Source organism: Hemibagrus wyckioides, linkage group LG08, assembly GCF_019097595.1.
Source record: "Hemibagrus wyckioides isolate EC202008001 linkage group LG08, SWU_Hwy_1.0, whole genome shotgun sequence".
Classification (NCBI taxonomy): domain Eukaryota; kingdom Metazoa; phylum Chordata; class Actinopteri; order Siluriformes; family Bagridae; genus Hemibagrus; species Hemibagrus wyckioides.
In genome coordinates, this window is record NC_080717.1 from 17,856,025 (window position 1) to 18,000,203 (window position 144,179).

The 144,179-nt window shown below is 37.5% G+C and overlaps 4 protein-coding genes across 12 annotated transcripts; 1 reads left to right on the forward strand and 3 right to left on the reverse strand.

Annotated features, from left to right (window-relative positions):
* Positions 1-5,816: 5,816 nt before the first annotated feature.
* On the reverse strand, positions 5,817-40,847 carry frmpd1b (FERM and PDZ domain containing 1b). Of its 5 annotated transcripts, none has more exons than XM_058396708.1 (17): positions 40,666-40,847; positions 32,431-32,571; positions 24,555-24,666; positions 22,560-22,723; positions 17,344-17,446; positions 15,159-15,204; positions 14,943-15,047; positions 14,689-14,784; positions 14,388-14,513; positions 14,102-14,221; positions 13,775-13,911; positions 13,449-13,575; positions 12,827-12,919; positions 11,697-11,879; positions 11,325-11,469; positions 10,243-11,247; positions 5,817-10,114 (listed from the first exon to the last, which is right to left on the reverse strand). In XM_058396708.1, exons 3-17 carry the CDS (start codon positions 24,656-24,658, stop codon positions 7,830-7,832), a joined length of 4,839 nt encoding a protein of 1,612 aa, XP_058252691.1. In that variant the 5' UTR covers positions 24,659-24,666; positions 32,431-32,571; positions 40,666-40,847; the 3' UTR covers positions 5,817-7,829. The 5 variants fall into 5 exon arrangements, with proteins under 5 accessions (XP_058252691.1, XP_058252692.1, XP_058252694.1 ...); XM_058396709.1 differs by lacking the exon at positions 40,666-40,847 and adding an exon at positions 39,951-40,539; XM_058396711.1 differs by lacking the exon at positions 40,666-40,847 and adding an exon at positions 37,708-37,727.
* A 396-nt stretch (positions 40,848-41,243) lies between these two features.
* On the forward strand, positions 41,244-49,056 carry gnpda2 (glucosamine-6-phosphate deaminase 2). Of its 2 annotated transcripts, XM_058396716.1 has the most exons (8): positions 41,244-41,401; positions 42,250-42,379; positions 42,544-42,645; positions 44,948-44,977; positions 45,611-45,793; positions 46,475-46,659; positions 46,853-47,027; positions 47,741-49,056. In XM_058396716.1, exons 2-8 carry the CDS (start codon positions 42,256-42,258, stop codon positions 47,803-47,805), a joined length of 864 nt encoding a protein of 287 aa, XP_058252699.1. In that variant the 5' UTR covers positions 41,244-41,401; positions 42,250-42,255; the 3' UTR covers positions 47,806-49,056. The 2 variants fall into 2 exon arrangements, with proteins under 2 accessions (XP_058252699.1, XP_058252701.1); XM_058396718.1 differs by lacking the exon at positions 44,948-44,977 and having other exon boundaries at positions 41,245-41,401.
* A 2,221-nt stretch (positions 49,057-51,277) lies between these two features.
* guf1 (GTP binding elongation factor GUF1) lies at positions 51,278-71,160 on the reverse strand. 3 transcript variants are annotated; one of them, XM_058396715.1, is made up of 17 exons: positions 71,145-71,160; positions 58,664-58,775; positions 57,266-57,414; positions 56,981-57,061; positions 56,776-56,853; positions 56,604-56,687; positions 56,442-56,506; positions 55,946-56,149; positions 55,545-55,684; positions 54,909-55,032; positions 54,675-54,807; positions 53,194-53,337; positions 52,832-52,965; positions 52,605-52,706; positions 52,255-52,374; positions 52,135-52,171; positions 51,278-52,034 (listed from the first exon to the last, which is right to left on the reverse strand). In XM_058396715.1, exons 2-17 carry the CDS (start codon positions 58,761-58,763, stop codon positions 51,906-51,908), a joined length of 1,824 nt encoding a protein of 607 aa, XP_058252698.1. In that variant the 5' UTR covers positions 58,764-58,775; positions 71,145-71,160; the 3' UTR covers positions 51,278-51,905. The 3 variants fall into 3 exon arrangements, with proteins under 3 accessions (XP_058252698.1, XP_058252697.1, XP_058252696.1); XM_058396714.1 differs by lacking the exon at positions 71,145-71,160 and adding an exon at positions 58,971-59,376 and having other exon boundaries at positions 58,664-58,772; XM_058396713.1 differs by lacking the exon at positions 71,145-71,160 and adding an exon at positions 58,971-59,375.
* Positions 71,161-96,314: 25,154 nt separating this feature from the next.
* On the reverse strand, positions 96,315-144,164 carry LOC131358368 (gamma-aminobutyric acid receptor subunit alpha-2). 2 transcript variants are annotated; one of them, XM_058398100.1, is made up of 10 exons: positions 143,808-144,164; positions 143,154-143,226; positions 138,038-138,153; positions 128,520-128,587; positions 122,309-122,529; positions 119,649-119,731; positions 119,381-119,524; positions 110,624-110,776; positions 101,948-102,150; positions 96,315-98,677 (listed from the first exon to the last, which is right to left on the reverse strand). In XM_058398100.1, the coding sequence occupies exons 2-10, from the start codon at positions 143,222-143,224 to the stop codon at positions 98,369-98,371; spliced, it is 1,368 nt and encodes a 455-aa protein (XP_058254083.1). In that variant the 5' UTR covers positions 143,225-143,226; positions 143,808-144,164; the 3' UTR covers positions 96,315-98,368. The 2 variants fall into 2 exon arrangements, with proteins under 2 accessions (XP_058254083.1, XP_058254082.1); XM_058398099.1 differs by having other exon boundaries at positions 143,154-143,234.
* Between the last annotated feature and the right edge of the window lie 15 nt (positions 144,165-144,179).

Below are 144,179 nucleotides of genomic sequence, written 5' to 3' on the forward strand. Positions count from 1 at the left end.
TTATGAAGGCGTTTTTAACTTGGATTTATGCTTTGGGTCATTATTATTCTCGAAAATGACATTTTTCCTAAACTCCAGCTATCTAACAAAGGCCTTACAGGCTTTGTACCAAAACAGATTGATATTTGGATCTGTCTATGTCATATTTCCTCTATCTTGACTCGAGCACCAGTCTCAGGTGTATGCTCTCATAACATGATGCTTCATTGTGGATGTGGTGTACTTTTTGTGAGAATTTTTTGAACATATCTTTTAGAATTATACTTAAAAAGTTTGAACTTGGTCTCATTTGACCATAATAAATTTTACCACATTTGTGATTTGGATGATTTAGGTGGGCTTGGAAGTTGTTTCATGAGAAAGGGCTTCTGTCTAGCCACCTTGCCCTGTTGTGAAGAATACAAAAGATGGCTGCCACATGCAGGGAGTAATCGGTACTTGCTAAATATTCCTGCGGCTCTTTTAACATTGCTGTAGGTTCTATGGCCATTCTCCGTGATAGGATTTCATCTTGTCCTTTTGTCCATTTTGGATGGATGTCCTGTTCTTTGTTGTGGCACTTGCCTTCATAGTGTTCCATGATATCTAATGTTTTGGAAACACCTTTACCTCTGTACTGATGTGCTGTTCATGCTTTTGTAAGATCTTTTTAAACCATGGCTTCAGCAGTCAGTACAGAAACATCTGGTATTCATTAATTCAGTTCATCTCTTAATTGATGACAGGTACATGATACCTACCACTGAACATGAGTATGAATGTGAGCATAAGTCCCATTATAAAAGAGTTAGCACATGTATGCGGCTGGGTTATTGTTTTGTTTCTCCCCCTAAGACATTTCTTCTTGATTTTCACTTGATGGCTGATATACAGGTGGAAACAGATCAAAAAAAGAGTTTCAGTTTGGGGATGCCTAGGTGAAGAGTGAATTATTTAGAGAGAAATATGTTTCTCTTAATAGAAACTTAGCTTAATTTAAAAGTATCTGAGGAATGACTTGCACTGATTAATAATACTGAGTTGTAATTGAAACCATGTGTGGGATCGAAGCAGTGGATAGAAGCATATGGTGAAATTTAGATTTTATTTCCAGTCATTTCAAGTCATTTTTATTTTTTTGAAATAGCACATTTTCCAGAAATTTCCCAACGTTTTAATTAGTGTGCAGATACAGATGGGTTTGCCATTGGGTTAACCAAAGGGTACTAAGGAATGATGTAATCTGGGTGGTAATAATATGTTTGCAGTAATACTGTTAATTGAAAAGGTTTTGCCAGAGTGAATGTAATTAATTGATACACGAATGAATGGTTAGAGGTAATCTATCATTTCCAATAGTGCCAAGGAGTATAATATAGTCAACGGAGTTCTGGTGTGTTGAATTGTGGGAAAATGTAGTGTAGTTTAGGGGTGATAAGTTTGGCCTTCGGTTGATCAGTGAATCTATCATGCTGTGAGTTTAGATTCTTATATAAAACAACTGCTACATTTCACAAGGTTTTTGTAAAGGATAATAACATGGAATCAATATTGCAGGTTAAAAAAAACACAGAACAGAGCCAGCACTGAGGTGAACAGGGTTTAGTCGGAGGAGAGTTCACTGTGATGGCTCAGTTAGGACACATGGCATGAAGGGGTGACACTCAACAAATAAAACCGTTATTTAAACATTCTTTGGACTGATATATTTACCTTATAATATAAGTCTATAATACCACATAACAAATTAGCAGGTATATATTTAAAGCCCAATTTGAAAAGAACATTATTCTGTATATGTATGCTGTGCTTTTGGGCCAAAATAATGATTGTCCAAATAAATCAGAGCATTAGAGAGATCTTTTTTTAAAAGATTTTATACCATAAAATTTGGTTGGATAGATGCTACGTTCATGGTTTCACTCACGTTTACTTCAAGCACTGCCATCGCCTGCTGTGCTGCAATATGCTGCAGTGTGTGTGTGTGATTGTGAGGGGAGGGGGGGATTTGTGATCAACTGCTATTGCCTGCAAATTACCTGGAAGTTATTCTAAAAGCAAATCTAAAATAACGTTAATAAATAGACAGAGTGAACGCTTTTTAGAAATTGATTTCATACTGTATGTAATTCATTTGCCATTTCAAATGTTCAGCCATAAAGACTTACTTAAATTTTAGGTTTGCAACTACAGATTGACATTTTAGTTCACAATTGAATTTTACATATGATTCGTACGAAAGAAATTCAGAATAATAGCATACGCATTTCAAATGGTATTAAATGTTAACACGTTATGTTCGTTTATTTGGATCTTTACATTTTGTTGCTGAGGGAAGCTTTGGTGAACCTTAATGCTTTAGTGCCACATGCTGGTGTGGTGTTATTGCTCAAACCATTTACAGGGAACAGACCAAAAGGAAAGGTCCAGTTTTTAACATTATTTTTTTTAATGTAATCTGAACTTGGAAGAATTTGGGAGAAACTAGACCGTACTCCATGAGCATGAATACACTAGGTGCTATTTTGACTTCTGTATATCAGCTGAATGAATTTGAATGGATTCTTGGGCTGAGATATGACTGAATTTGTATGATAAATCACAGAACAGATAGTAAGAAATCTAATTTAAGTTAGCATTTTAAGTTGAGAGAAGATAGCAGGCTTATCAAACGTATTTTGTGTACATTTATCAGGTCAGTTTAAAATAAACTCAACATTCAATAAGACAATAATAAAAGTTTATCAAGGTGCCAAAATACACAGTGTATTTCAGTTTGTTGAGTATGGGGCTGCATAGCCACAGACCTGTCAGGGTACCCATGCTGACCCCTGTGCACTGCTGAAAGCTCCAACAATGGGCACGTGAGACCACGGCGCAATAGAAGAAAGTGGCCTGATGTGATGAATCATGTTAAATCACCTGTGTGTTGCTTAACAGGGGAACACATGTCACCAGGATGCAGTATGGGAAGAAGGCAAGCTTTCTTGGTGCCAGATACCACAGCACACCTTCACGGATCTAATGGGGTCCATGCCTCGATGGGTCACAGCTGTTTTGGCAGCAAAAGGGGGGCCAACACAATATTAGGCAGGTGGTCATAATATTATGGCTGATTAGAGTATATATTATGTGGATATATATTCATTATTCTGGCCAAGGTTGCTGTGTTTTAAATGACTCGTTTGTTACAACTGTATTTTGAGAAAAAGAAGCCCAGTGAGCTTGTTAGAAAATACCCTTTGTTGGACAAAAAAAGTGCATAACTCCAATTGATTGTCAAATAGCATATGCATAATAGCTCTTCCTGAAAGGGAGAGTACCTTTGTCTTTTCCCCTGCCTGCTAGTGGTTAAGTAAGCATTCATCTCATTATACCATGAATAATTCAAATGAAAGTAAAGTACTACATTTATATTGCCTTTGCCTTGCATTGTTGGTTGTAATGAGTAAACTAATTCTTATTTTGAATACGGTCTGCATATGTTGCCAGATTTAAGGGCTCCTACTGGAGGATACTTTAAAATAATATTTTTTTGTCATGACCAAATTTTACATATTAAAGCATTAAAACATGTTAACATGCACGTCTTAACATGTTCATGTGCATGTGTGTGTGGATGTTTAAAAGGTTAAAGTACACGTTAACACAAAATTATGCATCAAGTTAGCATGGCAGTGTGCATCTTTGCTTATCTATAACCCTCCCTCTCTACATAGTGACACAAATACACTCCAGTGCAGAAATATAAACCGGAGATGACCGAAATAGACCTTAGATGGGAAAATAAAAACAAACATTTATCAAATTCCAATCCTGTAAGGCCATCATAATGAAGGGAAAGTTGTAAGCTTAGTGCAAATTTTTTTTTTTTACCCAGCACTATATCTAAGAGTCAGGTCATTCCTTCAGTTGTAGTATAGAAATCATGAAATCCAGACACACAGAGACTTGATTTCGTCAACCACTCATTCATGCCATTGTATTCACGAAACCCAGACACACACACAGAGCTCTGGTGACCCACTTTTTAAATTCTGTCCGCATAACCTCTGCTGACATAATGGACACAATTACTAAGCTAGAGTGTCTCCTGAGGCTGGATGACCTCCCTCTGTGGAATCATCCACTTCAATGCAATAGTGCATAGAGAATCCTGTGGATGTAGGAATTACAGTAAGTAGAAAGAGAAACTCAATACCCTCAGAGAGAGAGATTTACTATATATGTTACAGTAAGTAAAAAGTTTGCACTAATCTGTTATCTGACAATGTAGTCATCCATATTTTTCTTCTATTTTAAGTTTTTTCCCAAATGTTATTATTTTATCATAAAACATTAACAATATTCTTGTGAGAAAAGCTCTACACAAAAATAGTTAGACTTTACTATATGAGCTTGATTTGTGCGCAGGGATGCAATTGTCATACTGGAACATGTTTAGGCTTCTTATTTCCAGAGAAAGAAAATTGTAGTGCTATAGCATTCAAAGACAAAGACATTCTATACAATTGTTATCTTCAGACTTTGTAGCAACAGTATTAGAATGAATGACATATGGGAGTAATGGGCAAGGGCCCACATACTTTTGGCCATATAGTGTACTCATAGAACTGATGCAGTTCTGCACACTATGTTTTTTTGTTTTTGTCACTCATATCTAACTAAAATATTTAAGAATATACACCAATCAGGCCTAGCATCATGAGCAGTAACAGGTGAAGTGAATAACACTGATTATCTCCTCATCATGGCACCTGTTAGTAGGTGGGATATATTAGGCAGCAAGTGAACATTTTGTCCTCAAAGTTGATGTGTTGATGTGTGAAAAATGGGCAAGCGTAAAGATTTGAGCAAGTTTGACAAGGGCCAAATTGGGATGGTTAGACAACTGGATCAGAGCATCTCCAAAACTGCAGCTCTTGTGGGGTGTTCCTGGTCTGCAGTGGTCAGTATCTATCAAAAGTATCCTTTAAGTCCTGTGAGTTGCGTGGTGGGGCCCATGGAGACCTTCAGGGATCTAGTGGAGTCCATGCCCCGACAGGTCAGGGCTGTTTCGGCAGGAAAAAGCGAGCCAACCCAATATTAGGCAGGTGGTCATGCCTGTTATGTGTATACAGCTCCTTATAAGGGACATTAATAGAAATTTTATAGGTTAATTTTAAAAAGGAGTCAACTATATGCTCCTTACATTGAGGTATGCGGGTTTTGCATTTATGCATTTATGCAAATATTGTGAAATGAAACACTTCCTTTACCCATTTCACTGAATGACAATCTATGAAGTTTGGTCAAGAATGCTGCCATTTTTGTCCTGGGAGATCAAGTCACACTTGTTATGATCAAATGTATGTAAACCAAGTATCTACACTGAACATTAAAGCCAAATAATATGCTCCAATAAAGTGTATAATAAAGTCTAAACTGTTTTTTTTTAAAAAAAAGGATGCATTACAAGACTGATGAATTAATCATGCTATCTTATTTGCAACATATTTATTGTAACAGTTCCATAATTGATTATCCTATAACACAAGATAATCTATAGCTATGCTTCTAGGGAAAGACCATCATCCATCAATAATTTAATAGCTCACGTTAAATATCTTATTAAAGCTGAGCTTCGTTTGACTGAGCTCCATCTACTAGCTTTGTCCATAATGTTATTTAGTATAATTTTTTAGATATTTTTTTAGATGTTTTAGGTGCGAGTGCATGCACAAACTCAACAAGGTCCTAAATACACGAGGCAACACTAAAATCTGGAAGAAAAATACTTAGAAAAGAAAGAATTGAGCAGCAGATTCCATTCCATTTCATTCTTTAATTATTGATACAGTAGAAGGAATGCAAAATGACTTCAACGATTGTCCCTTCATTAGTCAGACAATTTCTCACTGCTCAGAGCTACTCTGTGTTTATATATGTGGACTCCAAATGCAAGCTATCCGCATACACAGATTAATTTAGTACATTTTATTTGCTACAATTATGAAAAAAAGAAAGAAAAAACAATAGCAACAGGACCATTTGAGGTTGTCCTCATTCAGGTAGTTTGATATGGCTGATAGACATCTCTGTCAGTGTAACCATTAGTGTCATAACTTGTGCTGGCGTGCTGGAGTAAATTTTTAAAAAATATTAACAATTAACAAGACCATAAATGCAATAAGTGTGTCAGCATAAGAAAAAACTCCTTTCTACATTTCGGTGTTTTTTTTGTTTGTTTTTTTTTTAATTTTTTTAGTGTGACCTGTTGCTTCAAACACAACTTAATAATATTGAACTTGATTGTTTGTTTAATATACCATGTGGTCGGAAATGTGAATGTGTAATGTTTGGAAGCTCTCCTCTAATTTAATGACTTTAGTAAAACCATATTATGTTCATAATTGATCATTTACAAGTGCAACAAGCTTTAAGGTCTAGGTTAAATTCACTGTTAATCATCTTCCCGAACTGACAGTTAGCACTGACAGGCTCCTTCATGCAGATCCAAACCCCAGACTTTTACCCCACCTTTATGTGAAAGATGAATGATATGATGAATGCTACCAGTGACCATACAGAGCTTTAATTCACCCTGAAGATGCCACATTTTATGACAAAATGAATTTTAACATATTTAATAAAATGCAGAACACTACCTCAATTTTGGGCTGCCTACTGAAAAAACTATTGAAACTCTAGTACTAATACCTGGTAATATTTTTGCCAATATTTTCACCCCAATCATCCCAAGGCAAATTATGAACCAGGTTGCAATTGCATAAGTACTTAATTTGACCATGATCCAGTCCTTGCAGATCAAGGATAAGGCTTAGGTTTGTTTGGGAAGCCCCATTATCAAAACAGTTTTGATCAGATATGAGCAATGTTCAATACAAAAACTTTGACAACAGATATGAATTAGTGACACTTGCATAGGAATAAAATAAGTAAAAATATTGGAGTTTGCCTAGTGCATGAAATGAATGAACACAATGACAGAGCACCTCGTGCTGTATCATCTTTGGATAAAACTGATCGCTACCATTAACAGTAAGCTAACGTGCCAGTGAAAAAGGAACATTAAAGTTCATACTGACACATAGCTATAAAATTAAATACTTTCAAATTTCTCTCAACATCCAATAATTCCCATTTCTATCCAACTTTTCAAACAAAAAGAAAGAAGACAAACTTTGGATAGTGAGTTGATAAACTACTGCACACAATTTAAATGTTACTGAGTGTTTTATACATCCTTTCTAGCATCTATTATATGTACATATGGTCAAAAGTTGGGAGAAGAAAGAGGGTTAGTGTCTGCTTTGTCCATCTTATGAAGTACCATGCCTAAGTCAGTGACGAGCAGTACAAAAAAAAGAAGAAGAAATTACAGACACTGGACACTGTAACACTGTCTATTTCTTTCAGGTATCACTAGTTATTAGACCAAGAGGTAGGACTTTACATACAACAAAACAAAAATGTAAGTATAGGTTATAATCCACGGTGCGTACACATAGTATGTAAAAATAAATAAGTACTTGAATACATACTTAAAGAAATAAGATATTGTTAGAAAATAGCTACTGTATGTATCAATAAAACCATATCCCATTTAAAGTTCATAAGGAGACTTGGCAAGACCAACAGTTTTAGAGGACAAAGGTTCTACTTTTTGGTAGACTTATTTGCCTGTTAATCTGTTTGACTGAGATTTTGTGTGTTTGTGTGTGTGTGTACACGGCACTTACTTTTATTTCATGTGTGCCAGCACACATTCAAAGTCTTTAAATCCAAACAAAAGAAAAAATCATTCTTTTTTTAAGTTCTCTGCTCTCTTTCAATCAAAAGTTCCAAGTTCAGAAGTTTAGTGGTAAATGTCTATTGTCTGTGTCTGGAGTGTGTGTCCTGAAGAGTTGTGTTAGAGAGAAGACTGTAGAGATGAGAACCGTGCATTGTTTAGCTAACAACCTGACACCTTCCCCTTCTCGGGCTGCTTCTACAGCCATCACAAACTCTTTGTACAGACACACAATTTCTTGAAGCTTCCTTAAAGCCTCAGTGCCATCAATATCACCATGGCAACTCCCACACTCTGAACAGGACACTTGAAGGCAAGCTGCTGCCAGATGTACCAAAGCACCAAAGCTATTGCCCAATGAGAGTAGAGCATCGTCCGGTGCCCAGCCAACTCTAGTTGCACGCTGACATCCTGAGGCCAGCCTCCTTGCCTCAGCCTGCACTAAACAGCGCTCTGTTTCAGATAAGGAATTGCCATTCATACCACTAGCCTTTTCACATGGCCCCTTCTGGCCTGGAGGATTTATTGCAGTCTCACCATTCTTAAGCACCAGCAGAAGTTCATCAATATCTTTGTGCAGGGATGTGTAGCCCCCTTTAAGCCCAGTACCTTTTAGGCCTGTTACATATCGTCTTTCTTGAAGATCCCGTAGTGGATTGTCTAGTGGGTTGTAACCCAGCGGTCTAGGCCGGGGTGGGGTAAAAAGAGGACTAAGCTCACTAGAGGTCGAAAGGGGGTGAGGTGAGTCTCTTAGTAGAGACAGGATGTTGGAAGAAGGGGCAGAAGAAGGTGCATTTGATGTCTGGGGTGGTTTGTTGACTCGTTTCTGACGGGAAAACTCGTACACTGTTAGATCATCATCAAAACTACATAAATCCTCAGAATCCCCACTAAAGCAATTGGCATAAACAGTGTGGCACCCACATGCATCACGATGGGGTGTTCCAGTGCTAGATGGAGGAGATGGCCTTTCCAGATTATCTTTTGTACCAGGGTGTTTTTGAGACTTAGGCTGTTCAGACCTGCATGTTCCCAAGCGTGAGAAAAGTTCCGTGGAGTCTTGTAACCCATTCTGCTTTAGGTCTTGACCAGACAAAGTTTTCTCACTGGTGTCTTTCACATGCGAGGCCACATCTTGTGGCCCATCTTTGAGCTTCACAACAACCACTGCAGCATCTTTCTCTTTCCAATCATTTAAAGCAGGTACTGAAGTTGATTTTGGAGATTCCTTTTGAGAGCCCTTGGAATCAGATACATCCTTAGATGCTGTAGTGTCTGCTAATTTATCACTGCTGAGTGCTACCGTCCCCAAAATTTCCTGGGATCGGGTGAGATACCAAGGCATGTCCTGGATCTTTCCACGTAGTGCTGAAGCAGGTAGACGTCCAGAAGAACTTCTGCTGCTGAAACCCCTTCCAGTCGCAAAGGAATCTTTGGGATCCATGCTTATAGAGCCTCTCATAGTCACAGATGAGGGTGGAGTGGCTGTCAGAGATGAAGCACTGGTCACTGCGACTACCGTGTTCTCATTCCTTAGTTGGCATTTAAGGTTCTCATGGCTTAGAGAGACCCCTTTACTCAGAGGAGGGCCTGGGGTGGCCCCGTTACGCTGAGACCAGGTGCGCAAAGAAACCCCATTTGATGGTTTCTCATCTTCAGTTTTCAGAGCTAAACCAGCTGATGACTGAGAAATGTTGGATACGGGTTTGTCAGATTCTGGGGGGGGTGCAGAAACAACTTCTTTCTTGGTCGGCAGAGGAGGCAGTGATTGGTGTTTTTCTGTTTTCTCTTCTTTAATGATTTCATCTTGTTTAGAGTCTATAGGTTTTATATTTTGAGTTTCATTTGAACTTGTTGCAGGATCCACTGAGGTTGGTAACTGGGATTTATTTTGCCTCACTGCAGTGATTAAGGGGGAAGACAGTGGAGGTCCAGCTGTAGTAACAGGCTTAAACTCCATAGTGTCTGGCTCCATCTCCAAAAGCTCTGAGGACATGTGAGAATTACGGCCAGGAATATCCCCATTAGACTGCTGGCCCTTCTTCTCAGAGATGTGATTATTTGAGATAGTCTTAGGCTCAAGCATGTCTGGTTGAGGAAGTACAATTCCTGGTGGCTGGTGACTCTCCAGCTCATTGTCAAGAATACTTTTTGCAGGAGTGACATCTTTAAGGTGGGAAGTGTCCTTCTTTAGTTTGTTTCTATTAATAGGTAAAGAATTGCCATGGTGTGGCTTGTCTGATCGACTCTGCATCTTGGATGCTGCTGGTTCTACCACACTGATCTTTGCATCAGACTGTTTCATAGCACGTTCCATTCCATTCATTCCATTGACTTTCTTGTCTGGAGAAACAAGAGAAAGAAATATAGAAAGGTTAAATGCTAGAACAGGATTGCCAAAAAGAATACACTTAATTATTAGACAAATTATACAGAGCATGTACACCAATGTTTAGGAAAAGCTCACTAACCTGCAGGTTGTTCTAAGATTGGTGGAGTGAGACGATCCTGTGCATCAAAAAACTCATCTTCTGATTCTGACCCACTGTTTCTTGCTTCTTTTGCAATTTCAGAAATTCTGGGTACTATTCTTGCTGGTGGAGGTGGAGGCTGAACTTTTGGTCTGGACAACGGTCCTTTAGACTTTGCTTCCTCTTTCTGGTAGAAGTTAGAATTTCTCAAATCTTTCTTACATGCTGGATGGCTACGAATCCTTGCTAAAAGTGCTTGGACATTGAAACCAGCTACAGTGGATTTTATGCTATTACTACTGCCTGAAGCCAACACCGCGTCAATGTCTGCAGGGCTATAATTTTTGTTTTCATCTTTATTAATCTCTTCCAAATCACTCAATGCATCATCACTTGCTTCAGGTGGGCTTGGAAGGGAATCAGACAGCTGGGAGAGGTCACTGTACCTCAAACCACTGTGCTTATCATATAGCAAGCCAGAGGGGGGGCTTAATTTCTCTTTCCGGTTCAGGTGTTCAGGGATCTCTAACAGGTAAGGATAATGGACATCCATGTTAGAGGCCCCAGTAGCCTGGTCTGATTTGGGCATCTCCTCCTGAAAAGTGTCCAGACGAGCAGGCCATGTACTGGATATCTTGCTAATCTCCTCAAGAGTGTTAAATGAGTTACTGGACAAACTAGAGAAGCTGCTGTTGACTCTTGGGTCTGTGTACCATCCTGTTTCCAGAAGTGCATCTACTCTTGCTGCATAGTCCTCATCCTCAATAGAACCACTTGTACTTGTTCCTTCTAGAGCACCTTCTAATACCTTCTCGTCTTCTTCTGACTGGGTCACAATCACCCTTACTGTGGCCTCTTCCTTCTCTTCATCCTTCTCATCCTCCCTGTCCTCATTTGTTTGAGTTGAGACAGTGTCCTCAGAGACTGGGGTGTCTAGAAGGTTGTCCATGGAGTAGTCCTCATCTGAGCTGTCATCTGAATCACTGCCACAGCGGAATCCAAAGCCTAGGGAATTATATTACAGCATTAACAACCAAATGCTTAAAGCATAGATATGCTTCTTGAAATTATTTATCTTTTACCTTCTTCTAAAGGTATACGACGTATTTTGGGACGAGGGCCCCAACGGAACACGTTCATATTGGGATCCACTAACAATTTGCAATAGCCTGCCAGCAGACATGCCAAGTCCTTAGCAGCTACAGAATCCATTAACAAGGCCAGGGGCTGTATACATACAGTAAAAAAGAGAGAAAAGAATTACTATAACTGTGTGTATGGTATGATACTTACTTTGAAATGATACTTGAACATGTGAGATAAATTCATAAATCCCTAAATATGCAATATAAAAGGAAAGCTAAAGAATTTATGTGAGAATATATCTCTAATTCATATTGTTTGCATATACCTTACATCTACAGACCATTAAGAAGCTCCATCTGTGCACCCACCTGGATATCATGTAGGTAGATCTTTAGCATGCTGACCCTGTCAGATTCAGAGAGCACTTCTACACGGCTGATATAATGGAAGTCTATAATAGTCGAGATCATGTTCAGCTTGTGGTTTAGTATCTGGCTGACACCAAATCGTGCTCCCACCAACAAACTCACCAACGACTCCCGGTCCTGCAGCTGAGATACACATACATAAATATGCACCTATTATCATCCTTTTTCACACACTTAATGTCTGAAGAGAAAAACAGGTATTAGTAGACTACTACTGCTACGTTCATACATACAGTGGCTCAGAGTGCCAAAGTGACCAGAGACCATTTTTCATTTTCAAAGAGAGCTGGTGACTTCCAGCGACATGAGCGACAATGACCACTGCGGACTAGACGTGGGCATGTCCAATGACGTCACAAAACTGAGAAAAGTTTAACTTTAAAGTTTAAACATGAAGCAACCTGTTGCAGCAACTACCAATGGGACGGAAGAGAGTAGAGTACACATGATCCAAGACAACAAGCACACGCTGCTTCTCCTTCATCTCGTATCATATGATTCATATATACACTATTAAATTTTAGTTTACTGAACTAGATGTACCACCCACTGATAAACATTATTACTAATGACTGGGTGACTAAGGCAGTGGTGGTTTAAGCAGTTAAGACTATGGGTTGTTGATTGGAAGGTCAGGGTTCAAGCCCCAGCACTGCCAAGCTGCCACTGTTAGACCCTTAAACATGGCTCTTAATCCTCACTGCTCCGGGGTCACTGCATCTCACAACCCTGCTCTCTGACCCCAAGTTCAAAAGTTGAAGAAAAAAATTCTCTGTGCTGTAATGTACAGTATATATGACAAATGAAGGCTTCTATTCTTCTTCTTCTATACTATGGCAACTAGTCGTAGGAAAGACTGCTGGTGACTTCATAGTACAGCAACTGGCTACTTGCAGCGATAAAATCACTGTATGTGTGAACGCAGCTTAAGAATCTCAAAATAAGGATTAGGAACTTGTCCTACAGAATAAACAGTACTCAACAGGTTTATAAAATTTAGAATAGAAATAAAGAATAAAATTCCAGTTGATTTTTATTTATTCTTTCGGGATGTAACAAAGTTTTCTCACCAGCATGGTGGCATTGTAGCTTCTCCCACTATATGATATCAGTTCTGCCATCTGAGTTAGATATGCTAACCTGGCCTGAGGTACTGAGATTACCTGAGAGAAGGGGGGGGGGGGGTAAAAGACACCGTAACAGACAGATGAAAGAATAAAAGGAAGAATAAAAGTGTCATGGCGAACATGACAAACACGCATACACTCTCACACCTATTCTTTTATTTCCACTCAATCCACACATATTGCTGCATTCACTGTCAAGCCTATCACCTTTCTTTCTTAATTAACACTGCATTAAGTTAAATGTTTGTCACAATATAGATGCAGAGTTAGATATATAGATGTAGATATGTATGAACACACAACCAGAAAAAAACAGCAGTGTTGCATTAGAAGTACTTAGATATAAATGAATTTGCAGAAATTAATATTTTACAATTCTAAACATTCAACACAACACAACAAAACTACTTTCAGTTAGTTTCTCGTAATAGAAAAGTGTTATATAAAGGCACTGTGATGTATACCATATATGGAATGTGACAATTTATTTCCATATGGATATGGTTCTTATATTACATCTTATGACATTTTCCAGCTTTTGCCAACACAAAAACACAAAACTTACTTTCTGACGTGGTTCAAGCAGTGACTGGATTTTCTTCATATGGCCTGCAAGAGCTTTCCGCAGGTCTTTTTCTCTCATGTTCCTCAGTAATGTGGGTGAAATAAAACTCTCCAATCCAAACTCCTTACTGAGAAACACATGCACACACACATACACTTTGCTATTTAACAAACATTATGTCCATGTGGTGGTGGTCTCCTAAACACAATGCCTGCCAAGATACAAGGTTGCAAGTGTAAATGACCCAGGACTGGAACAAAGCTGCTTTTAAATTGCACTACATAAGTGCATCGCAAGTTACATAGGTGCCCGTGTAAGAGACTTACGTAATATTCTTGATAGATGCTCTGGTAGTTTGTCCACAGCTGGCCAACCTTTCATGCATATGCAGTGCTGCTAACCTCAAAGCGGTGTTACATTTCATTTCTACAGCAAACCGCTCCTGCAGCACATCACCAACGCTCTACACACACACAGACACAGTACCCTGAGCCACAAGAAATTGTACCCAATGTTTCACATGCATGACATTAGCCTGTAGTAAACAATTTTACTCAGACAATATACAAAATAGTTGAAAAACGTCACACTCTGATCAGACATGGGTTTGAATAATCTATTTACATCAATAAATTAAAATTGCACATAGATACCTGGTGAAAGAGGTACTCGAAGGCGACTGGGTCATCATGCAGCAGGTCCACTGGATCTCGGGGGATAAAACACACTCGGAACAGACATCTGTAATCATGTGAGTCCTTCTTCTGGACTACCTGAGAGATGAACATGTTTTATTTATGAATTTCTTCCATTAGCTACTTTAAGTGTGTGTGAACTGACTGTTAAACTTGAGCACCTTTCCAGTTATGAAAAAGGAAGCTATAGAAAGGCTGCATTTCTAGTAAGGAGATATTACAAGAAAGGGATATTAAGAGTTACCTTCTGTATGAGCTCATCTTCATGCAGTAAGAGTAGTTTAGTGATACTGTATTGCTGTTCCAGCACCAGGGAGAAATACTCAATAGATCGAATTGACAGCTTGTCCTTTAAAGTCAGCACAATGTCCTACATACACACATATATAATCAGCATATGTCTGGGGAGTATATCCGAGTAGCACAATCAACGTAAAATTATGTCTTTGTGCAGTATAATGGGGTCATTTTGCTTAGTAATAGGAATATAAATTGAAAGGTTTTTGCAGTCACGTGGGAGTAAGGTAGAAATGCTGAGGGCAAACCTTCACTGTGGTGGTCTTATCAAATTTGAAGGCTTTGGTTTGCCCATTCTCCAGGTAGACCTTAAGCACATTGGGCAGAAAGAGAAGGGAGTTTCCCTGGGGAGACACATGACTGGTTTGAGTTTCACATAAAATTTATTATTTATTTATTTTTTTATTACAAGAAATTTAAACTTCAAGGCTCTGTGTGTGTGTGTGTGTGTGTGTGTGTGTGTGTGTGTGTGTGTGTGTGCACATGCATGTGGTGGCTGAACCTGAGTGTGTCCGTTGACTAATACTTCTTCGGCAAAGCGCACTTTAACCGGATTTCTTCTCAAGCGAGCTCTCTTTTCTGCCGACATAAATGAGGACTTGGGATTCTAAAAACAAAACAAAACAAAACGAGAAAAGCAGCCACACAGCCATGTTACCGAAATGCTGGCAAGTTTACAATGTCATATTCTATGTATTCACAGTTGTCTTGTACTTACCAACATGTTTCTGAGGACTGTCACAGTTACAGAATCCTGGCACTGCCTAGGAAAAGAGCATATGAGGTTGTAACCCAATTGCATCAGAGCTGTATGACAAGGTAAAAAGAAGTGTGTTCCATCAAACAGCTAAAAACTAGTATTTAATGGCTTATTTGTTTTCCATTCTCAGACTGTAATGTGACTTGTTTAGTGAAGCATATTAGTCAATGTTCAAGAAATACACTGACCAGACATAACATTATGCCTAATACCGTTTTGCTCCCCATTTTGCTGCCAAAACAGCCCTGGCCCGTCATGCACTGTGTATTCGGACACCTTTCAATCAGAACCAGCATTAACTTCTTCAGCAATTTGAGCAATAGTAGCTCGTCTGTTGGATCGGATCACATGGGCCAGCCTTCTCTCCACACATGAATCAATGAGCCTTGGCCACAAGAGCTGCAGTTTTGGAGATGCTCTGATCCAGTCGTCTAGCCATCACAATTTAGCCCTTGTCAAACTTGCTCAAATTCTTTTTTTGCCCATTTTTCTGCTTCTAACACAACAACTTTGAGGACAAAATTTTCACTTGCTGTCAAATATATCCCACCCACTAACAGGTGCCATGATGAGGAGATGTCAGTGTTATTTACTTCACCTGTCAGCGCTCATAATGTTATGCCTGATCAGTGTATATCAAGACACATATATTGTGTTGTATGCTTCATAAGAGTGATCCAGGTTGGTGTTTTCCAGTTAGATTTAAATAAATACATTTGAATGTTATAATATTATATTATATTATATTATAGAAATTTCTATATTTCTGTATAAATATGACTGAAAACATCCCCAGATTTTCCTAAATGTAGACAAAGAGAACCCAGTTAAATAAATGAGACAAAACTATTATACTGTGAAGAAACCAACCAACATCCAAGAGTTGATGTTCTATACTGAGGAATCGGCTTAAATTCCTCAGTTACTGAATAACTCACCAGATTCACCAGACCAAACAAAAGTTTACATACTTTTGCCACTCACAGATATGTAATATTGGATAATTTCCCTCAATAAATAAATCACCAAATATAATATTGCTGTTTCATTTGTTTAACTGGGGTCTCTTTGTCTTCTTTTAGCACTTGAATGAAAAATTAGGATGCAGGTCATATTTATGTGGAAGAATAGAAAATTCCTGGGTTCACAAACTTAGCACCACTATAGGTCAGGGTGTTAAAGTGTTATTAAAAGGCTTCAAGCTGATAAAGCTGATTCTGTGCTAGGAATATGCCAATTTTCCTGAGATTAGCAAAGGCTTTTGCTAATAGAGAGATCTTTCAAAACATGAACAGTGTTATAAATCCCGCTCAAAGGATAATCACATTGTTAAAACCTCAGATTGAGAATATTAGCTTGTTATAATCTTTGGCACCAATATAGTGTATACGGCTGTACTAACCGATTACATATACAGTTAGAAAATAACCACAAATAAAAATGACTGATGGCAAACACACACATTTCTTTTTTGATAACCTTTAAGAATGCCTTTGACTAAAGAAGAATGAATTAAATGGTTGGATCGGGAAGCTGTAGCAAGGTTGCAATGGACTTTAACCGGAAATACACCAGCACATGACACCGTTGCCAAACTGGGAGCCACACTCTGTGTGTGTTTACAAAGAAATCATGTAGATAATGTTTTGTAAATAAAAATACATGTTGCTTATGTCAATTAATTCCCCCTACGTACAGAGACGTTTGGGATGCTCTGTAGAAACCATCATATCTCCCAACCTATATTCCAGGGATTATCATATACTTTTCAAATATCTCAGTTTTAATAATGGAGTATTTGTATACTTTACTAAATGAAGTTATTTAAAAGAGCCTATGGAGGACTGAGGAAGTCAGTACAACTGTATGCTTCAGGATGCAGAACTGAAATGTCCTTTTCTGAACAACTCAATTTCAACATAAAACATTAACATTATTAATTTGCTCTAATAGCAAGTTAGAAAGCTGTATATACTGTAGTTTGAAGGAAACTGACCATGCATGATGCTAAGAATGGGTCTTGATTCCAGAAAGAAAACCTATTTACCTGACTGCTCTTTTGCTGTATGTGGCATTTCAAGTTGTAAGGGGGAGTAAATGCACGTTGGAATGCAGATTGAGAGACAGAAGAATAAATTTTTACCTAATCATGTTGTTAACATATTCAGGAGACAAGTCGTCAATGGCTTTGTTATTCACTTTCAATACTTGATCACCTGGTAAGAGACGTCCATCTGCTGGTCCTCCTATAAAAAAAAAGAAAAAAAAAAAGATTACACATATAAAAAAAAATAAAATAAAAAAATCAGCACATAATGTGTGATAATGTGTGACATCATATCAATATTATCAGTAGGTGGGTAATAGTGTGTTGCATTAACATGGTTACTTATCTATCCCCTCTGAATAAAACCCAAATGACTTTATAAAGGGCATATACCAATCAGCCATGACAGACAGGTGAAGTGAATAACACTGATTATCTCCTCATCATGGCACCTGTTAGTGGGTGGGATATATTAGGCAGCAAGTGAACATTTTGTCCTCAAAGTTGATGTGTTAGAAGCAGGAAAAATGGGCAAGTGTAAGCATTTGAACGAGTTTGACAAGGGCCAAATTGTGATGACTAGACGACTGGATCAGAGCATCTCCAAAACTGCAGCTCTTGTGGGGTGTTCCCGGTCTGCAGTGGTCAGTATCTATCAAAATGGGTCCAAGAAAGGAACAGTTGTGAACCGGTGACAGGGTCATGGGTGGCCAAGGCTCATTGATGCACGTGGGGAGCGAAGGCTGGCCCGTGTGATCCGATCTGACGGACGAGCTACTGTTGCTAAAATTGCTGAAGAAGTTAATGCTTGTTCTGATAGAAAGGTGTCAGAATGCACAGTGCATGATGGGTCAGGGGTGTTTTGGCAGCAAAAGGGGAACCAACACAACATTAGGCAGGTGGTCATAATGTTATGCCTGGTCTGTGTAGGTATGTTATATCCTATATACAGTACAGGGAACAGGAAGCTGACTGCACTGAATAAAAAAGTGAAACATTATTTTGTATGATAAAATTACACCTCACAATTTTCTTTGATTCAAATAGCAGCGCAACCACATGGTTTTCGAGGATGTTATATAATTGCATTACATAATATCAGCACTGACACTAAAACATGGGAGACATGATTTTATTCATTTGTATAGTTATATAATTTCTTTTAGGGTTTTTATTTATTTAAAATAAGGATTTGGATTTCATGGAAACATGAATTGAAATGAAAAAATTAAATGAATAAATTAAAAATATAAAATAAAGCTTTAATTAAGTCTTTCAATCAAAACTCCCGAAAATCAACCTCTAAAATGAAAGATCTAAGAAAAACAGAGTTTAACTAACTACCTTTAGTTAAGGTATGAAATTGGTTCAGATGTCTGCCTGGTTATGAGAGCATCCTTGAATAACTTTACTGAAATAATTTTTCCCCTCTGTTTACTTCAATTCAATTTTATTTTAATAGCACTTTAACCATGCAGATTTACAGAAATATATCAAATTAGAACATACATGTAAAATGCAACACATTTATCCGTAATGAGCAAGTCGATGAGCAAGGCGATGGTGCCAAGGAAAAACTCTCTGAGGTAAACCTTAAGAGGAATCAGATTCAAAAGGGAAAAATCCTCATCTGGGTGACACCGGATTATAACTAATTCCCTTCTATAACTATATATTATCTGGTCAAAAACTCATAGTTTTCACCTTTTTACAGAGCCAATACAGCACTTGTAGTCCTAAGCCATCGTAGCAAAACTGTTCATATCAAATGCAGTGTAAAGCTACGACAATGGTTTCTAAGTGGTACCATTCACAGTAATCTCTTGTATCTTTCGTTTGTTTATGTAGGGCCATCCTCAGCAGCAGTGAGTGGTTTCCAAATTTACTTCTTTGCTTAGACTTTAGACAGCCTTTTTTCCATTTCATGAAGGTGAGTATTTATACTTGAGCCATTATTTCATAAGTGATTGAGCTTTTATCTAAGCACCTTTTATCAGGACATACTGCAGTATGTAAAATGGTAAATGGTTTTTTTTTTTTTGGTATTTCTGCATAGAGAATGACCTGAATACTGCAAGATGTTTAGTATTCTGGTCAGACACATTCGTCATTAGGTCAGAATAAGACCACACGTACACTTAAACATGCATATATGTTCTCACACAGTTTACCCTCCTGCTGTAAAAACCCTCCCTCCAGCCGTGATATCTCTTGGCCCTCTTTGCCAGACTGCACATTACTCTGCGTTTGTATCTGTCCCTCTCTCTTTCTTTCTCACCTTGGTTCTAGGCCAAAATGTACCTTGGCAACAAGCGCACACACACAACCACACAATCCTTCTTATGTCTCCTTTCCTATTCCCCCTCCTTTTCTCACCATCTCTCTTTCTCTCTCTCCTCTCTTCTCTAGAATGTAATTATCAGGCTGGAGGGCAGCAAGTTTTTTCCCACTGGGCTCTGATCAGCTGTTTCTGCCGCAGAAACCGAGGTGTCAGCATGCTGTTTCTCTGACAGTGAGGAAGTATGTGTGCATCTCTGTGGGTGTGTACAAAAGTGAGAGCCTGTTTAAGTGAGAGGACACAGCTTAAAGAGTGTGTTATATCTGTGAAAAATATACAGCCAAGTTAGTGGTGTACATGTGTGAGTGAATGTGTGTCAGACTGCATGTGTGTACGTGTACATCCTTCCCGGAGTGCACCTGCATCAAAAGACTGAAATAAATGGAAAATCAGGCAAGCAGCTGGCTCTCACATGCTCTCTGAACTTGACAGGCATGAAACGCAATCCCCCAAACCAAATAGACACACGGAAAAGAGATAATTGCGTGTGACCATTATAGAAGTTTCTGTCTCTTAAACATATACGCACACACACACAAAGTAATTAAGACTGTGTTCACTGTAACCCTGGTAATGATAATTAAAAAAAATAATGAAGACAAAAAGAAACTGATTTGATGTGGCACACAGATGGATACTTCACACAGGAATGGAGAAGAATTCATGACAGCCCCACACACACACACACACACACACAGCAACCAATAAGACAGGCAGTAAATGTCAGACTGTCTGTAGATGAGAAGCAGCAAGATTGCTTTGCCCTACCAAGGCTATTGTATTTCTATGGAAAGAGCATCTAATCCAATTCAACTTTCACCTGTTTGTCGCTGACCTTTTAAAAGGGAAAACAATACAGTTCGGCTTGTTGGGACAATGGACGAAAAATTAATTCTCACATATCTGCTGAACCTCAAGTTAGTCAATATAACTTATTCATTAAAAAATGGAGCATTTGGTGGAAAATGCTACATTGCTACATAGTCAGAGCGCAGTGGTTAAAACAACAGGACTGTTTGGAAGATCATGAGATCAAATCTCAGCACTGCCAAGCAGGGCACTCGAGCAAGGTCCTTAACTCTCAACTGCACAGTTGTATAAATTACATTTAAATGTAAGTCGTTCAGGCTAAAGCACGTTTGTCAAATGCAATAAATGTAATCAGGTGATGCCAGTGCTGCCAGACAGCAACAATACACTGAAGAATGTGGTCAGCAATCTCTCAAAAAGGTGTGTGTAGGGCATGCTTTTCCAGGCCCCTGCCTTTTGGAGAGGTCCCAGCTAAAACTGAGTTCTACTGATGTACTAAAGTCAACAAGACAGCTCTCATAAAAAGTTTCTGAAGCAGATTATGATTAGTTATTGTACGTCAAGCAGTAACGTTACCCAGAGTGCACTTTGCTGGATGAAGAGTAAAACAATAAAGAGTATGCTTCTTTGTGCCTCAGCAGCGAAAATTCTGGGACTCGTGGTCAGAGCTGTTTATATTTGTTCAATGGAGGGGCAAGTCGCAAGGAAAGCACAGCAGATAAACACTCTCTAGTGTGTGAGAGAAACTGTTAAGTTATTGATTAGAGAGAAAGGTCGATCTCAGTCACGTATACGTCTACTCGTTCTCACGCTTTCACTGGGATATTTATAAGCTTTTCATTAAAAAACAAAAGTGCAGTTTGAAGTTGAAATTCCGCACCCAGACAGGTTATCTGTGAGAGCGGCACGATTTTCCATATCAATTGCAAACAAACCCCAACATTGACATTTTAAGCCTACGTTATTCTGGGTGTATTTTTAATTTGTCATTTGTCCACCATTTAAGCTGCTTTCAACAGCTGAATCTGGGCTTAAGATGTGTCGCAGCAGCTAGCGTAATGGTGTGCAGACTCAGTTTTTCTCTCACACTGCAGGCTTACACCAGCATTGTAATTGAGCAAAAGTAGGCAAATTAAGTATCATTAGAGAAAACATCCTTTGTAACAGCCACCACAATTTAAGTCCATAAGTATTTAAGAAATGCTTAAGTTGCTATGCGCTGGTTGATTTTATAGCTTACTTGGGTGCACATTACCTCAGCCAGGGTTAGCAACAAACTTTCCACCCTGAACCCCTTACACAACTCTGCGTGGTCCTGCAACAAAACTGCACCTGAATTAAATGTGTCTAGTGAATAACTCCTAAACAGACCACACACTCAATTCTGAATTGCAGTATATTTTTCCTGGCCACAGATTCAGATTTCCACTGGCAAAATGCAACAACCAGAAAAACAGAGAAACTCTCTGATGCCTCTACAGGTGAGAAGGTTATGATATTTGCCTTTTCAACTGTGTTGTGTCTACTGTGATGCATTGTGTTGTATCCATGCTCTATGTATTAAACTTGAATACAACACAAATTTCACTTTCAGGAAGAATAAGTATACTCAATTGAAGGAATCAGGGATGTGGTAGCTCAGTGGTTAAGGTATTGGACTACTGATCAGAAGGCTGCGAGTTTGAATCTCTGGTCCACCAAGCTGACACTGCTGGGCCCTTGAGCATGGCCCTTAACCCTCAGTTGCCAGAACACCCCAGAATCGGTTTTGTGTCTTGAATCTCAGGTGTGACTTACGCGTTTTACAGGTGAGAGGGCAAAAAAACAGATGTTTAGTTAACCCTCAGTTAACCCATAATCAGGGTTTTAATGTATTGGTGTCCTATTAAGACCTGAGCTTTCATCATTTCAGCATTTCTTCCAGTTACAAAGAATTAAGTATTATGGTGCACACAACCAAAAATGTGATGTCCACGTATGTGGACGCCAGGTTGTAGGAGGTTAAGGGTTAATTCCTGCCATGTGACCAGTATTCCTGATACACAGGATGAATGGATGAATGAATGTGTGTAACTTCAACAGGCATGAGTTGCACTGACTGTTGTGATGTTGTATAAGTGAATTTGACTACTAGTAAACGTCATTTATAGTGTTTGTTGTTTACCTGGAATAACGTCCCTGACCAGCAGGGGGAGTTGTGTGGAGAGCGTGAAGCCATGCGAGTCCAGCACAGCATCTCTGATCACCTCCACTGTCTCCTTTACTGGGAAATGCTGTTGGCCACCATCGTCTGAACGGCCCAACTTCCTGTCCCCTAAGATACGATCCCTTTAAGAAACAACACAGTGTAAGACAGGTATGCTCACACACACACACACAAAGACTTCATGACAAGGCACCTATTCTCTGACCATTATCTGGCAAAATCAGTTAAATTTCAGGCAAGAAACACTGACATTAGAGGTATGTAATATAGTCTTTAACAACTTGAGCAACTCAAGTAAAATAAGATGCACAGTAAACTGTGGAGTGTTAAAGATTCTCTCACTGGTATGACAAGGAAACAAATATTTAACAATTAAATAAATCTAGTGCTTAGGAAATTTCTTAAAACATCTTCACACTCAGAATAAACAATATCTATTGCCGTGTGTGTAACTGAACTATGTGTACTGTAATATGTATTATATTGTGTGTACATAGAACAAAATATGAAAGATCTGATGATGGAGAGTAAAACAAATAATGCTGGTAGTGAAACTGATAAAATCCACCACGATTAGTATTTTTATGCAGCTTATTAAGAAGCACCCACATGTAATATTTAGGACAATTATTAAAATGATAAATCACACGAGTTCTTACATTATCCTATTATTTACAAATTTGCGGTTATAAGTCTTAGATTCAGATCCAAGCTTCAACTCCCCTGCTAACAAGGTGAGGAAGATTTTCCTACCTCAGAAACACAGTCAAACCATGACCATTTATAAAACAAATAAATGCTGAAAAACCCATTCATACCTTTATTTCAAGCTGACTCAATTAATGTAATGCATGTGTTCCCCCCCCCCCCCCCCAAAAAAAAAACCCAGACCCAGACATTTCAGTTTATTTAAAACTCTGCAGCTCAGCTATTAACCAGAACCAAAAGCATATCAGTCCAATTTTAGCTGCTCTGCACTGGTTTCCTGTAACACTCTGAATTGATTTTAAGGTCCTCCTCCATATATACAAAGGCTTTAATGGGCTAGAACCAAGTTACATTGCTAACTCCCTTGTTAGCTATATGCTGTCAAGAACACTGAGATCATCTGCTGCTGGTATATTGGAGCTTCCCAGAAACAAGCAAAGAAAAAATGGGAATGCAGCTTATGTCAATAATGCACCAAAGCTATGGTTCACACTAGCTATAGAAATAATAATTAAATAATAATTTTTTAAAAAAGCTTTAAATCTCATGAAATTTTTCTTTCCTGAAATCCTCCATTGAGATTTGTTTTGTATTTACTGTATGTTAGGCATTAGATATATTTTAACATTAAAATATATCTGCTGACATTAATTACAACACTAGTTATTTTACTATACTTGAATAATAATAATAATAATAATAATAATAATAATAACATACACTTCACATTAAATTATTATTTATTTTACAAGTTCTGCATTGAGACTGTTTGTCTTAAAAAGATGCAGTACACAGCGATCAGTGTAGTGTATTTCCCCCTTTAGGTTTGATAAATGAATGTAAGGAGTGTGTGCGCATTTTACAAAAACAGCATGGTCAGCAGCTAAACACCGCACACTGGAACACGGTAATCTTAGCGCATGGTAATCAGTGAGTTGGCTAAGAGTGAAAGATGAATACATCTGACCTGCAAGCACAATGAGCAAAACAAACACACATGCCATGCTGTAGGCTCATTTGACAAATGATTAGCACATTGTACTGTGAGACAGCAAACAGAAAGAAAGGCAAATACAGAAGAAATCTATGCCTGTGTTTACACAGTAGGGTGTTCATTTCAGATTTAGATTACTACTTGCTGTGGTTACACTTCTTGGCAAAAAGCACTTGGGCGACCAAATTAATAGCCAGGTTAATTAATTACCTGGGAGTGTGTGTGTGTGTGTGTGCGTGTGTGAAGTCTACCTGCTGAGGGAGTCTCGTGATCGGCGCAGCCATCTCCCCACCACCTGCTCTACACGGCGCACCCGACGCGGGGAGCAACTCCTACTCCTCTCTCTTTCCTCCATCTAAATGACTGAGAAAGAACGAGAATGGATTAGAGATTAGAGACATAGGGAGTGATGAAAGGATAGATGACAAGTTCTTGGATTGTAAATCTAAAATAACAGACTTTAATTCTCGTTAATTGCAGCATATGGCAGGCTGAACATCGTCCATTTATTATAATGCCTTAAAATCCTCACTGCTCCATTCAGAGTTAACAGACATGCATTCTCTGGCTTGTCTAGAACTCCTTGTGTATGTCAACACCAGTGAGACAGTAAGGGCTGGGGGGTGATGAGATTGCATAGCATTTAGAAGACAGCACGGATCACACCAAAGACATAAATAGGCTCTCGCTTAACCTCGGAAGCATACGCATAAACGTGTTCGTTCTGGAGATGACGCATACACACATTTACAGCTGGCACATTTTCAGACACACCCTTTTCTTCTCAATTTCTATACCTTTATACATGTTGTGTCTCAGCTGCAGGAATAAAGTCACACACATTTCTATAGTATGCTTTTCCCATCAGCAAGTAGGGATACAAGGGTGCTGTAAAAGCTTCAGTCACTGATAAATAGACCACGCTCACCACTAAACCACAGCTACAGTATCACTGTGTGTGCCTTAACTGAGCTTAAATATGATGAATTGACGTGCTGATGAAACTAAGTAATCAATGGGCCTTTACTCAAGCTACAGAACTGCATTCAATCATTTTACTGAGTGCAAAGTATAGAGAGGTGGATAGACAGATAGAGAGGGGGAGAGAGACGATAGAGAGTGAGGAACTGAGAGAGAGAGGAAAAGAGAGAGAGAGAGCTGTCCATAACTGTAAATACAAATAGAGGCACATTGTAATGGGGAGAAATAAAAAGGAAAAAAGAAAGAAAGAGAGAGAGATGTCCATAACTCTAAATACAAATAGAGGCACATTGTAATGGGGAGCGACAGAAAAGCAGAAAGAAAGAGTCCATTCATGGCTTTAACAAGAAAAAAAATGCAGCCTCCTCCCATTCACATTTGCTCAGTGTCATAGTGGATGACCTCAACGTCACTTAAGTGTCACACAGAAGACATAGAGCTCCCTGCATCAGTGACTTCAGTACTGCTTTGGGAAGCAAGAAAGAAAACATTGTAACTGACCTGGTAAACTTCTACAAAGATTTACTACCCAACAACTTTGAAACATGAACCCTAATCTGTAATCAGAGCATGTATCCCTTAACAGTGGCAGCCAAGCCTCGCTCACCCCTGCTTTAATTCAGCCACTGCTGATGCATTTACATACAAAGACACACACAGGACATGACACACTCACAAGTCTGCTTAGTATTAGTGGATTAAAGTGCATTTCCCGCATGATGTGGCAGCACCACTTCTTCCTTTGTGCTGATCCACATCGACTCAGACAGAGCTGATCTGCCATGTGCAGCTGCTGTCCATCACTCACTCCCTAATTACTGTTCTACTGTGTAATGAAGGAATCTCCTCTGTGGCTGTGTCATGTAAGGTGCCATTTTAAAAAAGGTACACATGCAAAGGTTTTTCCAATTAAAGGAACATTTTTAGTCTCGTCTCCATGTCACACAGCTGTAGCCTATGTACAACTACCCCACAGACAGTAATTTCAATCATTTTCACTCACTGCAAAATGTCATCTTAGCAAGTTACAATATCTTAAACATAGTCAAAATGAGTTACTATTTCTAATGATAAAAATAGAATTACACCCATTTCTAGACATATTTTCTATTTTTAAGCTTTAAATGGTCTTATTTCTGTTGTCAAATAATTTTGCTTTTTTTTTCTAGAAATTAATGCTTAGAATTTGCAAAAATAATCTGCCAATAGAACAAGAACTGTTAAGGCTTAAAATAGTAAAATATACCTAGAAATAGGTTTAATAATTTTATATTTGGTCTTATTATAAGATGTAGTAGATCATTTCGCCTAAATTCAAGAAATTTGTTATTTTGCGGTGCAATACTATAATATAAGCACAATGTTTGTTCAAGGTTTTCATAAACCCCTCAGTCATATTCACACATCTGACAAATTAATAGGAACACCATTACCTTTGCTTGTTCAGCCAATCAGGTGGCAGCATTATGTTGTACAAAATCATAGTTTTACAGCTCAAGAGCTTAAGTTCATTTTCACATTAAGGTTGTTGGTGATAGACTGACTTGAGTTAGTCTGAGTATTTCTGAAACTGGCAATCTGGGAATTTTTTTCATGGGCAACAGTCTACAGAGCTTAAATGATCAGTGAGGTCAGAAGAGAATGCCCAGGCTGGCTTGAAGCAACAAGAAGGCTACGGTGAATGAAATAAGCACTCTTTATAACTGTGGTGATTAGAAAGTCATCTCAGTATACACAACACCTTGAAGCTTTAGCTGTTCGCGCTGTAATAGCAGCAAACCACACTGAGTGGCATTCCTTTCATACAGGAACAGAAATCTGAGGCTACACTGGGCACCGATTCACCAAAACTGAAGATTGGAAATTTGGACAAATGTCAGTTGGTCTTTTTCCAGTGTCGACTGAACCTCTTGATCTGCTTGTACATAAATTTATCCATTGTACTGCTGCCAAATGATTGGCCGACCGTGTATATTTGTAACCGTATATTTTGTAAATTAAGCCCTAAATCTGTATTCTTCCATTCAGAGACGAGCTAGCTTTTCAATCTAGAAACCACAAACCCTAGAAAAATACCTGTCTCATTCAAAAACTTATATATAATTGGAATAGTTTCAAATGTTACATTTACCAGTAATCATTCAATGACAGACGTCAATATCATCTCTTGGACTTATAATTCAGTTCCTGGGTTGAGGAAAATCTATGACAATTGCACATAAACCACATTTTACAGAAATTCAAGTGTGTGTGTAAATATATTGTTAGTTTATTTATAATACAAGAATTAGTAACACTTAATCACTACACTGAGAAAACGAAGAGAGCAAGGAAACAGGAGCTAAAAAAAGAACCCAATCATTGTTCTGTCAATCGATGGTGCTTACAACTGTGTGTATGACTGTGGAATGTGCCGTGTGTTAATACACTGATATTTACAGTTTTGTTAAGATGTTTGGAACCAAACTAGAGATATGCACTAGGGTGAAAGTACAAAGGTACATGTTTTTCTGACACAGGAGAGCAGAGTTGCACAAACTCAATGCAGTGTGTGTTTGTGTGCGTCTTTGTTGCTGATTCAGTCAAGATCTTAACGCCTTTGCTGACTCCTTGAGTTGTCCGAGTTGACATGTCAAAAGGTACGAGTCCAAATGCTTCATCCATTAATGCATGAGCTCTTGTGGCTAACATGGCTGAGATCCATTTAACCACTCTGTTCTCCTGCCTCAGAGATACAGCACTCAGATATCTTATACCAACAGCAGAAGTCTATCACACTCTGTGCAGCTATAGCTCCAAATTGCAACTTGATAACACAGCTATTATTCGCACACTAACAACAAATTAGGCTATTTGTGTTCCATGCAGTCAGCAGGCAGCCAGCAGTGTCTGCAATCTATACTGTACATAGCTCTAAATACTCAAAATAACATATCTTACATCAGAAAGCTTTAGAAATTAGCTAGTCAAAAAGATTATTCTGATTCCCAAAAATGGCACAGTTGTCCAAGGGCAGGAGTCAGAGAGTGCAAAAATGGTTTGTGCTCTCTGGGTGGTCAGAGCTACATTACTCTCTCTGCCCTGTCAATCAGAGAGCAACACTTGTTTGAGCTTTGAGGTCAGGTATGCGAAAGAGGGCAGTTAGTGTTTTCCTTTGAGTGCCCTGTGGTGTAGCATAAGCAGGAGTTTTAAAAAAGAATGCTGTAGCTGGCTTTAATTTTCTCTCAGGAAACATGCTAGTTTTCAGTCAAAACAGCTTAGCTGCTTCAAAACAGAAATGATCTTCTAATAAATTAAGGGGGTTTTGGCAGTGTAGTCTGAAACATATCATGGTCCACTTGAAAAATTGGTAATGTCAAAGCATGTGCACCAGGGAGCGCAGCATGATACCAAACCCGAGACTACATGTAGGAGGTGGTGTGAGTTCAGTTGCACTGGAACTGTGTCGTGAATTCCCATGAATGTTAACGCAACTCATACTTCTGCACTTGGTCAGGAAGTAAAGTAACCTAGTTGTGAATTTTGGCAGATGAGAACATTCTTAATTTCCACAACACATGTACCACGAGTGGCAGGGGAATGTTGTGGGACATGGAAGAGATGAGGAGCTTTACTGTGCGTAATAGCACGAAAATAATAATAATAAAAAAAAAATGTGATGAGTCTCATTGTGTTCTTCATGCACATTTGTGATGACGCAAGATGTACGCAAATGCTCTGGGGCTCCATAGAATCAAGTGAGTCTGAAACCAGACCAACACTGCAGCAGACACCGGGAATAATCACAACCGGATTTGGACCGCAGCAAATGTGCCCAATGTGAAAACCACCTAATTAATCTATTTCATTAGTTACAATCAAGGTATCTGTCTGCCTGTCTGTCCTTCTGTCCGTCTGTCTATCTGTCCGTCCTTCTGTCTGTCTGTATGAAAATCACTGTAGTGTTGAGGTTGGAAAGCTACATGTCTGCTGCAAGCCCATTAATCTGTTCTTAGGAAACTTTTCATTCTAATGCTTTGATATCACTTTCCACACCTTATTGCAACCTGCAGAAACTCTACACCTGCTTCGCTTTACTGCATCACTCTGTCCCTGGAGTATACGGCACTGCTTCTACCTTAGCACAGATAACAGATCTTCCTACTTACACAGTCTCTCTCAATCTAATAAAAACCATTTCTGACACACATTTTGACATTAGCTTTGCAGTAAGTTAATAAAATCTTGGATCACTGCAGTGAATGTTTTTATGCAGCATATATTGCTTGCTGCTTTCTATAAAGAAAGATTTGCTGCAGATCTCTATGGCATGAAGCCGGCTATAGGGAACCTAAATCACACAGACATACATCACTGTTAGACACACTGACAGACTGTCAACACCTAAACTTCCTCGCTGTTAACCAGAACAGAACAAAGAATTTTAAATCTGTAAACCGAGAATAGTGGTCTGGTCTCTGCGGATGTGACTCTGCAGAGCTACACAGATCTCTATTGATAATGCAGCATTTACCCCACAAAAAAAAAAGTGCAAGTTTGCAATGGAACTCATTTCTATCAGTAACACAAACATTTCCTTAGTTTTAACTATTTAATTGCAGAGAAATTCATTGAATTATGATAGGACTATGACACCTCTCCCTCACCCCTACAAAAGCAGAAGTATTGGCACCTATAATATTTGTGGTGGTGACGCTCTTGGTAAAAAACAATCATACAGTAATTCAGTTATGCTTTATCAAGGTAGATTAGTCCTTCATGACCACTCCAGATGATTGAGGTTAGAAAGTATGTGGCTATGGAAACATTTCCAACGCTGACCACAGGCTTTTAATAGGGTTCTACTCAGGGATGCTGGCATGCTTCTGGGATGGTAAAGTAACGCTTCTTGTTTCAGCAACCACTTATGTTAAACTGTTTGAAATCATTATCCTCCATCATCTGCCAAAAAGGGGGCATGACAGGATTTTGGCTGAGCTATCTCCATATTTTGAGTATTTCAGGATGCTACTTATTTTTACAAGGGTGTTGGTTTAAAGGTATACAGTAGTATTCAAATACATTTGAATAATTGTGTATACGTTAGGGCTTTGCTACGTGTTTGCGTCTGATTGAAGGCGAAAATGTCCATCCTTAAGCCCCCTATCCAACTATCACACGAAAGCAGCATAGGATATGTTTTAAAATGCAGCAACTGCTTCTACAGGGAAAAATCTTAATACAAAATCACAAATTAAGATGTATCAAGATGCACGAAGAATTGTTTTCTAATCACATTGTGACACTCTGCACTGAAAACCAAATCATAATCCGCCTGGAGAGTCTCATAATGCTGATGAAGGACCAAATCACTAACATGCACATGAAATATGCACCATGTCAAAACTAAACTTTCATCATCATCATCATCATCATCATAAGACTTCTTTCACACTTTTCTGACTGTAAAAAAAACTAGTTTCAGACTAGAAAACCCCAGTATTCCCTAAAATACCTGTAATTCTCTGATATTCCTCTGAATCTTCTCATTCTAAGGTACACTACATGACTGTTCACTGCTGCAGTATTAACTGGTGCTCATGAAGATGAGGAAGTGATGGTGTAACAAGATAACTACACCATAATCCGGAAATCTGTGATAGCTGCACTTTATGTCCGTAACTAGCTATGAGGACACTGGAAGGTTTTGTGGGTTTTTTTCACTCTCATATGCAAATAGTGATATCCTGATAATGTGCTGGTAGAATGCAGTCTACTCTGTAGGGGAAAAAAGTTGCTTACTAAGCAGTGATGATCTCTACTGACCTCAGAGAAGCTTAAGTTGACCATTTTAGACTGCATACAAATGGAAGAAATTAGGGACGCATGATATTTATTGGACAGATAAATTATCGGCCGATATGGGTGAAAATGACGTCATTTTATTGCTCCGATAAATAAATTAAATCCGATAACTAGATCCGATAAAGTACGCTTGCTGGTAAATCAATCAATCAGTCTGATTTATCTGAGATTCATCCGCTTTCCGAGTGCAAATGACTGCAGCTTTAAACTGCAGTGACTCTCAGCCTGTGTTGCGCTCATTAGGTCATCATCTGTGAACATGTCTGCACCGGTCTGGAAGTTTTTATCAGTGACAGCGGAGGACAATGCCATTGCTATTTGCAACGCATATTCAGCAAGGATTCCGACAGGAGTTGAAAAGGAGTCAAGTTTTAACACAACAAATCTTATATCTCCCTTGAAGGGTCGTCATCGCGGCGAAGCTGTATTAAAAGAATATGAAGCAGCCGCGGCAGCAGCAGCTACTAGCGCTAGGCCTAAAACACGGAGCATCGATGTCCCCATTCAGCAGGCATCTCGATTATGCCTTATGCTCTTCTGTTGAGGATGCACTTTTGTTTTTCATTTTTTTTTCGAGGTTGACAAAATGTCAACGCATGTTATTTATGATGCATTTGAAAAACATGTGACTTAAGATCTATATACCTTAATCATCCTCATGCACTAAAAAGGTTGAATAGATGCATTTCTTTGTTATGCATGAAATACTTATTGAATATAAATTTGATTTTAATCAGTTGTTAATTGCAGATAAATCATAGTTTTGTCATAGTTCTGTTAAACCTTTCTGTTCTTATTGTAGTGCCTTACACAAAAAATAAAAACATCTGAAGAGTCAGGACTATTACAGTTACACATCCAGAGCTATCATCAGTCCATCTTAGATTTTCTATTCTCCTGGGTGCACAAACTGCAGATTATATGAAAATTCTAATATAAAAATATGAACATATTGGTTATCGGTATCAGAATTGGCCATGAGAAAGACTTTATCGGTTATCGGTATCGGTTTAAATCTTTCATATCGTGCATCCCTAGAAAAAATTATATAAATCAAGGAAAACTGGTGGTTTGTGAAATGAGATCCTTGTAACACAGCAAATAAATAAATAATAAAAAAAATAAAACAAACAAACAAACAAACAGCTTTCACTGAAAACTTGAACCTTGTCTAAAGTTCAGGTTGCTTTTGCTTACTACACTGTGCTCAAAGATGATATCACAGAATACCAGGCAAATATCCAGCATTTTTTAAGTCAATAATTCAATACTTTATACTAGAAAACACATGTTTGCACATACCTGTGAGTGGTTTGTGTCTTACAAGTTTCAAAGCACTGAAATTCCTTAATTTGATAGTATATCACATCCTTCTTCCCCGGGTACGCTGAAGGGTAGCGGAGATGCGTTTTTATAACCATCAGGACCAATCAGAGTGAAGATCTAAAAGACAGAGTGGGAAGATTTGAAATAAGCATGTATATATAAAATATAGTGTCACTTAACATAATATGATTCAAACCTGTGATAAAAAAGACAAAAAAAACAGAGAGATTTGTAGAACCAGTTCCAAAAAGCAAAGTATCCTTCATGTGCTCACGTAATGCACTTTTAACACCACACACATCAATAGTAATGTTTACACTCTGTGTCCTAGATATGCAGTGCTGCCTTACACTTCTTTCTTTTTCCTGCGATCCCCTGCCTGGAGCTCCTTCTGAAGGCTTATACAAAATGGCAACTAATATATTTATCTCCATTAGAAAAAAATGGATTCTCCCCATAATACTGAGCTCAAAAAATGTACTGTGTGACTAAGATCTAGGCCATGTACTGTTTCTTGTATTATCCTAGTTAAGGCCACTGCACTCAGGCTGCACAAATAATATTCAGTGACAAATGGTACACAAATGTGCAACATTTACACTACCTTTTTCACACTGAAGTTGATGGATCAGACAAAAACTAACATACAATCTTTAGTTAAATATGGAGTCCAAAGCATGGTGTAGTTTTGTGCATTTTTTCCATAATGTTCAGTGTTTCCCATTTTGGCAACTGGTCCAAATGAAGCTCCTACATCAACTAATGGAATTCTACTATTTGTTCTAAGTGAATTCATGATTAAAAGAGCTAAAAATGAATACTTTTCCCTACCATTTCAGGGATCTTATAGTATTATTGTGTTCTTTGATATAAAAGAAATGTTGGATGATCTTGCACATCATGTGTGTTTTATTCTGTTACATCTGTCAAACAAACCACATCTGTTTTAGTGTTTAAGCATTAACGTTTCAAGAATATCATAAATGAAAAGTACACATTTCTTAGACAGGTTCCTGTTTTCATTTTCCAAACCACTTCAGTTACCATGACCATTATATTGCAGAAGTAACACAAATATATGCATTGCAAGGCTGGCATGCATAAAAGGAAAGCTGGGGAGTCTAAACTATAGATAGTCTAAAAATATACATTAATAAACTCCAGCACCACCAGAAGTTCTAAGAGAAAAAAACACATATATAAATTAGATACTTGGGATGATTTCTTTCAAGCCCAGACTGTAGATTAACACAGCTGATCCCTGACCATTATTTCATTAGCGATTCCCCAATGATTTGAATGTCCTCTGGGGCTAATCTACTAAAGTCCACACTGTGTGATCATGTGGAGTAGTTTTTGGTAATAAAAAAAATTAAAATATTCAATTTGCCTTTGGAGGTGATACTAAATATAAACAGACTAACAACATTTAAGCAAAGAACAAATTACACAAAGGAACAAACATGTTTTTAGAAGGTCAACTTTTCTGCTATTCAGAACAGACATGTCAGGATTATGAATTTGAAATGCTCGACTTAAATAAAATTAAGATGCATGAATAAAAAAAAACACGTAATTTATTAACATTTTCAGAGCGTTCCTCTAGTTTGCAGTGTGGGTTGCTACTTGCAGAATTATAGAAAAAATGCTTTCTATATAGATCTTGCTGCCTCATCAGTGAAACCTTGCTACAGCTGCCTTTGAAATTCATACCCTCCTGTACCCAGGTGTACAGGAAGTGACTTTAGGCTTACTGGGAAAATGTTTAGGCTTAGACTATGCTTTCCTGAAATCACACCGGAACAGGAAAAATTTTATTATTAACTCATGTTCTTGAATTAGGTTACGCACTTTTTAAAAAAGTAAAATGTTTTAATCTGACTTAACACAGCGTTCAATGAGTATATGTGTGTTCCTGTGTGTATGTGTAATAGCTTTATACAGTATTATATATTTCATAGTACTAGTGATTTACAAATGGAAAGTAAAATTAGTTTAGCTGTTCCATACAGTATCCCAATCAACCATCTGTGATACAATGGTGACATAATTTCACTCACTGTACTATATAAACTGTATTATATAGAGCACTATATATTGAAACATATCAGTATTGTGGAAAGGTCCAAAAGTCCATTCTGAATCTAGTGAAAATGCTTCTATTTTGTATTCATGCCTTATTTATTCCAACAATTTCCATTACAAATGATATCACCAACATCAACTTGAGAGACAGGTAGAATCTTTTACATGAAATATTTACTTGAGTTTTTTAGTTTTTAGTTTAGTGTCCTCTTTTTGCTGTAATAACAGTGTGCACTCGAGGTCCACAAGTTTGTGCAAAAGCTTATGATCCATTTTAAATCAAATCCAACACATGCTTCAGTAGAAGAGACAAGGCATGAGGAAAATCTGACCGTTTGTACTCAGTTAATATGATCAATATCACACATTCACTTCCATTTAAACAGGGACCTAGAACTAGCACAGATTCTTGATTTTCAAGTAAAACCAACATTGTAACCAAAACCACAACACATCAGCAGTATTAAAAATGATTTAAATACACAATTAACAAAGTAGATGTTGGCTTTAGTGGTCGTTAAACAGCAATGAATTATGTTTATATCCTCTATTTGGTATTCATTCTGACAAGTAAAGAGAAATTGCTAGGCATTATGGTACATGGTGCAGAAATCGTATGCATCAGTTATGCAATGGATTTATGGTGCACTATGGGTGATGACGCAAAATTTGATTTGTACACTGAGAATTCAGATAACATTTCAAAATGGCTACACCCTAAATAGTGCACTATATGGTAAATAGGGACACGGCATGTTCAGATACAGCATTGGAAAAACTAGTGTAAACTACTGTTGTGTGTGTGTTTTTAAAAATTTTTGTTATGTTGCATAAATAAGATGTTTTTTAAAAAAAATATTGCTTGTACATGTATGTAACTTTTTAAATCACTTGTTCAATATTTATGCCTATGGGTGTGGTCATTCTGTGAAGCATTTGTTAATCTATCAGCAATGTACGACAAGGTCCACTCCAATATTTACTGGTCTGCAGAAAAGTTCCTTAAGCTGAGAGAGAACTGAAAAGTTCACCAAGAAATATAGCCGTACTTGCTGTGAAAACATATCAAAGGTTTCTGCAAAATGATTGCTTTCTTGTTTGTCTTTGCTCTGCATAGAAGCTGCTCTAGACTCCTTCTGGTCCTTTTCCCTGCACACCGAAATCTAGGCTAACTGTAACTCGTGTATAAATAATAAATTCAGTTATCGCAGCGAAATGAATCCCTCATCATGTTGCCACAGCCCCATACTGGAAAAGAGAAGCAAAGTGCAAGAGAAAGAAGGCATGAGAGGGTTAAAATATTGCTGTAGGGAGCTACAAATGAAGAAAAGGTGAACAAAGGTAAAAGGATTAAATAAGGGAGAAGAAATAATATGTGACAGTGACAAAGAGCAAGAAGCATTTCGTGAAGATTGGAAGCTGATTGGAAGACGCAAGAACAAAAACAACACGCAGAACACACAAAATCTAATTTCCTTTCAAAGAAGAAGAAAATTATGAAAGCAGAATGACTATGGGGGGAGACTTCAGGGTGGAAAGGTGTCAGAGAAGGGCAGGATGGGTGGGAAAGGTGTGAAAAGCAGGGAGAAGAGGAAGGAAGGAGTGTGAGAAAGAGCTGAGTGATGCTGAATACAGTATCCAATACACAAAAAGCCCTGCAGATAGAACATTTATCAATGTAGGACATGCAAATAAATACATCTGAAATAAAACACAAAGGAAAAAAAATTCTGTACCTCCTGAATTTCCATGCTGCTGAATGGAGGATCGAGTTTCTTTTAACAGCTGTGCTTACTAAAAATACTGTTCAGGCTGCACGACAGTGTGTTTTTTTTTAAAATGTTGTGGCTATGAATAACACACAACAATTACTATGTCAACAAGCCTCGGCACACTACCTAGGATTCAGACCAGAGTTGTAGTATGGATGTCTGAGCCGGTGTGTGACCCGAATATTCTGAATAACAAGCTGCTTCTTGACCATAACGTAATCACAGGGATGCAATGGCTATGATCATGGGTGTTTCAGGCACGAACATGACTTTGATGATAATCAATAACAATCTGTATCTGTAACCGGAGTGAGTCATCCTGTCTTTAATCTGACACAAAGAGGAATCAATGCCAGGCTGTCTGTGCTGGCACTAACGCAGGCTGACACGAAAGGTTATGAAAATGCTATCAATTTCAAACACGCACAAAGCTCACGCTAACTACAGTAAAGCTTCCTGACTCACGGACTTCTTAAACCATATTAGCGCTCAAACACGTGGCAATACGCACATGCTCAAATACAAAAAACACCACCTGAAAATAAACAGACATGCAGAAATAAAAACCCAGACTAAACACAGTCAAAACAATCAAATGATACTTAGACAAAACAACACATACAACAAAAAAACAAACAAACAAAATTTAGACGAAAACATCAAACAAAAAGAAATTACAGTCAAAACACAGGCAAAATAATAATCAAACCAGTACATCAACAATACATACAAACTCACCAAAACAATACACTACCAGTCAATTTATTTGAACACCCTATAAGTTAGCATTTTTGAATTAGTTTTTGCTTTCAAACCTCACAAAAGAATAACAGAATTAAGAAATGTTTATTCTTAAATGATTAGTGAAATGTCACAAATGATTCATTTTAATTTCAACAATCTAGATTTATTCAAAACAGACCAAAATCTTTGCCACTCTAAATAGGCACAGATTATGATAATACTAGTACTGCACTAGCGCTTATTTTAAGTCCTATTTGGATCTGAGAGCTACCAGTTATTTATTTACCACAACAATTATATAGCTTTCCTTATTTAATTGCAAATTCTGTATTGTTTATTATTGCATGTGGAAATAATAGTGATTAAACTGTAACAAAACATAAGCTCTAGTCATTCAGACAATTTTGACTGACAAACAGAACAATACAGCTAAGATGAAATGCTATAACTATACTCTATTATTTTAGTTAGTGTTTAAAAAATAGAGTATGCAAAAAACACCCCCCCCCAAAAAAAAAACAAAACAAAACAAAAACTTACTGTAAGTAACAATGGAATTTCAAAGTACAAAACTAACCTGTGACCTAATTTAATCACCCACCAGTGGTCAAAATAATTCTAAAAGAACAATATTACTTCATTGACCAAATACCTTTTTTATGTCCCATGTTGAGTTGCTCATGCAAGAAGCAAGATATAAATCTGGACTCACACACTCATTCATTCCCTTTTCCACTGTCACACAGCTGCTGCATTTTCTCACTCCTCCCCCTACTGCCCTCATTTGTTTCTCTCAGTATCCCTCAGTATCCTCCGTCCCTTTTCTCGCTTTTTAAAACACCACAGGAGAGGTCTATAAGCTCTGCCAGCAGGTTAATGTTCTGTGCATTTAAATCCGATTCAGATTGCTGTGTGTCAGTGCAAGCAGTGACAGATCTGGCCAAGTTGGACCGGATGGTACTGCTGCACTCAATAGCACAGAATCAGAGCAAACAAAGCAACGGCAGTGAACCAAAACCAAGCTCGGGACAGAATACGGCCTGATGTCACATATTAGCATGCAATGGGACACTGTCTTGACATCAGGCTAAATAGGTGAACACAGGATATGTAATTAACACTACAACATTATAGAGTATGGTGCATTTCATTCACTCATTCATTCATCACTAACTGCTTTATCCTCGTCATGGTCCCAGTTGATTGTTATGCAAAATTTTACTACAATAATAGATGCTCTAAACACAAAAATCAAATTCTACTGCTTGATGATATATGATGAAATATGATGCAAATAAAAACGACACACTCTTCATACACTAAAACCATAACTAGGTCATCCTGTTTGAATCACAGCTATTAATATAAGTTGTTTAAACATTAATAGCTCACCAAACATTCCTTTTGCTTTGGTTCTGCTGTGTAGCCTTTTTAGCTAGGTGTGGCTAATGAGTCTGCCTTTCCTCTGTAGTAATAATTAAATCCACCCTCTTTCATACAGTCTGTCAGACCAATCCATTAGCATAATAAACTGAACCTCATCTGCCCCTTTCAATTCAGTTCCATCCAGAATGACTTCTGGTGACTTTTAATCTCACCACCATTTGGAGATTAGTAGCCCACGTGTCCAGGGTGGCTATTTTTCCTTTTTTTGCTTTTGCTTTTGCTCTTGAACAGGGACTAGTGATAAGTCTATAAATACACACTCATTGCAGATATCAGACAGCAAGACAAAAGTGTGTGTACAGAGAAAACATGCCTTGACGTCCTAGACGTCTTAGTTTATCAACAGTAAATGATTCTTGGTGGTTTAACTAACATTAATGGGTATATGTAAACCAAGTAACAGTTTAGCAGATTAATTAGAAAACATTGTATTCTTTCCACAACCTTGGTCTGGATGTAGTAATGTACTGTATGATGAGAAGAGAGCCTCGCTGTGTATGAGGAGGCAGCTGTGTTTGGACTGTGAGTATGCAAGGAGAGAGCAAGAGATGGCCAATCAATTCTCCACACAGTCTCATATGTCTAGTCACATATGTCTGCACATATGTGTGTGTGTGTGAGAGAGACATAATCATAGCATGGAGATGACATATTTTGTTTTTATATTCTGTCTTGTATTTGAAATATTACCAACAGACCTTTTTCTTTGATGTAGGTACATGTGCTCAGTATGAACTGCTAACGGGTCAAACATAAGTCTATATATCAGATTTAATTACTGTTTGGTCATTTGCATGTTGCATAAGGAAATGGACAGGGTATATTGGGGAAGTATTATTTATCAAGCGGTTATCTGGGGTTTGTTGATGAGCTGAGGACAGAATAATGCAGCTATTAAGTATCTAGGATTATGACCCCCACCTGAGAGAGAGAGAGAGAGATTCATTCAACAGGACAAGAGAGCTGCTAAATATGTGCCAGTATTGCCTGGATATTCCCCTATATACCCCTACATGAACCAGCTTCATCACATGTTTCCCGTTCTTCACTGACTCATGACAAACCCTGGAGCAACACACACACACACACACACACACACACACAATATTACGCAGCACATGCACGCGGCACCCAGCAGATCCTGCACACGGCATGCTTATTCAAGCGTCGACTCACTGACAGCTCGTGTGTGTGTGTGCATCAGCAATGGCAAAAAATAATGCAGGTTTCAGCTCAGCTGATCATGTACACACGTCTAAACGCGGAGAGATAGACATGAACGCGCCGTTACGGTCCACTGCGGTGCGTCAGCAGAGAAGCTGAATCAAGCTCGACGGCCAAACCAAGTGCGCACAGGCGGCTCGCGCAAACACACACACACGCGCGCACACACACACACACACACACATACACACAAAGTGAGGCAGCAGGCACCGAGCCACACCTCACCTACTGAAAGAAGGTTTAAATGTTCGTCCAACTGGCCTCGTTTGTCCAACTCAAAACAGCACTGCTCTCACAAGGATCCAGAGATCCAGGGCTCTTTATTGATTATGTTTATGCACAATGAACCGGTCCCATTCAGCCATCGTCCCCTCCTTCACACAAAAAAGCTTCAGCCAACAATGAGCCACACATCTCGCATTTTGTCCAAGGATCATGTTTGCATGTGTCATTGATTAAAAATTGATCCATCAACTCTTAGGGCACATTCAACTTTAAAGTTTTCTCCAGTCGTGCTATTTTAATTGGTCATTCTTGAAATCTGACCTCATTTCTTTGGAGAAGAATAGCAATCTCGGCTGTCGTAATTCCTCACAAATACAAGGATTTTCTGGGACTTGTGAGACTTCACGTAATCAGACAGTAAACAAAGAAAAGCGTGCTGGTTTTTTTTTTTGTTGCTGTTTTGTTTTGTCCTGTAACGTTAATCCGATTTGGATGTGTCTCCGGATCCCATTGTAAGAGAATACACATGCATGCAGCCCATTACTGTAGCCTACAGGCTAAATCACACACCAATACTACACTGATACAAAAAGTACAACCAAAACAAAGCGGCTAGTTTGATGACAGCGTCCATGGCGAGGCATCGGCCCACTCGCCATTTAAAACACGCTTTAAAGAGCATGCAGGAATGAAACGAATAACGCGTAAGGCTCACCTCGTGGCTTTCAGTGGGCGCGGATCAGTGGACAGAGGGCGAGGCGCGCGCAGGTGGAAGCGTCCCAAATTTGGGCTGAATGTATGAGTGGAAGTGACGGGATGCAGTATATGTGCGCGTGGAAATGTGGATGCTGTCAGCGCAGAGCACCGCTCATGGGCGTTTAATCCAGGGAGAGGAAGCTCAGCCGCCCCACCCCCTCCTCCTCCTCCTCCTCCCTGGCTCCTTTTGCTTTACCCTGGCCTTTCTGTCTATCACACATCATTGTTCTCTCTTTCCCCCTGCCCGGCTGCTTACTCCCAGGCTCCTCTTTACAAGGTCAGACCGTGTAGATCACAGTGAAACTGAAAAATAACACGACGTGAATGAGACATTTTCTTTTAAAACGATTAATCAAACAAACAAAAAAAAAACTTCTGTGAATTAATAGTTTTTTTTTTTTAAGAATGTAATGCTTTTATTCAAGGTGCCGTTGTTTTGTATCTACATTGTTGCGGTTACACAATCAGTGTCTATAATTAACACACATGTTTTAGGCAAACGTGCGCTAGTGATGTGTATATACAGGATAATTGAACCTTTTCGGCCACCATAGAAAGACAAACCCTAGCTCCGGTTGTGTGACGTCAGAACATATGACCGGAAACAATCATATGATCAGTGTTTACAAAAAACCCCTCCTGCTTCCATTCACACAGGCGCCGCTTCATATCCACGAGATTTTGTAGTTTTGACGGTAAGCAATGCGAATTATACTGATGTTTCTTGAGCATGTAATACATTTAACATGAAACGCCACTGTTAGCTAATCTGGACTAGAAAAAACTTTAGATTAGGCTTAATTCATACACACACACTGGAATAATGGCTTCTACATCACTGCATTGTGTCTAACATTTTAATGTGCAGAGAGTGTATACACGTGTTAGGTTTATCTTTTTTGGAGGGTAAATATGGAATAAAACATGTTTTGTTTATATGTATTTGTTTGTGTATTGTTCATTGTTTTTGACAATTATTAAGGTCCTCTGGAATGAGGCAGCATTTCCTTATTTCCTTATCTGATGACCACAAAAATGTTCAGCAAAAAATGCTGCTTCAAAAACATGAAACAGGATTTGTTTTTTTGTTGTTGTTGTTTTTTATTTATATAACCCACATGCTAAATACTGAGTTACATGCTGTTGCAGGAATCACAGGAAAATACGTGCACGCAGGCAAATACTTTATTCATTGGAAGTTACCCAATTCCCCATTTTGAACTGAAAACATCTGGCTGCACTTAATGACGGCTTCATGTTAAAGATTAAAAATAAAAAGTGAAGCGCACACTCCGAAGCCCCACAACAGCCACTGGTTTCATACTTTGATGAGATTTCAGCTATATTAATGTCATAAATAAATTTACAGGTTGTATTTCCTTGTCACATCCATACTTATATTCTCACTTGTCTGTTGTGTTCTGTGTTGCAATGCTTCGTTGCATTTTGGGTATCACCAGTTCTAGATAACAAGATCTATGATTTAATCACTTGAGGGCATTGATTCATTCATTCTTATCTGAACTTTTGTTTTTTTTTAAAGGTGATCATGAGGCTTGTGATCCTTGATGACTATGACCTGGCAAGTGAATGGGCTGCCAAATACATCCGCAACCGTATTATCCAGTTCAAACCCTGTGCCGAGAGATACTTTACTCTGGGCCTGCCCACAGGTACGTGAGTGCAAAATGGTGGAATGCTTTATCTTTAAAATGCATTTTTACAAGGCATGTTTGTCTTGGTATAATTGAAGAGAGAAGGTCACATGCAGCACTATCCACATGTTAGATATGATCATATATTCTCTCTGCATGAATTTGTAATTTCATGTGTTTAGGAAGCACGCCACTGGGGTGTTACAAGAAGCTGATTGAGTATTACAAGAGTGGAGACCTCTCCTTTAAATATGTGAAGACTTTTAACATGGATGAGTATGTTGGTGAGTCACTGAGTCTTATCACACATTGTTAGTATGAAGCACATATAATTCTGCAATATGAACAGATATATAATTCAGATGCACTTTAGAACCTTTATAAGTACTATGAATTAATTTTCATTTATTAGTACTTACTTGCTGTTTTTTTGTGGTATTTTTTGCCCCTGTGGTGTAGTTAAACTTTAAATGACCCCAAATTAGATTCCCCACTAAGAAAATTCTAGCTAAATAATTAACAGCATTGAAGGATTAATATAGTATATGATAAACAAAGTCTAACTGTGTTTTGTAGATGGGTAGATAGAAATACCCTCAGGGCAAGTTGAGGGTGGAGTTGCAAGAATTTCAATTTTGTATTTGCACAGTGCTTTTCCTAAGAGTGGAATCTACTCAGCTGTCAACACACCACAGTGCCCCATGTCTAACCAAATAGTTTAACGTCTGGTAAATGTTCTGACAAGAACACTAGCCTACCATAAAACCAGGTACTTGAAAGCAAATTATAAAAGCCATATTATTTAAATACATAAAAAACCATTTCATCAATCATTTCAACCATCATTTCATTAGAACATACATGTTTTAGTCCAGTACTGAATTCACCATGTTAAATTTCCCAGTACTGAAGAAAGAATGTGGATGCTGGCCTTCACTTAGATATATACAGCGAGGGGAAAAAATGATTTGATCCCCTGCTGATTTTGTACGTTTGCCCACTGAAAAAGAAATGATCAGTCTGTAATTTTAATGGTAGGTTTATCTGAACAGTGAGAGACAGAATAACAACAAAAAAATCCAGAAAAACACATTTCAAAAAAGTTATACATTGATTTGCATTTTATTGAGTGAAATAAGTATTTGACCCATTTGTAAAACATGACTTAGTACATGGTGGCAAACCCTTGTTGGCAATCACAGACGTCAGACATTTCTTGTAGTTGGCCACCAGGTTTGCACACAGCTCACATCTCAAGGAATTTGGGCGCACTCCTCTTTGCAGATCCTCTCCAAGTCATTAAGGTTTTGTGGCTGACCCTTCAGCTCCATCCACAGATTTTCTATGGGATTAAGGTCTGGAGACTGGCTAGGCCACTACAGGACCTTAATGTGCTTCTTTTTGAACCACTCCTTTGTTGCCTTGGCCGTGTGTTTTGGGTCATTGTCAGGCTGGAATATCCATCCACGACCCATTTTCAATGCCCTGGCTGAGGGAAGGAGGTTCTCATCCAAGATTTGATGGTACATGGTCCCGTCCATCGTCCCTTTGATGCGGTGCAGTTGTCCTGTCACCTGGGGATGGTGTACTTGGGGTCATAGGCAGAATTCCTCCTCCTCCAAACACAGCGAGTTGAGTTGATGCCAAAGAGCTGGATTTTGGTCTCATTTGACCACAACACTTTCACCCAGTTCTCCTCTGAATCATTCAGATGTTCACTGGCAAACTTCAGATGAGCCTGTACATGTGCTTTCTTTAGCAGGGGGACCTTGCGGGCGATACTGGATTTCAGTCTTTCACGGCGTAGTGTGTTACCAATTGTTTTCTTGGTGACTATGGTCCCAGCTGCCTTGAGATCATTGACAAAATCCTCCAGTGTAATTCTGGGCTGATTCCTCACTGTTCTCATGATCATTGAAACTCCATGAGGTGAGATCTTGCATGGAGCCCCAGACCGAGGAAGATTGACAGTCCTTTTGTGTTTCTTCCATTTGGGAATAATCGCACCAACTGTTGTCACCTTCTCACCAAGCTGCTTGGCGATGGTCTTGTAACTCATTCCAGCCTTGTGTAGGTCTACAATCTTGTCCCTGACATCCATGGACAGCTCTTTGGTCTTGGCCATGATGGAGAGTTTGGAATCTGATTGATTGCTTGCTTGCTTCTGTGGACAGGTGTCTTTCATACAGTTAACAAGCTGAGATTAAGAGCACTCCCCGAGAGTGCTCCTACTGTAATCTCAGCTCCTTACCTGTATAAAAGACACCTGGGGGCCAGAAATCTTTCTGATTGATAGGGGATCAAATACTTATTTCACTCATTAAAATGCAAATCAATGTAGAACTTTTCTGAAATGTGTTTTTCTGGATTTTTTTTGTTGTTAATCTGCCTCTCACTGTTCAGATACACCTACCATTAAAATTACAGACTGATCATTTCTTTGTTAGTGAGCAAATGTACAAAATCAGCAGGGGATCAAATAATTTTTTCCCTCACTGTATGCAATAATCTACATATTTGTTCTAGAGCCTAATAGACAGAAAGATTTAGTCATTCATTATCTAAAACTCTGTTATCCTGTTCAAGGTGTTGGAGCCTATCTTGGGAACACTGGGGGTGAGGCAGAAATAGACACTCGATGAGACACCAGTGCATCGTTAGGCATCCCACACACATTTGAATACTCACCTGAGTCAGTTTAGATTCATAAGGAGAACATGCAAATATCCTGAGCTCTGACCTCAGTATCAGAATTTAGACTGTTGGAGCTGTGAGCTGGCAATACTACCCACTTCTTACTGTGTGATCTGGAGATAAGCAGTTTATTATTCTAGCAGACTAACACCAATAAGTTTTGTTTACCTCATCATTTGTATAGTTAAACTGGCAATGATATTCTGCATGTCTTTAAAGGTTTTTTGTTAATGAGAATCTTATTAACGTGTTGTAGTCTCTGCCCTGTTTTTACACAATACACACTTCACACAGTGGCCAAAGGTGATGTAGGATGTCCAGTGTCCCTTTTCTGCTTTTTGAAAGCGCAAGAAGAAAACTTGTAAAGGAAATGAGGAAACACTTTTAGGGTAGAGACAGTTTATAAGTTAATCAGATAACACCCCCAGGTTTCTGAGCTTGGTTTTAGGTAACAGCACAGAAGAAAGTGACTTGACTCATGCATAGCATTTTTATGGAAAATGATCACTTTATTTAAATCCTAGTGCAATTTTCTTATTAATGTATGTCCTATAGGCCTGCCGAGGGACCATCCGGAGAGTTACCATTCCTACATGTGGAACAACTTCTTCAAACATATCGACATCGAACCACAGAACACTCACATTTTGGATGGCAATGCAACTGACCTGCAGGCCGAGTGTGACTCCTTCGAGCAGAAGATAGCAGCTGCTGGGGGCATAGAGTTGTTTGTAGGAGGTGTGATCAAAGTTTATGCTTATGGATGAGGTTTTAAAGAAAAATGGAAAATATGTTTGTGTCAAATAGCTGATTCTGACCATGAGTATGTAGCCTTTAGTTAAGTTGAAGTCTATAATTTGCATGTAGTTAAAAATCACAAGGCAGTCTGTCAATTCTAAAAAGAACCCCGATATTTTGAAAAGCTTATGTAGTTTAGTAAGGGAAAAAAAAGCATGACAGGCCATACTTGAAGATAACAGCTACTGGGTGGTATGATGTGGCCTGACATGAACAGTGTTTCTGTTAACACGATGTTCAGCACAAAGCTGGTTATTTTTCAGTAACAGCATGAACTGAAATGTTTTATTTCTTTTATACTGCAGCAACCTATCAGTATGTTAAAGAAACAACATATCGTAATTGTTCATAATTACATTTAATGTTGTGATGAGTCAAGTTAATTCTGATTATTACCTTACATTACAGCAGAAAAGATAATGTGTTAGAAGAAGTGCATTACTATAAATCTGTGATGTGAAAGATGCCCATTGCTGCTGTTAGAGGAGCTACTACAGAAATTCACACCTTCTGACCAATCAGATTTGTGAATTTGACAGCTTTATAAATTGTGGAGTTAATAATTTTTGTTATCTTTTGTCAATGTAAACATTCGGTCAATTCTGCTTTTTTCTTTTATAGGAATTGGACCTGATGGCCACATTGCCTTTAATGAGCCAGGTTCCAGTCTGGTGTCGAGGACACGAGTGAAGACACTGGCTAAGGACACTATAGTGGCTAATGCTCGCTTCTTTGGAAATGACTTGTCTAAAGTCCCTACCATGACTCTCACTGTTGGTGTGGGCACAGTTATGGATGCTAGAGAGGTGAAAGTCACTCAAGCCTAAAATAAGCTTGTACAAAGCAATAGGCCACAGTTACACTGCATGGATTAGAGATGCTATACTGGATTCAAATGGTGCATGAATTACAATATACGTGTTCGTTAATCCTGTATTCTGACACTTTTGACTTCTTAAAGCCCAAAAATGAAAAAAAAATCTTATATTGTATTTTTAGGTTATGATCCTGATCACAGGAGCGCACAAAGCCTTTGCCTTATATAAGGCCATAGAAGAAGGAGTGAACCACATGTGGACTGTATCTGCCTTCCAGCAGCACCCTCGTACTATCTTTGTGTGTGATGAAGATGCCACACTTGAGCTCAGAGTCAAGACTGTAAAATACTTTAAAGGTATGTAAGCATTATTCTGAATGAACTAGAGTAGGATCAAGTATGTACAGGGACTTATTAATTTTTAATATAAACACACAGAAAAAAAGTAGACAGAAATTATACGTTCAAGAAAATTACAAATTATCAGCTGATAAATTTGAACAAGTTATATTGATTTTCAGACATTTTTAGACATTTCTGAGCCTCCCTTGCATTCTTAGTAAATGACACGTGTGCTCAGGTCCTCACCAAATCCTATTCAAGTAAATCAATCCATAATATAAGCACATGATGCAATATATTTGGTACAAATCGCACACACCAGGGACAACTAAAACATTTAAAGCTGCTATAAACCTAGCCCTGTTGCATTTTTCATGTATTTTCGCTTGTAGTATATACCTGTGTCTGTGTGTGTGTGTGTGTGTGTGTGTGTGTGTGTGTGTATGTATATTTAACAATACAACATGGTATGGCCAGTATATGGATCATGAGAGAATGCATCTTATTGAACATTCTTTTCTGTTTGTTTACATAGCTAATTGCCCGTTATAAAGCGAGGAAACATAGAGTTTTTAGTAGATTTAAGTTAGGTCTTGGTTCAGCATAGATCAGCATGCAAACTTTCTTTTTTCAAACATCTAGCAGCGGATTTAGGTTTTGTAACTTTTGGCTAATTTCTTACAGTTACCAGAAATCTTCTACTAAACTCCAAGTGCTTTGTCTTACAGGGCTGATGCATGTCCACAATCAGCTGGTTGAGCCGACACACAGCATGAAGGACTATAAGGATTAAGGCTGAAGGCCAGGGAGTACGTTGCCTCATATGGGAATGAAGCAGATTTACATCAGTTTGCGGTAGTGGAACGTGGTTTCAGAGATGACACAAGCCCCCCAAGACTCACAAAGGTGCCTAAAATACCAGTGATGTGTAGATTACAGGTTTGCATCACATTAATGTTTACTTGCACAACAGCAAATGCAAACTCTTGTCTGCCAATTTTAAAACTATTGGTAAAGGCAGTATTATAAAGATCAGGATGGAATGAGTATCAAAGTTTTATAATAAGTCATTTCTGGCCTTTCGTTGTTATTGAAGAAAGACCTCTAGCATAAAACACCATTTTAATTCACTCCTATGTTTAAGGCTTTTTTTTGCGTATTTAACGTGCCTTTGAGTGCTATTATTATATTGATATGGTGAAGACCATATCTTATCGTTAATTATTTGGGTAAAAAAATATTGGTTCATATGACATCTGGTTTAAGTTACTTGAAGGATTTGGCAAACCTTTTCCTTTCAATAGAAAATCTTGAAACACATACTTGTTTTAGAATTTTATGATGATTTATTTGAAAGCTTAACCTACAGTGACTACAGTCAATTCTCTAGAATTTATATTGGGCTCTTGATGGTGAAATGTAAAATGTCTTAAGAAGACAAAATCAGTGGGTGTGGACATGATGGAAGTTTCACTATACGGCCCTTTCTGTAGCCCAGACCTGGATTAAACCTGACTAATTAATATGCTGATGCATCCAAGTCAAATCCAACCAAGTTGCCTTTTACATTCTTGGCAGTAAACTATAATGTACATGCTAATGACCAATCCATCTCTGGAATCTTAAGTGACTGACACATTTTTTTGGGACCAGCATTAGTGGTATATTTTCTGAAAATTATATTCCCCAAATTTAGTTATTGAGTAAACTATAACTATGGGCCACTAAGTGACACTCACCATCTGACAAACAGCAGCTTATAAAGTCTGATCCAGTCAATGTAAACAATTCAGCATCATAAATCAAACTGAGCCTATTTAGAGCGAAAGTATATGTTCCCAGCACATGAACACTCCTAAATATTACAGTGTTGGCTGCTGTTTTATAGTTATCGTAAACCCATTTTACTTTCTTTCCTTCTTCCTAGTGTTTAGAACTGTTACTGCATGGAACGTTACCTTAGAATTATTCTGCGTACGACTGAAATGATTTGTAACCTCTTTGAACCTCAATATGTTGATTCGAATAAACTGTACCATACCTGTGAAGCCTCATACTTGGTTAAAAGGTTTGCATTCACCTCATTAGTAAAACAGCTGTTACCAGGCTTTCATTTTAATACCAAATCTTCTTGTTTCAGACGGTATGAATGGTAAATAAAACTTGTTTGGTTTAAACATGTCTGAGTGAGTAAAGTATGTCTGGAAATCCCTCATTTAGTTAGTCCCTTTTAATTCATAAGTATCAGTCACAGTGTTTTCTTTAATTTTTTTTTATTCTTTCATCTTCATTAGTCTCCTAAACACATGCTGGTAGGTGAACTGGCTATGCTAAATTGCTCCCAGCCATGAATAATTGGGTTAATGGGCGTCTGCATGGTGCCCTGCAATGACCTGATGTGCCCTCAAGGGTGTATTCCTGCCTCCCATCCAGTGTTCCTAGGACTGGGTCCAGATCTACAGTAATCCTGACTCTCCAGGATGTTTTCTATAATCCATCATCAGAATGCAATGCATTTTGCCCGATCATCTTCAGATTTTCATGTACAGACAAGTGGGAAGAAAAAAAACACTGACATTTCCCCTCCTCACTCCAGGCTTAGTAATCATAAAGGGAAAAAAAACTAGAGTGTTTTTCACGTTTAATTTAAAGTGTATATATAAACATTAAGGTATACAGTATCTCACAAAAGTAAGTACACCCCTCACATTTTTGTAAATATTTTATTATATCTTTTCATGTGACAACACTGCAGAAAGGACAGTCTGCTCCAATGTAAAGTAGTGAGTACAGCCTGTATAACAGTGTAAATTTGCTGTCTCCTCAAAATAACTCAACACACAGCCATTAATGTCTAAACCATTGGCAACAAAAGTGAGTACACCCCTAAGTGGGCCCAAAGTGTCAATTTTGTGTGGCCACCAATATTTTCCAGCACTGCCTTAACCCTCTTGGGCATGGAGTTCACCAGAGCTTCACAGGTTGCCACTGGAGTCCTCTTCCACTCCTCCATGATGACATCACAGAGCTGGTGGATGTTAGAGACCTTGCGCTCCCCCACCTTCCGTTTGAGGATGCCCCACAGATGCTCAATAGGGTTTAGGTCTGGAGACATGCTTGGCCAGCTCATCACCTTTACCCTCAGCTTCTTTAGCAGGGCACTTGTCGTCTTGGAGGTGTTCATGTTGGAATACTGCCCTGCAGCCCAGTCTCCGAAGGGAGGGGATCATGCTCTGCTTCAGTATGTCACAGTAGATGTTGACATTCATGGTTCCCTCAATGAACTGTAGCTCCCCAGTGCCAGCAGCACTCATGCAGGCCCAGACCATGACACTCCCACCACCATGCTTGACTGTAGGCAAGACACACTTATCTTGGTCTCATCTGACCACAGGACATGGTTCCAGTAATCCATGTCCTTAGTCTGCTTGTCTTCAGCAAACTGTATGCGGGCTTTCTTGTGCATCATCTTTAGTAGAGGCTTCCTTCTGGGACGACAGCTATGCAGACCAATTTGATGCAGTGTGCGGCGTATGGTCTGAGCACTGACAGACTGACCCCCCACCCCTTCAACCTTTGCAGCAATGCTGGCAGCACTCATACGTCTATTTCCCAAAGACAACCTCCGGATATGACGCTGAGCACGTGCACTCACCTTCTTTGGTGGACCATGGCGAGGCCTGTCCTGAGTGGAACCTGTCCTGTAAAACCGCTGTATGGTCTTGCCCACCATGCTGCAGCTCAGTTTCAGGGTCTTGGCAATCTTCTTATAGACTAGGCCATCTTTATGTAGAGCAACAATTCTTTTTTTCAGATCCTCAGAGAGTTCTTTGCCATGAGGTGCCATGTTGAACTTCCAGTGACCAGTATGAGAGAGTGTGAGAGCGATAACACCAAAATTAACACACCTGCTCCCCATTCACGCCTGAGACCTTGTAATACTAAAGAGTCACATGACACCGGGGAGGGTAAATGGAAAATTGGGCCCAATTTGGACATTTCCACTTAGGGGTGTAGTCACTTTTGTTGCCAACGGTTTAGACATTAATGGCTGTGTGTTGAGTTATTTTGAGGGGACAGCAAATTTACACTGTTCTACAGGCTGTACACTCACTACTTTACATTGGAGCAGAGTGTCATTTCTTCAGTGTTGTCACATGAAAACATGTGAGGGGTGTACTCCCTTTTGTGAGATACTGTATATTTACATTTTAAATAAGCATATACTACATACTTTGACTGTTGTCCATTACACATTCCACATCTCAGAAATAAAAATTTTATTGTTCTCTTAAGATATTGGAGAAACAGAAAACAGCTGCTTTAAACCTGATACTGCATCATACTCCAGTGTTTCAGAAGGTAGCGATTTTACATCCATAATGGTACCTGAAAGGAAATCTTAAAATCACAATTTTAAAGGGCTGCAGGCCCAAAAACCTGTAAAGCTAGACAAAAATAAATTATTACTGGAGGATAAGGAGTATAAGCAGTCACCAGGGAATCTATACAAACTTTCAGTATTTATTTTTAATAAGAAATATTTACATTGCACAGCTGATGAAGGACTTTTGTTTGAAGTCTCCATGTTTCTCTGGATATGTTTAATACAAATATGACTAAATATATCTAGTACACTACAGGAGGGTGTTGCAGCAAGTTACCCAAAGTGGTCTACAAGTGGTATGATTGGGATGAAGGGAGAGGCCTAATAGCAAGCGTTTTTCTTTTCCAGGCTATTGGCACACTGTATTATGGGATGTGTGGGATAGCACAGAAATGCTGCCTTGTGAAATCAGCCACCTCAGATTTTGCTTGGATGTTGTGATCCAGATTTCTACCTTCGATTACGTCCTTAGCATGTGCCATTTTTTGACATTTTTCTTGTAGTTTCTACTTCCTTTTCAGTACGTTAATGAAGGCATCTTTAGGGACGTCAATATTTCCGATGCGCCTCATTTTCTTCTTGCCTTCCGCTTGTTTTTTCAACAGCTTCATTTTTCGCGTGATATCGCCACCATACTGTTAGGAATAGTAGAATTTATATTAGTGTCAGGGCCAAATATAGAAACAGTCAAATTAGGATTAAAAAAAAAAAGAAAGGAGAAGTGGCGTCACTTACACATTTTGCTAAGACATTCTTTCTGTATGCTTTGATTCTGAAAGAATAAGCATGAATGCAAATGTTTTAAACACTTCACTATATAATATACCACTTTGCAAAATAAGCATCATCGCTCACGTTTCCCTGGCGATGACTTTGCTCCCGATGGCTGCCTGTACCGCAATCTCAAACATCTGCCTGGGAATGGATTCCCTCAGCTTCACACACATGGCTTTCCCTGTGTCATAAGCCCGGTCTCTAAAAGCAGCAACACAGCAAAAAGCTCAAATTAAAACCCATTCTTTACTTCTATACTGCTGCTAGTAACACAAGCAATAGTTTGCAATTTCAATGAGACTGCTCATGAATTGGTTTTAAGGCGGATACTGTTGTTTAAATTGACCTTAACGACGGGTATTTGGTATGCACAACTGTGTAGTGCTTGCTGACTCTGCCATGCAAGTGCACCATGTGAAACTGTAGCTTACTTGTGAACAATAGTGGTGAGTTCTTCCACTGGTTTCCCATTGAGCAGGAAATCAATTTTAATCAGTTCAGCTGGTTCATAGCCAGCATCCTCGTAGTCAAAGCTGGAGAGGAGAAATTGCATTGTGGTGTGAAAGCGTTGAATCAGAATAAATCGGCGGCTTAATTCACAACTCATACAGGATTTTGAACATCTTATATGGGCAAGTCTGTTCATCAGTAACATTACCTAGCATATCCTGATGACATGGACTTAAGCTCATCGTAAAAATCGACCACAATTTCGTTTAGGGGGAACAGGTACTGCATCATTACTCGGTGGTCATCGATGTAAACCATGTTCTTCTGAATTGCTCTGCGGCTCTGAAAATAAGCGGGAAGAATAAATTGGTTTCATACCACTTAATACAGATTTTAATAAAACTTTGGAGAAATTAAAACGTTTTATTTAAAACAAAATTAAGTAATTTAGACAGGATTGTTTGTTGAATAGACACACTAATGTACGCTTGAGAATTTGAATGAATTTTTAGCAGATTATAACAACATTAAAAACAAATGTGATTTAAGTTAATTATATGGCAGTCATACCTGACAGAGGCTCATGATCTTCCCAGTAAAGTCATCAGGGCTGATGATGGTTCCCAGTACCATGGGCTCCTGGTATTCCACCACACAAGACTTCTCAGGGAATTGGGCTGGGTTTACAATGGTTATTATCTTCTGTCCATACTCCTACTCAACACAGTAAAACAGTCCATTTATACTCCATACTCTACAACAACTCAAAACATTACTCTTTCCTATCAGTTTTTCATTTTCTCTCCAAGGACATATACTATATGGTCACAAGTATGTATACACCTGACCACTACACCCAAATGTGCTTGTTGAACATCCTATTACAGATTTAACCCCCCTTTGCATATAATAACCTCCACTCTTCTGGGAAGGCTTTCCACTAGATTTTGGGGTGTGGCTGTGGGGAGGCCTGGGGTACAGTCAGCAGCACTCCAATTAATTCCAAAGGTATTCAGTGGCATTGAGGTCAGGGTTCTTTCCTATTCTTCCAATAGAACATATGGAATCCATGTCTTCTTGGGCCTTGTTTTAGGCACAGGGTGACTGTTGTGCTGGAACATGTTTCGGGCCCTTGGATGCAGTGAAAGGAAATTGTAATGCTAAACAATTCAGTTCATATGACAACATTTACATTTATGGCATTAGGCAAACTCCCTTATTCAGAGTGACTTACAAAACTGCTTCTGAAGTCTCTATTAATTTATATATTGATACTGGGTCATGGACTAAGAATGCCATTAGTCTAAAATTCTGTTGGTAGGCAACACAAGCATGCAATTGTTTTATTAAAAAATGTTTGTTTAAGTATTTCAGGAAGAGGTAGGTCTGCCAGTGACTCAGCTGTCTGACATTTATGGGAAGCTTATTCCACCACCTAGCAGACAGAACAGACAGGAGTCTTGATGCATACCTTCCTTGTACCCTGAGAGATGGTGGGATCAGTCGAGCAATGTTAGATGATCTGAGGGAGCGTGGTGCAGTGCAAGGAGTGATAAAAGCTTTGAGATAAGTGGGTGCTGATCTGTATTTGGTTTTGTAGGCAAGCCTCTGTGTTTTAAATCTGATGTGGGCAGCTATCGGAAGCCAGTGGAGGCAGTGCAGCAGTGGGGTGGTGTGCGAGAACTTCGAAAGTTTGAAAACATCTTCAATTTGCAGAAGATCAAATTGTGCTCAGAGTTCAAGATGCCAGGAGCGAGTTGCAGTAGTCCAGGGGACTAAACAAGCACCTGAGTGGCCTGTGTGGATAAAAATGGATGAATCTTTCTAATATTGTAAACGGGGATACTGATGATGAGCATGTCTGAATAGCAGTTTGCGAGGAAAAGGACAGTCGATTATCCATTGTTAGCCCAAAATTGCGTGTAGTGGCAGAAAGGAAGATCAGTGAGATTTATAAAGACACGCCTATGGCTGTAACAGTCAGGTATCCACATACTTTTGGCCAGTGTATATACAGCATTATTATTAAAAAATCAAGTACAGAGTTATACCTTTATGAGTTTGGGTGAGGACAAGACAGCTTTGTATGGCACTGTTGGAGCTGTGACTATAACAGAGGCATTATACTCCTGCTCCAAACGCTGGTTAAAGACCTCCATGTGCAACAGACCCAGAAAACCCAGCCTTAGAGAAGAAAAAAGATTGTGATCGCATCATAAAATTACTGCATTTCTGCAACTTAACAGTATTGAAAGCAGGGAAATGTGAACACTTTAAATCCAGACCTCCAGCCAGCCCCCAAAGCCAGACTGCTGTCTTTCTGCACCATCACGCTGGAGTCATTTAAAGTGAGCTTCTCCACTGCACTGCGCAGAGACGGATATTCTGACTGATCCGTAGGGTATATACCTACCACACATACATACACACATTTAATTCAATTAAAACAATATGGGTCTAGGCGACAGTTAGATGCTATTATATCAAATGGATTTTGAATGGCCATACTTTCTCCAAGAACATGAGGCATACACTGAATCACTACCAGATATTCACTGGCATTCATTTGGAACAGTTCCTTATAGTCTTATTACTTAAAAAGGTTTAGTTAGTACCTTACTCTGGATGTAATCCACACACAAATTCACTATATTTAATTACACAAAGAGGCCTTGGATCTGTCTAGTCACTGAAGTCTTTAATTGGGGTAATAACACAAAGTTTCATAGCCTTTGTATCAGTTTTCTAATTAATTTAATGTAGACAGCTACTATGATCATGGTCAGTGAAGGGTTGACAATATCCTTCAAGCAATTCGCAAAGAAAGCCAATCAAAATAATACAACATAATTTACGAAAATACAGTATAATTGAACATAATTACAGAAAGCCGTTTCAAGCTTTAAATGAAAATTGTATACCTGCAAAGACCATGGACTTAGCAGGTTTAAAACCAGGCAGTGGCTCCACCGGCTGCTTATGGAGATAGAATGTGTCTCCTACCTGGGCATCTTTCACTTCCTTCATGCCAGCTATCACATATCCCACCTGTCCTGCGTAGCTGAGATCAAAAGTGAAAGTTAGGATATAAAATAAATGAAGCAACTGCTGTGCAAAAAGTAAGTGGAACTTTATAACTTTGATTGATTCTGTGGATTCTGTCTGATCAGAAGACATTTTGGTAATGAGAACACCCCACAGTTAAATTAATGATCAACTGAATCTATTATACAAAAAAAAAAAGTGAAATCATGGCTTGGATTATTGTTCCTTTAGCAAGCTATGCAATATAACAGCTGATATGCGCATAAGAGTTTCTTACAGTCTCTCCGTAGGCTGTTCATCTGGCCGCAGGACACCCAGTTCATTGACCTCGTATGTCTTTCCCAGGTGGGCTGAGACAATTTTGTCCCCTTTACAGACCTGTCCACTGAACAAGGCGATATTTGCTACTACTCCTCTGTAGTGGTCAAATGTTGAGTCAAAGACAAGAGCTTTGAATGGGTCCTCTAGCTTAGCTTTGGGTCTGGAAATATTGAGAAAAATGTTAAGAAAACTGATAATCTATAAATTTGTTATGTATTTATTTAAAGATATTTCAGCAAACACCTTAAATATGGCTTCATTAAAAAGGACAAGCAAGCCGCATATACACAAGATTTCTGAACAAACTATGACTTGAAATGTACTAAACATTCTGTTTTTGTTTTTACGTAAAATCAACAAAATTTTAAATATGCAAAATACTCCAAATAATTTGACCAAAAAAAAATAAATAAATAAATAAAAAAATTGAAAAGAATTTGATGAAAACTCACGGGGGTATTCTCTTCACTACCTCTTGAAGAACTCTGTCCACATTTGTACCTAATTTAGCAGAAATCTAAAGACAAAGATTTCAAAAATCATTATAACAAAGAGAAACAATAAATGCACTCACGTAGCACAACATTATTTCTGCAACTGCAACTCATGCTCACCCTGATACACTCCTCACTCGGAATATCAAACATCTTTTCAATTTGCTTTTCCACTCTGTCAGGATCTGCATTCTTCAAATCAATCTGATTACAAAAGAAAAGAATTCAAATCACACAAACTTAAGCTTACACAATCAACAGGCAAAATATTCCGTACAGGGTTTGCACTTACTTTATTTATAACTGGAATGATGGTTAATTGAGCTTCAAATGCCAAGTAGAAGTTTGCCACAGTTTGTGCCTGTATTCCCTTTAATAGAGACAAACAGAAATACACTGTGAAGTGCATGCAAAACAGCACAAGCCACTAAAACACTACTATGGTGAAATGAGGTGTTCATGCAAGGAAGAAACTTAGCCTCTTTGTTACACTGTACCTCATTTGCATCTACTATGAGCAGAACTCCTTGGCAGGCTGATATGGAGCGTGACACCTCATAGCTGAAGTCAACATGACCCTGTGCACAGGTGGAAGGAATACAAAAACGCTTCATTAAATCTATACCTTTTTAAACTTCAATTTTTTTTTTATGTTATGTTCAATATGCAGCAGAAGAAATCAAGAAATTCATTGGAGGACAAGTTACAAAAATCTTACACAACTAACGATATTAGCTCTACTATATGACTGCTGTGGTTAATGAATTGGTCTTTGTGCTGACCGGTGTGTCGATGAGATTGAGTAGATAAGTCTGTCCTTCATGTTTATAGAACAGAGAGGCAGTCTGAGCTTTTACTGTGATTCCTCTCTCTCTCTCCACCTGCAGCTTGTCCAACACCTGCTTATTCTGACCCGTCTTTGCAATGGCACCTGCAGGGAATATATAAAGGATTTTAAGGCAAAGTGTTCAGCATTATGTCCACTTACTAGTATAGTTACATGGTGCTTATATAGTACAATGTGGCAACAATTACATATACTGAGACCACAATTTACATTTTAATCTCCATTGTGAGTGCAAAACAATTGTACTATAAACTATTGTATTTTTAAATGTGTGAATTAGTCGAATGAACACAACTTATGCATGGAAATGGACTGCTATTTATTCCTTCCAGGGATTTGTGATAAGGAAAATGAATGCACTAGCAAGCAAAATCTGTGATATTATGAGGAGCTTTCCATTTTCTAAATGATCAAAGATTTTCTTACATTTTTCATTTCTGGCATTTGGCAGACACCTTTATGCAGAGCAACTTACATTTAATCTCATTTTATAAAACTTAGCTATTGAGGATTAAGGGCCTTGTTCAGGGGCCCAGCAGTAGCAGCTTGGTGGACCTGGGATTTAAACTCTCAACCATCCGATCAGTAATCCAACACCTTAACCACTAAGCTATCACATCCCCCACATTTTTTTTTGCAGTACATCCATCACAAAAAGTAATTATGCATGTGTCTTCACTGGCAGTAGTTTAATAGAATTCTGTGCTTGCAATCTTGCAATGGTGGCTCAAGTGGTTAAGGCTGTGGGTTGTTGATCGGAGGATTGGGGTTCAAGCCTCAGCACCACCAAGCTCCAGTGTTGGGCAATTGAGCAAGGCCCTTAACCCTCTCTGCTCCAGGGGTGCTGTATCATAGCTGCCCCTCCACTCTGACCCCAACTTTCTCAGCTGGGATATGTGAAGAAAAGGATTCCACTGTACTCTAATGTACGTGTGTCGATAATAAAGGCTTCATGCCCTCAGTCCTTATAATGATGCATAACCGCATACTGGATTTGCTGGCATTACCACATGGACATATCTTTAACCTTCATCATAAAAAACAAACGCTCAAAATAACTTTTTACATTCCCACCAAATAATAAACTGAAAGCCACTATGATCCTGAAATATGAAGTTATGCAATTTGATATCATGCGGTCACAACATAATGATTCATAGTCACAAGATTTCGTTTGTGGCCGTCATACGTTAACTTATAACTGAAGCTTATTAAAAAAAATAACCATCATGTCACATCAGCATCTCTGTACTCGTCTGGAAGAGAGCATGTAAGTTTAGTCAGCAAGCTTGGTATCTGTAAGGTGCCTACAGCCGAGGGCGACACAATCCACCTGTCATCTCCAACAGTCTGTCAGCGAGGGTGCTTTTGCCATGGTCAATATGAGCGATGATGCTGAAGTTTCTTATCCTGTCCACAGGAAACTCGGACATATCTATATTCTGCTGTGAGAGAAGAAAAGCAGAGACTTCTGTGAGAACTTGGTCACAGCAAGATACAGTAAGCAATTAAGGTTTACTTTATACGAGGTAGAGTACAGAATCATGTATTAAATCTAACTCCTCTAAAGGTAGACATGTTTTAAACCAGCCATATTATCTGAACCCCAGATACATCTATTTGTGATGTGATGTATTTACCTTCTGAGCTGAGGAGCTGGACTCCCTCACACACACATAACCCGTCTTTATCCATCTGTGTCTGATTAAAGTGCACGCCTCCGTATAACCCTGACTTCTTCTCTTTATTCGGCATATCTTAACATTACGAAAGAGTCCAGCAAACAATAAAACATTACTAAGAGGTCTCAGTAAAAGTTGCATGGCAGCTGGCGGCGCAAGGTTCAACAAACCAGCTGCATTAAGTAAAGTGTCGCTGTGACACTATGTCTGTTTCTCCTTAGCTGTCGGAAAAATTTGTTCATAGACGTGTGCGTTATAAAGATCAGGATTTGAGATTGAGAGATTCACATTTATTTCGACAGGACGTCGCCATGTTGAGGTTGGAGGTTAACATTGCTTCTTCTTTGGTTTAAGTGACGAGACTCGAACCGTCACCCCCATCTGCTGTTTGTGGTGTGTAATGAACATGGTAGTGATGAATCGTTCATAAGCGAATCGGCTCATTGTCGGGTGAACGTTTGGAGCCGACTCGCATGTTCAACTCAACTCAATCCAAACGAGCTGTTTTGTACAATGAAACCAAATTTGTGGCACCAAATCGCCCAAGAATGTAAATATTAAAAGGCAAAAAGTGAATACAGAAATACCGGAAAAGGTGCGAAAATATTGCATTGTATACAATATACAGATTGGCAACAACAACAATAACAACAACAATACTACTACTACTACTACTACTACTAATAATAATAATAATAATAAATCAAAGTATTTCTGGTCGTTGAGAACCTGGAGCCAATCCCAGAGGATTTGGGGCCCAATTTCGATTCATCTCAGTGACTCGAATCTTTTGATTCCTTTCTCCAAAAAGATTCATTCTGATTCGGTCACTGATTTGTTCAGTGGCCATTTGCATAAGTGACATCACTACACCAGCAGGTGGCGGCAGTGAGTATCTTTTCAGATAAGTTTCTTTAGTATTATGATTTATTAATATTGCCATATCCAAGACTATTTTTTAGACATTTTAGTCAGTGCAAGCTAGTGTAGATAAAAATGATAGCTTTTATTGCTGCATTTAAAAAAAACAAAACAACTATTAGTCATTTGTACACATTTTGTGTATAGAGGATTATGCCATGAACACACCAACAACTCATAATGCTTGTTGTAGACCTGTGAAGATAAAATAAACTAATAATCATTCCAAATAAAGTACTACTGCTACTACTACTACTACTACTACTACTGCTGCTGCTACTACAAATACTACTAATAATAGCGCTATTATGAATATTTTCCATTGCAATATACCTCCGAAAACATGTCTGCACTATTCTGACTCTATAAAGTGTTTTCCTGTATGCATGCCTTTAAATTGTTATTGTGTTTAAATTGTTATTTACTACATTACATTTTGTACTGAATGATATATAAACTAAACTGAACAGTCATCTGTTATAATATTCATCATTCATCTTCACCAACCACTTTTTCTGGTAAAGGTTGCAGTAAATCTGGAGTCTATCCCAGGAACACTGGGCGTGAAGGTGCCATTTCCTTGCAGTGCATCACACACACACACACACACACACACACACACACACACATTCCTCTAGGGGAAGTTTAGAATAGCCAATCTGTGTGCATATAAATCTTAAACAATGACTGAACATTTAATTCAAGTATAAGGAAGTTAGGAACTAACCTGCCAGCTGGCAAAGATGGACTATGGTAGTTTTGGCAGCTGGTAGCTGGCCAAAATGTGCAGGATGTGAAGGTCTTCAGTGTGAATTTTGTTTTTAGAAAGCCTGTGCTAGTGGATTTGTGTTTTATTCTCATATGAGACATGCTGCTATTTATGTTTCTCTCTTTTCAAGTGTAGTACCATACAACAGTGAACAATGTGATAAAATGACATGCTTTTTTTTTTGTTTCTCTGTTGCTAACCGATTTACTTGGAGCAGATGTTGGTTGCAGTGACGCAAACCACTGAACACAAGCACCTGTTTGCAAACATGAAATCATCCCACTCCTTCACCACTTTAAACACATCTTTATGTATGAGTACACTAACCTTGCTACAGCATCTGTGCCATTCATCAGGAACCCAGACAACTGGAACAGCTGGTATATTTGATTTTGGTTTTCATGTTTGATTAGGCTTTTGAATACATGCATTAGACCTACCTCTGCAATTCTAATCTTACCAAACATGACATAAAAATACTCTAAATTCTACCTAGTTAAAGATTCAATATGTGGTCAAGAAGCATTGGTTGACATTTTTCTACCACAGGGTGTCACCCTTGATACAGATGATGCAGCCTGAGAAAAGAGTAGAGAACATCATTACCATGGCAACATGGCAACCCACTCATAGGCCAACTAAGTAGGTCCCTGTGAAAATTGCCTAGATAAGAAATCAAATAAAATGTATCTCCCTAAGCTTTTATGTTTGATGGCTGTTGGCAGATACATTTGTGAAACTGGTGTATGTCTGTTCGATGTAGATTGTAAGTGGGAATCAACCACATGTAGCATGCACTAAGGGTCTTTAGAGAATATATTTTTTATGCTGTGTGTGTGTGTGTGTGTGTGATTCTGCACTCCTGAAGGTGGGATCAGTAAAAACTCAAATCCCATTTTTCATATTTATCAAGGTTATTCTCCCATATAAACAGCTTGTATAAAATATCTGCTTTGGATAAACATGTACACAGGAGCAAAGACAAATAATGTAGACCATCCAAGCAATCTGGACAAGGCGGTGCCTTTCTTTGCCTGTCACTCATTTAGCTTTTTAAGATGCAGAGCAAGTTTATCAGTCAGACATTCTAGCCTTAGACATTCAAGCATTAGATGGGGGAAATATCAAATAGTCTTTGCATGGAAATATGTAGGTTCTACAGTGCTGTTATGTTAAAACCTTTTCAGTAAACATGCGATTTAAATAAAAAAGCAATTTGGGTGTCGCCTCGCCATGTGAATTATTCATTAGTGTGGACAAGTTAAGGACGGTGGAACTTCGTGTAGGTTAAAAATGACAAGACAACATAACCATTGGTAAATAAATAATGTGAAATCCTTTGCAGTCCAGTCCAGTTTTTAAAAAAGATATAAATATGTAATATTTGCAATAAATTATGCTGTCATACAGCCATATTGTACACAAATGCTGCATGTTTTTCAAATGTTTATTTTTTCTCTGTTCTTTACAGCTAATTGGATTTTATTTAATAAAATAAAATAAAATTATCTGCGAAGAACAGAGAAAAAGAAAATGTTATTAAATAAAATAAAATTAATTATGAAAAATTGTATAATTCCATGTTATTGTTTGAGTTTTCCAAATCTGATGATAGACTCATATCTTCTGCTTCTGCTCATATTTTTTGTAACACATTCTGGGACTCCATTGAAACAGCTAGCTTTGGGATCTGGGAGTTTTTTTTTTTTTAAAGTCTCATAATAACACTGCAGTTGTGTTGCCAGCCTCATTGTTCACATCTACCACTGACAGTCTCTGAACTAGCTGTGATAGCCAACATCAAAGTGACTTTGGCCTGAGTGGAACTGGATACTGATATTCAACCACTGAATGCTCTTTTTCTCACAGCACTGGTAACAACAGAATTCCCAGTATACAGCGAGAGCTCTAAAGCAGTAGACACAGATGAGGTTCTAACGTGAACTTATTAATGGATTGCGTGTTACATGTTAGCCATTCTACTGTGACCATTGGAAACTGCAGATATCGATCTGTCTGAGAGAGTTGATTGTTATCTTACTCCATGTTGTGGAACACAATGAAAGGGTCACTCTTATGACCCACTGTCATGGACCCCATGGAAAGGAGAATGAAGGTTTCAGGATCATATAACAAACATGAAACATTAAAGTTGCCACACTTTCAATATTCAGAAAGCTTCAGTCAAGTCACATCAGGAGAGAGCCTGGGCAGGGAGACTTACCTCTCAGGCTTTTAGCAGGGGGCATGAGCAATTTCTGCTTATCCCATGGGGTGGGCCTTAAACAATACCTCCTCTCCACTAACGGGCCCAACAGAGCATGCCCATAAAGGGCTGTGGCTGATGATGGGCTATAGAAAATAACATTGTTCATGATACAAACTGCAGTTCCACTCTCTTTGTATTCTCACAGCTCAGAGGCTCAAAAAAAACACTCCAGCAAGGTTGCCACTCTGACTAATTATGTTTGTTTCCTCACAAGTGCAACTGAGAAAGTTTTATTTATTTATTTATTTATTTATTTATTTATTTATTTATTTATTTATTTATTTATTTATTTATTTATATATATTTTTTTTAAATAGAGTTTCTATTCAACATATTTTTTTTTAGATGGATGCTTGTTTCTGTCCATTTCTGGATTTGAGAGCCGAATTGCTTCTTAAAAGTCTTTCCTTTACATGCTATGGTCATCAGATGTTATTGAATCTTTGAAACAAGAGGATTGGTTCACATTACAGGATCGGCTTCTGGCTTCTTATTGCTAGCATTGGCCCAGACTGCAGATGCTTTTCGAGTTTTGCCTTCAAAGGACAGGTATTCACAAATAAAGCTTCTAAAATACTTTCCAGTCACTATGGATGCCTTCCTCACTTCCTCACTGAGAGCAATGTGCTGCCACAAGGTCATAGGGGTGTGAATCCCTCCGTGTGAGATCTAAACAGATCAACTAGATAGAACTGAGAGAGTTAAATCAGGCTCTAATAACTGTCTTACGGTACATTAAGTGCCAGTCTGCACTGACAACATTGAGACAGCTCATCAACTCGCATGGAATGTTCTCAGGTGGGCCTCAAGTTAGCCACACTAAGAGCGACTCTCCTGCAGGGGTGCCGGGTAAGTGCTTTCGTGATGGGAGAGTGTATAGCTAGGAAAGTGTCATCTGCACCCTAAGTCGTGTTCCAGATCTGACAAATGTTTAACAAGGTGTATGTGGAGCTTTTACTGATGCCAAGTCCACTTAATGCCAATTGTAGCCCTCTCTAGCAGAGCTGAACAGCCCACTGACACAGCAGACACTAGCCAGTTATTGGTCTCAACATCTACTGTTGATTTTGCGCACATTGCACAGATTTTAGCAACCAGAAAACTTCTACATTCTCTCGTGGTCAGTGGCAGGTGTGTGGTGTGTGTAGTAACCACTGTAGTGTGTGCCTGCACTGTGGATGTTATCTTTCACAAATTTATTGCCTTTCTGAATAGACTGAGGCTTCATCCTACCACAATTCCCCCAAGACCCCATCATGGGACATTAGTTATGTATGTAACTGGCTCAATGTATCCTGCGTAACCACCAGGGATTCTTTTCATTCAGAACCAGTGCTGACCTGACGAGAACTTCTAAAGAAGGTTCAGGGGAAAAATGGCTGTGTGGCAGTCTCACATCAATAGTAACTTGGTGGCAGATAGTAACTTTGTGACTTCCCAGTTTGATACTGAGCTCATTTTACTGCATGGAGTTGTCTCCACATGTCTGCGTGGGTTTCCTCTGGGTTCTCCAGTTTCCTTGATTGGCTACACTAAATCGCCCCTAGGAATAAATGAGTGTGAATGTGTGTGTGCATGGGGCACTGTGATGGACTGGCATCACATTCAGAGTGTGTCTGTTTGTTCCTGTGGTTGGCTCTGGATCCACTGCAACCCTGATCAGGACAGTAATAGTACTAAGGAAGAATGAATAATGAATACATTTCATATGTCACATTGTGATGTGTGTGTACACTCAGATATTCAGTAAAATGTTTCCAGATGTTTTTTATTGCCCTAGCAGTTATTGGGGGGTTTAGCAAAACTCTATTACATAGGCAAAAAACATTCAGTGATGTTAACCCCTGACATCAAACCAAGACAGTGATTGACAATAGCCTGAAGTGTGTTCTGTATAAGGTGTACCTATGTTTACTGCTTTTCACACACATGGTATTAAATATTTTCTCTATACCTGTACAAACACAAATTTGTGTGTACTTCATTGTAGTATTTAATCTCTAAATCCTTGTCAAAAAATTACTGCAAAAAATAATGAGTCTTTTTTGACTACATAGCATTACTCATTAAAACCATATTCCTCAGCCCTACATACCAGAAGCTGCTATGTGCCAGGGCCCACGCACGTGTTTCAGAGTGATGAAACCACTTGCATTCAGCCTCATGTCGTTGTTAATTTCCCAGAGAGATCAGAAAGCCTTATGCAGGCAGATTTGCAAAGACAAACTACAGAGTAGAACACATTCATCAAGCTTCAACTGACAGCCCTGTTTCAGTGTTCGAATTAGTCACCACCAGCTAAACACTTAGATGTTATTGGAATTGGATAATTTAAATAAGAACATTTTGAACAACACGAGCTGGATTGGCAGTAAGAGCAATGAGTAATTCGGCGGTCCTTAGATAGGAACATCAGAACAATACTTAAGTTGATAATAAACATGACTCTGGCTCAGACTTGGTAGCAGCTGGCAGACACCGAAGTACAGTAAGCCATAAACTGGTCTCCCAGTGTGAAAAGCTCTTTGTGGTGCTTTAGATGCCAGTGATGGAAAAGGGATGATTCATGCCATGCACATCAGCAGAGATGATTGGAGCTTAGGGAGTGAATCTGAAGTGGTGTAATAATCAGTCTGCCATTCAGGGTTTCATGTGGTGTAGCAGAAAATCCATCTTTGAGATGTTCGGCTATGTGTGAAGCCAGAATGGGGGACATTTTTTCCCTGCTGCAGCTACTTTATGAGGTTCATTTGTGCTATAGTCACTATGCTGCTCAGTAAATTGGAGATATTTTTGGAGCCATCTGGAGTTGGAATTGCTAGCAAATACCTGCTGTAAAACATGTCCAGTTAGATAGGAACCCTAATCTGAAAGGATCTAAAACTGGTTGGTTTGAAACAAAATGCTTCTTCCAGTTGTCTTACTCTGAGCGTTTAATATTTCTGGGGAAATGTGCCCAATGTGACCCATCTTTTTAAATCAATTTACTGAAATTTCTTTTTAGAAACTCTTTTTTAGATTCCGGCTTTTCTTTCTATTTGACCTTATCCTGGAACCTGTTTCACAGAGAGATTTAGATTGTCAAATTGCTGCAATTACTATTTTTCCATTGTCAGGACAAAAAGTAGGTTTATAACTTTAAATAATAAATGTTAAAAATACCAGGTAGCACCAACTATTCTCTCTAGTGAACCTGAAGACGGAGTGAAAAGCTTGTGGGGGTGGAAAGAAAGTGCTAGAGGTATAGAGCCCAGAAAGAGATTCTTTAGTTTTATGTGAAACGCAAAGGGCATCCTGAGTGATGTACAACACCGCAATTCTTGTGGAGGTTATTTATTGATGTGACTGCAAAATGTGAGTTCCTTTAGTGCCACTATCATTTAAAATGTGCATGAATATTGCCTAATTAAACATGAGCTAAGCTACGATTAGAGATAGAACTAAATTGAACAAGCTGTCTTTTTAGTCAAAAACTGCTGTGACCTGCTATAAAAAGGACATCATGAAATAGAAATAATTAACATTGGTGATTAATAGGTAAGATTCAGCTTCTTTCCTTGCTTATGTGAGAATATTTGTGTTGGTTTGCAAGTACATTTTGTCCTTACTAATTTGCATATCATCTTTTGTTTTTACAACTCCAGTTAGTTCTTTAGCTTCCTGGAAGGTGTACTTAACAAAGGCCACTTTCTTAAAAATAGTTAAATTCATGCTTTTCAATTTAACCAAGGGACTTTTTGAGAAATAAAAAAATTGAAACTTTTTAGCCCCTGACTTGTGTGTTAAGCTAGGTTTGCTTGATTACACGGACACTACTGATTGTTAAAATAAACATTAAAGCAAACATTATATAATAATTCTGATTCATCCACTTATTTCCTCCTGTGGACGATGATTTAATTTAATAGCAGTTAACTAGCCAGGTAACTACATGCCACTGTTACCTATATAGTGAAACACAATTTACATAGTTTCATAGCAGAAGCGAGGAATGTTAGTGAACCAAGTTATTCAAAAACTTCATGCCATTTCAAACAGCACAGTACTGCATAAATAACAGTACTGGGAATGGTAATGGTGTTGAGTTGGGAAATGGGGCATGTCCAGTAGTTTATATTCATGAATAACTGCATTTGTATGAAGGTGAAGATGTAGTGATGTTCCTAGGCCATTTTAGCAGTTTCCTTAACACTTAAAAAGACAAAGAATAAATGATTATAGTTCTTCTTTTTCTTCTTCTTCTTCTTCTTCTTCTTCTTCTTCTTCTTCTTTTTATCATCATGCACACACACACACACACACACAGATTCAGACATATAAAAAACTGCATGCATGAGTAGAGGCATTTCTGTCTCTCTAAGTGGTGTGCCAGTGGTGTTCCATTATAATACAATCAAGTCTACTAGCAAACGTTGCCAATGTTCTCTGATTACTGCTGAGCCTATTCCATTCTCTCCCTGATTACCATCTTGGCATTCACATTTAGGCAAAGACAGTTTATAAAGTTTTCCTTTTGGCATACTGCTCGAATGATAATATGTTTTTGTATTAACTGTGATCTGAAATTAGATTCTTAGCTTAGACTAGAATAAGGGAAAATACAGTTGCTCAGTACATGTAAAATTCTGATCTGAATGGTTTCTGTATAATGAAGTGTACCTGTATAAATTTCGGTGTCAGTAATACAACAAAACACAATGGTTTATTAAAGTCTTGTAGCAGAAGATGAAAAGTAAAAAGCTGATATACTATTGCAAACCAGGACTGCAGGATACTCTGTACGTTTCAGGGAACAGCTGTCTACATGAAGAAAAGTTAGATATATAAATATAAATAGTTAGCATTAGTACACACTCTGTAATACAGGTACCAAACAAGCACTTGGTATGATCAAAAGTACATCTTTAAATACAATCTAGCTTGCATAATTATACCTTAAAAAACAATTTAAATCTATACCACCACAGTGGAAAGGAAAATACAGGATGCTACATTTATTTCTGAGAGTATGGAATGTCATTCCTTTTACACCACCGCATTATTGTGTATTAACAATATCCTATACACCGTGGAATTCACAACCATAACTAAATAAATAGATTGTGTTCTGAAACAGATTTACCTTGCTGTAGACTAACCCAGGACATTGTGTTTGTTGTTGTCTGCTGGGGATGTCAAGTGGACATATCTCATGGTTATTAGTGACAGGCTCAAACCTGAAAGGCTACAGGAAGCTTAAATGTCCTCTGCCATTCTGTTCTGTTCCTGTAAGAGAAACTCACTGCTTATATTTGAGTCCTGCCAAGCAGGCCATGAACTAATCTAACCAATTCCAGACACCACTGACAGGTGAGGTAAGGCCAATACCAATCTTCTGCTCTAGTTAATAGATTGTGTGTGTGTGTGTGTGCGCGTATGTGTGTGTGTGCGCGTATGTGTGTGTGTGTTTGATGTGTGTGGTTGCGTGATTTGTACATTGTGTTTTGAACAATTGCTGTGGGAGTTACTCTACACATTAGTTCCACATCCTTCTCTGTCTGACAGGAAAGCAATAACGTTAAGGTTATTTTTGACTTTCATGTGTTAAGTCTGTGTTGTAATTGAAATTTTATTAGCTGTAAACAATCCCCTGCCTTTCTGGTGGACCTCAGAAAGTGTGTTCATCTGCTATACCTGTGTGCGAATGGAGGTGGATATGTGTGTGTGGGTGTGTGTGCATCTCTTTTGGATTGTTGCTCAAGGGAATCCTTCTGCCACAGTCTCTGTGTGCGACTGACAGCTCTAAAGTGAGAGAGACAGGACTCCTTCAACCATGCCACAACCAGCTGCTCTCCGCTGCTCTGCAGGTTTAGCTTAAAGCTGTTCAGCTGGCTGGTCTGGCTCACGCATTCCTCACAGTTCACCTGTCACACTCAGACAAGTGAGAGACTCGGGGACAACTTTTAGCCCTGACTGCATTTTCACTCTTTACTCTGGAGAGCACGAATATATTGGCTCGTAAACTGGAACAGCTGAATCAGACTGTGTTGTTAAAGTTACTAGAGCGCTGAAAGAAGGATATTGACTAAAGAATCAACTGTATTGCAATACCTGTGATTCATTCATCTGAAATCCATGTCTAAAACTTATTTTAACCATGGCTGCATAATATAGTATTAGTATTATTGCTACTAATAGTACAAGTAGATAGTATTGGATGATTCCTTGTAGAAAATATAAGCTTGTTTATTCAGACAATATAAAATATGTCTTTTTTTTTGTTTGATCAGACTATTAAGAAGACAATATGACCAGAAAAAGGTTTTGAGGCATTCAGAGAAGAAGTGCTGAGCTGATATCAGATAAGAGATTGCCAACTGAATAGCAAAACTTTAAAGTTTACTGAGACCAACATGAAGTATTTATGCAGAAGAAATGTATAATATTCCGTGTTATTTACTGATAAACAAAAGACGTCAGCAGAAAGAGAGCTGGTGGTTAACACATTTTCTGATGGTTTGATCAGTTCATTACAAAGTGTCTAGGCTTAGTGCATGTTTTAAGCCTAGACAGAACAGAAAGAATGTCCAGGCCAAATCAAAGCATATCATACCCCTGGTCAAGGTCATAGGTGAGATCATGAACAAGTGGTATCACACAGTCAGCCCAGGACTGCTGGACAGGACAGGAGTGCTGTGATATATTCAGAAAATATATAAATTGTATAAACTAGTTTTTTTTTTTCAGACTTAAATGGAAAGAGCTTCAAAGAGCCCAGCTTTGTTGGGGGGAATGTATTCAAGGTTGTTTGGAAATTCAGTGGGATATTATAAAAAATGCACCTGTAAAGAAAGAAGACCAACATCATGCCACAAAGGCAAAAATGCCCATTTACCTGTGCAGTATATTTCAACTTTAAAAAAACATAATAGATGATTGATTGCTTAAAAGTGAAACAGAATCATGATCATTGACAATTTAACCAAAAATAATACAATACAAGCATTGATCGTATAGCCGAGAATGATTGTCAAAGCTGCATTTTAACACTTCATTTTTATTGACTAGTTTTTATGTTCAGATAGCAAGAAGAAAAGAATTGGGACTTGGGACAAAAGTTGATTTTAAAATGTAACCAAATACTTGGTAAAATGCATCTCTGAGTAAAGAAGACCAACATTATGTCATTAGACAAAAATGCCTATTTGACTGTTAATTCAAGTCTTTAATCCCATGAAATATATTTTTCATATTTGACAAAGGTCCAGATCTTACTGAACACCTTTCCCTGGCTGAGACACTGCCAGTGGGCACAGTGGAATCTCTTCTTCTTTACCCAGAGAATTGAGTAGAAGCCATCTGGACTGCCATGCCTCTCTGATATGGCTCCATGTGGTTCCCAATGCCACAGCACAGCATGTGCTAAACTCAATACCACCCACTGACCTCTTTCAATGCTTTCAGTTAAGACAGCCTGATGCAGATGACCGAAAGAGGGAACACACAAAAATGATGATAAGGGTAATGGTTACTCAGATGGTGACCTGTGAGAGTGAAATTTTAATATATATGTTTTTTTTCTTCAAGGAAAGAGATTTTAATTTTTCAATGTTTTACAAGAACAGAAGAAATCATACTATCTGGAATAAAAAAGAGTAATTTTTAAGGATGGAGATGTAAAAGTAAATGTATTGAAATAAAAGTAATGATACATAAAACAATGTTTGGATTATATTTATTATTAGATGTCGGAATAAAGACAAGAACTTTTGAAGACCTTTCATCCTCAATGAGATTGCTACTGATGATTATTCATGCTAGTGGAGTTTCTTCTAATTCCCAACTAAAATTCACTTTAAACAGAAAAACAGTGTAATTTAATACAAGGATTAGTGCGTGGCTGAAAGATTCATTTGAGTGTCCACCCACTTGAAAAGGTCTTAATAAGCTTCTGTCTCAGAGTCTCTTGCACCCACACATGTATTAACATCCACTGCTATTTCTCCTTAGAACAACACTGTTGTGTTCCAAAAATATGCCGTGGTTGTACTGTTTGAAAACTACTTTGCTGCCATGTTTCCTAGCAACTGTACTGAAGTAGTTTATGCTTTGTCGATGTCTCATTTACTTTCACAACACTCGTGTTTTAAAAATGTCACCCAGGCTCTAATGGAAGTAGGAACACTTGTCCTACCTCTTGTCTGCGTTGCAGTTGTTCAAGCTTTTGTTAAGCTGAGAAAATGATAGTGAGAATCCGGTGCTTTTAGAAAAGCAGTGCCCTCCTTTTTCCTGTTCTTGCTCTTATTATCTCTGCTACCGTCATGTGAAGCTTAGCTGCTCAAACGAGAAAATCCCTTCTTTATACCGTTACCAAGGAAACTATTTACAGAATGTTTTTGGCACTCAGTTTTCTGCAAATAAGAAAAGAAAAGAAAAGAAAGAAAGAAAGAAAGAAAGAAAGAAAGAAAGAAAGAAAGAAAGAAAGAAAGAAAGAAAGAAAGAAATGCAATTGAAATGCAAAACTTTAGTCCAACGAAATCACTGCCTACATACAGTCACTGAACCTGGACAGTTAAAGACTGGAAAACTCTTCAATTATCTAGTTTGGTTGAGCCTGTAGTCAGAGAGTCCTGTTCTTGGCTGACATGAATGAAACCCACTGTGATCTTCTTCTGCTGCAGCCATCCATCTCATTGTTTTGTGTATGCTTTTCTGTGTGATGCTTTTTGCTCACCATGAATATTGAGAGTGATTCTATGAGTTACTATATCTTTCCTGACAGTTCCTGACTCTGACCTCATCGACAAAGTGTTTCCACCTACATAACCGTCCCTCACTCAGTGTTTATTGTTTTTCACACCATTTTATTTAAAAACACAAGAACTTAAAGTCACAGGGATCACATTTTTCCCTATTCTGATGTTTGATGTAAATATTAACTGAAGCTTTTTTTAACTGTATCTGTGTGACTTTATACATGGTGCTGCTGAAACATCATCGGCTGATTAGATAACTGCAATAATGTGCAGGTAGTCAAGTGTTTCTAATAAAGTGGACAGTGAGTGCACGTAATGAATCAGTGTAAGACCAGTGGCAGAGCTGCTTTTTGCTTCATGAATGTAATTACCTCACACATTGCTTAAAGACCGAGAAAGTCACTGCATCATTAGATTTTAATAAATGATTGTACGTAGAGTCAACATCTGCTATTCATCATTTGACATGTAACCTAGTTACATAATGGAAAAAAAAGCATCATTAATGAGCATGCACAATTTATGGATTTATCTAGGACATTATTCAAGTATAGGGAAATGGATCAGCAAAAATGAGAAAAGAAAAAACTTCAAAATAATTAAGTTAGATGGCAGAAAGAGATTGGAGCTGATGTTATCTCATGGATGGAATTTTTTAAAGCATGCACACACAGACACACACACACACACACACACACATCCAATGTTAGGATTACAGTATCTGAAAGGGCATTCCAATCATTTCACATTGTTTATTAATATGGCTCACATACATGTCTGGACAAAATTATTCACTCTTTCACTGGTTTGATTGTTGAATAATTACAAATGGATTTTGTTGATTTTGTTGAAAAATTTCATCAATAATTAGCAATTCATCAAGCTGGAAATAATAGGTTATTACAATATATTTAGTTAATGATTCTTTTCTAAATTGATTTAGTTAATGGGATAAACAGGATTTACATATCTACCCACTTAAATATCATGAGTAATATAAGTGTAAGTAAAATTGAGTCAGTTTTTGTGTATCTGGCTCAATGTGCCATGTGTTTTTGTGTAGTCACATCTGAGGGTGTTTTATGCCTTTATGCCCATGTTTCTGAACCACATGCTTTTGTGTGTGAGTGTGTAACACAATCTCTGTTAGAAGTAAATATGCTCAGTGATGTGGACTGGGAAGTGAAAAAGGGCACAAGAATGCCACAATCCCCCACAGTTTTATCCTGCCCCTCCCGACATACCTAACATCTGCTCCTCCATACCACATGTCCAAATGGCCTCAGCTATTGCATGACTGTGAATGACCTGCACTGATTGGAACGAGTATTCGGCTAGAAGATATATGTCTATGATGGTCTCCAGTCATTTAGATTTAGTGGTGGTAATTTATGTTGACTGGACTATAATCTTGAAGTGGTTTACTGCCGGGGCAACTCTGATCTTAAGTCATGTTTCCAGACAGATCTGTAGTGCAATTTATGCAGACTTAATGAAGCCAAATTGGATGGTGTAGATTTAAATCACTCTTTGAGTAAAAGGAAAATATTTTATACAGCAAATTCCATAGCGTAATTTAATTATGAGGAGGAATGAATGAGATATTCTGCAAATCTAAGCCTGTCAAATACATACTAATTAGGCAGGCTGATCCTCTAGTAAACCCCCTCCACCATATAAACAGTAAAGGGCTGTTATCAGATTATCAGACCTGAACCTATTAAGGCCCATTAGACAAGCAGTGAAACAATATAATTCAGAATTTTACAAGATAATTACTTCAAGTGACTATTTTGCTGTTAGTCTCACTAACAAAGAAGATAACACACTTTACGAGGGCTGCACATGGTAGAGATTTAATGAGATACAGGGCTTGAAGTCATGCAGTAAAAGTAGAGATCATTAAGTTTGCCATGTGTACATGATAGAATGCAGAGCTGAAGCAGGTAAGCTGGAAACACTTTACACCTGCTTTCTGCTTCTTTTGTGATGGAGAGCTGTGAGAGCTTGAGGAAAAGGCAGATGGAGGGGGAGGATCTGAATGATGGCACGAATATGAAAGCAGTCTTGAGCACTTCAGGGCACTGAGCAAGAAATACACTCAAGATCACACTCTCACTCCCGGTCCATATGAGACTGCCATGCACACCTGGTTATCATGCTGGGGCGGGCAAAAATACCTTTTATACATAATACCAAATATGGCAAGTGTAAATACATCAAAATAAATTTTAATATTCAGCAACTGGAGTGCAGTATGTGCCAAAATAAAATGCAGCATTTATATATGTTTATAAATGGACAAATGTGATGTTAACATGCTGATGGATAACCGGGCGGAATTTGTGTCCATTATGTCCAGATGAAAAACATTTTAAACACAGGGAAAGTGTCCTTCACAGCAATTGATTTGCAGTAGGTTCAATTTTATTGTCATTGTCAGAGTATGAGTACAGAGACAATAAAATGCAGCGAACATCCAACCAATTGTGCAATAGCATCTATTTAAATTAAATAAGTAAGGTTATGGTGCAATAAGTTACGATAACAGTGTACAGGTAAGGGCAAAGAGGATGATGTGTAACAGTAATGAATAAATAAAATAAATAAAAATTAGGATGCAATAAGACAGGATAAACAGGATACAGGAAGAGATAAACAGCATGATGTATGCAATATGATACAGCAGATTCATACAGTGATTACAATAAATTCAGATAATAATAATGACAGTTAATTGCAGATAAGAGAGGTAATGTATAATTTAGTTTAGTATGGAGTTTAATTCTAATTTTTCAGTTGTATAGTAGAAGCTGGCAGTTAGTTCAGCATTACAGAACTGTATACTAGTCAGTGCTGCTCTTTGTACACTACTATACTGTAGTGTGTTAAGTGTATCGTAGTGTATTAAGTGTTTTTAGCGTATAGTAATATAGTGGTAATATAGTAGTCTATCGTAGTGTATTGTAGTTTATCGTAGTGTATTTAGTGTATTTAGCATATAGTAATGTATAGTAGTGTATCGTAGTGTATTGTAGTGTATCGTAGTGTATTTAGTGTATTGTAGTGTATTTAGTGTATCGTAGTGTATTGTAGTGTATCGTAGTGTATTTAGTGTATTGTAGTGTATCATAGTGTATTGTAGTGTATTTAGTGTATTGTAGTGTATTGTAGTGTATTGTAGTGTATCGTAGTGTACTGTAGTGTATTTAGTGTATTGTAGTGTATCGTAGTGTGTTTAGTGTATTGTAGTGTATTGTAGTGTATCGTAGTGTATTGTAGTGTATCGTAGTGTACTGTAGTGTATTTAGTGTATTGTAGTGTATCGTAGTGTGTTTAGTGTATTGTAGTGTATCGTAGTGTGTTTAGTGTATTGTAGTGTATCGTAGTGTATTTAGTGTATTGTAGTGTATTGTAGTGTATTTAGTGTATTGTAGTGTATTGTAGTGTATTTAGTGTATTTAGTGTATTGTAGTGTATGGTAGTGTATGGTAGTGTATTTAGTGTATTGTAGTGTATGGTAGTGTACTGTAGTGTATCGTAGTGTATTTAGTGTACTGTAGTGTATCGTAGTGTATTTAGTGTACTGTAGTGTATGGTAGTGTATTGTAGTGTATTTAGTGTACTGTAGTGTATGGTAGTGTATTGTAGTGTATTTAGTGTATGGTAGTGTATGGTAGTGTACTGTAGTGTATTTAGTGTATGGTAGTGTATGGTAGTGTATTGTAGTGTATTTAGTGTATCGTAGTGTATGGTAGTGTACTGTAGTGTATGGTAGTGTATGGTAGTGTATGGTAGTGTATTGTAGTGTATTTAGTGTATTGTAGTGTATTGTAGTGTATCGTAGTGTATTTAGTGTATTGTAGTGTATCGTAGTGTATTTAGTGTATTGTAGTGTATTGTAGTGTATTTAGTGTATGGTAGTGTATGGTAGTGTATTGTAGTGTATTTAGTGTATTGTAGTGTATTTAGTGTATCGTAGTGTATGGTAGTGTATTTAGTGTATGGTAGTGTATTTAGTGTATTTAGTGTATTTAGTGTATCGTAGTGTATGGTAGTGTATTTAGTGTATTGTAGTGTATTGTAGTGTATTGTAGTGTATTTAGTGTATCGTAGTGTATTGTAGTGTTTCGTAGTGTATTGTAGTGTATTGTAGTGTATTTAGTGTATGGTAGTGTATGGTAGTGTATGGTAGTGTATGGTAGTGTATTTAGTGTATTGTAGTGTATTGTAGTGTATTTAGTGTATTGTAGTGTATGGTAGTGTACTGTAGTGTATCGTAGTGTACTGTAGTGTATTGTAGTGTATTGTAGTGTATGGTAGTGTATGGTAGTGTATTGTAGTGTTTTGTAGTGTATTGTAGTGTATTGTAGTGTATTTAGTGTATCGTAGTGTATTTAGTGTATTGTAGTGTATGGTAGTGTATGGTAGTGTATGGTAGTGTATTGTAGTGTTTCGTAGTGTATTGTAGTGTATTGTAGTGTATTTAGTGTATTGTAGTGTATTTAGTGTATTGTAGTGTATGGTAGTGTATGGTAGTGTATTGTAGTGTTTCGTAGTGTATTGTAGTGTATTGTAGTGTATTTAGTGTATCGTAGTGTATGGTAGTGTATTTAGTGTATTGTAGTGTATTTAGTGTATTGTAGTGTATGGTAGTGTATGGTAGTGTATTGTAGTGTTTCGTAGTGTATTGTAGTGTATTGTAGTGTATTTAGTGTATTGTAGTGTATTTAGTGTATTGTAGTGTATGGTAGTGTATGGTAGTGTATTGTAGTGTTTCGTAGTGTATTGTAGTGTTTCGTAGTGTATTGTAGTGTATTGTAGTGTATTGTAGTGTATTTAGTGTATCGTAGTGTATGGTAGTGTATTTAGTGTATTGTAGTGTATGGTAGTGTACTGTAGTGTATCGTAGTGTATTTAGTGTACTGTAGTGTATTGTAGTGTATTTAGTGTATTGTAGTGTATTTAGTGTATTGTAGTGTATTGTAGTGTATTTAGTGTATTGTAGTGTATGGTAGTGTACTGTAGTGTATCGTAGTGTATTTAGCGTACTGTAGTGTATTGTAGTGTATTTAGTGTATTGTAGTGTATTTAGTGTATTGTAGTGTATTGTAGTGTTTCGTAGTGTATTGTAGTGTATTGTAGTGTATGGTAGTGTATGGTAGTGTATTTAGTGTATTTAGTGTATTGTAGTGTATTTAGTGTATTGTAGTGTATGGTAGTGTACTGTAGTGTATCGTAGTGTATTTAGTGTACTGTAGTGTATGGTAGTGTATTGTAGTGTATTTAGTGTATTGTAGTGTATTTAGTGTATTGTAGTGTATGGTAGTGTATGGTAGTGTATTGTAGTGTATTTAGTGTATTTAGTGTATCGTAGTGTATTGTAGTGTATTTAGTGTATGGTAGTGTATGGTAGTGTATTTAGTGTATTTAGTGTATTGTAGTGTATTGTAGTGTATTTAGTGTATTGTAGTGTATGGTAGTGTACTGTAGTGTATCGTAGTGTATTTAGTGTACTGTAGTGTATGGTAGTGTATTTAGTGTATTGTAGTGTATTGTAGTGTATTTAGTGTATTGTAGTGTATGGTAGTGTACTGTAGTGTATCGTAGTGTATTTAGTGTACTGTAGTGTATTGTAGTGTATTTAGTGTATTGTAGTGTATTTAGTGTATTGTAGTGTATTGTAGTGTATGGTAGTGTATTGTAGTGTATTTAGTGTATCGTAGTGTATGGTAGTGTATTTAGTGTATTGTAGTGTATTGTAGTGTATTTAGTGTATTGTAGTGTATGGTAGTGTACTGTAGTGTATCGTAGTGTATTTAGTGTACTGTAGTGTATGGTAGTGTATTGTAGTGTATTTAGTGTATTGTAGTGTATTTAGTGTATTGTAGTGTATTGTAGTGTATTTAGTGTATTTAGTGTATCGTAGTGTATTGTAGTGTATTTAGTGTATGGTAGTGTATGGTAGTGTATTTAGTGTATTGTAGTGTATTGTAGTGTATTTAGTGTATTGTAGTGTATTGTAGTGTATTGTAGTGTATCGTAGTGTATTTAGTGTATTGTAGTGTATCGTAGTGTATTTAGTGTATTGTAGTGTATTGTAGTGTATTTAGTGTATTTAGTGTATCGTAGTGTATGGTAGTGTATGGTAGTGTATTGTAGTGTATTTAGTGTATTGTAGTGTATTTAGTGTATTTAGTGTATCGTAGTGTATGGTAGTGTATTTAGTGTATTGTAGTGTATTTAGTGTATTTAGTGTATTTAGTGTATCGTAGTGTATGGTAGTGTATCGTGGTGTATTTAGTGTATTGGAGTGTAATGTAGTGTATCGTAGTGTATCGTCGTGTATTTAGTGTATTGTAGTGTATCGTAGTGTATTTAGTGTAGTTTATCAAAGTGTATTGTAGTGTATCGTGGTGTATTTAGTGTATTGTAGTGTATTGTAGTGTATCGTAGTGTATTGTAGTGTATCGTAGTGTATTTAGTGTAGTTTATCAAAGTGTATTGTAGTGAATCGTAGTGTATTTAGTGTATTGTAGTGTATTTAGTGTATTGTAGTGTATCGTAGTGTATCGTGGTGTATTTAGTGTATTGTAGTGTATTTAGTGTATTGTAGTGTATTGTAGTGTATCGTGGTGTATTTAGTGTATTGTAGTGTATCGTAGTGTATTTAGTGTAGTTTATCAAAGTGTATTGTTAGTGTATTGTAGTGTATTTAGTGTATTGTAGTGTATTGTAGTGTATTTAGTGTATTGTAGTGTATTGTAGTGTATTGTAGTGTTTGTAGTGTATTTAGTGTATTGTAGTGTATCGTAGTGTATCGTAGTGTATTTAGTGTATTGTAGTGTATTTAGTGTATGTAGTGTATGGTAGTGTATTGTAGTGTTTCGTAGTGTATTGTAGTGTATTGTAGTGTATTTAGTGTATCGTAGTGTATTTAGTGTATTGTAGTGTATGGTAGTGTATGGTAGTGTATGGTAGTGTATTGTAGTGTACTGTACTGTAGTGTAGTGTAATGTAGTGTATTTAGTGTATTGTAGTGTATGGTAGTGTACTGTAGTGTATCGTAGTGTATTTAGTGTACTGTAGTGTATTGTAGTGTATTTAGTGTATTGTAGTGTATGGTAGTGTATGGTAGTGTATTGTAGTGTTTCGTAGTGTATTGTAGTGTATTGTAGTGTATTTGGTGTATTGTAGTGTATTTAGTGTATTGTAGTGTATGGTAGTGTATGGTAGTGTATTGTAGTGTATGGTAGTGTATGGTAGTGTATTGTAGTGTTTCGTAGTGTATTGTAGTGTATTGTAGTGTATGGTAGTGTATGGTAGTGTATTGTAGTGTTTCGTAGTGTATGGTAGTGTATGGTAGTGTATTTAGTGTATCGTAGTGTATTTAGTGTATTGTAGTGTATGGTAGTGTATGGTAGTGTACTGTAGTGTTTCGTAGTGTATTGTAGTGTATTGTAGTGTATTTAGTGTATTGTAGTGTATTTAGTGTATTGTAGTGTATGGTAGTGTATGGTAGTGTATTGTAGTGTTTCGTAGTGTATTGTAGTGTTTCGTAGTGTATTGTAGTGTATTGTAGTGTATGGTAGTGTATTTAGTGTATTGTAGTGTATGGTAGTGTACTGTAGTGTATCGTAGTGTATTTAGTGTACTGTAGTGTATTGTAGTGTATGGTAGTGTACTGTAGTGTATCGTAGTGTATTTAGTGTACTGTAGTGTATTGTAGTGTATTTAGTGTATTGTAGTGTATTTAGTGTATTGTAGTGTATTGTAGTGTATTTAGTGTATTGTAGTGTATGGTAGTGTACTGTAGTGTATCGTAGTGTATTTAGCGTACTGTAGTGTATTGTAGTGTATTTAGTGTATTGTAGTGTATTTAGTGTATTTAGTGTATTTAGTGTATCGTAGTGTATGGTAGTGTATTTAGTGTATTGTAGTGTATTGTAGTGTATTGTAGTGTATTTAGTGTATTGTAGTGTATTGTAGTGTTTCGTAGTGTATTGTAGTGTATTGTAGTGTATTTAGTGTATCGTAGTGTATGGTAGTGTATGGTAGTGTATTTAGTGTATTGTAGTGTATTGTAGTGTATTTAGTGTATTGTAGTGTATGGTAGTGTACTGTAGTGTATCGTAGTGTATTTAGTGTACTGTAGTGTATTGTAGTGTATTTAGTGTATTTAGTGTATTGTAGTGTATGGTAGTGTATGGTAGTGTATTGTAGTGTTTCGTAGTGTATTGTAGTGTATTGTAGTGTATTTAGTGTATCATAGTGTATTTAGTGTATTGTAGTGTATGGTAGTGTATGGTAGTGTATTGTAGTGTTTCGTAGTGTATTGTAGTGTATTGTAGTGTATTTAGTGTATTGTAGTGTATTTAGTGTATTGTAGTGTATGGTAGTGTATGGTAGTGTATGGTAGTGTATTGTAGTGTTTCGTAGTGTATTGTAGTGTATTGTAGTGTATTTAGTGTATCGTAGTGTATTTAGTGTATTGTAGTGTATGGTAGTGTATGGTAGTGTACTGTAGTGTTTCGTAGTGTATTGTAGTGTATTGTAGTGTATGGTAGTGTATGGTAGTGTATTGTAGTGTTTCGTAGTGTATTGTAGTGTATTGTAGTGTATGGTAGTGTATGGTAGTGTACTGTAGTGTTTCGTAGTGTATTGTAGTGTATTGTAGTGTATGGTAGTGTATGGTAGTGTATTGTAGTGTTTCGTAGTGTATTGTAGTGTATTGTAGTGTATGGTAGTGTATGGTAGTGTATTGTAGTGTTTCGTAGTGTATGGTAGTGTATGGTAGTGTATTTAGTGTATTGTAGTGTATGGTAGTGTATGGTAGTGTACTGTAGTGTTTCGTAGTGTATTGTAGTGTATTGTAGTGTATTTAGTGTATTGTAGTGTATTTAGTGTATTGTAGTGTATTTAGTGTATTGTAGTGTATGGTAGTGTATGGTAGTGTATTGTAGTGTTTCGTAGTGTATTGTAGTGTATTGTAGTGTATTTAGTGTATTGTAGTGTATGGTAGTGTATGGTAGTGTATTGTAGTGTTTCGTAGTGTATTGTAGTGTTTCGTAGTGTATTGTAGTGTATTGTAGTGTATTTAGTGTATCGTAGTGTATGGTAGTGTATCGTAGTGTATTTAGTGTACTGTAGTGTATTGTAGTGTATTTAGTGTATTGTAGTGTATTTAGTGTATTGTAGTGTATTGTAGTGTACTGTAGTGTATCGTAGTGTATTTAGTGTACTGTAGTGTATTGTAGTGTATTTAGTGTATTGTAGTGTATTTAGTGTATTGTAGTGTATGGTAGTGTATGGTAGTGTATTGTAGTGTATTTAGTGTATCGTAGTGTATGGTAGTGTATTTAGTGTATTGTAGTGTATTGTAGTGTATTTAGTGTATTGTAGTGTATCGTAGTGTATTTAGTGTACTGTAGTGTATGGTAGTGTATTGTAGTGTATTTAGTGTATTGTAGTGTATTTAGTGTATTGTAGTGTATGGTAGTGTATGGTAGTGTATTGTAGTGTATTTAGTGTATTTAGTGTATCGTAGTGTATGGTAGTGTATTTAGTGTATTTAGTGTATTGTAGTGTATTGTAGTGTATTTAGTGTATTGTAGTATATGGTAGTGTACTGTAGTGTATCGTAGTGTATTTAGTGTACTGTAGTGTATGATAGTGTATGGTAGTGTATTTAGTGTATGGTAGTGTATGGTAGTGTATTTAGTGTACTGTAGTGTATTGTAGTGTATTTAGTGTATTGTAGTGTATTGTAGTGTATTTAGTGTATTGTAGTGTATTTAGTGTATTGTAGTGTATCGTGGTGTATTTAGTGTATTGTAGTGTATTGTAGTGTATCGTAGTGTATCGTGGTGTATTTAGTGTATTGTAGTGTATCGTAGTGTATTTAGTGTAGTGTATTTAGTGTATTGTAGTGTATGGTAGTGTACTGTAGTGTATCGTAGTGTATTTAGTGTACTGTAGTGTATTGTAGTGTATTTAGTGTATTGTAGTGTATTTAGTGTATTGTAGTGTATTGTAGTGTATTTAGTGTATTGTAGTGTATTGTAGTGTACTGTAGTGTATCGTAGTGTATTTAGTGTACTGTAGTGTATTGTAGTGTATTTAGTGTATTGTAGTGTATTGTAGTGTATGGTAGTGTATGGTAGTGTATGGTAGTGTATTGTAGTGTATTTAGTGTATCGTAGTGTATGGTAGTGTATTTAGTGTATTGTAGTGTATTGTAGTGTATTGTAGTGTATTTAGTGTATTGTAGTGTATCGTAGTGTATTTAGTGTATGGTAGTGTATTGTAGTGTATTGTAGTGTATTTAGTGTATTGTAGTGTATGGTAGTGTATGGTAGTGTATTGTAGTGTATTTAGTGTATTTAGTGTATCGTAGTGTATGGTAGTGTATTTAGTGTATTGTAGTGTATTGTAGTGTATTTAGTGTATTGTAGTGTATGGTAGTGTACTGTAGTGTATCGTAGTGTATTTAGTGTACTGTAGTGTATGGTAGTGTATTGTAGTGTATTTAGTGTATGGTAGTGTATGGTAGTGTATTTAGTGTACTGTAGTGTATTGTAGTGTATTTAGTGTATTGTAGTGTATTGTAGTGTATTTAGTGTATCGTGGTGTATTTAGTGTAGTTTATCAAAGTGTATTGTAGTGTATCGTGGTGTATTTAGTGTATTGTAGTGTATTGTAGTGTATCGTAGTGTATCGTGGTGTATTTAGTGTATTGTAGTGTATCGTAGTGTATTTAGTGTAGTTTATCAAAGTGTATTGTAGTGTATCGTGGTGTATTTAGTGTATTGTAGTGTATTGTAGTGTATCGTAGTGTATTGTAGTGTATTGTAGTGTATCGTAGTGTATTTAGTGTAGTTTATCAAAGTGTATTGTAGTGAATCGTAGTGTATTTAGTGTATTGTAGTGTATCGTAGTGTATCGTAGTGTATTGTAGTGTATTTAGTGTATTGTAGTGTATCGTAGTGTATCGTGGTGTATTTAGTGTATTGTAGTGTATTTAGTGTATTGTAGTGTATTGTAGTGTATCGTGGTGTATTTAGTGTATTGTAGTGTATCGTAGTGTATTTAGTGTAGTTTATCAAAGTGTATTGTAGTGTATTTAGTGTATTGTAGTGTATTTAGTGTATTGTAGTGTATTGTAGTGTATTTAGTGTATTGTAGTGTATTTAGTGTATTGTAGTGTATTGTAGTGTATTTAGTGTATTGTAGTGTATTGTAGTGTATTGTAGTGAATCGTAGTGTATTTAGTGTATTGTAGTGTATCGTAGTGTATCGTAGTGTATCGTAGTGTATTTAGTGTATCGTAGTGTATCGTGGTGTATTTAGTGTATTGTAGTGTATTTAGTGTAGTTTATCAAAGTGTATTGTAGTGTATTTAGTGTATTGTAGTGTATTTAGTGTATTGTAGTGTATTGTAGTGTATTTAGTGTATTGTAGTGTATTGTAGTGAATCGTAGTGTATTTAGTGTATTGTAGTGTATCGTAGTGTATTGTAGTGTATTTAGTGTATTGTAGTTTATCAAAGTCTATTGTAGTGAATCATAGTGTATTTAGTGTATTGTAGTTTATCAAAGTGTATTGTAGTGTATCGAAGTATATTGTAGTGTATTGTAGTATATTGTATTGTATCATAGTGTATCAAAGAGTATCGTAGTGTATTGTAGTGTATTTAGTGTAACATAGTGTATTGTAGTGTATTGTAGTGTATTGTAGTGTCTGTTTTGCACACATGTACTTTTTGTGGAACTGAGTGATTTAGTCCCTAGTTCTTTGTTATTTTATGTAGCAATGAGTCTTTATTTAGCCTCATGGTCCTGGAGGAACATTGTTTCATTTTACTATGTACTGCACCAGATATATATAATTTACATAACAATAAAAGCTTCTTAATTTGACTTGACATTAATACAGCTAGGGAAGAAGCTGTTAATGAGTCATTTTGTGTGACAGCACAGACTTTTGTAGTGTTTTCCTGATAGGCGATGTGCAAACAGTCCATGGTGATGGATCGTGATGTCCCTGAAAATACCTCTCACTCTCTGCAAGCAACACATTTTTTTTTATAAATGTCTGTAATGTTGGGCAGCTGTGTTCCTGTGATATGTTGGGCTTTTTCACTAGCCATTGTAGGACCTTCTGGTCACACACTGTGCAGTTGTTGTATTCTGTGTTACTGTGATGCAGTATGTAAGAATGTTTTCAGTGGTACTATGATAGAAGCTCACAATGATCTGAGGAGCAAGGTGAGCTTTCTTCAGTGTCCTTAGAAAGTAACAAAGGAGGTATTGAGGTTATAGGAAAGGTCAGAGGAGATGTGGACATCTTGAACATGAAACTAGAAGCAGGCTCTATCTCACTCCCATTGATAAGGATAATTAGATAAATAAAGGATATGGATAAAGGTGTGTTTATGGCTCATCAGTGACTTCTGGTAGTACACAATCGTTTCTTTTTCTGGGTGTTAACATCACAGTTGTTAGCGACACACATGTTACCCGATGCTGAACCTATTCCCTGATGTTTCAGATTTTACATTTCATTTGAAATATATAATCATTATAATCAATATAATCATTAAAGTGTCAAATGCTTTATTTGTCATTTGTACAGTTGACACAGAAAACTGACAAATACTGGGGCATATATTAAAATATACTATCTAATGAACAAAATATCCATCCATCCATCCATCCATCTCCTACAGTGTTGCAGGGAACTGGGAGCCTATCTCAGGGGACTTGGACACACTAGGATGCAAACACTATGGACAGTTTAGACACCTACAATACACTGGTAGAACATGCGAACGGGGTAGTGATGGCAGTCAAGGTTTAACCCTGGAGGTGCACTGTGCCCCTACCAATAAACAAAACATACAAACATTAATGCAATATCTATTATATCCAAGGCAAAAAAAGCATTCTGGATGTAAACATTCACATAAAATTTACGTAAATATGTGCAAAGTGAAGTATAACAACATTGGCTGTGCAAAAGATTTTTGTAATTTTTATACATTTCAGAAACCACATTATATTGGTATTAATGTGATAATTGATTTAACATCTCTCGCTGGAATCACCATTTTAGCCATCCATTATAGGTTATGAAAAATGCACAATTGATTCCCACAATTTTCAACAAGAAGCTTCATCAGCCAAATTTCCTAATGAGCATAGAAAGTGGAAATTAGGAAAAGTGCTCTCAATATTTTTATATTACTATTTTTTTTAATAATATTGTGATTATTGATATGGTCAGTTTGAAAGCACATTTAGAATTCAATTTGTTTTAATTAGTAATTTTAAAAGTCCTTAATCTCCATTTGGATTTACCATGGGCTCACACTAGTTAAGCAGAATTTTGTGTAATTGCTAATTCCATGCTAATAATAAATCCTGTTACTTTAAAACTCATTTGTTGTTGCTAGTTTCTTATTAAAACAAAATTTCTTGACTGAAATGGGTTAACACATTTTAGGAAATGAGAAATCCATATTTTCTTGAAGTCGTTGAATTGGTGAAAAATGATTTTGAAAAATTTCATTTGTATCCTTCAGTACAAATGAACCACACTACACTGTTTGGCATGTTGACTAATCATACTGTCCTTTTGTTTTAAAAAATATTACTCTACCACAGATGTGAACATGCCTTCTGCATATATAAAATACACTATATTGCCAAAAGTATTCGCTCACCTGCCTTGACTCGCATATGAACTTAAGTGACATCCCATTCCTAATCCATAGGGTTCAATATGACGTCGGTCCACCCTTTGCAGCTATAACAGCTTCAACTCTTCTGGGAAGGCTGTCCACAAGGTTTAGGAGTGTGTTTATGGGAATTTTTGACCATTCTTCCAGAAGCGCATTTGTGAGGTCACACACTGATGTTGGACGAGAAGGCCTGGCTCTCAGTCTCAACTCTAATTTATCCCAAAGGTGTTCTATCGGGTTGAGGTCAGGACTCTGTGCAGGCCAGTCAAGTTCATCCACACCAGACTCTGTCATCCATGTCTTTATGGACCTTGCTTTGTGCACTGGTGCACAGTCATGTTGGAAGAGGAAGGGGCCAGCTCCAAACTGTTCCCACAAAGTTGGGAGCATGGAATTGTCCAAAATGTCTTGGTATGCTGAAGCATTCAGAGTTCCTTTCACTGGAACTAAGGGGCCAAGCCCAGCTCCTGAAAAACAACCCCACACCATAATCCCCCCTCCACCAAACTTTACACTTGGCACAATGCAGTCAGACAAGTACCGTTCTCCTGGCGACCGCCAAACCCAGACTCGTCCATCAGATTGCCAGATGGAGAAGCGTGATTTGTCACTCCAGAGAACGCGTCTCCACTGCTCTAGAGTCCAGTGGCGGCGTGCTTTACACCACTGCATCCGACGCTTTGCATTGCACTTGGTGATGTATGGCTTGGATGCAGCTGCTCGGCCATGGAAACCCATTCCATGAAGCTCTCTGCGCACTGTTCTTGAGCTAATCTGAAGGCCACATGAAGTTTGGAGGTCTGTAGCGATTGATTCTGCAGAAAGTTGGCAACCTCTTCACACTATGCACCTCAGCATCCGCTGACCCCGCTCCGTCAGTTTACGTGGCCTACCACTTTGTGGCTGAGTTGCTGTCGTTCCCAAACACTTCCACGTTCTTATAATACAGCTGACAGTTGACTGTGGAATATTTAGGAGTGAGGAAATTTCACGACTGGATTTGTTGCACAGGTGGCATCCTATCACAGTTCCACGCTGGAATTCACTGAGCTCCTGAGAGCGACCCATTCTTTCACAAATGTTTGTAAAAACAGTCTGCTTGCCTAGGTGCTTGATTTTATACACCTGTGGCCATGGAAGTGATTGGAACACCTGATTCTGATTATTTGGATGGGTGAGCGAATTCTTTTGGCAATATAGTGTACTTCCTGTGTGCTACCGAGCTATAAGGTATAATGAATAATAAAGTACACCATAATGCAGAATCTTTTATACACAAAACAGTAATAGCTGCCATGAATTTTGCGACATGTTGGATAAAAATGAGTCAGTCAACATGCTGCAACATTTCCATTTCCTCCCTGATGAGCACAGGCTGTTCATGAACTGTTCACTGATATAAGATGCTTCCTTTTATAAGTCTTTAGTGCTACATAGAATTTATATGTGCAGGCAGCAGCATTTTTACATTACGTATGAGATTATGTATGTTTTATTATCATCATAAACCATAAAATCTAATATCGCAATTTGTGTTTTGGATGTATATATAAGAAATAGCACAAAACATGGCTTTCCTCTTCTCTTCTGTGCATTTTAACATCTGTCAGGTTCGGTTTGTGCATTTACAGCTTCCATTTCCCAAACACAATGACTGCTAGATAGAAATTAAAACACTCCCAAGATAAAGTAGAGGTCACTTAAAGTACAGACAGTAACCTATTGATCTGAGAAGGTGCTATTTGTTATCTTCAACTGCACAGAGACCATTAAAAACACAATGAGCAATATAAGCACGTGAAAAAGTACAGCAAATATAGTTGCACACGCTGCCAGCAGTCTAGAGCTCTGACGATTCTCGGAAAGGTTCCATGTGCAGCACTTGATGGATCTGATAAGATGTGTAACAGCATTTCGCTAGATTTTGTGAAGCTTTGCTGGAAATCATCCTTAGCTCTGGGCCAGAATTCTCTCCATTCAACACTTTCCTACTTGTTCCCTTTTTCTTGTTGTTGTTTCGATGAGAGATTTTGAATGAGCCTTTTTTTGGCAGGAAACCACAGTGTGAAAATATACACTAAGTGTTTTTGTGTGTCTTTTGAGAAGTACATTAAATTATCCAGTGGATATTAGAATTTCACATCTTACTCACTCTCTGTAATCTCTTCTGAAACGCTCATTAATGAAGACTTCATTAGTACATAAGAAATACCAGCCATGACAAATAAGAGGAGTGTTCTAATAAATGAAGTCAGTTAGTACCTTAAGAGCACTCCGGCCCTAAGAATGCATTAGTGGGTGTGTGACTGAAAAGAATGTAATGGCAAACACTAATAGCTAGACATACAACATTAACCTCCTCCCTACCCGTAGATCCTACTCGAACTCTCTTTATCATTCCAGACTAATGGGCTCACATTTGCACTCTGGAAACCTAAATTGTGCATTTAGCTGTGTGTGTGTGGTGGTGGTGGTGGTGGGGGGGGGGGGGGGGGGGGGGTGCACCGGAGATACACCTGAGATGCTCACGGAAGCCCGACAGTGCAGCAGAGAGCATGTACAAGATGAATTACTGTCAAGCAGATGTGCGATGAATTAGCAGTGTTAAGGATGCAGGCAATTTTATTTCTAGCTACATGAGTATATTAAAGGAATAGCAATGAGGAGACATTTCCAGTTGCTTTTAAGAGACACTGCAAAATCAAAGAGTGCTTAGCTCTGTTTTGCTTGCACACACACTTGTGCACCATAAATATATGACACAGAGCATTATCAGTGCATTATCATATTAATAATGAAAGAGAGAGAGAGAGAGAGAGAGAGAGAGAGAGAGGAAGGCAAGCTATAGAACTGAAAGAGATAAAAGTAACAATGAGGAGAAGGGGCCTGGCAGCAAAGAAAAAGTCAATTTCCTGTCAGAGCTAGGCTAGGAGAAGGATCTCCTCAGAGCAAAAGCTGATGTCACAGTTGTGGATTACATGCCTAAGAGCCTGTCAGTCTCTGAACCTGACACTTTCTCGCCTGCAAAATACTACCACAGAAGACATTAGTGAGAATGGGACAACTTACCACATCACCACTCAGGGTAAAATTACAGAGGATAGGCATTTCTCATCAAGACCCAGTGTGATTGTTTCCAATGAAAACAAATCTCAATTCTTCTCTGAGACAAATAATATACATCAAAACCTATACTCATCGATCAAAACAACAGAAGAGCTTTCTCTTCAACGCTATGATTCATTTCGGGTGACAAAAATGAAAGCAATTTTGATACATTTACGGTAACAGCCTCATTATACGAGGCATGAGGCAAACCCAATACTGTTACAAAACCTTCTTAAAATGATTGCTCTGATTGAAGCGAAGCGAATCTTGTTTATTTTCATTTTGTCATTCAAGCTACTTCAAGCTCCCTGTGTCTCAGGCAACAAATATGGAAATGAGATGAATACGGAACAGATTTGTTCAGTATCGTTTACCTCTCACCTGGTTGTTTTCTATTTATATGAATTTCCTGATCTGGACTGCCAAACAGGAGTGAATAGTAACCATCATGTGGTAGTTGTCCCAGTGGATGATGGCTGTGTGCACAGATATAGTCTGAAGGATGCGGAATTAAAATGGGAAATGCTTGAGAGCCATCAGCTCACAGTGTCTGGTGATTTCAGTCCAATTTCCGACCTCTCATTCCCTGTCACTATCACTTTCCATTATGCTGGCTGAGTAAACAAGCCAACCAAATGTCACTCTCCATAGGAGAGGCCCTGTAAATACGCAGCACCTGCCATGCCTCCAGATTTATCCTCAGTTCATTATATTGCTATCGCTGACTTCCAGAAGGACAGAGTGGACATTAACCTCTTATATGGTGTGAAATGTTAGTTAAAATTGATCAAGAGGGGGAAAAAACCCTGTTTTAGTCAACATGAGCTATTAAAATGGATATGTTACATGGCTTTTAGCATTTAACATGACTATAAAGTACTAGGGGTAAATTTTTTTTTTTAATGTTAAGCATATGCTGTAGCGAGTCAAGGTTAAAAATCTCATTTCATGTTGTGAAGTTGAACATTACAAGTAGCTGCATATAAAAGACATCTGGTGAGTGGTTGTTTTAATCCCTATAGCGATACTTCAGCTATCAGTACGTGTGAAATTGAAAAATCAAGCGCAAAATGTCCCCAAGAGAGCTGGGCTTATACATTCATGAAGAAGCTCTCTTAGTTTATCACCAATTAAGCAAACTCACAAATGCTGAAGACATTAAAATATTGCTGAGAGCAAAGCATGCTGTTATCTTACATACCAAATTTTGACTTGAATGCTGTGTGTTTTTCTTTACAACCACTCACAAGGAGAATGTCACTGACTCTCACTGTTTCTGACCAATATGATTACATTCTGCTACTTTCCCCCTCTCTGAATCATGACCCAGATTTGATGTGACTCATTTGGATGATTTGCATGGAAATGATCTGTCATTTTGAATATTTTACTTCTTGCCTGTGAAATGGCAAGTCTTTGTTAAAATCTCAATGCTGTGAAAATTATTTGGAGGGATGAAACAAGAATAATGATTCTGCCAGAGTGAGAACTCATCTCATACATAAAATTGTGTGCATGTGTGTGTGTGTGTGTGCAGAGGAGGGCGTGGGTGAAGGCAAGAAGATTAATGTCTCTAGGTATTCTAATAATCTCATCTAATAAAAACATAATAACTTTTACATTTTTGTGGACTGAAATAATCAAGTTTGTCTATTTTCAAAATTTCAGTGGTGATTATGTGAAATTTTGACATTTGTGGACCTAATTTTTTCTGCCACATTCACAGTTTTTTCAGTTTTAAGAAACGGTAAATAACACAATAAATCCCGATACTGTTTTGTAATATTATTTCCAAATGATTGTTGAAACCTCAGATGAATGGAGAAATCATGAGAATTCACTGCCAGTCCATCCATCCATCCATCCATCCACCCATCCACTACACTGCTTATTCTACTGGGTTCCGGGGAAACCTGGAACCTTTCCCAGTCTATTGTAGGGCACAATCACACACAATACTGACAATTTAGAGATTCCAGTCTCCTACAATGCATGTCTTTGGACTGGGGAGGAAACTGGAGTACCCAGAGGAAACCCTCGAGGCAAAGGGGGGAAAGTGCAAACCCCACACACACATGGTGGAGGCGGGAATTAAACCCCCAGCCCTGGAGGTGTGAAGCAAATGTTCTAAACACAGATTCCTTGGTTACATTTTTCTAATTTCAGTGTATTTAAAATATGCTTCAAATAAATACATTATCCATCCATTTTCTGTACCACTTACCCTCAGTGTTGCAGGGAACCTGGAGACTACACAAAAATATGTAAGAAATGAAATGAGTACAATCATACAAAACCTCTGTGTTCTATTCATTCAAATGGAGTAAATCTGTGTAATGGAATAATCTGAAAAATCACAAATTGTCTAAGTGTACTAACTGTCCCATCCAAAAGTACTGGAATGGCAGGGTCAATTCATTTGGTTTTGCTATATGCTTAAGATAGTGGCCGTCGTAGCACATGTGGGTAAGGTGCTAGATTGTTGATCAGAAGGTTGAGGTTCAAGCTCCAGCGCTGCCACTGTTGGGCCCCTGAACAAAGCCCTTAACCATTTTTGCTCCAAGATTGCTGCATCACTTCCGAAGCTGGTATATATGAAGAAAGAATTTCACTTTGCTGTAATGTGTATGTGACAAAGAAGGCTTTTTCTTCTAAAAAGACATTTAGGATCAAAAGATGGGATGATAAATTTAAATTTCAGCACTGCTTGTCCTACACTGGCTCGCAAGGAACCTGGAGTCTAACCTAGGGGAGTCAGGGGCATGGACAATACACACTAGAAACAATATAGAGATGCCAATAAGCCTGCAATACATGTTTTTGGACTGGTGGAGGAAATCCAAAAGCACAGGGAGAACACACAAACTCTACACACAGAGCAGAAGCAGGAAACAAACCTCCAAACTGCCATGGTGCAAGGCAAACGCAATAATCACTAAACAAATGAGCCTCTTAATTTCAGCTTTCATTTCATGATATTAACATCTAGATTTGTCCGTGGTGCAAGTAATAAGTTTTATTGTTACCACTGCACATTATTTTAATGCCCATGCTACTTCTTGTGAATACTGAAGTGAGCCATTTCATATGCTGTTGGACTTGCATCTAAGTATAACAGCAATTGCAATGAATTGAATTAAGATGAATTACACTGAATGCACTGAAGTGACAATTGTACCACAGAGAACAGGCATTTCTGTGAGAATGAAACTAGATCCAATTTGGATCCATTTGAATTGGTAATTACATTTGAATGTTTATTCTGTTTAATTTGTTTGAAACTGCTTTACCCCGAGTCAGTCAAAATGTGTTAACAAAGATTAGCAAGGCTGTCTACAACTTTCCAGTTCTGATTTTATTAGCATAATTTAGAATTGATGAATACTCATTTAATCTTAGAAGACATTGTCATTCATTATGCGCATAGGCATTCATCATCATTTTCACTTGACCTTTCCACAGGATAAACTTTGGCCTTCTGACCTTCAGACCTGTTTGCATGACATTTCTAATCATATTTCTTTGGTCAGACCGCCTAAATCTTCCCGTGAGAAATAATTAGATTACTGGAGCAGTTAACGTCGGCTTCTCAAGCTTGTCAGTAAACTGTGACACGTTAATCTGGCAGCATTTTATTGATCATACGCAAAAGAGCAACAGCCAGTAACAGCAATTTCCATTTCAATTAGCTTTCCAATAAATCAACAAATTCAAGTGCATGCATGCAGGTGCAGTCACAGCAGGATCGCAAAGTTCAGATTTCAAACTTTTGTATTTAGTTGATGAGGATTCTGGAGATGTAATTTGAATAACTTTGCTGCCTCATTATCTAAGAATATTCATGCTCGAGGAATGTAATACTATGGACAAACTAACACACAAATATATGTTCATTTGTACTCGTAAAGAGTATTATATGACAAATATGAAGCCATTGAAAAAAAAAAATCCTTGGCCATGCATTTCTGCTACAAATATTATATACAATGATTTGATTCTCAGAAAAAAACAACAGGCTGATGGTGAAGCTTTTCCAAGCCAGATGAGAAAATCTGTTATACTGGTGACATCCATCAAACACATGGAAATAAACTCCCTGATTTTCTAGCAGCATCTAATGCTCTGTTTATTGGTGGCCCACAGTGGGCTAATGCTCAGCCCACGCTCAACCTCCACTGTGCCTACTCACTGGTATAATGAGCCAGTTTGTAGAAAGTAGGAACACACTCTGTACTTTATCAAACCTCAGCTAAATCGTTATAAAAATAGTCCACCTGAGGTGCCCATCTGTAACTTCTGACATTTGCGCTGGGAAAGGACATTCCACTTAGCATGCTAATAGCTCCAATCGACCCAGGATCGTCTGATATATATGATAATGTGCTGGTAATTGGTAGCCTGTTTAAAAATTGATATGTGTTGTTGGAGGAATAAGTAAATGTAAGTCAAAGGTTGTAATCTAACATTGAAGTAAAGCAAGATCATATGATTTTTTTTTAAGTATACGAACATGAATCAGAGATTTATGTGGGTCAGAGTATCATCCTCATATTATAGAATTAGTGCTTGAGATTGTTTTGCTTGAGATAAACAGTGCAATTTAAGGAAATTACAATGTGAAAAATGATTTTAAAAATGTCTGATTATGTGTCAGGGTATGTAAGAGGCATGTGTAGGATATTACACCAATTAGTCAGTGTTCAGGTCATCCAGGTACTGTGTTGAAAGAGTGTATGTGTGTCTGTGCATTTATGTATACCAGTGGTGTCTGAGTTTATTTGCAATTGGCTGGTATGGGTGCAGGTTTTTATTCCAATCACACAGCAGCTACACCTGATTCCACCTGTTTAATCAGTTTATCTTGGCTTTCAGTAGACTCAGATGTGGCTTCTGATTGATTAGAATGGAAACCTGCACCCACACCGACCCTTTCAGATAAGATTGGACACCCCTGATAGATATACTCACCATGCACTTTAATAGGAACACCTGTACACCTGCTCATTTATGCAGCATTTATCTAATCATCCAATCATGTGGCAGCAAAACAATGCATAAAATTATACAGATACAGGTCAAGAGCATCAATTAATGTTCATATCAAACATTAGAATGAAGAAAAATATGTGATCTCTGTGACTTTAACCATGGCATGGTTGTTGGAGACAGATGGGCTGCTATCTATCTATCTATCTATCTATCTATCTATCTATCTATCTATCTATCTATCTATCTATCTATCTATCTATCTATCTATCTATCTATCTATCTATCTATATCTGTCTATCTATCTATCTATCTATCTATCTATCTATCTATCTATCTATCTATCTATCTATCTATCTATCTATCTATCTATCTATCTATCTATCTATCTGTATCAAAGACAACAAAGAGTGAACCTTGTTTGTTTTTGCATCATTCTATTTTAGGCTGCTTTGACAAGCACCAGCTCTCATGAGTGCCAACATGCTGTCTGGTTTTGTTCCAGTGTCACTGTTGAATCGCCAAATGATTATCTGTGGCTATGTAGTAATTTTATTTGATGGGTGACAGTGACAGATCTGAAACTAATTTCTCATTTTAAAAGGGAAGACTGAGTCTCTACCTACTGGTACATTTCTTTCACCTAGAAATGAAAGTCGCAATGACACACTGTGTCAGTTATGTAAAATAACATGCATGAGATATCAGGGCCATTAAATGAAGAAAGTCACAACTTTTTATGGAGTCACTAAATTTGGAGTACCAATAAGAATGAGTTGATATGTCTATCCAAATATAAACAGGGAGAAAAGACTATTTTTTGTTTTTGTTTAATGTCTCTGATCTCATGTGTGTCTCTGAGAGGAGTGAAACAAGATAGTGTGTAGTGTTAAGTATCCACATATGTGTTCTGTCACCTGCTCCTATCTCTGACTGATGAAGACATCCTTCTGCTCATAATGACCTATCCGTCCCCTGCCATTTTTAGAACTCCATTTTCAGGATTTCACTTTAATCAGAGCTCTCCATCACAGCCATGTCAGTGTCAGAGCGGCCTGACAAACCACCAGCTCATCAGAACAAGGAGGTTTTTCCACACCTCTATGACCAGGATTTACAGGCTTCAGCAGGATGGACATCATAAAAACAGGCTGTTATTGTATATTTGCCAGAGAAAAACCATATAAGTGAGATTACGTGATGTTGATGGTGTGCTAGCTCTTCTTTCAGGTTTGAGTCATTCAGCTGAAACCAGACTAATATTTCCATTTGAGAAAATAATTCCTAAACAAATTATGGTGCAATTTTTAGGTTTTAAATTGCATTTTGTTTCAGCAGAGTGGTGCAGTAGGTGTTTCTGCCTTACAGCTTCAGGGTCTTCAGTTCACTCCTGAGCTTAGGATTCTGTCTGTGCGGAGACTTGCAAGTTTCCTGAGTTTCATTCCGGTTCTCTGGTTTCTTCCTACCTCCAGAATCATTGCTGGAGTTGAAAAAAAAAAAAATCCCCCAGATATGAATGAGTGTGTGTGTGTATGTGTGTGCGCGCACCTGGAATAGAACTGGTGTCCTATCTGTTTACTGGCTTCCTATCTGATCTGACCCTGACCCTGACCAGGTTAAAGCAGTTACTAATGATGAATTAGTATCATTAATCCATCCATTTTCTTTATCTCTTATCTTACACCAGATCACGGGGAGTCTAAAACCTATCCAAGTGATTCAAGGCAGGGGACACCCTGGAGGTGGTGCCAACCCATCACAGGCTACACTCACTCACTCAATACGGACAATTTAGAGAGCCTGAAGCCTATAATGCATGTCTTTAGACAAACCCCTGAATCACAGGGAGAAAATGCAAACTCACAGAGGTGGGAATTGTACCACCAAACCTAGAGATGCAGTGCTAACAACTACAACTACAATGACCCTTGTATGTCTGTAGTATCAGGAAAATATTTAGGAAAATATTGGATTGCCTATTCATATGGAGCAACCTTTGGCCCTGGGATCCTATGGCATGATATCATCTTTTCTAGTTATTTCACTAAATATGTTTTACACAGTAAACCAATTGCACCACAAATTCAACCACACAGCCTTTAAAAATAACAAACCAGTTTTTGTGTACAGTATACATTGGGAAAACCATTTTAAACAGAGCTTGTTTTATCCCATTAGAGAGGATAGGATTAAACTAGCAATTGACTTAATTGTAGCACACACTGTATATCTCCGCAGGCCTGACACTTTTTGTCCCTCACTTCCTTGCAGTTCTGACAGCTCATCTACCATCATCACTGAGAGCTGCCATTTAGAGTGTCAGAGTCAGCTGTCATGTTACTGATGAATTTGTAATTATTAACACTATTCCCTGCTGTGATTCAGATAAATGACCCTCTCTTTATTTATGACTTAAACCCAAGATATTAGACCTTTTTTTTTATGGAGAATTTCTGTTCTTTATGTCTATACTTAGCTCTGTCTCGAAGTGTATTATATTTTTTTGTCTTGTGCATTCTACTTACAGGTTATTAAGTAAAAAGTCAAATACAATTTTACTTTTTAAGTTTAATTCAATGTTGTAAGGAATGTAACCAAATCACGAAGCATATATATATATATATATATATATATATATATATATATATATATATATATATATATATATATATATATATATATATATATATATATATATATATATATATATATATATATGTGTGTGTGTGTGTATATATTATTCAGCAACAAACTGTTGAAAGAGGAACAAGAATGAAAGAGCAAATATCACTATTTATAACATACTGAAAAATCCAGCAGCAGTCAAAAAAGTGAAGAAGAAAAAAAAAAACACATGTGCTGCATTTGATATGTCAAAAGGGACATTCAATTCACTGGTCAAAATTGAACTAAAATCATAATAGCACATTACAGAAATTCATTTTCAACACAGATTTTTTTTTTTAGCAAAATGTAAACAACAAACAAACATCAACAACAACAACATAAAAACACTTCTTGTCTGCTATTGGACAGAGCCAATAAATAAATCTGCACTTTCCATATATGAACGTATATTACAGTACTATCTACAAGTTAATGAACCACTTAAATGAGACTTTTATAAAGCATTATTACATTCCGTATCTATGCAGCTGCAACCAGCATTGCAATGTTTTTTTTTATTGCTCCAACATCTTTCTGTATAACCACGATGACAACCTGCTTACACAGTTAAAGCTACTTAAAAAAACTCAAAGCAGTGCTTGATGAGAAAATCTTGATTGTAATTAAAATTCCAGGAAAAAAAAAAAAGAAATAATGAGAGATAAATAGATAGATAAGCAGACAGACAGACCCAGACAGGGAGACAGACTGACAGACAGACAGACATATAAATAAATAACATCACCTACCGTCATTAAATGAGGGAAGATAAATAAGGAATGATCACATGCAAAATTTTAAATGTACCATTTCAGCCATTTTTCTTCTTACAGCCTGGACAACACTGCAGCATGCTTTGTATATGGAATATATGTCCATCCTTTAAACATGACTGTAATGTCAGAAATTAAATAACACACAATGCTTTAAATCTGTGCAGATACAGTAAACTATGCTCAGGATCAATCTTGCACAGGGGAACAGCTTTATAGTCCAGCATACTTCAGACGTAATAAGAGATATAAAAATATTTAGCTTCAGTAGAGAGGGTAAACATGCATTACTTGAAGCACTTGTAGGTGTTTGGTCCACATTATCCCACTCAAACAAATAAATAAATAAACAAACAAACAACAAATAAATAAATAAATAAATGTAAGCATATCAATAGCCAAACTGGTTGTCCTTTGATTTCTAAGAATCAAAAAAAATGAATTTAGAAATAAATAAATACATAAATACATAAACAAATATATATATATATATATATATATATATATATATATATATATATATATATATATATATATATATATATATATATATATATACAGGGAGTGGTGCTCCTATCATGTTTACACCTCTTCCCTGCATGAAACGTTTGTTAATAATATAATATAATATAATAAACATAATAAGTTAAAAAAAAAAAGTACTTGCACGGTATGTATTGTAAACAGCATGAATGTAATGCTAATATTTCATTTATCACAATTCTGGTTGAAATAAATTAAAAGTCAGCATTTAGTGTTGTGTTCTTAATTTACTGTAATAAATTTAAATGAACAATACATATATATACGTATATAAAAATGTTACATTCACAGCAAAGGATGAGACTTGAATTGTAGATGGCAATATGATTTCTTTTCTTTTTCTGGTTACGTTTTACCTGTTCCTCACATGACCTCTTAATCATCATGGTAACGGTCTACAAGCACCATTACAAACAAACAGGTAAAAGAATACAGCTGTGATAATAAATGCTCAAAATAAATGAAGTATATCATAAAGAGTACACTACAATATGCTAGAGTAGATCACAGAAAAAGGTCAAAGTCTGATTCCAGGAGAATCCACAAACATTCACAGAACTCACATCAAAATAGAAACACAGTAAACCCAGTGCGAACAGCCATGTTTCAGGGGGAAAAAAAAACAAAACAAAACATACAGGGCATATAATTTTATGCAGAAGTACATATTTACATTTTGAAAAGCGCAGCAGAAAAACGGTAGAAAAGAGAGAAAAGAGGAGACACAATCAACAGTCCACGGCTCTGTGGCTGGATATCGAGACACCGCTTACATGAGTGAATGAGTGTATTAAGTCCCTGGACGCTTTTTGGCTTTTCTCTTTAGTCCTGGATCTAAAGAGCATCATTGGTTGGAAGGGACCATGTCCTTAATAACAGGTTCTCTGTTTAAATAGGTGGCCCAATAAACCAGGTTGAAGGTTCCAAAGAGCACAGGGAACATGATGCGGGACATGCGGTCGATCTTACTCACGCTGTTGAAGGTTTTCTTGTTCTCGGCTGGTTTGCTCTCAGTTTTGGCCTTGCCTACATCTGTAGCTCCGCCTTTTGCGATGGTGGGCAGGACGGAGTCCTTGGTGATGTTGGGAGCGTAGTTCGCAACTGCCACTGCGTATGCGTTGTTTTTCTTAATCACAGAGGCTTTCTCCTTTTTCTGCGAAAGGGAAACAAATTGCGAGAAAAAAAGGAATGATTTTCACTCTTGGGGAAAAAAAGATTTCAGGCTGAGAATAAATTAAGACGTGCAGGTGTTTCTAGGGTGGCAAAGACCACGGGATAAAACAGGGACCCGTAAATGCTGTTTTTCTTTCTAAAGCTGTAAGTTGTGAGTGTTTACTATGCTTAATGACTCAAATTTGCACTAAGCTTAAATATACAGACATGCTGATTGAACAGAATGGCATTTCTGTTTGACATTTACTTACTGTTACTTGATTAGGGAAAAAGACATGCTCATGAATAAGCAATGAGCCTAAATACCTAAGTTCTTAACAAGACTGACAGGAAAGTGTTTGAAAGGTCTGATGTAAATTGATTTCAGGGGGGAAAAGCCTCCTGTTAGGATCTCAATTAGAGCTGTTGGATATGAGTAGGCATGATTAACAGCATGCCAGGAGAAATGTAATTTTCAGAGCTGACCCCAATGGACTGCATTACAAACTGTATTAGAGGTCGTTACAACCTGGATATTGAACTCCAATGGTGGTGCACTATTAGTCTACTTATATTTTTGACATCTACAATTTCCAGAACTCCAACACACTCTGATACACACTGTATAATATGAAGTATTTTATTGGTTATCGCGTAGCACGTCGCATTGTTCCATGTTTTCATGTATTTGCATAGTTTACGTTGCCTTGTGTGATTTATTTTGGTTCCTGTCTTGTCTCCGCCTCTGTACTGTCACTGCTTGTTTTCAATCTTGTGTCATGATTAGTTTCATCCGCTTTCAGTCTACTTCCGATTAGTCTGTCTATTTAAACCCTCATCTGTCTTTTGTTTGGGGTGAAGTATTTGTTCAGTTCACGCCTAGCGCCTGTCGATACTGAGCCTTTTGTCCTTGTCCATAGTTTCCTTAATTCTCGCTACATTCACTGATTTGATATTTCCTGCTTTTGTCTAGTTGATCACCCATCCTTTGCCTGCCTTTTGTACTTAGATTATAACTCAGGACGGTTCGCCTTCATTTTGATTATCGTTAATAAATATTATTCCACCTGCACTTGTATCAGCCTTTGTGAATCCATACATAACAGGCTGGAGATGCAGAGTATTTTATTGAAAGTGATACAAAAAAGTAATATAAACACACATATAATTAGACAAGCATGAAATACTTGAGCATGAGCATGGCAGAGATACAACAACATATAATGACACTGTAAAAAGAGTGCTACATACATGACTTAAATACTAGGGCTCATCAACCTAAAAAGTGAATCAGTCATGTGACCTGAATGATAAGATCAAATGATATGCAGTGGCAGATGGAAATTTAAGTCTCGCAATGTATTTGCTACAACCATGACAATTCTACATAAATATCAACCGCCAAATGTCACTGGTATGCTAATTTGTGTCATTTATCCTGACAAGTCCTTGCTTAATTTAATCATTATTGATTTTCCTAATAAAAAATGCTTAGTAAATGATTTCTATGGACTGCATTTTGGAAAGGCGCACAAAAAAGTCAATAACCCAAACACAGAAGAATAACACAGGCTAATCCATCATCAAAATTCAAACATATTCCTCTTACGCCATTACTCAGTTGGTTTGATCCACACATTTCCGTATCCTTGAAAATATGGTGCACCACTGGAAACAAGCAACGTACGTAAATTGCATTTTGGCCATATCATCTGTCATTTTCTACAGACATCGAATTTACTAGAATCTTATTGTAATATTTCTTGTAGTTGGCATACTTGCTCATCTATATTTCACAATAAGGGACTTCTTATTGGAGGGAGACCAAGGATCTCTGATCCTTGAAGAGATGATATAAGCATTCATTACTTGATGATTATAATATTGAGAGATTACATCCATTCAGTGAAGTTCAGTGAAGTCTGAGATATATATATATATTCTTTTACCGTTTTCAGAAACAATTGAAGTGGATAGATTTGATCAAATTAAGGTGGAGGTAGCATATACTACAGTTCACGATAAGCTCTGGAGACGTGATTCCTCGAGTTTAGACCCTGGCTTTAGTTGGGATGCTGTTTGAAGTAATCCTCATGACTCACCTCAGACCCCGATTACAGCCCAGCATATTCATTTTAATTATATGCATAGAACTTAATGAACCCCTCTTAATCTCCTTATGCAAACTGTGCCAGATGAAGGAACCTGGTCAGATGAAATCTGGTTACGAAGCAGCTTTGAAAATGATCTCAGTTTAGTGGAAACTGCCTCAATTTTATTCCACTGTCATACCTTGAAAATCTGGATTAGTACTCTTGATAAGTTAAAGTCTTTTGTCGTAATATACAGTGTAATATATCAGCTTTTATCATGCATTTTCTAGCCCTGGCATTTTGTGTGTCCTTGTATGTCCTTGTAGGTATGTATTTGTTAAAGTATAAATGAGACAGTTTGCACTGCTGACTTTAAATTGTGTTTTACTTTCAAGCATGTATATATACACCATCTCTAAGTTCTTTTTTTATTCTTTTAATATGCAAAATCCATAACTTTTTCACATAATGCTTACTTATTTTTCATAATTATTTGATTGTGTTATTTTATACTATGTAAGACATTATATTAGTTAAGTGTAAATATGTTTTATAGTTGTTTACTGTACTTTATCAGCAACTTGGCATTTTTTTTTTTTTTTTTACAGTCTATGTAAAGTAAGCATATGTTCATTGCCAATTAATCAAAAACAGAACAAGTCATGCGTCTATGAGAAAGACAGCTTGAAAATTCGTCATAAATGATGATCTATCTATATGTACACGAAAATTGTGTATGGTTATTACAGTAGTTTATCTTCCTATATGGGAAGACATTTATAAAGTGTCTTTGACTACAAATGTTCACTTTTATATTTTACATCCATCTGACTGTTTCTGGGCTCACTTTAACAAATACCTTGTGTATGACAAGGAGACAAGGAAAAGGAAACTAAAAATGATTTGCAGACATTGCAGTAGGGTTATTAACTATTTAAACTGACACCGTGTTCCTCTCCTGCTCTTCCTCTCCTAACTACATACCCCATACCCTTAGTTTTAATGTTGCAAACCAAATAATATGTTTTACATTGCTTAATAATAATAGATAAATAATAAGCCAAGATGAATAGCTGAATAACAAGCCAAGATTTTTAATACTGAACAGCATTTTCATCAATCAGATCTACATATTAACCTTCACATAATGAAAAACAATGTCTGCTTGAGTGTATTACCTTGTCATTGACCACGCTCTTGCCGTCCCAGGCCCAGCCACGCTTGGTGAAATAGTTGACTGTAGCAAACTCAATGAGAGCTGAGAAGACAAAGGCATAGCACACTGCAATGAACCAGTCCATGGCGGTGGCGTAGGCCACTTTCGGCAGTGAGTTACGGGCACTAATACTCAGAGTTGTCATGGTCAGTACGGTCGTCACACCTGCAAAACACAAGAGATGGAAAAAGATGGACTAAATAAAGAATCCCGAATACAATGCAGTCTTAACAAGTAATTTAATAATTGTAATGTGTAAGAGAATGGGTAAATCAAATGGTTCAAACACAATACTATACTCTGTTCAGCCTCTAATGTAAATTAGAGGTTCAGCAAACTGCAATATTCTTGGAGACAAAACAGAAAATATTGTCTTCCCCAAGTCTATTGTTTCAGCCTCCTTCAAAAATGGCTACAGCATCCTGTGATGCCTCACTGAACCTAATTTTCTCTTCTCTCTAATTTCCCTGTCTTTGTCCCACTATTTAGTACTAAAGTGTATTTTTAGATTGCAACTAGAAAATTACACAAAGGCCTTTAGAATCGTTTTGGCATACATTTTTTTTTAGCAATAAATAGCAAAAATCAGTCATCGAAATCACAAATTGCAATAATTGTCTTTTCTTGCAAACTAAACGGGGTGTTTCATAAATGTCCCTCTGCGTCCTGTGCCTTTCAGCACAATATTCAGAGGGCTGGTGACAACCTGAGAAGATTCTTAAACCAAATAGCTTTTTACACTTGGTTGTTTTCATATACTTGAATATCACGATTATAGCCAAGTGGAGATTATTCACAGAGAAATGAAAGGCACATTTTTTTTCCCCACTCAAGCCACTTTACAAACACATTTCAGTTCAATCTCTTGAGTCACTTGAAGAGGTCTCAGAGACATTTTAGCCATGTTATACAAGTGTAAACCCATTTGTTTCTTCTTTTTTGCATCTGACAACTGGAGGAAGTGATTGCTCAGTGGATGTTGCACTTCCAATTAGAAGGTTGTGAGTTTAAATTCCAGCACCTTCGGGCCCTCAACTGCTGAGTTGTATAAATTATATGAATGGAAAACACTCTGGATAAGGGCATTTCCAAAATTTTCTAAATGTCATGTAACTAACCTACACATCTCAAATGACAGTAATCTTATTCATAAAGCAGCTAAAAACAGGAAAAAGTTCATGTTTGAATGTAATGAGCTAGTTTGCATATTAATGCATAATACAGCAATCAGAATTCAGTGTTGACTTCAAGTGTAAATACATGCGCTTGAGATCCTCTCAGAATGCTATCTAGATAAAGGGTGTACGAAATAATCAGGTGTCAGCGTGGTCGTAACAACTTTGTCTCCAATTAAAAGAAATGACAGAGCAGCTGCCACACACGACACGCCTCCTAATTCTAACGAGCAATAAACAAAGGCCTCTAATTCATTTTATGAATAGTAGTGAGAAAGAGGAAATCAGCTTTGTGCCAGAAAGCCTCGTCATTAGGAGGGCATAAATGGATTATGCCATTCTGATCATGGTAATACTCAAGCCTAATGGACAGAGAACAAAAAAAAGGCAATAAAGCAGCACAGTAAGAGATGTGACTGACAAGGAGCAGCAAATATTATAACAGACTTCACTGACATCAGGTGATTTGTTTGTTGGCAATCACATTCAATTTCAAAATGTCTAAATCACCTCATCTTATATTGATGGTGAATGAAGCACATGATTTAAGAATCATTAAGAATGATTGCTGTCATTAAGAATCATTAAGAATGATTGCTATCCAACAGAACAAGCAAAAAATAGCATTAAGATAATGGCCTCTACAAAATCAACACAAAAATGCTTGCAGAAAGAAACAATGAGAAACAATTAATTTTACTGGATGACACCTAACAAAAATGGGAATGTGGTAGCTTAGTGGTGAAGGTGTGGGACTACTGATCGTTGTGAGTTCAAATCCCAGGTCTACCAAGCTGCCACTGCTGGGCCTCTGAGCAAGGCCCTTAACCCTCAACTGCTCAGCTGTATAAAAAATAAATTGATAAAAAGTAAGCTACTCTGGATAAGGGCATCTGCCAAATGTCGTAAATGTAAAGGAAACTGAAATGTTCTTCATGGAGCTGATGTTGATGATCTTTACGGTCTTTTTAGACATGGCATACACTCTTAAAAGGAACTGTTCTATATAGAATCTAAAATGGTTTTATCATTTGCTTCATATGTGGAACCCCATATGATTTTTTCATCTACATATCTTCTTCTTCTTTTGTATTATATACAAACTTAAATACAGCAAATTCAAGCACAAATTGATTTCAACAAAAACATTGTGTTATGAAAAAAAAAACTATCTAGCATTGATAACAGCAAAACTTCTGTCTCTTATTTAAGTATTTTTTATCATACATTGTGAATTATTTCACAAATTTAATAAACTTTTTAATTAAAAAATTATGTCATTCATAAACATGTCATTGGCATTACTTTTTCCTTACACAACCTTTGAATTATAGAATTGGTTTAATATAAAAGCTTCAACACTCTCCAAGGTTTCTACATAGAACCATTATTGGTAAAAGGTTTAACTGGCTAAGTACAAAACCCCAGGGATCTATACAGAACCCCAAGGAATTTCTTGTTTTAAGAGCATAGAATGGCTGAACACTGTTATTTGCTCAAGGTAAAGCTTTTCGAAAAATTCAGTCTGAAGTGATAATTGCCCTCTACTGTGTGTTGTTGCCATATGGAAACATCCAATTTAACTGTTTTAAACCTAATTACCGCTGGGCCTTTTATTTTAAATAGAAGACCGGCTATAGTTATATACCAAATATGTCTCTGGATGTAGACACATGACTTTTATATGTCCCACAGTAAATCCACTGGTTGCTCCAAATGAACTGTGTAGGTCTGCTGAAAATATTCAAACAAACAAACAAGAAAAAAGACATATTTGTATTGTTTTATGGTGTTGCCATATATCAGTGTACCCCAAACTATTACCATGAAAAACACTATGCCTCTTATGTTTTTGGCTCCTGCCTTCTTTTTAGCTTTTAAAAAACTATGACTTATCTCTCATTTAATCCATTATAAAACCCACTGAGAGTTCACAGTGAGAACTTAATTAAGAAAATATATTTAGCAAGAACTTAAAAAATAATTCATCAATTAGTAATTAATTCATATACATTTAAATCCTATTTTAGAAACCATTCTGGCATCAGTGCTCAGAAACTGTATGTAAGATTGCTGTGATTCGGTTTGGCTAGTCAGCCTACAAAGAGCAGAGATGGTGTAGACAAACAACAGCGAAATGAAAAAAAAAAGAGCAAAATGTCAAGCAAGATGAAGGCTATATTATTTTCAAAAAGCATCGAGAGCAGAAAGGCTTTAAAATTTGCTTCAGCATTTGACTACTGTGCTATCCAAGCCAAGGCTAAATGCTTTAAGTTTTTTATTAAAACATTACATTTTTATGCCTTTTTCCCCTCCAGTGTCTTAGATTCAATTCTGTATTAAAATTGCTCAGTTATTCCTTGTGATACAATTACACCATCAAAATATCTCACAATGCAGTTATTCAAATAATAGATAAAGTCAGTGTGATTGTTACTTACTTTGGTACTACACTATGTGTACACTTGATACATTGGACATAATCCTGTTCCTGTTCTCTCAGTATAATTATCTAAAATCATGCACCCCAGTATTTTGTAAAACACGCACACACACACACACAAAACAAAAAACAAAACAAAAAAACCCTATCAAGCACCACGCAATATATATTAGTCACATATCTTAGTCATAGTGAACCTTTGGTCTCAATTTAATCATCTTGCTGAAGGGACATGGTGTTTCACTCCTGGAGTTCATATTGCCTAATGACTCACTCATCTAAGAGGTCAGTAAGAGAAAAAAAATCTCTAATATTATAAATAAACCAGCCTTTACAAATGCTGCCATAGAAAAAAACTGCAATAATACGGTGCATTATTACAAGTGAATATTCATATGCTTTAATACCTAAACAGAAGGAATGTGTATAAATGCAGGCTGCGTACTGGGATTATGAGCAAGTGAGAGGTAAATAAAGCCTGGGCTTTGTACATTTATATCTGTGTTCTGGTGTGTAGCTAGCATAAGCGTTGATGATGTAAATATCCAGAACACACTTTTATTAGTAAATGGTCTAACAACTGTATTCTCAATATCAAAAACACGATTTTTCAGTAACAGGTTTGTTGATGTGCATTAGTTCTGAGGCCCAAGGTAGGTTTCTAACTTGAAAGCAAGAGGAGAAAAAGAGATTATTATTTGGTTAGAAGAGCAAACCACAGGGAATCTCCATGGTAACAGGACAGAGTTCCTTAATTCTCTAAATTCTGGATAAAAATCTTATTATCCCTCTACATTCCTCGCTCTCATAACATATGTATATATATATAGTTATTAGTTATTAATTTATACCCATAAAAATATCCACCCTTGAGATGAGTATTATCTCAGATTAAGATACTTTGATATCTCCTCTGATGTCAATGGGCCAGAGATAAAAGCATTTCATCGATGTTAAAGATGATACTATTCATGAATCAACAGTGTCATATGTACAGTATGTATTTAATATTGCCCGTATATACTAAAGTATAAGGAAAAATATAAAGAATATATAGAATGAGTGTATCTACAGCCCAAAATATAAATTTCAACATGACAGATTGTGGATATATCAAACTGACAGCTACTGGTGCTGTACTTAATGCTGCTCCTCGTGAACGGATAACACACGCCAAGTGAAATGGACTTAGGTTAAAGGTCATAAATGTGACTTGGCCCATGTGAATAACTCTGAATAGCACTCAAGTCTGTAGTTATGTCTGAGGTCTGAATGCCGATGTGTGCAATTGTGCTATTAAATCCCCACTGCTTAATTTAACTCTGAAAACAGTCCACTGACCTCCTGATGTTCAAATAGCCAATAATAGAGCTAGCGTGAGACTGAATTCTCTGCTCCTTACTCTGCTTTATTAGTCGTCATGGGGCAGGGCATGTGTGACTGATGGTCAGTGATAAGAGTGGACACACAGGTGGTGCTCCTTCTCGGCTTCCAAGAGACTCAGACACTGGCTTCACAAGCATGCGTCTTCCACCATGTCTCATTAGTCACTCATAGCTGAAGCAGACCATGGGTAACTTGGGAGCTAGCTTTTCTTGGGAAAAGTGTTTGATACCATGGGAAAAACCAGAGTATGAATCCAGAGGCCTGCTAGACTTTCAGAGGCTGGGAAAGAAGAGCTAATGCCATTCTATAAGGAGTGTCTGCTAATTATAGGCATTAGATAACAGTGTTGTGCTCCAGGAATTCTGTGCTGCAGGAAGGTTGGATGACAATGAGGCAGTGGTGGCTCAATGGATTGGTTCTGGATTACTGATCAGAAGGTCAGGGGTTTTAACTCCCAGCACTGCCAATCTGCCACTGCTGGACCCTTAAACAAGGCCCTTAACCCTCTCTGCTCCAGAGGTGCTGTGTCATAGCTGACCCTGCTCTCTGGCACTGACTTTCTAACAAGCTTGGGTATGTGTAAAAAAAAATTCCACTGCTCTTTAATTTATTGTGTGTAAATAATGAATAACTTAGCACATCATGGCTTTGCTGAATGGCCTTTCTATGAGTATGCATTTGCACCAGATGGTTTCATTGTGATATTCAAAAACAATAGCAGTTATCTGTTGTTCAAAGAGCCACAATTACATATGTAACAAGTGCTCTGTCACAAGCTTGCCTAGCCTAGTGAATTTTGCATTGCAATTTGAGCTTATTTTGCTGTTTCCTGGTTTCCAATGTAATTTTCTAGTTCAAACAGTTTTTGACACACACACCTGAATTCCTGCTAAATGATAATGGATTATTTTTCACTGTGTTTGTCTGCTTATGTTCCTCGACTACAGATTTTTGGATAAGTCTCTAACAGCTTTTTCTCCTCCATCTCTCTCTCCCTCTCTCCCTCTCTCTCTCTCTCAGACACACACACACACACACACTCACAGAGCACATTTATCTTCATATATACTAAAATATCCATAACAAAGAAAATAAAATGATCTTGTGTTTACCAAAAAAGCAAAGAAACCTGCTTTACTTTGCATGCAGGAATTCCAAAATAATTTCTTTGATAGCCAATTTTCCAGACTCGATTCTTGCTCAGCCAAGCCACTTAATCTACACTTCCCACCAAAGTGTCAAAGCAGATTAATTGTCATGGATTTTTGTCATAAGCAGGAATCACAGGGCAGTAGCACATAATAACCTGCAGCTATAAAAACACATCATAAATCATAAACATACTGTGACAGGTTTATCTATGGCACATAGCCTTGCTTGACAGGTGATTTAGTGATGTGGATTGAGGACGCCCTCAGCACATTTCCATGCAACCAATTTATTGACTGGAGTGGGCGTGTGGTGTAACCAGGAGAGCAGGCATAAGCATCATGCTTCTGATTTTCAGACACACTTCAGAAGGGAATGGCACTCAATTACACGAGTATCCTGCAGTGCAAAGAAGTCTCATTGTGTTTTTGGAGTTAATTAAAATTTTAATTTATGCTCTTTATTTAAAATTGTTTGTGATACCTAAATAACAATACTACTACTACTACTACTATTATTATTAATAATAATAATAACAATAAAGAAGAAGAAGAAGATGACGATGATGTTGATTAAGAAGAAGAAGAAGAAGAAGAAGAAGAAAAAGATATCAGCCACATGGTCACTGGTTGCACAAAGCTTGCACTGCTTGAGCACACTCACAGACACAACAACGTGGCCATTTACATCCACTGAACCATGTGCAATCACCTGAGGGAAGTGCCTGACAAGTACTATGAGCACATCCCTGACAAGTCATCAACCTCAACAAGACAGCATTTGTGTGAGATGTGCCTGTCCTCACTGACCAGACGATATTAGCTATCCGTCGTGATGCAGTGCTCCACAATAAGTGAGTGAGGACATGCCTGCTCACAGACACTCCCGTTCCAGATGATGCGAACGTCACACTCAAGGAGACTGAAAAAACTCAGCAAATACAAGCAGTTGGAAATTCCAGCAGCAGGAATGAGCAGGATGTGGAAGAGTGAGACAAGATTTGTGCCGGTTTAAGTGGGAGCACTAGGAACACTCAAGGGGGAATTTTCAACAACCGCCAGATCCTCCCAAGACAAATGGCAGCATGTGAAATGTAGAAGATTGCACTCATGGGAAGCACACAAATCTTTCGAAAGGAGCTAGGATGAATCGCTGTGTTTGCTTTTTGAGATCTGGATTCACCAGAAAGCTGCAGATAATGTGTTACCTAATGACAAGCAAATAACATTTTAAATATGTGGTCAAATGCATCTACACTGCTGACTTCTAAGATATATAGTTTCTAACAAAAAGAGTCCAAATAAAGTGCTGCAGGAATGAGTCCTAAAGCCCAGAAATAGGTTACAATTTTAGCATTTCTGGTTCAGTTGTCTCAAAGTCACTGTTTTCATTTTTTATTTTTGCCTGAAATAAAGTGTGTGGTAAACACAAGCTTGTTATATTTTCACATTTTACTTGACGACATAAATAAATACATCAATAATACCCCACTTAGGATTTTATTCATCTTTTACATGTCTTGAAAAACGCAGTTGTTAACAAGTACCTAAATGGAACTACGGAGGTGGTCAGGGACATTAAACGCCATCACGCCGAACAGAAAAACTCATCTACTACAACCCTGCTCTGTTTTTACTAACAACACACTCTTGCAAACTATTCTACCGCCAATTTTTCATTCATTCATCCACAGAAAGCAGATCCTTTTCATGGAACATGTTTTTAAAATAAATATTTAAAGAGTCATTGAAGTCATGAGACCATGGTGTAGTTCATTTATAGACCAAATTTGGCATTTTACTTCTGGTGATTGTATTTAGTCTTCAAAATTCATGCATCTTGATAAACAAAACATGCAAAAATCATAAACTGTTGATCTCAGAATATATTTTATGCAGTAAGCCACTTGGCTTTTTGACAAGGGAACCAGGGTAATGATCACTTCCGGGTTGGCCTAAAAAATAGCAATGTAGACTTCTCTCTCTCTCTCTCTCTCTCTCTCACTTACATTCTCATAGCCAGATAGTTCATTTATGCTCTCTAGTTTTTTAAGACCATTATAAAATATTTACCAGCAGTAAGAAAGAGATTTTGTGCTTTGTTGAATCTCATCACATCACATATTGAAATGCATTACATATTTTAAATAGATGACTCATTAAAATTCAGTTGGCGCAGTGGATTGTTGCTTGTGTTTTAAATGCACAGAGCACGGCTTTGAGAAATGCTAGTGTTGTAGTGTTCAACAAGTAGATAGCATAGATTGAGGTGGAGGTGGGGGTGGGGGAGAGTTGGAGGGAACTGCCTTTTCCTTTATTGCTACAGTTCGTGGGATGAAATCACACATACACGCCTGAGATATTACCTACTCATCAAATGTGTGTACATAAGTAAGGATACGTGTCATCATGATGCGTCCATCTGTATATGCTGTAAATAGAACAGAGAGGGGGGAAAAAATTGCATTAAATATAGCAGAACTCACCAAACACAGTCCTGGCAGGCACGGATTCACGATTGAGCCAAAAGGAGACCTGTGAGAGGATGACCGTCATGATGCACGGGAGGTACGTCTGAATCACAAAATAACCAATCTTCCGCTTCAGATGGAAGTGAGCTGTCATCACGGTGTACTCGCCTGCAAAAGGAGAAAGGAGAATGTGATACAGGAAGTAGTGCAACATCTAAGCATATTGTTCAGCCTAATTAAACACCACATCATAAACCAAAGGGAAGAAATGTTCAGAAGTTAATAGTGTTTTGATCTATTGTGCTGGTCAAGTTTTTTTCTGTCTTTGTCAATCTAGAAATCGTCAAATGATGATCTGTTTCACACTGACTTGAGGTATGAATGTATACTGTTAAAACATAAGAGAGTAATTAGTATTCAGAGCTACAGAAACTTGGCAGGCCACCAGCCTTGGAACACAAGATCCCTTATGGAAAACTGTCAACAAAACAGACTGAGAGAGAGAGAGAGGGAGGGGGGGGAGAGAGAGAGAGAGAGAGAGAGAGAGAGAGAGAGAGAGAGAGAGAGAGGGGATAAGATATGCGTTGCCCATGGCAACAGAATGGAGAAAGCTTTCGGGATTCTGGACGCGGTGGAGGATGCCTTGATTCTGTCACTCAGTAAAGAGGGAACTCCTTCTGAGAGCTTGCAGGGGGATTTTACGGTGCACTATTTTTCTAAGATACACCTTCTTTTTTTGTCAGCATCTACACTACACATTTCTTTCTTTATTCCTCCTTTATGTGTATTATCAGATGTAGATATGCATGTTTTAGATTTTGCACAAGAGACTCAAGTGAAATCCTGTAGTCTTAATGCATTGTGTTGCTTCCTATCACCTGAATTCAATTTACAATAACTCTCCCAATGTATGAGTGCGCGTGTGTGCGTGTGTTTGTGTGTGTGTGTGTGTGTGTGTGTAGTAAAAGATGGCCTGTTTTTTTTTTCACTGAAAGGGTAAACCTATTTCTTACTGAGGTTACTAAGCTTATCTTAGGATTAGAATTATAACAGAGGCAGAAAATTCCAGAGTTCAACATACATCCAATATATATGCTGCTAGGCCTGAAATGATATGGATATTGTTGGTTTGGGATATAAGGCTCTTGAATCGATATGTATGTTTTGCATATTGAATAATACATTCAACCAACTGCATAATAAAGTAGGCTTTTCCTCATAAAGTACCACTTATATTACATGAGGTGTAATAAACATTTAAACCTAATCAAACCCACACTCCCTCTTCTAAAAAAGTAGCTTCCTCTATATCTTGAATATGATGAAGCAATTAGAAAAAACCTAGCTAGCATATTGATTTTTGTGAGCCAATACCATACCATAGTAGCCAGACCAAAGAACACACACACATAACTCTCTCTCTCTCTCTCTCACACACACACACACACACACACACACACCCTCTCTGCTTTAAGACAGCATTTCAAGACTGAAATAAAAAAAAAAACACACACTTTTAAATCAACAATATTTTGATATCTGGCAACCCTGCATACATCATCACCTTACCATCATGATAACTAGTGTAATGATCAGTGAACATAGCAATAAACTATTTTTAAGATGCAACTTTTTGCTTAAAATCAGAAAGCTTCTCAGCTGAAGAAGATGAGACACCAATTTTACATGAAGCACCTTTAACAGGAACGCGTGATTTAATGTGAGCTACTTGAAGTGCTTTAAAGGAAGTGTGTCATCTTTGGGATCTATTTCCACTAGGAGAGCAAAAAATAAACAGAACCTTTTGAGTCAGAAAAGTCACTTGATATTAATTCCTTGTTTATAGAACTGTTCTATAAAAGCAATATCGTATTTGCAATCATTCAGCTATACTGAATATCTGTGAGCCTGTGATTACCTCAGCCCCTACACCAAATCACAGCTGTGCCGAAATTCGGTACAACTGCATGACTGTGAGTGTGATATTGATTAAATATACAGCTGCTGCTTCATTATACCTCTCTAAGAATCTGAATGGATGCATTATTAAGCTTCAGCTATTGTTCTTTTATAATGTTTTAATCAGTTGAAAATAAAAACCTAGGACACATGCATTTGGACAGGGCTTATTTTTGGCTGTATCCAAAATGTATTGCATCAAGGTGCCACCACAATGTAATTGTGTATCTGTGAATCCTTCAGCTTAAAGCAGGAAGTCCTTGTAGCATGAAGATGGTAATTATGATATGGGGATGAACTCATTATGCATGTGGTCCCAGATGACAGCAGTGTGTGTAAGAGAAGTGAAACTGTCTGTTTTTCAACCAGGGTGAGGTCATGAAGAACTGCCACTTTCCGCACCACTAGAGATCTGGAACTGTGAGAATGAGGAAGAGAGAATGAGGCTGAAACACAGGATTTAATGTGGTAACAGATTTGCATGCTGCACATCTCTGTCTTTCCTTCTGTTTATCATTCCTCTCCGTCACGTTCACTCCCTCAGAGTTTTTCTTTCTTTCTTTCTTTTCAATCAGAACCTGGCACATTATTGCTCGGTATTTACCGTTCATGCTTTGTATAATTCATGCTTGTCTTATGGGGATGCGCACACCCACATTTGCTCCAGTCGTCCTATTATACAGGTAAACAAAAACAAAGCCTACATACAATGGATTCGATTGAATTAACATTTCAAACATTCAAGCTTGATTTTCGCCTGTGTCTTCTCTTTCCTTGCAGCGCTTTCTTTTTGAAATCAATTCTAAATGATGTAACCTGGACTGTGACATTAATTTGAGAGAATGTTTTCGTCCTTGGTGTGAAATGCTTCTTCCTGTCTGAATCATTCCGTTTCACTGTTTGTCTTTGATGGTGTTAGTCACATGATACATACTATAGTCTCTCAAAACATCTTTTCTCCTGCGATATAAACAAGAACAAATATCTGGCCTTCTAATTGCTACTAATGAGAGCATTCAACCCTCACCCCCACCTTGCAAGATGTCATCACCATAGTAATCAGGGATTGAAATGCAGATGTGTCATCAATGAATAGGGCACTGCGACAAGACGGGAGAGGATTTGTAATAAAATCATAATAAAACAGCCAGACTGCATAAAATCATGAGGCACCAGTTTAAAAAAAAGAAAAAAGAAAAAGATAAATACTTCTGACATGGGAAACCAATAAGATCTGGTGAGAAACGGAGGCTGAGATGTATTGGACAAGGGAATTATTTAACATGCACACGTGACTTATAGCAGGCATGCATTTTTTATGGTTGCTGTAATCATCTTTCCAGGCCAGAGCAATTATCTAAGTGGAGGCTGTTCTGAATATTGCATACTCTAGTACACAGTGCCAAACCTGCTTAGTTCAGTTTACTCAAACTCTTCTTATAGAATGACTGTGCTGATTAAATTGAATACACTTTATTTGTATATTCATTTATTTCTGATTTGATCAAAAGCAGCAAACGTAGATTAATCTTTCCAGGCTTAAAATGTATAGAATGTTTCATTAAGGGCAATATTCAGAGTTGAATTATGCACTCGTAGCGGGAGTTAATACCAAAATTGTGCTACTCAGACAGTTGCCCACTTAATGCACTGGTACAATAGTAATAACTCTGAAAATAAATCCTCATCGAAAGTAGCTTCACTAGATGCTGAGAAAGCATATTTCTGGAAAATGATTTAAAAAAAAAAATACTATAGAACTTGCCCAGAGCTTCTGTGGTAACTAATAGATACATATAATAACAATTTAAGATATAGAAAGGTGCTCAACAAGGATGCCCATTATCTCCATTACCGTTTGCACTTTTCATTCAATCACTGCCAGTCACAAGGAGGCAATGAAACAGTATCTCGAGCAATCGGAGAAAGACATATCGTCATCGTATTATATACTACAAATCCCTCATTGTCCCTTCCATCAGTCCATCATCCGATCAGAAATTACAGCAAGGTGCCTGGCCACTCCATTAACTGGACAAATGCCGAGATTCAGACTCTAACTCATTCATTCATCTGAATTGCTGAGGTCAGACACTTGCCTTTTAATTGTAAAAGCTATCTATCAAATACTTTGGAATCTGCATTTCAGCACACTTAAATGATCTATGCACATTCAATTATCTACCCCCTGCTAGAAAAAAAAAAAGAATCTGAGAAGATGGAATAAATGAACCTTATTCTTAATCTCATTCTTATCCTGCCCCAAAACAATAATATTTTCTTTAAAGCTGCATCCCAAATGATGTACTACACACTACGCATTTACACTACGCCTTCTATTGTCTAGTGTATGAATTTTAGTGTCATCTCAAATGGAACACTAATGGTTTTTTTACTAGGCAGAAATATAAGCGGTTTTCTATTCAAAGGAAAATGACATCACATGCACTTTATATGCCATCATAAATTTTTCAAACGTTGAAAAATAAATCACACAATGTGTGCTAATTAAAAAAAACCCCATAAAGATGTCTTGTCCCTGTACCAGGTACCCCCACCCTCTTCCGCTACATAACAAAGCCACAAGCATTGAATGTATGTGTAAGTGTCCAACTTGAAAAAGTGTGCATTTTTTTGGGAATCTTCATTTTGAACACACTCAAACTATTTATAAAATGGCGTAAAACAGTGCATAACTGTGTGATTTAGGATGCACCTTATGACTTTGATTAGTTCTCCTCACTTAACAAAGCCTTCACAAAAGCTTACTGAACATTTTTTTTTAAATTTATTAAACCAATCACTCAGGTCTGGACAAATAAAACAAACCAACCGTGGTTAGTAAGTGAGGACAATTTAATTAAATAGCTGGCCATCAGAGACATTCTGCTCATAGACCAACCAATCATAATAAAAGAAGTATAACTGGCATAAATATAACACTATTAGCACTCCTCTAACCACCTAGTGGAAAACAAACTCCCTAATCACAGTTACTAAATCGGATAACATCCCACTGCGGAATAATTTCATGTTCTTATTTAACACTTTATATTTTAAGTTTCCAGAATGGAGTCAAAGAGAAGGAACAATTCAGTAACGACTTGTTTATGACTTATATACTAACATATACTGTACTGTATCACTGTCAATTTTAGCACACTCACATGAAACCAGCTGAAAAGGAATGCACTGCCATCAGAAATCCTCATGAATACCTCTGTACCTAAATCTACATTTCCACAAACATAGAAATTCATATTATATACAAACACACACATATCGCTTCCAGTTGACAAATGGACAGCTGACATAAACGGCCAAAAATCTGGCACTTGGAAAAATATGGAACTACTCTACGTCCTCAATTCAAAATTAATACAATATAACATTCTTTACACAACTCACATTAGCCATAAACTGCAATGCATGGGATTCAATCACACTAATACATGCCAACACTGTCAGCTTCCACACACGATTATTTTCATGCTCTCTGGCTCTGTTCTTACACATAGTGATTCAAGATCCTCGACCGCAGAATCCATTTATGACCCACATTTTCTCCACTTTAGCGATATCTTCAATCTATCTATCTATCTATATCATATATATTTTTTTTTTCAGTAGTTAGTTACTATTAATATGAAAAGCTTTATATAAGTGCCAATACTGAACCTTCACACGTCAATGCCGACTTTTCACCATGCCATAGTGCCAGGTTTTGATCTTGTTTTTTTTCTATTCCAGTACCTGATTACTGGCTTTGCCATGTTCATGTAGTTTGCTGATTGCCAGACCTTTCCTTGGAGTTGTCTTCCTGCCCTTAAAATGAAAACACTGTTACTACAAATACATCTGTCTCAACTAACCAAATATTTTTTGTGTAACTGTATTACTTAAATGGAAAGAAAGACCCAAATTATACATGGCTTAACCTTTTTATAATAAAAAATTCACAGCTAAACAAAAAAAATCCAGTCATTCATTCAATCTTTTTCTTATCCTTTTTTTTTTTTTTTACACTACCATGAGAGCTGATCTTTGACCACTAATTTTGTTCATGGCAGATTTGTCCCAGGAAACGGTGACATTTCCCTTGTGTGAAATTAAAGTCCAGTGACTGAATGTCTGGCAAGTTGATTTAACCACAGTGTGCCACACAAAAACAATGTCACACATATCCAGGCCAACATTAAATGTACACAGTACCTTACATTATTTAACCTCCTTTAAATGTTCTATATTTACATTTACAGACAAAAGACAACACAAACTGACCTTAATCACCATCCACATAGTAAAGCATAGTGTTGGTAGGATTTATATATTGTATGTAACGTTATGAAAAATGCATTTCAAATGAACCAGTTCTTTACTCCAGTCTCCAAGGATTTGTTATTTTGTCATACGATCAGAGAAATGCAGGTTTATTTCTCAAACGTTTCCTCAAGGTTTTTCGATTCATTTTTAACTATCATCCCCAGATGCTGACTAGACAAACCAAGTGTGCCAGAGTAGCAAATACACCAGTGTATTGAATGGCAATTACAAAACAGTGGGTACTTCAAGAAGTGGTTTGATAATGAAAAAAAAAATGCACTGGAAGATTCAAAACCATGATTGCATTTTAAAGGTCATCTTCTGAAGAGAGAGAAAGAAAGTCAGACAAATAATTGCTCAGCATCTGACAGTGTTGTGCAACACTAAAGTTTTAGCAGGGAGAAGTCTCCAGTGGTGTTCAAGAGCACATTATTGCTGAGAAAGAGATTTTGCAGAAAGAAAGGCAAAGCAGTACAGATATTCTCATTAGCCAAAGACCATAAAGCACAGAGTGGCAATCAGTTATAACAAATCCCATGGAATGGTGAATTGAGATTTGTTAAAAATGAAATTGGTGTTAAAATGTCAGGAAAAAAAACAACAGCGATGCCTGTTTCTGTGAATCATGTTCATCATGATCACGACTCCATGACTCCAAAAACACTGAAGCCGAGTGTGAGTGGAAATCTGATGCAACCCAAAGCACTACATCGACCATCTACCTCAATATAACTGATGTATGAGATCACTTAAGCGGTCAGGTCGTTCATGCCATTTTGCATTTCCAGGAAGACACAAGAACATCCCTTTTTTTTTTTTTTAAATCTTGTTATTGTTGCATTACTGCTTTTTTAAGATAGCTTAAAATGATATATGGTGTAATTTCAAGCAAATATAAACATTCATGGAGAAACTGGAATTAAACATCATTTTGCTTAGCGCTATAAATTTCCCCAAAACAAGGCTGCATTTTAACCCTGTCATAATAGATGATTAATCTAACACTATGCAATCAGTAGATTAACCATCCTACCCACAGAGAAAGCCTTAGGCCAGCACTGTGTTTGCATTTTTAATTTATTTATTTTTGCTTAGTCTTACATGCATGTGCTGTAATACTGTGTGTATATCCTTGCTGTTCACAGCATGACTTTTTTTCTTGGTTGGCTAAATAAATAGTCTTTAACGAAGGTGTCCCTTGAGGACTCTTGAGCAGTGTTGCTGGGAATTCTGTCCATGGAGACACAAAGTGTCTTTGCTCATCTACTACACAACAGCTTGCCTAACAGAATTCGCACAGTGTGGAGCTGGACAATCAGCAGAATGATATTAAGGGGACAGAATATAGGAGCGGGATGACCTTTATATGACCTTATCTAGCTGGAGGCGAACATGTGATGCGTTTTCCAAGAAGACGTCCGTAATTGAGTGCGTGTTTGAGAGAGCCAGAAGGCTCCATGGTGACTACAGAGTAAGGTTCAATCAGTGACAGGATCAATCCTCCACCACTAGACATGTAAGACATACACAGTGTTTCTGTTTCGAAATCACTTAAAGCCTCGGTATTGTGTTGCGCTGTGTATTTAAATGATAGGGTAATTGATTTATGACCCTTTCACATTTACCATGCCACACAGACAAATAAACCACGTACGCTAAGGAAAGCAGTGATCTTGCTAAGATGGGTCTCTTGTTGTTTATATACTATACTGACATTTCAGCGGCTCCTGCAGAAGGAAGTGTATTGCTGCTTTTAGTTTCATTGCATGTAATCTGGTTATGCAAGATGAATTCTAGTTGTATGCCTCCAGCCTGTTTCTCATACCTCTCACAAATCACAACGTCTGTGTTAGGTACAGAGCTATAGACAGGTGTAGGTGTTTCCATCCCTGATGTCTATACAGACGTTGGCTCAGACAAAAGTGAAATAGTGAAGAAAGAAACTAGAGAGGCAATGACATGCGCAGCCAGACAGTCAGAGAGAGGAATCACAACCAGAGACAGAATGTTGTTTTTCTCCTGTGGAATGCAAGCCATGCTTGTCTCTAAATCCAGCGAGGTGATGTACTGGGGGTTTTCTGTGCTCAGCAGAAGTGGAATGTCTTGTCAAGGGTTTTGCCTCTGCTACGCCCTGCGCCGTTTTTGTTCGCTTTACTGAACCGCTAAATGGCAACGAGCGAAAAGCGGCACCGCAGGCCACAGCATGAATACATCGAGAGCAAGGAGAAGGGGGTGTGGAGGTGAAATGGGTGGTGAAAAATAAATGTAAGTGTTTCTGGCTGTGTTGCTCAATTGTGTCCAGAGAAGGCATTATAAATACTGCAACAGAAACAATGAAATGTGGTATTTGCTAGAACATAGCAACCATCTGGCATATCTATACTTATGTTCCTTCTTTTACATAAAGAAAAAAAAATGCAAAGCAGGAAAAAAAAATAAAAGCACAGGATGAAAAACACTTCTTGTGGAAGTTCACACAGAGCCACTCACCAGTGCTGGATTTAATTGTCTCATTGCCTACAGTCTGTCCCAGTAAGTCATACTGGTTTAATCGGGAGCTCTCCCCTTCTACCACCACTGAGGTCGAAGCGTTCTTTGTCCAGATGTATGTCACCTCGGTTGTTGTGTATGCATCTGTAGAATGTAAGCCACATACATTCATTACCTCAGTAATCTGACCCTGGAATAATATATTCATCTCTGAAATGAAGCTTTCCAAGCAAACATGCTTAACGAAATTGAATAGTGTCACACTCACAGCTGCCAAATTTGAGAGGACAGGAGTGGAAATCCATGGGAAAATCCTCAAGATGCATTGGACACTCAGCATGCACTGTCAACCTGTGACACACATCCACACACATCCACACACTCTAAGTACTACAATAAAACGTGAACATAGAAATGTTAAGGAATAAGTCAGCAAGGCAAGAGAATTTACAATAAAAACAAAAAATTAAAAAAAAAAAAAAAGCAAAGCAAAGCAAAAACAAAAGGCATGGAAGCAAGAGACTAGAGAACTAGAGAACACCTATTATGGAGCATGAGCTGAACAAATTGAACAGATTCATTGTCCTGTTTTTCCCATTATAAGACTCTCACTCAAAAGGATATTAACTGCTAGTATCTTGATGTGAATAACATTCTCTTTGAAAAGGTCAGTCACATTATATTAGCAAAGACAGACTGCCCTCCGAAAGAGAAATAGCATTTACACATAGCAGCTCTTCCCATGTATAAATTCAAAGAAAGGGCAAAATGTTCTTTAGGTAGCACTGGTTTTTGCTAATAACCCTCTGATACAGAAAATCTATACAGAAATTAGATTCTCAAAAGAATAAATTTAAATATATGGTGTTAGCTAATGTTAATATTAACCGAACCACAGAGGCTGAATTTACGAATCAGACGGATTTTTTTTTTTTCCTCAAGCAGTACGGCTTTGACGGTAGTTCTTTCTGTAACGTAGATGGTTTATTTATTTTAAAATGCTCATTCTAATACGTTTGTCTTTTCTATAGTAACAGCTCAAGCACACAGAAGATGCTCTCCAAAATGTACAGTTGTTGAGAGGTTAAAGTTTTCTGTATGTAGACATTTATATTAATAACGTTTATAGATGGAGTTTTGGGTGTCAGCACTTTATAACGATCAGTAAGTTATCTGACACTGGAAGCAGTTTTAGGCTTCTCTGTAACCTGACAAGCTGCATTTTTAATTTTATTATCTTCAACAGAAAGAATAAAAGTGTGGATGGTGAGCAAACAGCAGATCGCAGCTGCTACAGTGTAAGTGAACCTTGCACATTAATCGATTAACTGAATAAACAGTGTGACGTGTTGATTATTATTATTATTGTTAATTATTATTAATAAAAAGGAAACTGTAATCGGAATCAAATCGATATGTATAGATAGAATGTTGTTATATTAAATTAATCAACTGCATATCACATAACCCAGGCATGGATCAATTTTTAAGCCATTATCAGTGAACAGCTGATATCTTCAACAAATTAGACTTGAATGAATTTCCTGGTTACACAATTCCAGTGTCACCCTCCCGTTCGAGTCAGTTTCTTTCTCATATCATCTAATAGAGTTTTTCCACATCCCCATCATTTTTGGTTTACTCATTAGGGAATTTCTACATTTAAATTTCTACATAAATTTGTACATTTATGCAAAGCTGCTTTGAGACAAAAATGACATTTTTTAATTTTCATAAACCGGCACACGGTGTTTTATTCCGTACATACTTTAGAACTCTACTCTATTTACTTTAAGAACCCTACAGTCGTATTTTGGTGTACAGTAAGTGAGGCATGAGACGAACATCAGGCGGTACTGAAGCATCATTTAGAAAGCAATGAGATGTCCAGTGAATCAGCAGTCATGTTTTCAGTATCAAGCTCCAAGTTAGGAAAAAAAATCGCTTAATTGATGTGATAATATATTTCACACAGTATATCGGAAGAAAATATATAAACAAATTGTTCCAGATTATAAGTACTGTGCAATCTTTCATCTACTTATATTGAAAAAAAGCACTGAATTTACATAATTGAAATGAGTATATCAGCCCGGCAGGAATGCATGCGTATGTATTTTCAAAGGCCTGAATAAAGTCAAACACTGAGCTCACACCTGAGCTAAGAATCGTATGCAAGACGCTGGTGTTTTGCAGCAGACACACTACGGCTGCACTATTCTACAATACATGTTTCATACTATAGTCAGCAGCATACAACCTAGTAATTAGAAACTTTATAAAATTAAGTTTAGTATAAGATATATACATAATATTTTATCTGAACTATACATTATTATACATAATATCATTCTGACTGACCACATTCTGCGGCATATGACAAGGTTTTCCAACCCGAAATGGATTTGGCGTGAACGCTGGGCATGGTGGTGGCCGAAATAATTATACTGAGGAAGTGGAAATCTACTACTCCCACATGTTTTCTGAAATGGATTGCAGAGATGGTCTCTGTTTTACATATTGAGAAAATACGGTTTAACGAAGCAATGTCCCTTTAAAAAAATGTCCTAAGTCTGGAGTCCCTTCCTCCAACATTTATATGACAGTGGAATTTCAAGATTTTAACATATTTGTAATATTCAGACTTATATGCTGATTTATATCCCCCAATTTGTGATCTGTCCTTCTCCTTTGTACTTTATTTAGACATTTATGTCATTTTTGTCACTTGGCCTCTCCCTTTTTTCTATTAATTTTGTTTTGGCATCTTTTTTGTTGCTGTTATAAAAGCAATAAAAAAACAATATATCAAATCTGACTGACCACATTTAGCCTTTTTTAGTGTACAGTGCAACATTCTCTCTCTCTCTCTCTCTCTATCCACCTATCCATCCATCCATACATCCATCCATCCAAACTTTTTTTCACCTCATGGTGTAGAGCAGAGTGCCGTCATCTTGGATACGCAGGAGCTTATTAGGCATGGTCATGTTGTGTGCCACTGATTTCTTCCCATTATGAAAGAAAGTGTCTGGAGTCCAGATTTTGCTGGCCATCAGGTTGTTGAGACGCAGGATGTTCATTGGTCCCTCAAACTTCAACCTTTCATCTTTCCAGCTCTGCCTGAAGAACACGTCTATTGTGTATTCCTGGTTGAATTGAAAAGACAATTAAACAGAGAAACATCATGATCCTTTCAGTGCCCAAGGTCTTTTATACTGAATTTTTTTCTTTTTCATCTTTAAGTTTGAAAATAATTGAATCTATGTAACAATGACAGAAGCTTTCATCTCTGTATATATATATATATATATATATATATATATATATATATATAATTAATGACTAGACCATGTTAATGATGCAAATCGGGACGTTTGAAAGCAAACCTTGCTCCAAATCATTTCAGGCTATTGCATTTTTTCTTACTGTGTACACGTAATTAAATACAACACTTGATTCTGTCTACGTGAGCTAGCATAAATGAATATTGGCTAGGATAAAATTTAATATTTCCTAGTTTCATCCAGCATTGCTCTACTGGGATGATAAGGTCATGTGACCAAACAGTAGAGGTTCTTATTTCTCTCTCTCTAAATTTTGGCCATTTAAAGTCTATCAGTAAATCAGTTTTTATTGCACACAGTTCCATCAGGCTTTTAAGGAATACCATTCATGGGTCAAAACTGACATTAATGAATAGCAAATCATATAAAAAGAAATACACAGAAGGAAGGAAGAACTAGCCAGGAGATGGTCAAGGTGTTGATGTCATGAACTAAAAAGAGTAAAATAATGTTTGATAAATATACGTTTTGATTTCATTATTTATCCAAATATATTATTATAATCACCATCACCATCATCATCATCATCATCATCATCTTTATCATCATTTCGATCATCTCCTAGTAGCTAGGGCATTATAAAGTTGGCAGTACACAGTTATTGCAGAATTTAATATTTAAATAAAACTGACTCAACACTACGGTATAAAATCACAGAAAAAAATCCAGCAGAATATAAAGATGTAAAAATAAAACCATATAAACTTTATTAAAATCATGATTCATGTTTTATTTTCTTATATAGTCGTTTTATTTCAATTTGTTATTGAAAGCCAGTTCAACTGACTACAACTATTTTTACTGAATTGAATTACTATAATAAAAGCATATAAGACAAAACTCAATATCAATATCTAGTATAAAGCAATAAAATGAATTCTTAATACATTTTTTAATATTCGCTGCTTGGAAAATGCCTTTGATCTTTGACCCCAATAAAGTACATACAACAGCTTTGGGATGCTTACAGCAGGAAAAATGAGCAAAAGCAGAGGGGAGGGAGAGAGAGAGAGAGAGAGAGAGAGAGAGGGAGAGAGAGAGGGGCAGAGAGAGAGAGTGACGGGGGGTTGAGTGAGGGAAGAGAGAGAGAGAGAGAGAGAGAGAGAGAGAGAGGGAGAGAGAGAGAGAGGGGCAAAGAGAGAGAGTGACAGAGGGGGGGTTGAGTGAGGGAAGAGAGAGAGAGAGAGAGAGAGAGAGAGAGAAGATGTTTTTTATGTTTAGTTTAATAGTTAAATAACAAGCTGTTAGTGTGAAGGTTGTGTGTGCAGGATATCAGGTGCAGGATAAGGCAGGTGCAGCATAAGCAGCTCCAGCAAAAGCAGTGATGTCTCTATTTGACCCTGGCAGTCCAATCATCTACCTTTGTGGGCTGAAGAGCAGTACAGGCACTAAACAATCACTGCCCTTTCTCAAGCTATCACTTTCTTTTTTTCCCCACCTTGCCTGTCGTATTCTCACCCTACTGCTCCTAATTCCTCTTTAGCGCACCTCATTTTCCCTCTTTATTTCCTTTCCTCTTTTCCAGACCCCAGTGTCTCTCCACAGGAATCCGGGGCAGGTGAAAAGCTGCTTTATCAAACCAAAGAGACTTACAGCGTTCATCCATCACTGACTGGGCCTGGCCTCTCCTCTGAGCCCGAGGGAAGCCTCGTCCATATCGCATTCACACCCTAACACTAATTTAATAGATACTGTGCAATCCGGTGGAGATACGGCTCGCTGTGGTCACCCAGGGACAGAGATGACAGCAGTTAATGATTATAGCAAACTGGGCCATAAACGTGAAATGTAACAGGATACTCATGAGTTCTCTGGGTTCCCTGCGCTCAAATTTATATGAGTCCTGTTGTTGACACTTTATTAGTCGGGTTAGTCTGGTGTTCAAATTATCACTTTAACTCTTCCGTTTCCTTCATTCATCTCTTATTAAATGTGAGATTCAATGCAAGATAAATAAGCACATCAATGGAAATTTCATTATTAGAACATAGGGCTGTTATGATACACTCATTGAACATGATACAATATGAACAAGCTTTCTCTTAATGTGTGTCTTAGGTTTTCATTTTAAAATGATTAAAACATTCAACATTATAAAAGTTCAACAATTTGAAAGTACAAATGACTTGCTTTTCTCATGATCCATTCAGACTCTTAGCAGCGTATATCAATTTTCTGTTTAGAGGCAGACGTCACTGTTCAGTACAGAAAATGAAAGTTCAAAAGATCCTAAGGCAGAAGAGGAGAGAAGCTGTGAGACAGGATTGAGAGAAAGAAAAAGGGTTTTACTCACTGCCTCGAGTCCTTTAGATATAGCACCAAGATCCTACCTCAACAATCGATACCACTTGACAACAAGGGATAAAACACCAAATACATGATAAGACCATTCATCATCATTATAATGGATATGTAGCCTCCCATTAAAAAAAAACCCCTGCATAGTCTTTAGATGTTTAAGGCCATGTATAGCCCAGTAGCTCTAATCATTTCTTACAGACATACATAATTCATTAGAGGCTACTCCAACAGATGGATCAATGATCAAAGGTTGGCTAATGTTGAATGCCTAATGCTGCAGGTAAGATATTTGGAAAGAGCCAGGAGATTATGAAACATCAGGTTAAAATGAAATTAAACACAGAGGAATCATTTTCAGTAATTGAGAGGGGAACAGTATGGGATACGTAGGATCCATGAAAGGTTTCAAGGCTTCGCTGTCAGAAGAACGAACGAGAGTGAATCCATTTCAAAAGGTGCAAAAAATGACAACTGTCAAACCCCTTGAAATAAAGAGAGAGAGAAAGAGAGGGGAAGGTGAGGAAGGAATGAGAGAAAGGATGAGCTCCCGGGAATCTGTGCAGGCAAAGAAATAGAACAATTTGTCTTTGAAAATGAAAAATATATCAAAGAAAAGCCTGGACGTGCCCGTTGAGTCTGTGTGTCTCTTCTGTGGAAGGGGGGGCAGCCTGTAAATCAGTAACGAGGAGGGCTGAAAAGATGCTATACATTAATGCTTCACATCCTTATTCCCTGAAAGAAAGAGGAAAAAGAAGACACAGGTCCCTCTCCAGAGCTAATCTAATCCAGCATGTAGCTGAGAGAATGGACCGAGACAGAATGAGAAGAGGCACAGGGAGACCCTTGGAAGGAGACACGGGATGGATTATGAAGGATTTGGACAGAGAGCCAGAGAGAGGAACCAGAACAAGGGCACAAGTGGTGGAGGGGAGGTGAGACGTGTCCTGCTGGTTTGTGATTCTCTGTGCTTTGAAGCAGCCGGAGAAGTGTTTAATCTTACACGGACAGGACAGAGCTGGTGTGCTGAAGCAAAGAAGCAAGCACAAAGTGCACACCATACAGGAGTGCCTCGCAACACTCGCATCGTATTGTGTACTATAATGCTATTCAAATGCTCGAAAATATCCAAAGCAACTTTAGAGAAATTTTAATTTCCCTTTTCTTAAAAAAATTTCTTCAAGCTTCAAGACTGCCAATATTCATATGTATTAGGGATGCAAATGAATACGAAAACATTACTGGGAATAAACAGATAATGTATTACAAACAGTAATACTGTCTATTCATTTATTCATTAATTCATTTTTTAAAAACATGCCAGTAAGGTTCACAGGGCATCTGGTTTAGATTAATTCAGGCTGAATGGCTGAGGTGTGCATCAACACAGGAAGCCCGTGGGAGGCAAAATAAGTAGGACGTTTTGACTTTCATGCAGCTGTGAGCGAGCTGTCAGATATGAAGCTTGCAAGAAAAAGAAAGACTACATATGTTAGAAATAGAACAAACTCAGTTTGTTGGATATCACAGGAAGGTGTGAAAAAGCAAAGAAAAAACACTGCAGTGGCTGCACACGCACGTTTCTGTTTCAGACTAATTATAAACTCTAGTGATGTAAATAGCTGAGGTTGAGAAAATGTCAGAGCCAGAATTCATACACCATGCTGACCATGATGGCATTTCTCCTGCTGTTTTTTCTGTAGTATTTTCCAGTGTTTCACAAAGTCATTATTAAAACAACAACAACAAAAATCCTTTCAGGTTTAGGCCATACCCATTTCAGGTTTTCTTCTTTTTTTGGGGTGCACAAGCTCATGAACTTCTTTGACATATCACACCTCACAGTGGTGATTAATGCCACAGATGAAAGTAGATACATTTGTGTTAAGATTTTGTAGTTTTTAATAAGTATTCTGTTTTATTTAGCCTAGTAAGGGTGATATATTCGTAGAACAGTTTAAAAAAAAAAATGTTTTTTTTCACGTTTATATATTGAAATATTGAAGATTATAGTTTATATCTTCAGAGTAAATGGTGCATCTAAAATTTGAAGGTGTTACTTTCAGCCACTAAGATTCTGTGTAAGGTTATCTCAACAGAAGTAAAAACATCTCAAACTGAAAGCCAACAGTGTCCTGACTAATTTCATATCAGACTTGCGGTGATAAAATAATTCATTTCTTTATACTGATTGAAAATATCCATCCATCCAAAATATCTATCTTCCAGCAGAATGGGACACTAGCGTTCAGGTAAAATGACTTCAATGCGAGTATATATATTCGAAGCACTCAACAGGCACAGATACACATAGCATATCTGTGTTTCACCTGTAATATGTATTATATGCATATGTATATCTATTTCTATAAATATCTGCATACACCTCCTGTACGATTTATGAATAGATTTGCCTTCTTTTGCACCCCATGCTGTGTCTGGTTCCATGCATAGACTGTTCTGATTAAAACCTGCATTAAAACGCTGTTTCCTTTGGCTGCGTCACTATTTGAATTGATAATGGAGACAGCTGTGCTGGCGGATCCATGAGTCATAGAGCTGCTTCCTCTGGCTTATCAGGGGAGGAGAATCTAATTCAGTGTGGCACGGGTGCAGTCAGGTGGCATCGCTTTTCATTTCACCCCCTGATATGGCGGCATCTGATACCAGCAGGGCCACTATTGGCCACTGTCAATTTACTACTGGCCCCTACACATGAGGTGGCTATTTCTCTCTCTCCGTCTCTCTCTCTCAGACAAAACTGAGCAGAGGAAGGGAAACAACAATGTGGTGTCCAATATTTCTCTGCCAAATATTTCAAATAGATATAGCAGAAGGGAAGATCATATTTGATGCACTGTCACTTTGTTACACTGTCTTGATGGACGGATGGCATTCAATCTGATCCCTTATTTTTATGCGGTCATGGTTTCATGGGTAGTCACGGTGTAGTCAACTGTTACTTTTTCTTTTTCAGTGTACAGATTAAAAATGTATTCCCTTCTATTACTGTCTACTACTGTCTTCTTTTTTTCTCTGTTTCTATGTACAAAGTATGCAGACTTCACAAAAATAAAAAAACAAGAAAACAACTTAGATCCCACTTCTAACATTTTTGCAACTTTATCATACAAAACAGTTATCAAATGTCTAGTAGAACAAAGCAATGCTGACCAGAACTAACCAAATAGTGATTTATTTTTGGCTTAGCAGTGCTGCACAGGGGTGTGCTTTTTTTGGTACATAGGGTAGTGCTAGGAATCTGTAACAGATTTTGCCTTTTATTTTCAACACCAGCATGTGTTTTCACATTTTGACTGAATACAATGACACCATGACAAATTGAAAACATGAATCTTTGCATTCGGTTATGAGACCATGAACATTTTGATCATAACACTTACTTGATGTTATACTGATCAGTCCTCTTTCTTCAAGTTACTAGCTGGGAATATTATTTGTGGCGTTTTAAAGATTAAGAACCGTGAACTCACCATATCGGTGTCTGAAACAGGTCCAAAACTGGTGACGTAGATATCAGTCTTCACTGTCGTGACCCGATCTGAAAAAGAGAATGAGTTAAGAGTCATTTGATATTGCAATTTTTGTGTAATACTTAAAAATGCTAAGGAGTAAATGTGTGTTTTATATATTCACATGTGAATTGAAAATGAAAGCATGTCTTCTAGTGCTTGTAAGTACACCTCAGTGCTGTCTTTTCTAGCTCTGCTTTGTGTATCTACTACTGAAGGACTCTTGCTTCTATTTTGGTGATTGCCATTAAATAGATATTTCTCTTCCTTCTTTATGTCTAGCTTTCTGTGTCATTCTGCTCGCCCTTGTGTCTGTTTATGCCTGGCTGATTCAGAAAGCGCCTTCTTTGGCTTTTTGTTCTCTCTGTGGTGGCTGTTCAGAAGACTTGGATGTGGATCGTTAAGTGTTGCTCATTAACGCTAAACAACATGCTATAAAAAAAGACCTCCGGGATCTCGATCAGGCTCAGAGTCATCGGTCAAAGAGTGTACATTAAAAATTTAGTTCTGCATTCTGTGTAAAGAGTTGATAATAGAATTTATTTAACTGACTATTTGTTGGGAAAGAGATGTCCCAACTAAAGACGATGAATATCTAATGATGTAGTTTATCAGACAATGCTACTAACTGTTACTAATAAAACAACGGCTTCTGTTCAAACGAAAGCTTGAAATGATCTTTCAGTTTTCCCCACAGCAAGAACACAAGCATTTACTGCAATTCCATATATGCATGAACTGTATAAAATAAATTAAACAGTATTATTTTTCATACACATACTCTTAAATTAAAAGCAGGTGCCCTGAAGGGCTTGGCGATAATTTACTGTTTAAAATTGAGGCGTGCATTCAGAGCCTCAGGATGATGTTCTGGTTTATTAATAGATCTGTAATGTAGGTTGGTTAATTCATCTCAGACAGAGCAAAGAATGCTGCTTTCAAAGACCTAGCTTTGCCTTGATGGTTTTCTACCCTATGCCTCAGCTCCCATAATGCATTTAAGTGCTTCATAATACACAATTCCAACACAGGACACTGCTTGAGAGGCCGAGGTCGGATCACACATACAGAGAACCTCTTGCCTTCAGTGACTCGGTACGCTGTGTTCTTTTTGTTTTCAGTGGGATGCATAATGAAAATAATTGCAGTGGGTCACAGAGGCTGACATTCGACAGTTATGTCAGAATTAAATAAAAATAAATAAATAAATAAATAAAAAAAAAAACAGGCATTGTAATAGGAACACCTCTATGCTACCTGCTTATTCATGTGAATATATCCAGTCAGACAGTTCTGTGGTAGAAGCCTAATCGTGCAAAATCATGCATATACAGGTCAAGCGTTTTAGTCAGTGTTCACATCAACTATGGTTTGGTGTTTTTCAGCAATTCGAATTCAAACATTATTACATTTTTAATGCTGGTAAACAAAAGCAATTTGAACCACATTATCTGTCTCCACCTAGATTATCATCAGCCATATCCTCCACCTGCTAGAGGTCATAGACCTGGTTTATTCTTCAGGGTGTGTGGCTGAATGTAAAGTGGCTAGGTCATGCTTGAGAAAGGCCACAGTTCAGGGAGCATACACTAGAATGAGGATCCTGCCAGATGGGATGTGTTCATATGGAGGCTTGCCTCCTGGGAAATCCTCCAGCTTAGAGACACGCTCTTATAGATGAGATATGTTCACATATTCAGGAGCTTACTCCAGATGACAGCAGTTTGACTCTGACAGGTTGACACTGGAGCTGCACAATGTATTTTTCTCGAACTCACATTTTTCTCTCTCTCTCACAAGAACAATGCAACTCTGTTACTGTATCGCCACCTGCTTTTTCATCTGACATAACCAAGACAAAATACAGCAGCATGTAGCATTTTTAGTCCTGGCTGTCTTTGAAATCTTGCACATCTCTCATGCTGTGATGCGAAATGCACTACTCTATATGCTTGTGTACATACGCTGGGGAACGTCTCTGTCTGCAATCGAGCACCCAGCAGGTATGTTGTCTGCTTAAACCACATTTCAGCAACAAGAGGTTCATCACGTGGTTCGTCTTTAATCCTAGATCGCCGGAGTGGAGAACGGAGCTATAATTTCACCTTCAACACCATCAATGATCTCTTGAGGGTGAAATAATAATCAGAGATCTGTCTATGCTGCACCTGAATGTGGCTTTTATTAGAGCATTGAATCCTCAATCCGATGACAATAAACCCGTTCCTTCAGACAGTGAGAAATGGAACCCTTGCTGATCATTAACTGTGCTAAAGTTAATCAAGCACAGTCTTATAATAACAATAGCAAGACTTTCAATGAGGATGGAGCAATTTTGAGAGGCTGGGATGACGGTCAGGAAAGAATACCGGATCTGGCTGCACAATAGGTCATAAAAATGTAAGGCTTAATAGAAAATGGTACAAGGCAGCAATAAAAAAACAAGCTGACGCTATTATTTTTACCTTTTGGTATTCTGCTATCTCACCAGTGTTCACTGTTGCCAGCTAATTCATGCCAGCTACAGCGTCTAAGTACTTTTCCGAAGGAATTTCAGTCGATTGAGTCAATGACATAGCATATTTAAAATTTTAATTGTTGGAGAAGCTAATGCCTTGTGGAATTGTTGCTCCATTTCCATGCACAGCTTATCTCTTGGTGTGTGACAAATCTTCATGCGCCACACTGAGTCATTCTGTTACACTGTAATAGCATGTTGTTATACACTGTATATTTTAGCTTGCTATTAGGTTTTGGTGAACTTGTGGAAATGCACTTCAGCATACTATCACTATATGATATTTTTTTTTTCCCCAAGCATTGTGATGATTTGAGTTTAGCAATAATTGATTCTAGTAGGGCTCTGGGATCTTTTTTTTTTCGTCACGACCCCACATCGATCAATCAGTCAATAAAATGCTCTTCAGCAGTCTTGGGAGAGTCTTCATTTCAAAAACACAGCAAAACATAGATAATGCTCCTGCACATTATTTGCTATGTGGTCAGAGAAATGTCACATTTATATACAGACTCAAAGAAGAATGGTTATATTATATGTACCCTCATCTCTGTTTAGAAGCGTATCAGTCTTTAAAAGATTTATGAAGCACCAAACTCGTCGATGACACCTCATCCTTCCTCTCCCTTCGCCTCTGTGGGGTCTAGAGGAGGTGGATGATATACTAAGATACACTTTCTCCTGCATGTATTCCATACCAGAATATCTGGCTAATGAATGATTTAATAAAACTCATGAAACATTTGGCTTTGTTCAGCGTCATGCACATGCTTCCTGACAGTCTGTGATGACCTCTGGCTGATTACAGTAAACTAATCTCTGAATAAGTTATTGATTGTCTCTAGGTGCTGACAGATATAGGATATATTCAAGACTCAGCCTTGAATGGTATTAACATCATATTTACAAGAAAAATCTGACACAGCTTTGTTGAGATCTCTATATATGAACACAGTATATCGATGTTCACAGGCCCGTGGAAAATAAGGACAGCTTAGCATATGTTTGGCAAAAGACTAGGCAACATGTTTTCCTGTCCAGTTTTGGTGAGCCTGTGCCCACTATAGCCTCCTGTTCTTGACAGACTGGAATGAACCCCAGTGTGTTGCTGTCGCAGATGTACCTTAAGGTTTGTGTGTTCTGAAATGCTTTTCTGCTCACCATGGTTGAAAAGAGTGGTTATTTGAGTTACTATACAATATAGTTAGTTCAAACCAGTCTGTCCATTTTCCTTTGACCGGCATTTCCACTTGCAAAACTGTTGCTCTCGGGGTGTTTTTTGTTTTTCACACCATCATGAGTAAATCCTAAAATCCCAGGTGAGCAGAAGTATCTAAAATACTCAAACCAGTCCATCTAGCATTACATTTTGTAACTGCAAGTCACTGAGATGTTTGTCACTGTTAGATGTAAACATTAAATGAAGAACTGTATCAGTGTGATTTTTTGTGCACTGTGCTACTGCCACATGACTGGTCTTATTAAAGCTATTGAGATTACATACATAATCAGTTAATTCTGATACAAAACTCTGTGTTTATTCTCCAATGTTAAATGTGATGATAATGTGCAGCACAACAGTGAGACAGGAGACTGGCAGATCAAGATTAATCATTCTAATATAACAATATCATTGCATTATATTGCTATTATTGATATAATATATAATAGCAATACCAAAAGCAATGCTGAGGGATAAATCCAGGCCAGACAGAGCACTCTTAATTCATGCTCGTTGTCATGGTTACATTCCAACACTCTTGTATGAGGAACATTAACTAAATCTGGATACGGCCTAATATTCTGACTGACAGCTCAGTGCGAACAAAACATGTTTGTGTGTGTAGCCCTGAATCAGAAAAGAGCAAAGTGACTGAGGCAGTATGAATAAAATTTCCATTTAACCAGTCATTGTGAAGAATCTTTTTAATCGTTCTAAATGGAAGAATAATCATGTAAACTTTCCTATATACGCACAATCGTATTTCTTGTAAAAAAATCAGGCTCCCAGCAAATTGTAAATGATTTAGACATAACTTTTAGGTAAATGGGCATCAAAGTAGAGGAAAATGCAGGATGTGACGTTGGTTCAGCATTTGATATGAGTCAGACTTCTAAAAAAAAATGCACTTGTTCATAAAAAGAACTGTCGTAATCATCGTTTGATAGCCGGCTTTTAACCCCAGCTAGAGAAAGTTTAGGCTTATAATTTAGGAGCAGGATGAAGTGTGTGGTGTGAAATGATGTGGTGTTTGAATGTTGCAACTAGAAATTTAATCAGAAATTGAACAGCATGTGCCTCATATCATGTGAAACCCAGGACATAACAAAAACAGCTCGGTAGCGTCAGGCAGCAAAACACTGAATTATCATGGAAATACATGCTGTAGTGAGGGGGAAATACATGACACTGAAAAATCTGATATCAACAAATGCCTGCTCAACTTCAACGGCAAACCTTAAAAGGCCAAAAAAAGATAGAAATCATTAAAAGATAAAAATACCTGCTGAGACGCAGAAAGACAGACCTGTCATTTTTTTCTCACTGATGTGAAAGCGCGAGACAAGCCGTTATTTAGAGCCGCCACATACTGTTTTTATCCAATCATGGTTCTTGACACCGCAAATATGCAAATATGAAGGTTAACCCAGGGTTTAGGAATGTACAGTGTGACACGACAGATTATGAATAGCCAGGATTATTGTTAACCCTGGGTAAAGTATGAGCAGTGTGAAATGTGAAAGGTATCCGTTTACCCAGGATTTACAATGATCTATAGTTAACTATTATGTGAAAAGCCCTTATAAGGCTAAAATATCACCATTGTTAAATTGTTCCTAGACATTCTGTAGGAATTGTTTCATTTGTAAAAGTAATCAGCTGAGAGTGTTTGTGGGGCAGGATGAGGGAGGTTAGGGAGTTTGGTGGGGGGTTGAGGGATGGATAGAAGGGGTGGAAAATCAGTTTTTTTTTTTTTAATTGCAATTGAGATTCACCTAGCAGGCAGAAGAGGGCTCTAAAAATCACACAAGCCTCTAATAATATATTTCCATGTCAAAACAATAGCAGGAGATTTTGGTCACTGTTCACCCTGAAATTTTTTAAATGATCCTCAAGGAATCCTCAAGGGAGTCACAGTGGATGCTGATCATTCAGGAAAGCTTTAATCAGCCCTCGTGCTGTTTGTATAAGATGAAACGAGGATGATTATTTTGGCAGGAACAAATTGCCTGTAGCTCATGTACCTCCTGCCTGACAACAGGGTTATATTAATAACAGCAGATGTGCATTCATTTAGCACAATATGAAATAGAATAAATTAAGAATATTAACTTTGATTACATTAAAATACAAAACCTCAAATCAGCCAGCATCTCAATGGCCAATATAAATCATTACATTGTGGTGATATTATATTATATTTACATTATATTATATTTTATTATATTTATTGCTGATTTAGCATTCCCATGTTAATATACTTGTTTACTATTCAGTTACTATTTTTACTGCTAATAACTGGCCTACATTTTGCACAGATCTTTATATCTCTGTACAGTTAATGTTGTCTTTCACATGATGACACACTGTGTACATTGTAAAAAAAAAATGTCACAAAAAGCTTTTTCGGAGAGGTTGTGAATTTTAGGGGTGGGTGATATGAAAAAAGATATCACAAAGGTATTGCTAGTGTTAACACACTAGCAATACAGTAGTGTTGTATCAAAAAAGTTATAAATTATATTATACAAGAGTCTGTTCTGGTCCACCGAATTGATTGGTTCCAAAACTGCCTATATTTATTAATACACTCACTCCACTGTGGACACCATGTAAAATTCCACTTTCTAGTTTGAAAATGGTTACTTGAATCATTTTCATGACTATTTTGGCTTAAAATATGAAAGATTTTTCAGTCCTTGGGTCTGTGTTGTGTTATGTAGCTGTGTTGTTTCATGTAGCACCATAGTCCTGGAGAAACATTGCTTCATTTCACTATGTACTACATCAGCTATATATGGTTTGAAATGGCAATAAAAGTTTCTTGACTTGTTGTGAAAGGTCATCAGTTGAAGGTGAAAAGAGACAACAGTTTCACTGTAAGCACCTTGAACTGGAATGTACAAATGGGAGCAAATACTCAATGCGAGCTAGCTAGCCAGCTAGCCTATGTGCTATAAAGTGAGTATAAATGGCTTCTTTGCAATCTAACGTTTGCCCATATTGTGTCAGAAATGTCACTTATTTGATACTCATTTCTTGTTTATAGAACTGTTGTATAAAAGCAATATCACACTCACAATTGTGTGGTTATGCTGAATATGATGCACTTCTGTGATTACCTACAGTACTCGCACCTACACCAAACCACAGCCGTGCCATGAGTGTGAAATTGAGTAGAAAATGTGTTTATTATTAAGAAAAAAGGCATAAAACTTTAATTTGTTCTGTTATTTCTTACTTAAAAAAATTCCATTTTTAATTATACAAAAAAATATATTTTATTATATTTATAAAAAATATTTTTCTGCATTATCGCATTTTGATTTTTTATTACAATTATTTAAAACATGATGCAGAAAAAAAAAAGGAAATTAAATTTTAAGTGGAAGCAGCTAATTGGAAAATGTTGAAAAAAATTGTATTATATTTTATCATTTTTAATTTTTATTTGTTTAGTTATATTTTTATTATTCATAAATAGTTTTTTTTTTTACAAATACAAATATTTTAAACATAAACAAAATAAAACATTAATATAACACTTTTTTTTTTTTTAATAAAAATGTTTCTTATTGCCTAGAATTGCTTTTAATGTAACACTACAAACCTGTATAATACTGTGTATTGCAGAAATTATATATTTGTTATACTTCTTAACCCTACACTGGGTGTGAAGGCAGGTCCACATCCTAAACAGGTCGTTTTTCAATGCAGAGCAGCAAGCACACATCTCATGTTGTTTTATTTATTTATTTTTTTAAAGGTGGGAGGAAACCTCTGAAGCAAACCCACACAGACATGGGGAGAACATGCACAGAAACACCATACAGGCAGTAACTTGAGCTCAGGAGTGAACACTCAGCTGTGAGGTAGTGCTACTCGCTTCACCATCGTGCAACAAATTGAGCCGTTATATAGGAGGAAACTGTAGGATAGTGTATTTTACTACTAAATATGATTGGGATCCCAGTTGGATTTGCTAATCAAGTCATGACTAATGGCCACTGCTTATTAGATCTAGCTTCATTAAGATATGGCAGGCGGACAGCTTGAATGCAGATAAAGCAGCATACCAGCATACTGACACAGTCTGGCACCCAGACAAGCGAAAAACATCAAGTAAACATTGAAATTATTTGTGAAAGTAAATCAATATTGTAATGGTATTTAATGTCATCAATTTTGTCATTTAATCGTTCAGTTATCGTAAGACCTTTTGACTGCCAAAATCTCCCTTTATCCCCTAATGACGGGGGTCAAATGTACTACCAAAGGCACATTATTTGAACAAGCAAGTGGATTATATGAAGTAAGTAAAGAATGGTGCTTGAGTACACAAAACAATCATTCAGCATGACACTGTCTCTGAATGTGACAAAAAGTGTTATAGAATACACAATGTGCAGTGACATGAAGCCATGAAAAATGTAATTACAACGAACTTGACAAACGGGTGATATGTTCGAGCAGAGGGTAGAGGTGAAACAAAAACAGCATTTCACAGTTTCAAATTTTATATCTGTAGCAAATTCTCCGAGGAGTTTGTTAGTATGATCCTACTTGCTGTGCACCGTAGTCAAGACTGAAAACAGTAGATTTCACCAATAGAAAATGTGTGGGTTAGTCTACAAAAACCGACCTTGTAGAGGACTGTAGATGGTTTTACAGGGGTTTTTAGGTGGTAAATTGATTTTGCCATTTATTTAGGCCTAATTCTTTGCCAGGTTTTAACGCCTCGGGCCTCGATTTGGTCTGAACTGTTATGAAAGCTGGGGGAAAGACTGACTATGAATATGAGCTCCAGGCATAACTCTTTCTGGAAAGCAACGAGACTTTGGTGTTCAGCAGTAAAATCTGCTGTTGAGAGTCAATTTGTTTTGTTTTTCTTTTTTTGTAAAGCAGTCCCTCTAGGATTTGGCAGATTTTTTTTATGATTGTGATTTTCAAAAATGCTTGATTTTGCAATGCAAGTACAGGGTTCTTATTTTAAACTACAGCCAGTGAAGAGACATATTTGCAATAAATATTTTCTAAGAGCTCTACTCATGTTCTCTGCACATGAACAAAGAACAATTTGGTTGAATGCATGCTCTGAAGATGTCACATGATGTCTTGGACCAAATTTGGAAAATCTAAGGTAGTTGCAAGTTCTTTCAAATTTTGCAGACTATGCTTGATTTTTCGTTAATTTCTGCAATTGCAAAATCGCACAATCCTGGAGGAACTAATAAAGCTTGTGTGTCATACCAGGATACAATCTGCAGAAAGAAAACCTTAGAATCTATTGATTGCTGTTGTTGGTAAGATACAGGCTAGCTCTAGGATGTCAAAGTGCACAAAAAACAACCTCTGAAATAAATATTTAGTGAGTTTTGTGTGCTGAGCCATACCGAGTAGATCTAATACAGCATACATAAACATGACTTGTTGGCAGCTGTGGTTTTAGAAATAAAAGTTTTCAACTAACTGTGGGAAAGTGCAGGAGTGGTCAGGCGTGTTCATTATGCTGAGAAAACACTTGACGAAGCACTGGGCATCTAAGCTTAAAGGGGCAATAAATTATTCACAGGCTTTAAAAGCTGAGGAAAAGGAGTTGTGGAAAACTTTTAGGAGTGTTTGTCAATTTAATTAAAGCCCTGTTTTAAAGCACTGAACTGCAAAAAAACTTCTGTGACATCTAAACTCAGAGAGTCAGCACTTGGCCATGCCATGCAGTTAATAAGTGTCAAATCTCACCTCCTAGTCCAGGCCTGAGCCGGTTATCATAGCCATCCAGGAGTCTGTCCAAGATGTGTGTGAAGAGGGTGATATTGTTTCTGAAGGCATCTGTTGAGATGTCTGCACTTACTGACCTGCATGACAGAAGCAAACAGCATAGCACTGAATCAGAAATGCATATCATCCTTAAAGAATACTGCCTTGAGTAATAGTTGTTTCCTTACATACACTAGAGATTTTTCAAGAGTTTATTATCCTACCTAACTTCCATCCCTTTAAATTCTCTGTAAGTTTTGCAAAATGAAATAGGAATTCTTTGAATTTGAGTAGTCCTTGTTACAGCTCATGAGCTGTAGCTGGTTTCAATATCGTTCATTCGCACCCGGTTTCAGTTTAGTTATAACACATAGGAAAACTATGAATATAAGGAGGATGATGCATTACCAAGGCAATTATGCATTAATCTCAACTTTGACCAGTAGCTAGGCAACAGATCCTCTGGTATATCAGCTGCATAATGTTTTGCTGGTAAGAACTAAGATGTTCACACACATACAAATCCTACCCATGGGGCTCCAGGGTGGGCTGTCACATCAAATCTCAGGGCATGGGACAAAGAGACAATTTTGGGCCCTACCTCGTCAACACAAAGGAACACAAGCACATCTTGTCCCGGACCAGTCCACAAGCAATTCTGATGCAGAGTCACGTTAATATCAAACTACAAAGCACGACATCAACAAAGCAGGAAATTTCCAATGTTATTCCTTTTTTTATACCTATTTTATTTTATTATTATCTCTATTACTACTTTATTCTCACAATATCAATAAACAAATTTATGTTCTGTTAGACTGTTCTAGTAACAACCAGGTCATGTGTGTAAAGTGAAGTGGAGGTGGACTATTTACAGCACAGAGTGATTTTTCCCAGTGATTAGAGTTTGTCTTGGAGCAGCCACTCCATAACGCTCCAACACTAATATTATCATCTAATAGCATTTGCCACCTGACCCAGGACATTAGTTGTTTTCTAGCCATCTAAAAAAATTGTTGCTTGTTTCAAACCTTTAAATACATCTGATAATGAATACAGATAACTCTTATTCAATCATTCCCTGAAGCAAATGGATTTTGCTTAATAACGATGAATGTAAGGATGGAGTGATTTCTAATGGGAAAGGTCATTGAGCAATGAAGCTGGGGAGAACTACCAAACTGTGAGAGTAAATGAGGATTTCATCTAGAGGACAAGGCATATATTTATTAGCTCACCCACTGGGCAAGTGAAAGCCAATGTTCTGGTTGCCTGGAAACAAACTGACTGGGCTAAAAAATGGTAGCTAACAGAATGTAATAAAGTGCAGCAAAGCTAGTAAAGCTTCCATGCATTAACATGAACTAAGGGAAATGAATGATTATCACACTGTTTTTGTGCTTACGACAGTCAAGTCCATAGCCAGAATTTGGACTACTCTCATCATGTCACATGTAAATGTTACAGTGATATTTGCTAGAGATTTATAGTTATATGACAGTTTCGCACTGGACTTTATTATGTTTTGGCAAATGTTCCTCATTCCGCAAATATCATCTGCCATCCAAACACATCAAATTAGCTGCCTATTAAAATCATTGTATCGTGGTTCATAACGCACCCAGGCTGATTTGTTTAGAAATTGCAACTATATATAGAGCATCAATGAGTGTTGTAGACTACACACCAAATGAAAAGTCAAGAAAGAGCTAAGATTTGCTTTCCTTAATACATCTGGTCCACTAAGCAACAATAAATAATAAACTAATATACCACATATGAAATGTACTCGCCCCAGGCACCTGGGCTAGTGATTTGTCCAGCCCTGCTCTTAACTCTATTCAAATGATCTAACCCACCACAGTTCAGTCTAAAGCCATAGTTGGAGTCAAAACAGTAATGGGTTTTGTAAATCTGCTATGTGTGAATTGAAATGATTATTTCCTTTCTTTTTTTATAGATGCAGATCTATTAAGAGCTTTTTTATGATTAAAGGCTAGGTTAGCGTTTTCTTGCATTGTCAGACCTTAGCAACACATGAAATAACTATGCTCAAGTCCTCCTGGGAAGTCACAATTAAAATGTTACATATGTTCAGATCACTTTGGTTGAAGGTGGACCTTCTCTTAATTAACTACAAAAAGTACTGCAAGTTTTCTTTAACTTTCTAAGAAAATGAAGAACAAAGAATGTGCATCGGTCATATTTAGCTTTATGTTTCTAATCAATTTACAAAGCCACTGTAAACTTTATATCATAGCATAATTGTACAATGGTGTCATTTTATCTTGTTGCATATACCATACAACATAATAACTGAAATCAGCATTACATATCCTTATTATTATAATGATTATCCATCCATCCATTCTGTAGTGCTTATCTTACACAGGGTTGCAGGAAACCTGGAATCTATACCAAGGACTTGGGGCACCTTGGATGGGGTGCCACACACACACAAACACACAAATGGTTTACATACACTAATTTAGAGATGCCAATCAGCCTACAATACATGTCTTGTGACCAGAAAAGGAAACCCTGAAGCAGTTCCACACACACAAGGCAGAGGTCAGAATCAAACCCCCAACCCTGAAGGTGCGAGTTAATTTTAAATTCATTCTGTTCCCATAGGAATGCCTTAAAGTTCATCCCCATTTCTACCATTTCAGCAAAATATTTTTTGTTAGAAACGCATTTCTGTTCACCTTTCTATAATCATGCTCAGGTTTTCAACAGAAGCTTGCAAATACAGCACTGTCACTAAAGAGATGCCACCATCCAGTACTGCCTACACCTAAAGAGTCTTATTGAAAACTGAAACGTGAGTTGTGTTGTATACCTATTAGTAAGATTGTTTACTGCAAATTCGACCAATTTTTCACCAACTCTTCCTCAGGAGCAGTGACAAGTCACTCAAACAGAAAGTACTCCTACAGGCAGAATTTGTGACAAATATGCCAACATTGCTAATGAGAAAAATCCTTGCAGCTAGAAAGAACCCCTACTGTATGTTGGTAGACTGAACTCCTCCATGCCTAGACCATAAATGACAAACAGAACGTTTTACCCTATGCTTTTACTGACCAAAGCCCTGCCCTCTTGCTCTCCACTGGCACACTAAACTGAGGTATGCAAATTTACAAGTCAAGGTTCACCTAAACAAAGCTGAACTGAAGCAAAAGCAAATGCGTCTTTCACATCCTGTGACCTTTCCCCTTCAGTCACTTGCATTTTTTTCACCAGGCATATTTTATTCACATTTGATCTGAATGCTAAAGCAAGGGGTCACAACTCACAACAATGGCTAAACTATTAATGTTACACCTCTGCAGTGATGTAGTATTTTTAATACAAATGAGGGAAAGCATATTATTCTGTCCAGCATATTCCAGTCATTTAGTGGATATGCTGTAGCATGACATAGGATATAGCTTTGATCTTGACAATCTCTTGCACAAAACCACAAATTACAAAGATAATGGGTTTGCTGGCTATAAACAGACAGCAACCAGGAAAATGTAGTGACAATAAACTACTTTAGAGTGTTTAGTTAATTTCATTTGTCATTAAGCAGCATTAGCATTAAATCTTGAATGAAACACATCATGTGGGATAATTGATTTAAGCCAGTATGAGCAGTTATTTCTACCAGCATCTCTTTTTTTTATATGGAGCTAGTGCATGCACTCAGATGCACCATTGTACATCATTTGTGGGCTTGTCTTTTAGTGAAGGCTTAAAATAATTATTAACTTAATTTGTCTTGGAATGGAAAACAAAGTTTAAGCGTTCACTGGTCGTCAAGTTAAAATGCAGCGTTATTATTTCTCCCTAGTACATACACTTAAAAGTGTTTGATGATGTAGATGTCATCCGTGTGTGGAAACTACCATACTGATCAAAACAGAAAATATTCTACAATGTGATGCACTCCTGAGGGATGCTCCAAATGCTCACTTTTACACCCTTAAGCCCTTGATCCGTTGCACACCAGCTCCACAGCTTGACAACATTACCCAAATATGAATTGAGAATAGTGCCATAGAGCTTAGGGTCATTTGGAACAGGGCCTACTGAAAGTGAATAGTGCAGTACAGATGGACATCACTTCATGAGTCTAGTTCAGTATTTTATATCTGGCACCAGGACTCTAATGGATTCGGTCATTTTACCTATATTCATGCTTATTAGTTCATCCCTGCTTATTAGTGACCTGATTCTCTGCCTCTGAACAAAACCATACACCGTGCATTACTGAGCCAATCAATATTGCAGAAAAGGGTGGATATTCAGATGCTAAGACCACAAGCACCGCATTGTGCCTGATTCGATCATTAGAAAAGCACTTTACATACAGTGTTGCCAGTTTAAATGTTTTTCTATCTAGCTGGACTGCTTTTAGTTTGATTGTGCTGCGTAAAAAAAGGGGAGACAGATAAAAATCAGACTGGTTTATGACTGATCAGATACGTGTTGCTGGATCATGTTGCTGAAACTGAATATCTTTTCTATGCACCAAGTCACTCACCAAACCACTGACTGACACTTTAAGCTGACTAACACTGCTGTCAAGGCTTGTGCTATTACATAAAGCATAGTCGTCAACAATATGTTTGAGGTTTTATTTGGTACTGTTAAAGAAATGGAGTAGAACTTGTGGTTGTACGAATATGATGCATGTTCTTTGATTCCCACACAGTTTAATGAATCTGGCACGAGGCTCTCTGCTGTGCCAATCTTTGCTATAACAAACTGTTACACACCTCCACCTAGAGGAATTTTAAAGACGCTTAACGAACGAGGCGCTCAGAATATATTTCATTCCGACTAAACCAAGCCTATCTGTGTTGAAAAACACACTGTTCGTGGAAGAACTGTCTGACACAACACTAATTTCTGGTGCGTAAACGGCGCCGGTTACGCACAGAGGGGGATGAAGCTGGACAGGTGTGATTTCACGGATGGGAGAGACTTAATAACCACTCATGACAGTTCAAACGTGTTTTATATCTACAGATCAACAAATTCACAGTCTACTGACAATAAGACAAAAGAGAAGCAAAAAAAGAGAGCGGAAGGTGATTTGTATTCTTACCTCGTGCTCCAAAATAGCGTTAAGGAGATGCAGAACACCAAGCGGTGAAACGCGAACAGCTTCTCCCTCATATCTTCACACCTTACACAGAAAACCAGTTGAATGCAAAATACAAACAAAGATACAGAAAACAAAAGACAAAAAGAGGCAATGCTTAGCAAATAAAAGCGCGCTGTCGTGATATAGACTAGGCATAACGCGTGCACTGCGATTGCACCCTTGAAGAACTTACTATTCTGTAACCCATTTACATGCAATGCATTTATAATAAATAAATAAATCAATTACTAAGGTAACAAAAGGATTCGCTTGGTATTCAGTTAGACGTAAACATCTCTGCGCTGAATAATAAGAATAAGAATAGGAGTATTATTATTATCATTAATAATAATAATAATAATAATAATAATAAATCATTTCCACGCCCTACATCAGTTCTAACTAACGGTAAATACTCCGGCACGAGATCAAGTTGAACCAACAGCCGTTATTCACGTGCGCTTCAGGTGCTAGCAGCTGTTTAGTTGTTGACTGGCGTCTATCAATTATACACGTGAATGCAAAAGCATTTAAATCCCCAAAAAAACCTTTCTAAGACGTATCACATTTGTTTCTGTTTGCTTGTTTGTTTGTTTGTTTTTTCAAAACACCCACCTGATACGCCTGAGGTCTGTCCTTTCAGTGCTCACGAGAACAAGATGTTTTGTAACACTGAATATCTCTATGGAGGCTTGAGAACGTTAAAGTTCCGTCAGGCTGCCACGGCTCGGGTGTATTCACACTGTGTGTGTGCGCGCGCGCGCGCGCGTGTGTGTATATAAAAACCGGTTGGAGCGCGCGCGTGGCACAAGAACGTGCGTTAATAAATTCCCTTCAGCGAGACGTTCCGCACAAGCTTAAAGGCGAGTTTGAAAAGAGCCTCGTTTAATTCACGAAATCCGTGGCGCGACTGATGTCGGAACACAGTACCACATAATGATCACTTTCAATGATTTTCTCTTGATTTTTTTTTTCTCGTAGGAGAAA

Excerpts from the sequence above, each read along its gene's own strand:
- frmpd1b (XM_058396708.1), bottom strand. The coding sequence starts at position 24,658 with ATGGAGGAAAGAGAGAGGAGTAGGAGTTGCTCCCCGCGTCGGGTGCGC. Across the intron at positions 13,576-13,774 it reads GCATCTATCAAGAATATTAC|TAAGGAGTTTGGATTGGAGA; the intron begins GTAAGTCTCTTA and ends TGTGTTTCTCAG. Across the intron at positions 11,880-12,826 it reads GCTACAATGCCACCATGCTG|CTGCAGGACCGGGAGTCGTT; the intron begins GTGAGAAAACTT and ends TGTGTATCTCAG.
- guf1 (XM_058396713.1), bottom strand. The coding sequence starts at position 59,153 with ATGCAACTTTTACTGAGACCTCTTAGTAATGTTTTATTGTTTGCTGGA. Across the intron at positions 57,062-57,265 it reads TCAATCTCATCGACACACCG|GGTCATGTTGACTTCAGCTA; the intron begins GTCAGCACAAAG and ends ACCTGTGCACAG. Across the intron at positions 52,172-52,254 it reads AAAGTCATCGCCAGGGAAAC|AATCAAAGCATACAGAAAGA; the intron begins GTGAGCGATGAT and ends TTATTCTTTCAG.
- LOC131358368 (XM_058398100.1), bottom strand. The coding sequence starts at position 143,224 with ATGAGGGAGAAGCTGTTCGCGTTTCACCGCTTGGTGTTCTGCATCTCC. Across the intron at positions 138,154-143,153 it reads ACGCTATTTTGGAGCACGAG|GTCAGTAAGTGCAGACATCT; the intron begins GTAAGAATACAA and ends TCTGTCATGCAG. Across the intron at positions 98,678-101,947 it reads AGAGCGTGGTCAATGACAAG|AAAAAGGAGAAAGCCTCTGT; the intron begins GTAATACACTCA and ends TCCCTTTCGCAG.
- gnpda2 (XM_058396716.1), top strand. The coding sequence starts at position 42,256 with ATGAGGCTTGTGATCCTTGATGACTATGACCTGGCAAGTGAATGGGCT. Across the intron at positions 44,978-45,610 it reads CTATCTTGGGAACACTGGGG|GCCTGCCGAGGGACCATCCG; the intron begins GTGAGGCAGAAA and ends TATGTCCTATAG. Across the intron at positions 47,028-47,740 it reads GACTGTAAAATACTTTAAAG|GGCTGATGCATGTCCACAAT; the intron begins GTATGTAAGCAT and ends TTTGTCTTACAG.